The following is a 144,179-nucleotide window of genomic DNA, read 5'->3' on the forward strand; positions in this document are numbered from 1 at the left end:
CCACGAATGTTCAACCCTTGAATCAAAAAAGATCCACAAGTAGGTATAACACCATGAAATTTCAAAACATCAATAAGAAAGACAAAAAATCCTAAAATCTCCTACAAAAAAAGAAAAAAGGAGAAACTAATTGTATACAAAAATGAATAATAAACTTTAGGACAATAATTGCATAAACTTTCAAAACTATTCTAGATGCCGGAAAGCATGAAAGCAATGCCTAAAATGTTAAGGGAAGTTGATTTTTAACCAAAAATTGTATATTCAGACAAACAGTGTATTAAGATTAAGGTTATAAAGATATTTTTAAGAACCAAATATCTAATAAGTTTACCTTAGAACTTTGTTCACAGAGATTCAGCAAAATTCAAGTATTGGCCAAAGGAGAGAAGGACATGGCATCTAGACTACAGGGAATGAACCTAAGTAGTGAGTTTAATTCAGTTGCTCAGTTGTGTCCGACTTCTTGCGACTCCATTGACTGCATCACACCAGGCTTCCCTGTCCATCATCAACTCCTGGAGCTTACTCAAACTCATGTCCATCGAGTTAGTGATGCCATCCAACCATCTTATCCTCTGTCATTCACTTCTCTTCCTGCCTTCGATCTTTCCCAGTGTCAGGGTCTTTTCAGATGAGTCACTTATTTGCATCAGGGGGCCAAAGTATTGGAGCTTCTGCATCAGTCCTTCCAGTGAATATTTAGGACTGATTTCCTTTAGGATGGACTGGTTGGATCTCCTTGCAGTCCAAGGGACTCTCAAGAGTCTTCTCCAACACCATAGTTCAAAAGCATCAATTCTTCGGCACTCAGCTTTCTTTATGGTGCAACTCTCATATCCATACATGACTACTGGAAAAACATAGCTTTGACTAGATGGACCTTTGTTGGCAAAGTAATGTCTCTGCTTTTTAATGTGTCTATTTAATATGCTGTCTAAAGAAAAATTGTCCTTCAGACCTAGACAGCAGGGAAGACTGGAGCCAAAACACAACAGCCTCCAGAGGAGACAGAGCTAAGGAGGAATATAACATTGGTAGAATATCTTTATGTATGTGAGCATTTGGAAAGCATTACAAAGGCTGAGACAGATAAGATGAGATGCAGTTAAGATCGGAGAGGTTCATTATGCAAAACTATGCAGGTAAAAACAAAATTAGGCAATTTTCAGCTTCAGGGAAAAATAACACTTAAGAAAGAAAACATACTAGTGGTACACTAGAGGATACAATGATGGAAAATGTTAAATTGATTTAATAATACAAACACTGACTTCATTTAATTTTTATATATGGGCATGATAAGGGGAAGAAAAGTGGGAAGTAGTGTAAAGGCTAAGCCTCAAATTGACAAATGAAAGACAATATAACTTATTGTTTAGGATACACTGGTAACTGTAAGAAACTGTTTAAAAATCTGAAAATGGGTGTCACTTCTAGTGTGGAATAAGACGGGGGTGATAGAGTTAGTACAGTGAACTATTATTTTCAGCATCTTGCAGTATTAGCTGATTTTTTGAGATAAGTGAATATATTACTTTCATTGAAATAAATACCTATATTTAATATCAAAAACAAACACAATACAACAACAATAATATAAAGCTTACTGTATATAATAAAAGTAGGAAGAATGGAAAAAAGAACATAACAAAAAAGATATTAAGATTGTACTTGTGAAAGTATTTTATTTAAAAAGAATATTTTAAAATTAAATACATTAAAATAAAATTTAGAGAAAAATAATGATTTTGAGAAAGTTCTAGCTGCCTAGCTTCTTCCTGTTTATATTTCCACATTGTTCCAGATGTCTTCTTTATTCACTTGCAATGCAGATGATTACAAAGATGAGCATATTAGACCTTTCGGTAGATATTTTTATTATTTTTATTTACATTACACATCATGTCTCCAATAATAGAACTCTGACATAAAATTTTGTAACAAATTATTATCCTCCTGGTTACATAGCATCACTGGCTCAATGGACATGAACTAGATCAAACTCTGGGATATAGTAGAGGACAGGGAAGCCTGGAGTAGTTCAGTTTAAGGGGTCACAAAGAGTTGGACACGACAGTGACTGAACATTATCCTTCTAGTCTATTCCTCTAGGTTATTTTTTTTTTTTTTACCATAGAGTAACCAAGGTTCTAAAAAGTCTCATCTATGAATATTATTATATAGAGTATTATTTCTATTTTTATATCTATAACTCACATGATTCTACATAGGTTAATTTTTTAAACAGTAATCAAAATAAGCAGATCAAATTGAGATAATTCAATAATGCTGTAGTTTTAAAAAATCAATCATTTGAATAACAGTATTCCTTATAGTTCAGCCATTATGATGATTAAAATTGTTATACAATCTGAAAATAAGTGATAAAAATTATATTTATATAATATGCAATTGGGTCACAAACAAATATAAATACCAGTTTCCTTTTATTCCATATTAATAAATAAACATATTTCAGATAATCTAAGCTATTAAATTATCAACATAGTTATGGATATTTATAACACATGAATATTTTTCAATGTGTCAAATTTTATCCTCAAATCTGTTAGTAATGACTAGTATGGTGGGAATAAAGCTATATTTTTTCTGTTACAAATTTTTTTTAAACCAGTAATATCTTTTACTTCAAGTCAGTTTATGAAACCTCTCATTACTTATTCAAGATGAACTGTATCAAATTAAGAAATCTGTCTCTCTATAAACACCCTCCTCTTCTTGAATGCTGTCTTCTGTGGCATGCTTGAGCTGATATGTGTGTGCATCCTGTCTCTTCAGTCATGTCTAACTCTTCAAAATCCATGGACTGTAGCCCTCCAGGCTCCTCTGTCCGTGGGATTCTCCAGGCAAGAATACTGGAGTGGGTTGCGATGCCTTCCTGCAGGTGATCTTTCCCACTCAGGGATCAAACCTACATATACTGTGGCTCCTGCATTGAAGGCAGATTCTTTACCGCTGAGCCGCTGGGAAGCCCCTTAAGCTATTAACACTTTTATGTAAAAACTTGAGATTGTGACTAAAATGACAAATCAAGGTTACCTTCTGCAGAAATTGAAAGATTTAATATCCAAATAGCTACTTTCAGAATGTTGCTAGGTCTATCAAAACATTTAATTATAGGTAAAAAGGCCTATAATCTAGGACTCAGAGAACTAAAATGAACTGGAATGGGTGAATTTAACTCAGATGACCATTATATATACGACAGTGGGCAGGAATCCCTTAGAAGAAATGGAGTAGCCATCATGGTCAACAAAAGAGTCCGAAATGCAGTACTTGGATGCAATCTCAAAAATGAGAGAATGATCTCTGTTCATTTCCAAAGCAAACCATTCAATATCGTGGTAATCCAAGCCTATGCCCCAACCAGTAACGCTGAAGAAGCTGAAGTTGAACGGTTCTGTGAAGACCTACAAGACCTTTTAGAACTAACACCCAAAAAAGATGTCCTTTTCATTATAGGGGATGGGATGCAAAAGCAGGAAGTCAAGAAACACCTGAAGTAACAGGCAAATTTGGCCTTGGAGTACGGAATGAAGTAGGGCAAAGGCTAATAGAGTTTTGCTAAGAGAATGCACTGGTCGTAACAAACACTGTCTTTCAACAATACAAGAGAAGACTCTAACATGAACATCACCAGATGGTCAACACCAAAATCAGATTGATTATATTCTTTGCAGCCAAAGATGGAGAAGCTCTATACAGTCAGCAAAAACAAGATGGGGAGCTGACTGTGGCTCAGATCATGAACTCCTTACTGCCAAATTCAGACTGAATTTGAAGAAAGTGGAGAATACCACTATACCATTCAGGTAAGACCTAAATCAAATCCCTTATGATTATACAGTGGAAGTGAGAAATAGATTTAAAGGACTAGATCTGATAGAGTGACTGATGAGCTATGGAGAGAGGTTTGTGACATTGTACAGGAGACAGAGATCAAGACCATCCCCATGGAAAAGAAACGCAAAAAAATGAAATAGCTGTCTGAGGAGGCCTTACATTTACCTGTGAAAAGAAGTGAAAAGCAAAGGAGAAAAGGAAAGATATAAGCATCTGAATGCAGAGATCCAAAGAATAGCAAGGAGAGATAAGAAAGCCTTCCTCAGCGATCAATGCAAAGAATTAGAGGAAAACACCAGAATGGGAAAGACTAGAGATCTCTTCAAGAAAGTTAGAGATACCAAGGGAGCATTTCATGCAAAGATGGGCTCAATCAGGGACAGAAATGGTATGGACCTAACAGAAGCAGAAGATATTAAGAAGAGGTGGCAAGAATACACAGAAGAACTGTACAAAAAAGAGCTTCATGACCAAATTAATCATGATGGTGTGATCACTCACCTAGAACCAGACATCCTGGAATATGAAGTCAAGTGGGCCTTAGAAAGCATCACTATAAACAAAGCTAGTGGAGGTGATGGAATTCCAGTTGAGCTATTTCAAATCTTAAAAGATGATGCTGTGAAACTGCTGCACTCAATATGCTAGCAAGTGTGGAAAACTCTGCAGTGGCCACAGGACTGGAAAAGGTCAGTTTTCATTCCAATCCCAAAGAAAGGCAAAGCCAAAAAATGCTCAAACTACTGCACAATTGCACTCATCTCACCCACTACTAAAGTAATGCTCAAAATTCTCCAATCCAGGTTTCAACAGTACATGAACCGTGAACTTCCAGATGTTCAAGCTGGTTTTAGAAAAGGCAGAGATCAAATTGCCAACATCTGCTGGATCATGGAAAAAGCAAGAGAGTTCCAGAAAAACATCTATTTCTGCTTTATTGACTATGCCAAAGCCTTTGACTGTGTGGATCACAATAAACTGTGGAAAATTCAGAAAGAGATGGGAATACCAGACCACCTGACCTGCCTCTTGAGAAACCTGTAGGCAGGTCAGGAAGCAACAGTTAGAACTGGACATGGAACAACAGACTGGTTCCAAATAGGAAATGGAGTCTGTCAAGGCTGTATATTGTCACCCTGCTTATTTAACTTCTATGCAGAGTACATCATGAGAAACGCTGGGCTGGAGGCAGCACAAGCTGGAATCAAGATTGCCAGGAGAAATATCAATAAACTCAGATATGCAGATGACACCACTCTTATGGCAGAAAGTGAAGAGGAACTAAAAAGCCTCTTGAGGAAAGTGAAAGAGAGTGGAAAAAGTTGGCTTAAAGCTCAACATTCAGAAAACGAAGATCATGGCATCTGGTCCCATCACTTCATGGGAAATAGATGGGGAAACAGTGGAAACAGTGTCAGGCTTTGTTTTTTTGGGCTCTGAAATCACTGCAGATGGTGTCTGCAGCCATGAAATTGAAAGATGCTTACTCCTTGGAAGGAAAGTTATGACCAACCTAGATAGTATATTGAAAAGCAGAGACATTACTTTGGCAACAAAGGTCCATCTAGTCAAGGCCATGGTTTTTCCAGTGGTCATGTGTGGATGTGAGAGTTGGACTGTGAAGAAAGGTGAGCACCAAAGAATTGATACTTTTGAACTGTGGTGTTGGAAAAGACTCTTGAGAGTCCCTTGGGACTGCAAGGAGATCCAACCAGTCCATCCTAAAGATCAGTCCTGGGTGTTCATTGGTGCTGGGTGTTCACTGATTCTGAAGCGGAAACTCCAATATTTTGGCTACCTCATGCAAAGAGTTGACTCATTGGAAAAGAACCTGATGCTGGGAGGGATTGAGGGCAGGAGGAGAAGGGGATGACAGAGGATGAGATGGCTGGATGGCATCACCGACTCGATGGACATGAGTTTGAGTGAATTCCAGGAGTTGGTGAATGACAGAGAGGCCTGGCATGCGTGATTCATGGGGTTGTAAAGAGTTGGACACGACTGAGGGACTGAACTGAATTGAACTGAAAAGGACCTTCTGTCTTCCTGAAGTTCTAAGAGACAAAAAGCGACTCAGTGACTTCACTAACTAGATCGAATGTTGTAAGGACTGGGAATTCAGGACTAGTTTTCTATCCATTCTCTTCAAAGTGGATGTGTGAACCAACCATTTCTTAACTGATCAGATGCTTGTGGGTCTGATTAACTAGCAGATTTGGAATGTCAATTTGTCAAGCAACTGGAACTCTTTCATTTCCTGATTTTTCATTTTAATGTCTTTGCCTCCTTCCACATGATCTCCCAGGCATCTACTGCTGTCATCTGGTAGAGTTAATTATTAAAAGAAGAATTTCAGCCAAAAGAAGGAGAAGTTTGGGGTCAGAAGCCAAATTGCACTTTGCAAGCTGAGCCACTTAAGCATTCACTATCACCACACAAAAGGTGGATCCTAAAGGAGGACCACATATGTGTACATTATCACAAGGGAAAGTAAGGGAAATGTTTCCAGTGAATGAAATTTTTCTTTGAAGGAAGTTTTATACAATACTAGACAATAATAGCAGTCAAATAACTTGCCAAGAAAGTATATTAAAATATACAGGGTTTCTAACTCTCATATTTTGACATATTCTATATTTCCTACTAAGTAGCCAATTGGTATTTTCATCACTATTGATCCCTTCCTTATATTTTTCTTCTATTTATCATTTTGGGGAGTTTGTTTTCATTATCTTTTTATTTAAGTACTTAGATTAAGAAATTACCCACTGCTGGGCATACACACTGAGGAAACCAGAAGGGAAAAAGACACGTGTACCCCAATGTTCATCGCAGCACTGTTTATAATAGCCAAGACATGGAAGCAACCTAGATGTCCATCAGCAGATGAATGGATAAGAAAGCTGTGGTACATATACACAATGGAGTATTACTCAGCCATTCAAAAGAATACATTTGAATCAGTTCTAATGAGGTGGATGAAACTGGAGCCTATTATACAGAGTGAAGTAAGCCAGAAGGAAAAATATAAATACAGTATACTAATGCATATATATGGAATTTAGAAAGAGGGTAACAATAACCCGGTGTACGAGACAGCAAAAGAGACACTGATGTATAGAACAGTCTTATGGACTCTGTGGGAGAGGGAGAGGGTGGGAAGATTTGGGAGAATGGCAATGAAACATGTAAAATATCATGTAGGAAATGAGTTGCCAGTCCAGGTTCGATGCACGATGCTGGATGCTTGGGGCTGGTGCACTAGGATGGCCCAGAGGGAGGGTATGGGGAGGGAGGAAGGAGGAGGGTTTGGGATGGGGAAAAAAAAAAGAAAAAAAAAAAAAAAGAAATTTCCTCTTGAGCAAACTATAACTGTACTCCCTATGTTCTATTACAAAATGTTCCCACTACAAATATGCTCACTCTGAAGTTCTGATTTCTATTCTTCTTTTACTAACAGGCTACTTCAGTTTTTGTTTTTTTTTTTTCCTAAATTTCTCAATAGAAAAACTTTCTGTGTTTGTCATTAACTTCTAGTTTTATTGCATTGTGATCTTTTGCATTGAAAACTTTGTCTTTGGGAGCTCTAATACATCTTTTTATTTTCTTTGTGGTGGTTCTTCAGGCACTTAAAAATAAATTACATGATCCCTTTTCAGTGAACAGTGTGCATGTGTTTGGCCAGCTGTGTCTGTTCTATGCCTTCCATAGCCTTATTTATTTTTGTCCACTTGATGTTTTAATGCATTAACAAAGATGCATTAAAGTCTCCTGTTTTCCGACTGATTTCTCCTTTTATCTCTTATAATTTTTGCTTTGTAAGTGTCACGATTATGGCACTCCATGCATAGATCCTCAAAACTATTTAAATGTATAAAGAATAGAAATATTTTAAAATGTTTTTTCTTATTTATTACTGTCTCATGTGATCATTAATATTTATACTGGAGACTGTTCTGTTTTGGTTTATCTGTGTGATATTTATGCATAATCTTTATTTTTTTATTAAACACTATTTAGAGCATTTAACAGAGAAGGCAATGGCAACCCACTCCAGTACTCTCGCCTGGAAAATCCCATGGACGGAGGAGCCTGGTAGGACTGGGGTCGCTAAGAGTAGGACATGACATGACTTCACTTTCACTTTTCACTTTCATGCATTGGAGAAGGAAATGGCAACCCACTCAAGTGTTCTTGCCTGGAGAATCCCAGGGGCGGGGGAGCCTGGTGGGCTGCTGTCTGTGGGGTCGCACAGAGTTGGACACGACTGAAGCGACATAGTAGTAGTAGTAGAGCATTTAAGGTTTACAACAAAATTGCAAGGAAGATACATAGATTTCCCACACGCTCTCAGCTTCCGCATGCTTTGCCTCCCCCATTCTCAGTATCATTCAAGTGAATGGTACAGTTTAACAAGATAAGCCTACATTGACATATCCCAATCAGCCAAAGTCTTCAGTTTATCTTAGTGTTCACTCTTGATGTTATACATTCTATGTGGACAAACCATATCTTTTATTTTTAAGCTTTATGAATCATTCTAATTTAGTTTTATTTTCTACTCTAAAGAGAATGGTGTCTATATGGCAATATAATTAAAAAATATCTTCTTTCCATAAGTGAATTTACTATCATTGATGTGACAGATATTACTGATCTTAATTCTGTCATACTCCTTTTCTGTTTTCTAATTTTTAAAAAATAATAAATGAGAGTTGGAATATGCAGTATGATTTAATTGCTCTGCAATGTGCATGTGTATGTAAAACATTTTTATATTTCATAGGCTTCATAGTTGCATTTTTAATCTTTATTTTATTTAACAAATATTTACATCACATGTACTATGTGCTAGACTTTTGTCTGAGTGCTCTACAAATACTATGATAATTCTAATAATAACCTTGAAGTAAGTTCTCTTATTATTTCTGTTACATTAAACAAAATTGAGATATAAGGAGGTTAATTGATTTCCCCACCATCATATAAGTGGTTGGAACTGATTTAAGTGTAGTCAGTCTCATATCAAAATCCATACTCTTAACAACTTCACTAAATAGCCTCTCAAATTGATAGTCCTTTATGTAGCTCTTAATCATGTATTTCTTTTAAGTGGTATTTTTGAGTATTTATAATAGGACTTCAGGGTTGAGAGAAGGATAAAAACATGGAGGACAAAGGATTTTTGGAGCAGTGAAACTACTTTTATGATGCTGTAATAGTGTATAAATGCCATTATATGTTTGTCTAAACCCACAGTCTGTACACCAAGAATGAATCCTAATGTAGACTGGACTTTTGGTGACTATGATTTGTCAATATGGATTATCAGTTGCAACAAGTGTACTAATCCAGTGAGAGATGTTGATAATGAGAGGCTATGCAGGGTCAGGGGCTATAGAGAAATCTATATCTTGTACTCAGTTTTGCTGTGAACCTAAATATACTAGGTGGAGAAAGAAATGGCAACCCACTCCAGTATTCTTGCCTGGAGAATCCCATGGATGGAGGAGCTTGGTGGGCCACAGTCCATGGGCTGCAAAGAGTCAGACATGACTGAGTGACTTCTCTTTCACTCTCACTTTAATTATACTAGGAGAGATGGTGCAAATGCAAGGGATATATAGGAAATCTCAGCACCTTCCTCTAAATTTTTCTATGAACCTAAAACTGCTCTCCCCTTCATGAATCACAGCCCTGTTGTAGTGAGGGGTTTGTATAACTCTATGAAGCTGTGAGACATGCTGTGCAGGACCATCCAAGACAGACAAGTCATAGTGAAGAGTTATGACAAAACAAGATGCACTGAAGGAGGAAATGGCAAATCAGTCTAGTATCCTTGCCTGGAGAGCCCCATGAACAATATGAAAAGACAAAAGGATATGACATCAGAAGATGAGCCCCCTAGGACAAAAGATGTTCAAGATGCTACCGGAGAAGTTGTTGTTGTTGTTTAGTAACTAAGTCATATCCAATTCTTTTGTGACCCCATGGACTGTAGTCTGCCAGGATCCTCTGTTAATGGGATTAAGAAGAGGTGGCAAGAATACACAGAAGAACTATATAAAAAATATCTTAATGACTCTTATAACCATGATGGTGTGTCACTCATCTTGAGCCAGACATCCTGGAGAGTGAAGTCAAGTGGGACTTAGGAAGGATTACTACAAACAAAGCTAGTGGAGGTGACAAAATTCCAGCCAAGCTATTTAAAATCCAAGAAGTTGATGCTTTTATATGCTGCATTCAATATGTCAGTACATTTGGAAAACTCAGCCGTGGCCACAAAGACTAGAAATGATCAGTTTTCATTCCATTCCCAAAGAAGAGTAATGCCAAAGAGTGTTTGAAACTGTGGTACAATTCTGCTCATTTCACATGCTAGCAAGGTTATGCTCAAAATCCTTCAAGCTACCCTTCAATAGTATGTGAACTGAGTCTTTCAGTTGTACAAACTGGGTTTAGAAAAGGCAGAGAAACCAGAGATAAAATTGCCAACATCAGCTGGATCATAGAAAAAGCAACAGAATTCAAGAAAAACATCTGCTTCTATGGCCATGCTAAAGCCCTCGACTGTATGGATCACAACAACCTGGGGAAAATTCTTAAAGAGATGGGTGTACCAGACATCATACCTGTCTCCTGGGAAACCTGTATGTGGTCAAGAAGCAACAGTCAGAACAGCCATGGAACAACTGATTGGTTCAAACTTGGGAAAGGAGTATGACAAGGCTGTATATTGTCACCTTGTTTTTTTAACTTATATGCAGAGTATATCATGAGAGAGTACATCATGCAAAATGCCAGGCTGGATGAATCATAACCTGGAATCAAGACTGCCAGGAGAAATATCAGCAGCCTCAGATAAGCAGATGATACCACTCTAATGGCAGAAAGTGAAGATAAATTAAAGAGCCTCTTGATGACGGTGAAAGAGGAGAGTGAAAAAGCTGGCTTGAAACGCAACATTTAAAAAAATAAGATCATGGCATCTGTTCCTATCACTTCATGGCAAATAGAAGGGGAGAAAAGTGGAAGCAGTGACAGATTTTATTTTCTTGGGGTTAAAATCACTGTGGATGGTGACTCCAGTCATGAAATTAAAAGATGCTTGCTCCTTGGAAGAAAAGTGATGAAAAAACTAGACAGCATATTAAAAAGCAGAGACATTACTTTGACAAAAAAGGTCCATATAGTCAAAGCTATGGTTTTTCTAGTAGTCATGGATGTAAGAGTTGGACCATAAAGAAGGTTCAGCTGAAAAACTGATACTTTCAAAATGGAGTGCTTGAGAAGACCCTTGAGAATCCCTTGGACTTCAAGGAAATGAAACCAGTAAATACTAAAGAAAACCAATATTGAATATTCATTGGAAGGACTGATGCTGAAGCTGAAGTTCCAATACTTTGACAACCTGATGCGAAGAGTTGACTCACTGGAAAAGACTCTGTTGCTGGGAAAGATAGAAGGCAAAAGGAGGGAAGAGCAGATCATGAACTGGTTACAGAACATCACTGATTCAACAGACACGAATTTGAGCAAACTCCAGGAGATAGTGGAGGACAGAGAAACCTAGCGTGCTGCAGTACATGGTGTTGCAAAGCATCCAATATGACTTAGCAAATAAACAACTAAAACTACTCTAAATTATAAACTATGTTTAGAAAATCAAATATAATCAATATTTTCCTGTTGAAAATACGTAAGCAAAAACCTAGAAAAATATTATGTGGAATGCACCATATTTTAAATAAGGTATACTTGAGTTTAGAAGATATGGAGTAGCCATGATAGTAAACAAGAGAGTCTGACATGCAGTATTTGGATGAATCTGAAAAACAACAGAATGATCTCTGTTCATTTCCAAGGCAAACCGTTCAATACACAGTAATCCAAGTCATGCCAAGACCAGTAATGTCGAAGAAGCTGAAGTAAAATGGCTCTATGAAAACCTAAAAGATCTTCTAGAAAACATCCAAAAAAGATGTTCTTTTCATTATAGGAGATTGGAATGCAAAAGTAGGAAGTCAAGAGATACCTGGAGTAACAGGCAAATTTGTCCTTGGAGTACAAAATGAAGCAGGTCAAAGCCTAACAGAGTTTTCCAAGAGAATGCACTGGTCATAGCAAACACCCTCTTCCAACAACACAAGAGAAGACTCTACACAAGGACATCACCAGATGGTCAATACCAAAATCAGATTGATTGTATTCTTTGCAGCCAAAGATGGAGAAGATCTATACAGTCAGCAAAAACAAGACTGGGAGCTGACTGTGGCCCAGATCATGAAATCCTCATTGCCAAATCCAGACTTAAATTGAACAAAGTAGGGAAAACCACTAGACTGTTCAGGTATAACCTAAATCAAATCCCTTACGATTATACAGTGAAAGTGACAAATGGAGTCAAGGAATTAGATCTGAGAGAGAGAGAGAGTGCCTGAAGAACTATAGACAGAGGTTTGTGACATTGTACGAGAGGCAGTGATCAAGACCATCCCCAAGAAAAAGAAATGCAGAAAGGCAAAATGGTTGTCTGAGGAGCCTGTACTGAGAAAAAAAGAGAAACTAAACAAAGGAGAAAAAGAACAATATACCCATTTGAATGCAGAGTTCCAAAGAATAGCAAGGAAAGATAAGAAAGACTTCCTCAGTGATCAATGTAAAGAAATAGAGGAAAACAATAGAATGGGAAAGACTAGAGATTTCTTCAAGAAAAATCACAGATACCAAGGGAACATTTCATGCAAGATGGGCTCAATAAAGGACATAAATGGTATGGACCTAACAGAAGCAGAAGATATTAAGAAGAGGTGACAAGAATACACAGAAGAACTATACAAAAAGAATTTCATGACCCAGATAACCACAGTGGTGTGATCACTCATCTAGAGCCAGACATCCTGGAATGAGAAGTAAAGAAGACCTTAGGAAGCATCACTAAGAACAAAACTAGTGGAGGTGATGGAATTCCAATTGAGCTATATCAAATTCTAAAAGATGATGCTGTGAAAGTGCTACACTCAATATGACAGAAAATTGGAAAACTCAGCAGTGGCCACAGGACTGGAAAAGGTCAGCTTTCATTCCAATCCCAAAGAAAGGCAATGCCAAAACATGTTCAAACTACTGCACAACTGCACTCACCTCACACGCTAGCAAAGTAATGCTCAAAATTCTCCAAGACAAGTTTCAACAGTACATGAACCGTGAACTTCCAGATGTTCAAGCTGGATTTAGAAAAGGCAGGGGAGCCAGAGATCAATTGCAAAATCATTTGATCATTGAAAACAAGAAAATTCCAGAAAAACATCTACTTCTGCTTTATTGACTATGCCAAAGCCTTTGACTTTTGGGATCATAACAAACTGTGGAAAGTTCGTAAAGAGATGGGAATACCAAACCACCTGACCTGCCTCCTGAGAAATCTGTATGCAAGTCAGGAAACAACAGTTAGAACTGGACATGGAACAACAGATTACTTCCAAATCTGGAAAGGAGTATGTGAAGGCTGTATACTGTAACCCAGCTTATTTAACTTATATGCAGAGTACATCATGTGAAATGCCAGGCTAGATGAAGCACATGCTGGAATCAAGTTTGCTAGGAGAAATATCAATAACCTCAGATATGCAGATGACACCAACCTTATGGCAGAAAGCGAAGAACTAAAAAGCCTCTTGATGAAAGAGAGGACAAGAGTGAAAAAGTAGGCTTAAAACTCAACATTTAGAAAACTAAGACCATGGCATCTGGTCCCATCACTTCATGGCAAATAGATGGGGAAACAGTGGAAACAGTGAGAGACTGTTATTTTCTTGGGCTCCAAAATCACTGCAGATGGTGACTGCAGCCATGAAATTAAAAGCTGCTTGTTCCTTGGAAGAAAAGTTATGATCAACCTAGGGAACATATTAAAAGGTAGAGACATTACTTTACCAACAAAGATCAATCTAGTGAAAGCTATAGTTTTTCCAGTAGTCATGTATGGATGTAAGAGTTGGACTATAAAGAAGCTCACTTCAATTCAGTTCAGTCCTTCAGTTGTATCTGACTCTTTGCGACCCCGTGAATCACAGCACGCCAGGCCTCCCTGTCTATCACCAACTCCCGGAGTTCAGGCAAACTCATGTCCATTGAGTCGGGGATGCCATCCAGCCATCTCATCCTCTGTCGTCTCCTTCTCCTCCTGCCCCCAATCCTTCCCAGCATCAGCGTCTTTTCCAATGAGTCAACTCTTCACATTCAGAGGTGGCAAAAGTATTGGAGTTTCAGATTCAGCATCATTCCTTCCAATGAACACCCAGGACTGATCTCCTTTAGGGTGGACTGGTTGGATCTCCTTGCAGTCCAAGGGACTCTCAAGAGTCTTCTCCAACACCACACTTCAAAAGCATCAATTCTTTGGTGCTCAGCTTTTGTCACAGTCCAACTCTCACATCCATACATGACTACTGGAAAAACCATAGCCTTGACTAGATGGACCTTTGTTGGCAAAGTGATATATCTCTGCATTTCAATGTACTATCTAGGTTGGTCATAAATTTCCTTCCAAGGAGTAAGCGTCTTTTAATTTCATGGCTGCAGTCACCATCTGCAGTGATTTTGGAGCCCAGAAAAATAAAGTTTGACACTGTTTCCACTGTTTCCCCCTCTATTTGCCATGAAGTGATGGGACCAGATGCCATGCTCTTCGTTTTCTGAATGTTGAGCTTTAAGCCAACTTTTTCACTCTCCTCTTTCACTTTCATCAAGAGGCTTTTGAGTTCCTCTTCACTTTCTGCCATAAGGGTGGTGTCATCTGCATATCTGAGGTTATTGATATTTCTCCCGGCAATCTTGATTCCAGCTTGTGCCTGATCCAGCCCAAAGATTCTCATGATGTATTCTGCATGTAAGTTAAACAAGCAGGGTGACAATAGACAGCCTTCACGTACTCCTTTTCCTATTTGGAACCAGTCTGTTGTTCCATGTCCAGTTCTGTTGCTTCCTGAGCTGCATATAGGTTTCTCAAGAGGCAGATCAGGTGATCTGGTATTCCCATCTCTTTCAGAATTTTCCACAGTTGATTGTGATCCACACAGTCAAAGGCTTTGGCATAGTCAATAAAGCAGAAATAGATGTTTTTCTGGAACTCTCTTGCTTTTTCCATGATCCAGCGGATGTTGGCAATTTGATTTCTGGTTCCTCTGCCTTTTCTAAAACCAGCTTGAACATCTGGAAGTTCATGGTTCACGTATTACTGAAGCCTGGCTTGGAGAATTTGAGCATTACTTTACTAGCGTGTGAGATGAGTGCAACTGTGCGTTAGCTTGAGCATTCTTTGGGATTGCCTTTCTTTGGTGTTGGAATGAAAGCTGACCTTTTCCAGTCCTGTGGCCACTGCTGAGTTTTCCAAATTTGCTGGCATATTGAGTGTAGCACTTTCACAGCATCATCTTTCAGGATTTGAAATAGCTCAACTGGAATTCCATCACCTCCGCTAGCTTTGTTCATAGTGATGCTTCCTAAGGCCCACTTGACTTCACATTCCAGGATGTCTGGTCTAGGTGAGGGATCACACCATCATGAGTATCTGGGTAAACAAAGCTCACTGTTGAAGAACTGATGCTTTTGAACTGTGGTGTCAGAGAATATTCTTCAGAGTCCGTTGGACGGCAAGGAGATCCAACCAGCTAATTCTAAAGGGAATCAGGCCTGAATATTCATTGGAAGGACTGATACTGAAGCTGAAACTCCAATACATTGGCTACTTGATGCGAAAAACTGACTCGTGGAAAAGATCCTGATGCTGGGAAAGATCGAATGCAAGAGGAGAAGGGGATGACAGAGAATGAGATGGTTGGATGGCATCACTGACTGGATGGACATGAGTTTGAGTAAGCTCCAGGAGTTGGTGTTGGACAAGGAACCCTGGTGTGCTGCAGTCCATGGGGTCACAAAAAGTTGGACATGACTGAGGGACTGAACTGAACTGACTGATACTTGATTTTATCTGCTTATCAAGTCCACACATGTAATTTTTATACTTATTCATGTGGAATGATACATTTATTTTTTAATATTTTTACTTTTCATGAGCAAAAATCATATGATTATAAAAATTGGAAATAAATGAAATTATAAAACAGATCACAGTCATATTTCTTTCATCCAGGAATATTAACTTTTTGTCAAAATTTTCCCAGTATCTTTTAAGTGTAATGGATGTGCAAATACATAGAAAAAGGAGACAGAGAGACTAAATTGACAGATTTTGTTCATTTTTTGATTTAGACTTTATTTTTTATTTTTTTTGTTTTGCTTTTTTTTATTTTATTTTATTTAACTTTACAATATTGTATTGGTTTTGCCATATATCAAAATGAATCTGCCACAGGTATACATGTGTTCCCCATCCTGAACCCTCCTCTCTCCTCCCTCCCCATACCATCCCTCTGGGTGGTCCCAGTGCACCAGCCCCAAGCATCCAGTATCATGCATCGAACCTAGACTTTTTAAATTAGCACTATATTTTAAGTATATTTGGGTGTATAAAACTGAAATCATTTTTGAAAAATGGAATTACTTCCTGATAAATATCCCAGTTATTCTAAACATATTTTATTATTTTACTCAATGTTATATTAGTTACTATAAATTATTTGAGAGTAAAGGAGGTTTTCCAATGTTTGCTGTTATGAATAATATCCTCTTACTTAAATCTTTGTCCACTGTTCTAATTAGGTTCTTAAAGTAAATTCCCAAAGACAGAATTAGTACATTACAGGTTATGGACATATTTAAGGCTTTATATGTTGCTAGCAAACTGGTTTCTAGAATATTTTAAATAACTAATATTTCATTGATATTAAATACAGCTACCTGTCTTCCAGCAACGAACTTTTGTTTGTTTAATCTCTGCCAAATCATCGCGACAAAATGTTTCTTATCTTTTACTTTATTATGACTGCATAAATTGTCATAAGCTTAGAGTTATTAAACAATACCTATATATTACCTCAGCACTCCTTAGTTCAGAAGTTTAGCTACACTGTGCCTCAGCTGGTTCTCTGCTTTTGGTGTCAGAAGGCGTTAGGCAGGGCTTTCTTTCTCTCTGGAGGTTCTAGAACTGATTACCTTTAAAGTTTGTTCAGATTGCTCGAAGCATTCAGTTCCATGTGGTTGTAGGACCGAAGTGCTGGATAACTTTCTGGCTGTTGGTGTTCAACTTTCAGAGGACACTCAAATTTTGGGCTGGGGCCTTTCCCCCCCATCTTCAAAAAGCTATCAAAGGCAGATAGAATACTTCTTATAACTCTAATCTTTATAAATTCCCCTTGTGCTGCATCTCCCCTCCTCCTTCTTCTACCCTATGTGACTTATCTTTCTGCCTTCTCCTCCTGATTTTAAAAGGTTCTTATAACAACATTAGACCCACCAGGATAATCAGTTCAGTTCTGTTCAGTTGCTCAGTCATGTCCAACACTTTGTGACCCCATGGACTGCAGCACGCCAGGCCACCCTGTCCATCACCAACTCCCAGAGTTTCCCAAACTCAGTTCCATTGAGTTGGTGATGCCATCCAACCATCTCATCCTCTGTCATCCCCTTCTCCTCCCACCTTCAATCTTTCCCAGCATCAGGGTCTTTTCCAATGAGTCAGTTATCCACATCAGGTGGCCAAAGTATTGGGAGTTTCAGCTTCAACATCAGTCATTCCAGTGAACACTCAAGACTGATCATCTTGAGGATGGACTGGTTGGATCTCCTTGCAGTCCAAAGGACTCTCAAAAGTCTACTCCAACGTCACAGTTCAAAAGCATCAATTCTTCGGCACTCAGCTTTCTTTATACTCCAAATCTCACATCCATACATGGCTACTGGAAAAACCATAGCCTTGACTAGTTGGAACTTTGTTGGTAAAGTAATGTCTCTGCTTTTTAATATGCTGTCTAGGTTGGTCATAACTCTCCTTCCAAGGAGTAAGCATCTTTTAACTTCATGGCTGCAATCACCATCTGCAATGCTATTGGAGCCCACCAAAAAAGTCTGCTACTGTTTCCACTGTTTCCCCATCTATTTGCCATGAAGTGATGGGACTGGAGGCCATGATCTTTGATTTCCAAATGTTGAGCTTTAAGACAACTTTTTCACTCTCCTTTTTCACTTTCATCAAGAGGCTCTTTAGTTCTTCTTCACTTTCTGCCATAAGGGTGGTGTCATCTGCATATCTGAGGTTATTGATATTTCTGCCAGCAATCTTGATGCCAGCTTGTGCTTCATCCAGCCCAACGATTCTCATGATGTACTCTGCATATAAATTAAATAAGCAGGGTGACAATATACAGCCTTGACATACTCCTTTTCCTATTTGGAACCAGTCTGTTGTTCCATGTCCAATTCTAACTGTTGCTTCCTCACCTGCATACAGATTTTTAAGTAAGCAGATCAGGTGGTCTGGTATTCCCATCTCTTTCAGAGTTTTCCACAGTTTATTGTGATCCACACAGTCAAAGGCTTTGACATAATCAATAAAGCAGAAATATATGTTTTTCTGGAACTCTCTTGCTTTTTCGATGATCCAGCAGAGTTGCCAATTTGATCTCTCGTTCCTCTGCCTTTTCTAAAACCAGCTTGAACATCTGAAAGTTCATTTTTTGTGTATTGCTGAAGCCTGGCTTGGAGAATTTTGAGCATCACTTTACTAGTGTGTGACATGCGTGCAACTGTGCAGTAGTTTGAGCTTTTTTTGGCACTGCCTTTCTTTGGGATTGGAATGAAAACTGACTTTTTCCAGTCCTGTGGCCACTGCTCAGTTTTCCAAATTTACTGGCATATTGAGTGAAACACTTTCACAGCATCATCTTTCAGGATTTGAAATACCTCAACAGGAATTCCATCACCTCCACTAGCTTTGTTTGTAGTGATGCTTCCTAAGGCCCACTTGACTTCACATTCCAGGATGTCTGGCTGTAGCTGAGTGATCATACCATTGTGGTTATCTGGGTCATGAAGATCTTTTTTGTACAGTTCTTCTGTGTATTCTTGCTACCTTTTCTTAATATCTTCTGCTTGTGTTAGGTCCATACCATTTCTATCCTTTATTGAGCCCGTCTTTGCATGAAATATTCCCTTGGTATCTCTAATTTTCTTGAAGAGACCTCTAGTCTTTCCCATTCTATTGTTTTCCTCTATTTCTTTGCATTGATCGCAGAGGAAGGCTTTCTTACCTCTCCTTGCTATTTTTTGGAACTCTGCATTCAAACGTGTATATCTTTCCTTTTCTCCTTAGTATATATAATGGTCATCTGAGTTTAATTCACCCATTCCAGTCCATTTTAGTTCGCTGATTCCTAAAATGTCAACGTTCACTCTTGCCATCTCCTGTTTGACCACTTCCATTTTGCCTTGGTTCATAGACAACATTCCAGGTTCCTATGCAATATTGCTCTTCACAGCATTGGACTTTGTTCCATTACCAGTCACATCTACAAAGGGGTGTTGTTTTTGCTTTGTCTCCATCTCTTCATTTTTTCTGGTTATTTCTCCATTGATGTCCAGTAGCATATTGGGCACCTACCAACCTGCGTAGTTCATATTTCAGTGTCCTATCTTTTTGCCTTTTCCTACTGTTCATGGGGTTCTCAAGGCAAGAATACTGAAGTGGCGTGCCATTTCCTTCTCCAGTGGACCACATTTTGTCAGAACTCTCCACCATGACCCGTCTGTCTTGGGTGGACCTACATAGCCCGACTCATAGTTTCATTGAGTTAGACAAGGCTGTGGTGCATGTGATTAGATTGGTTAGATTTCTGTGATTGTGGTTTCTGTCTGCTGCCTGATGCCCTCTCAGTGGCTACTGTCTTACTGGGGTTTCTCTGACCTTGGATGTGGGGTATCTCCTCTCGGCCATTCACCACTCTAGCACCGCACAGCCGCTGCATGTCATTCCAGTGCCACACCCTTCAGGATAATAGCATTTTGTAATTTTAGTTTTCACTTATGTTTATAGAAAAGAGATACTTTTTGTACTTTTTATTGGTTGTGTATAACAATTTTTATTTTTTGTGAGCATGAAGTTTTGTTATTTTCTACTTTTCACTTGAAATAATATAATTTTATTTTATTTTAAAATGTGTAAAATACATAACATATAACATTTATGTATTTTAAATATTTTATATTAAGGATATTTAAACTTGTTTTTCATAATTTAATACTTTATAACAACTATTCTAATATCTCCTGATTTTATTTACATGCTTTTTTGTGAGGTAAGGGTGAAGAATGATTATTTTTAAACATTCAATTTCCCAAAAATCTTTTGTAGACTCAGTCTCTGTTTAACATTAGTATTTTATCATTTTTAAAAAGTCCTCTTTAAGAACTACCTATTCCGCTCCATTGACCTGTGTATTTCTCTTTGCAAGTATATCACTGTATATTAAATACTCCTGTACTATCTATAGTAAAAAGCTGAGGTGTTTTCTCCACTTTGTTTTAAAATTCACAATTTTTTCTTTGACTTTAATTCTAAAATTGTTCTCTTGTAAATAAATCCCTTAGAACTTGAATGGAGGCTCATTAATCTTGGAGGGAATTTAAGATAAACTTTCCTCCTTACAATAAGTTTTCTTATTTAAACGATCCTTTTAACACTGTACAAATGGGTATGATTCTCTCCCTCTCTCATTTTTTATACATAGTTCCCACACATTTTCTGTTATGGTTATTTTAAGGAACTGTGTTTATACTATTGTCAATGGGATTTCTTGCTTTTTTAATAAGCATATGTGGCTCTTGACCTGCCATTTTGTAAATGCCTAAATCTCAAAAGCACTCTAATTTAATGATATCTTATGTATATGTTTATATAATTCATATAAGATATTATTTTGAACTATATTGGCTCTGTGTGCTAGTGACTATATTTGATTACATTGATCTGTGCTTTCTGATGGCTGTAACTTTCACTTATTTTTTTTCTTGCTTATTGCAAGAATATTATCTTGCAGAACAGTAAAAATATTAATCTTTTGAAATCTTATTAATTAAATTGTGAAATCTGCCATTGCTTTCTCAGCCTATTTATTATCAGAAAGCTAATAAAACCTTGTTAAATTAATATGCAATTATGTTTCTATCATTGTCTTCTTGCATTTTTAATAATATTTTCTTGCTTTTTAAATTCTCTTGTTATTTAAACCACAATGCTTTATCAATATTACATTTTCTTTGTACATTCCACCTTTTATGAACATATAGTTATCTTCTTTGTCATTTAGCATTTTTAATATGTATTTTATTTGCATAAAATTAATAATGGTACACATTTCCATTTGATTTTAATTTGTCTGGTAAAATATACTACTGTTTATTTTTTAATTTTTTTAATATAAATTTATTTATTTTAATTGAATGCTAATCACTTTACAATATGGTAGTGGCTTTGCCATACATTGACGTGAGTCTGCCACGTGTGTACATGTGTTCCCCATCCTGAACCTCCTCCCACCTCCTTCCCCATCCCATCCCTCTGGGTCATCCCAGTACACCAGCCCCGATCACCCTGTCTCATGCATTGAACCTGGACTGGCAATTCGTTTCACATATGATAATATACATGTTTCAATGCCATTCTCCCAAATCATCCCATCATCGCCCTCTCCCACAGAGTCCAAAAGACTGTTCTATACATCTGTGTCTCTTTTGCTGTCTCGCATATAGGGTAATCATTATCATCTTTCTAAATTCCATATATATGCGTTAGTATACTGTATTGGTGTTTTTCTTTCTGGCTTACTTCACTCTGTATAATAGGCTCTAGTTTTATCCACCTCATTAGAACTGATTCAAATGTAGTCTTTTTAATGACTGAGTAATATTCCATTGTGTATAGGTACCACAGCTTTCTTATCCATTTGTCTGCTGATGGACATCTTAGGTTGCTTCCATGTCCTGGCTATTATAAACAGTGCTGTGATGAACATTGGGATACACGTTTCTCTTTCAATTCTGATTTCCTTGGTGTGTATGCCCAGCAGTGGGATTGCTGAGTCATAAGGCAGTTCTATTTCCAGTTTTTTAAGGAATCTCCACACTGTTCTCCATAGTGGCTGTACTAGTTTGCATTCCCACCAACAGTGTAAGAGGGTTCCCTTTTCTCCACACCCTCTCCAGCATTTATTGCTTGTAGACTTTGATTTGAATTTGTATAATATTATACAACTGTTTATATTTTTGACATTTCTCAAAAATTTTATTTTAGTTTTGGCTTCTATGAGTAGTATAGATTTACATTTGACTATTTTATAACTGGAATGGGTGAATTTAACTCAGATGACCATTATATCTACTACTGTGGGGAGGAATCCCTGAGAAGAAATGGAGTGGCCATCATGGTCAACAAAAGAGTCCAAAATGCAGTACTTGGATGCAATCTCAAAAACGACAGAATGATCTCTGTTCGTTTCCAAGACAAACCATTCAACATCACAGTAATCCAAGTCTATGCCCCAACCAGTAACACTGAAGAAGCTGAAGTTGAATGGTTCTATGAAGACCTCCAAGACCTTTTAGAACTAACACCCAAAAAAGATGTCCTTTTCATTATAGGGGACTGGAATGCAAAAGTAGGAAGTCAAGAAACACCTGGAGTAACAGGCAAATTTGGCCTTGGAATACGGAATGAAGGAGGGCAAAGACTAATAGAGTTTTGCCATGAAAATGCACTGGTCATAACAAACACCCTCTTCCAACAACACAAGAGAAGACTCTATACATGGACATCACCAGATGGTCAACACCGAAATCAGATTGATTATATTCTCTGCAGCCAAAGATGGAGAAGCTCTATACAGTCAGCAAAAACAAGACCAGTAGCTGACTGTGGCTCAGACCATGAACTCCTTATTGCCAAATTCAGACTTAAATTGAAGACAGTATGGAAAACCACTAGACCATTCAGGTATGACCTAAATCAAATCCCTTATGATTATACAGTGGAAGTGAGAAATAGATTTAAGGGCCTAGATCTGATAGATAGAGTGCTTGATGAACTATGGAATGAGGTTTGTGACATTGTACAAGAGACAGGGATCAAGACCATTCCCAAAGAAAAGAAATGCAAAAAAGCAAAATGGCTGTCTCGGGAGTCCTTACAAATAGCTGTGAAAAGAAGAGAAGCGAAAAGCAAAGGAGAAAAGGAAAGATATAAACATCTGAATGCAGAGTTCCAAAGAATAGCAAGAAGAGATAAGAAAGCCTTCTTCAGTGATCAACGCAAAGAAATAGAGGAAAACAACAGAATGGGAAAGACTAGGGATCTCTTCAAGAAAATCAGAGATACTAAAGGAACATTTCATGCAAAGATGAGCTCGATAAAGGACAGAAATGGTATGCACCTAACAGAAGAAGAAGATATTAAGAAGAGATGGCAGGAATACACAGAAGAACTGTACAAAAAGATCTTCACGACTCAGATAATCACGATGGTGTGATCACTGACCTACAGCCAGACATCCTGGAATGTGAAGTCAAGTGGGCCTTTGAAAGCATCACTACGAACAAAGCTAGTGGAGGTGATGGAATTCCAGTCGAGCTATTCCAAATCCCGAAAGATGATGCTGTGAAAGGCTGCACTCAATATGCCAGCAAAGTTGGAAAAGTCAGCAGTGGCCACAGGACTGGAAAAGGTCAGTTTTCATTCCAATCCCAAAGAAAGGCAATGCCAAAGAATGCTCAAACTACCGCACAATTGCACTCATCTCACATGCTAGTAAAGTAATGCTCAAAATTCTCCAAGCCAGGCTTCAGCAATATATGAACCGTGAACTTCCTGATATTCAAGCTGGTTTTAGAAAAGGCAGAGGAACCAGAGATCAAATTGCCAACATCTGCTGGATAATGAAAAAGCAAGAGAGTTCCAGAAAAACATCTATTTCTGTTTTATTGACTATGCCAAAGCCTTTGACTGTGTGGATCACAATAAACTGTGGAAAATTCTGAAAGAGATGGGAATACCAGACCACCTGACCTGCCTTTTGAGAAATATGTATGCAGGTCAGGAAGCAACAGTTAGAACTGGACATGGAACAACAGACTGGTTCCAAATAGGAAAAGGAGTATGTGAAGGCTGTATATTGTCACCCTGCTTATTTAACTTCTATGCAGAGTACATCATGAGAAACGCTGGACTGGAAGAAACACAAGCTAGAGTCAAGATTGCCAGGAGAAATATCAATAACCTCAGATATGCAGATGACACCACCCTTATGGCAGAATGTAAAGAGGAACTCAAAAGCCTCTTGATGAGAGTGAAGGTGGAGAGTGAAAAAGTCGGCTTAAAGCTCAACATTCAGAAAATGAAGATCATGGCATCTGGTCCCAACACTTCATGGGAAATAGATGGGGAAACAGTGGAAACAGTGTCAGACTCTATTTTTCTGGGCTCCAAAATCACTACAGATGGTGACTGCAGCCATGAAATTAAAAGCCACTTACTCCTTGGAAGGAAAGTTATGACCAACCTAGATAGCATATTCAAAAGCAGAGACATTATTTTGCCAACAAAGGTCCGTCTCGTCAAGGCTATGGTTTTTCCAGTGGTCATGTATCGATGTGAGAGTTGGACTGTGAAGAAGGCTGAGCGCCATGAAGAATTGATGCTTTTGAAGCGTGGTGTTGGAGAAGACTCTTGAGAGTCTCTTGGACTGCAAGGAGATCCAACCAGTCCATTCTGAAGGAGATCAGCCCTGGGATTTCTTTGGAAGGAATGATGCTAAAGCTGAAACTCCAGTACTTTGGCCACCTCATGCGAAGAGTTGACTCATTGGAAAAGACTCTGATGCTGGGAGGGATTGGGGGCAGGAGGAGAAGGTGACAACAGAGGATGAGATGGCTGGATGGCATCAGTGACTCGATGGACGTGAGTCTGAGTGAACTCCAGGAGTTGGTGATGGACAGGGAGGCCTGGTGTGCTCTGATTCATGGGGTCACAAAGAGTCGGACACAACTGAGCGACTGATCTTATCTCATCTGATTTTATAACAGGAGATAAAAATTGTTGTGATTATTAGCATAATAGATAAGCTTGCTCATACTTCCCTTGGGTCTCATCATTTCTAATTTTCTTGTTTCCTTGTTCTCAGTTCAGTTTGGTTGCTCATTCATGTCTGACTCTTTGTGACCCCATGGACTGCAGTAGTCCATGGGATCTTGTTCTAATTTTACAAAAATTTTTTACTTTTGCTGTGTTGACTAGTACTTTGTATTTTATTTCTTCAGTGATTTTAATGTTATCAAGGTTTACTAATGTTATCGTTTTATAAAAACTTCCCATTAAAGTCTCCATAGGGCTTCCTTGGTGGCTCATACAGTAAAGAATCTGCCTGCCAATGCATGAGATATAAGAGACACAGGTTCTATCCCTGGGTTTGGAAGATCTCCTGGAGAAGGCAATGGCAATCCACTCCAGTATTCTTGCCTGGAGAATTCCATAGACAGAGGAGCCTGACAGGGTATATAGTCCATAGGGTTACAAAGAGTCAGACTCAACTGAGCATGTACACTCTTATCAATGTCTCCACATATATCTACTTAACATTTATTTATCTAGTTAACTATAAGATAAAATATTATTAGCCATATTTTCATTTCTACCTACTCAAGTGTATACAAGTTTTTGGAGATATAATACACATTTTAATAATCAGGTCATCTTTAAGTGATTTATATTTAAATATATTCCCACAAAATAAAATTTTCTAGTACAGTGTTCTTATTTTGATTAAAATTTTAGTAGACTGAATTATTTTCCAATCATTATTTTCATGAAATACTCCTGGATGGTATTTGAGATCTTGAGCTTTGAGGGAATGTTTTATTCATTCCTTGAAATATCAATACCAATTAGGGTATTACAGAAATTTTAGGTCACCAAACTCTTGTATCTCAAGACAACTCCATAGACAATATCAGCGTATTCATATTTTAAGGCAAACAGAAAATCAGTAACAGCTTGATTTTGTTCTTCTGTAGGAGATTTGAGTGAATGTGGAATTATCTTCATTAACCTTTTATAGAAGATTTAAAAGGACATTATCAGTTTCTCTTTTTCATTAATTTGAACTAACACTTAATGCTCTCCTTTTGTCTGCATACTCAAGCCTCAGCAGAGACTATTTTAAAATTTTTTTCTTTGACCTCTGATTATTTTCTAGTTTTTGCTCTTTCATAGTCAGAAACATATTTAATTCTTAGTTTGACTTCTGTTCTCTTTAACTCTTATTTTTTTGTAGACTGCAAGTGGGCTTATTTGCTTGTTTAATTTTCTTACAGTCCATATAGTAAATAACTTGCAGAAAGCTACCATTAACTTCTTAAAATCTTTAGTACAGTAATGTATATCTGTTTTTCTGCAGGAATATGCTTTATAGAGTCTAATTATATTTTTGCTTATTCCTTCATTTTTTGGTATTATTGAAATTCAATGAAGTGATATTTATGTGGATCTGTGCTATCCAAAACAGCAGATAATAATTACATGTGGCTACTATATTTGAGCCTTTCACTGAGTGGATCACAACAAACCGTGGAAAATTCTTAAAGAGATGGGAATACCAGACAACCTGAACTGCCTCCTGAGAAATCTGTATGCAGGTCAAAAAGCAACAGCCAGAACTGGACATGCAACAACAGACTGGTTTCAAATAGGAAAAGGAGTATATCAAGGCTATATGATGTCACCCTGCTTATTTAAATTATATACAGAGTTTACCATGCAAAATGCCAGGCTGGATAAAGCATAAGCTGGAATCAAGATTGACAGGAGAAATATCAATAACCTGAGATATGCAGATGACACCACCCTTATGGCAGAAAGCAAAGAAGAACTAAAGAGCCTCTTGATGAAAGTGAACACAGAAGAGAGTGAAAAAGCGGACTTAAAACTCAACGTTCAGGAAACTAAGATCATGGCATGTGGTCCCATCACTTCATGGCAAATAGATAGGGAAACAATGGAAACAATGAGAGACTTTATTTTGGGGGGCTCCAAAATCACTGCAGATGGTGACTTCAACCATGAAATTAAAAGATGCTGGCTCCTTGGAAGAAATGCTATGACCAACCTAGACAGCATATTAAAAAGCAGAGACATTACTTAGACAACAAAGATCCATCTAGTCAAAGCCATGGTTTTTCCAGTAGTCATGTATGGATTTGAGAGTTGGACCATAAAGAAAGCTGAGCACCAAAGAATTGATGCTTTTGAACTGTGGTGTAGGAGAAGACTCTTGAGAGTCCCTTGGACAGCAAGGAGATCCAACCAGTCCATCTTAAAGGAAATCAGTCCTGAATATTCATTAGAAGGACTGACACTGAAGCTGAAACTCCAATACTCTGGCCACCTGATGTGAACAACTGACTGATTAGAAAAGACCCTGATCCTGGGAGAGATTGAGGCAGGAGGAGAAGGGAAAGACAGAGGATGAAATGGTTGGATAGCATTACCGACTCAATGGACATGAATTTGAGTAAACTCTGGGAGTTGGTGATGAACAGGGAGGCCTGGCATGCTGCATCCATGGGGTTGCAAAGAGTTGGACACGTCTGAGTGACTGAACTGAACTGAACCATATTCAAATTATTCAAGCAAAATTAAATTAAAAATTAAATTTCTCATGATGGTGGCTACATCTATTTTCACACATTAAAATTACAAAAGATTTTGGGACAACTAAATATCCATCTGAAAAAGAAGGAAGTTGGATGTGCACTTCACACCTTAAGCAGAAAATACAGTATATCATTAAATACATAAAATTTATAAGCATTGTGATATGATATTAGAGGCAGTCATAATAGGTCTTCAAGTCTTAAAATAAAGTCCTATAGAATATGAAGCCTTAGAAGACTGAGGAGATCTCTCAAAGTAGGGCTAGCCTCCATTATTTAATGTTGATTTGTGGAAGGATAACCAATTCATTTCTTTTTTATTCTTTTAACTTTATTTTGTATTGGGGTATAGCAATTTCTTATTTGACATTTCTTTGTATCAAAATATTAATGCAGAAACATAAGTTGAAAGCAACTTGGCTTTCTAAAGTAGACTAATAATGTGTGGATTTTATTCAGTTGGTTGATATTGGTTGATTTTATTCAGTTGGGTCCTTTGAGGCCAGTTGAGGTCAGTGTCATAGACTGGCTTCATTCTGCTGCTTGGAGTCTGTTGATAGCATCCTTGATCAAATATAATATGAGAGAAACTGAATGGGTTTGGTCCTAGTCCCTATTGGTCACATAATCCAGTGGCAGATGGAATTTTTTCTTTTGTTGTTTAGCTGCTAAGTCATGTCCAACTCTGTAGCCCCATGGAATGTAGCCTGCCAGGCTCCATGGGATTTCCCACACAAGAGTACTAGACTGGGTTGCCATTTCCTTCCCCAGGGATCTTCCCAACCCAGGGATTGAACCTCTGTCTCCTGCATTGGCAGGCCCATTCTACACTGCTGAGCCACCAGGAAGTCTTATTTACAGAAAAATTCTGCTGGAGCCAAACCAGTGTGAAAAATGAAGGATGGATGTTGTTGGAAGTCAGTTCTCTGTGAGTCTCATGGATTTTTGCATGGGTTACATGCCCTTTGGAGGCTGCAGGAGAGACTGTTCTTTGCCTTTTTCACTTTTTGGTAACTATTGGCATTATTTGACTTGTGGCCATGCTTAGTCACTCAGTTGTGTCTGACTCTTTTGGACCCCATGGGCCGTAGCCTGGCGGAGTCCTCTGTTCATCAGATTCTCCAAGAAAGAATCCTGGTATGGGTAGCTGTTCCCTTCTCCAGGGGATCTTCCCAACAGAAAGATCAAACCAGCGTCTCCTGGTTGGTAGGTGGATTCTTTGCCACTGAGGCACCTGGGAAGCCCAAAATGGAATATTGTACTAAATATTGCCTAAAATGCAGTGTACTAGCAAGACATAAAAAGATATGGAGGGACTTTATATATTACTAAGTGAAAGTAGCCAATCAGAAAAGGGTACATGCTGTATGATTTCAACTATATGACATTCTGAAGAGGCAAAACAATGGGCATAGTAGTTGTAGGGAGAGAAGGATGAATAGGTGAAGCACAGGGGATTTTTTTAGAGAGAGATATATATATAACTTCTAAAAATTAGCTATTATTAAAAAAAGAAAAAAGAGGAGGAAGAGGAGAAGGACAGGAAGGAAGGAGAATAAAAGAAAATCAGATTTAAATCATGTAAGACAAACTCAACACATTCTTGCTGGTTCTGCAGATGAAGGAGACAAGGAGCCTAAAATTGTGAAATACTACAATTGTCAAAAACAGCTTTGTCAGGACTTCCCTGGTGATCCAGTGGCTAGGCCCAGTGCAATAAGATAGGTTTGATACCTAGTTGGGGAACTGAATCCTACATACTGAATCTAAGACCCAGTGCATCCAAATAAATAAATAAATATTTAAAAAGGTTTAATTTTGTCAACAAACTGAACAAGCTTGGAAGAGGATTCTTACTTAGAGCCTTTAGCAGTTGCCTAGCCAACTGACATCTTGATTTTGCTCTTGTAAGGCCCTAACAAACTGAGCTGTGCTGTGCTCAGACTTCTGACCTATAGAATTGTGAGCTAATACTTGGCTACTCAGTTTGTGTTAATTTGTAGAATTTGCAATAGAATTCTAGTGCAATTCTCAAATTCTATAAAGCAAGTACCATTAATACTATTTCATAACTGAGGGAATTGAGGCCCGGGAAAGTCATACAGCAATTGAATATGAGAATGAGCATGTTCTATCACTCAATGCTCAGATCAGATCAGATCAGATCAGTCGCTCAGTCGTGTCCGACTCTTTGCGACCCCATGAATCGCAGCATGCCAGGCCTCCCTGTCTATCACCAACTCCCGGAGTTCACTCAGACTCACATCCATCGAGTCAGTGATGCCATCCAGCCATCTCATCCTCTGTCGTCCCCTTCTCCTCCTGCCCCCAATCCCTCCCAGCATCAGTCTTTTCCAGTGAGTCAACTCTTCGCATGAGGTGGCCAAAGTACTGGAGTTTCAGCTTTAGCATCATTCCTTCCAAAGAAATCCCATGGCTGATCTCCTTCAGAATGGACTGGTTGGATCTCCTTGCAGTCCAAGGGACTCTCAAGAGTCTTCTCCAACACCACAGTTCAAAAGCATCAATTCTTTGGCACTCAGCCTTCTTCACAGTCCAACTCTCACATCCATACATGACCACTGGAAAAACCATAGCCTTGACTAGATGGACCTTTGTTGGCAAAGTAATATCTCTGCTTTTGAATATGCTATCTAGGTTGGTCATAACTTTCCTTCCAAGGAGTAAGCGTCTTTTAATTTCATGGCTGCAGTCACCATCTGCAGTGATTTTGGAGCCCAGAAAAATAAAGTCTGAAACTGTTTCCACTGTTTCCCCATCTATTTCCCATGAAATGATGGGACTGGATGCCATGATCTTCATTTTCTGAATGTTGAGCTTTAAGCCAACTTTTTCACTCTCCACTTTCACTTTTATCAAGAGGCTTTTTAGTTCCTCTTCACTGTCTGCCATAAGGGTGGTGTCATCTGCATATCTGAGGTTATTGATATTTCTCCTGGCAGTCTTGATTCCAGCTTGTGTTTCTTCCAGTCCAGCGTTTCTCATGATGTACTCTGCATATAACTTAAATAAATAGGGTGACAATATACAGCCTTGACGTACTCCTTTTCCTATTTGGAACCAGTCTGTTGTTTCATGTCCAGTTCTAACTGTTGCTTCCTCACCTGCATACAAATTTCTCAAGAGGCAGATCAGGTGGTCTGGTATTCCCATCTCTTTCAGAATTTCCCACAGTTTATTGTGATCCACACAGTCAAAGGCTTTGGCATAGTCAATAAAGCAGAAGTAGGTGTTTTTCTGAAACTCTCTTGCTTTTTCCATTCTCCAGCGACTGTTGGCAATTTGATCTCTGATTCCTCTGCCTTACTAAAACCAGCTTGAACATCAGGAAGTTCACGGTTCACATATCACTCTATGCTACCAGAGGTCAAATTGGATATCTATTTAGTTTTTACCAAAAGATTTTACCTAGAGAATGCTAGAGCTAAAACATTTTTAGAGAAAAATTAGTTTGAATTCTGTTGATTCAGAGTGTATGATGACCAAGGCATTGTTTGTAGGTTTCTCATTGTGCATAGTTTAAAATCAAGGAAGTAACCTGGAAATATGACATTATAAGAAACAATTCTACAATGTTAGCTACCTCAGTATTATTAACTTAGTTAATTTTACTAACACTAGTTTATATTTTAGTTGTTGAAACTAGTAAGCCAGAAAGTCATAAACTTCCTATCTTATAATTTAAATTCTGCCAGCATTCTGCTTTCTTACTCTTTCTTTTTCTCTTTATTTAGAACCAAGTATTATCAGGTGGAATTTAAGTTAGATCTTTTTGTGCATTTAATATTTATAAGTAAATGAGTTCTTAGCACAGAAGATTTTTAGAGAGTTGAGATAATCAGTTTAGCTTCATAAGAAGGCTGTGTAAAGGATATGATTTAAAATTAAGGACAAAATAAAAGGCAACTTTAATGATTCAGGAGAAATTGATTTATGTGTTTCAATTTGGCTCAAATAAGGATAGTTGTCTGTTTTCATGTAATATGACAGTTTATTTCTTTAAAGAAAACCTATTACACCCTTTGAGAATTGCTTCATTTGTTTTTGTCCTTTTAACATACATGCAAGTTTACCTAAATTAATCTCTAAAATATATTTCAATCTGGTCATTTTAATGACCAAATAAATATCAAGAAATTATCTCATATAAACAGATAATCCAATTGATTTTATCATAACACATGATTAATCTTTTCACATTTCAAAATATTGTGTTTTATGTACAATCCTCATGAAGTCATTGAAGATTCACTAGATCATAAGGAACCATAAAAGAATATGAAATAAAACACAGAAAAACATTCAAAGTCATGGCCTATAGGTTACTCATCTTGGGAAACACTTAAGTAAAAGACATGAAAGTGGCTCATTGTTAAGTAAATTCAGAAAAATGCATTAAAACACTAAATATTGAGGTATTTCCAGTGATAGATAAATATTTAACTCAATATTTCCCAAACTTATTTTACCTTGGGAAGCTTTTCCCCAAATAACTCCATTAGCTGAAGTTTCATGGAAAGGTATTTTTGAAACATTGGCATAGAGTAATTCCTGGAACATAAAATATGTTTTGGAAGACAGTGATATACAAGACCAAAGTACAGATTCTACTGGCAACAGAATGGCTCTGAAACTAGACTCCAAACACACACTACCTAAATGAAATGATTTTTTTTTTTTTTAAGATTTTTATTTACTTTCGGCTGTGCAATGAAATGATTTATAGGTTTGAAGTCCCACAGTTTCCTTATTGGTTAAATGGGAACAATAAGGAAAGGCATGGTATTTTAAGATTACAAGACCCAGGGCTGGAACATCTGGGTTTGAATTCCTATTTCTCCACACACTAGTCATATGATCTCAGCCAAGGTATTTAACCTAGTTGAACCTCATGGATAGCTTTTGAAGACCACTGGGTTAAATTTTTAAATATATGTGGAGAAATTAAATGAATATATGGGAAAAATAAGTTTTCAGTAATTTCAGCTAGCATCATAATTGTTTATATGGCTTTTAGGATGATTAAATGAGACTATTTAGGAAATATTTAGAAGAATGCCTGACATGGTTCAGTTACAGATATTTTTGCTTTTCCTCTCTTCCTCTTCATTGGCACTGATTCTTCCTTCTTTTCCAAGGTAAGATTTAATCCACTGTGGAGTTTCTGATATAATTATTCTGTTGGATGATGCCTTGTTTACAAAGAATTTGGAGAAAGCAAACAGATGTGGAAATCAGGTCAAAGTAAAACTGAGAGCATGGTATTAAAACTAAATCAGAAACTATTAGAATATATAGTAACCCATTCCATATATTCCAAAGGTTGCTAGAAATGGCTAAATAATTTTCTCTAAGTTTCAAAATAAAATGGTGAACAAACTTAGTTGCTTATTAAAACAGTATCTTTTTCTAGTACTGAGACCTAAAAACCTTTTCTATGTGTTTGAAAAAGGACACTCCTATGTTGAACATAATGCTGCTACTGCTGCTAAGTCACTTCAGTCGTGTCTGAATCTGTGTGGCCCCATAGACAGCAGCCCCCAGGCTCCCCTGTCCCTGGGATTCTCCAGGCAAGAACACTAGAGTGGGTTGCCATTTCCTTCTACAATGTAGGAAAGTGAAAAGTGAAAGTGAAGTTGCTCAGTCGTATCCAACTCATAGCGACTCCATGGACTGCAGCCTACCAGGCTCCTCCGTCCATGGGATTTTCCAGGCAGGAGTACTGGAGTGGGGTGCCATTGCCTTCTCCATTCAGAATCCATAATGACATTTTCTTAAATGTAAGGTGTAAACACAGTCACACAATTCAGCCAAAGAAATTTTCCACAAGCCTTCCTTATTAAAACTAAAACAACCAATTAAATAATTTAAAAAGCTATAAGATGACCTAGTGAAACGAGTGGACATCCACACTGATAACCACTTCAAACATTGAAAGTCAGAGGTTCTATTTTGTGCTAAAGCCAGCTAAATGCTCCTGCCAATAGAGAGCAAAACAGTACTCTATGAGTAAAGAAAACAGTGACACTCTTGTATACACATAATGGGATCTGATATCTGACGAAACAGTCTACACCATCTCTAAGTCTACATCATCTACTAAGCCTCAGACATGCTTGAGGTTTTCTTCAGAAAATCATCATTTTGGAACATAGAAAAAATGACCAAAGTATTTGCATGTAGACCAATATCAATTACTTTTGTCTAGTAAAATGCCAAAGTAAATATTATCAGTTGACAAATTAACATTTAAAAACTCTCAATAAAGTACCCCACAGGTATTTACTATTCATTAACATAGATTCTTGGATCATAATTTCATTTAGATTAATTATAAATGAAGTCTGTAAAAAGAAGTTGAAAATTAGCTGGCTACATATTACTTGTATGTGTATGTGGAACATGATTTAATTGTAGAATAATTTCTTTAACCATTGCTCTGACAATACTTTATAGCTTATACACTCTTAAGTTGTATCTATTTCAGTTCAGTTCAGTTCAGTCACTCAGTCATGTCTGACTCTTTGCGACCCCATGGATTGCAGCACGCCAGGCCTCCCTGTCTATCACCAACTCCTGGAGTTCACTCAAACTCATGCCCATTGAGTCGGTGATGCCATCCAGCCATCTCATCCTCTATCATCCCCTTCTCCTCTTGCCCTCAATTCCTCCCAGCATCAGAGACTTTTCCAATGAGTCAACTCTTCGCATGAGGTGGCCAAAGTACTGGAGTTTCAGCTTTAGCATCAGTCCTTCCAAAGAATACCCAGAACTGATCTCCTTTAAAATGGACTGGTTGGATCTCCTTGCAGTCCAAGGGACTCTCAAGAGTCTTCTCCAACACCACACTTCAAAAGCATCAATTCTTTGGCACTCAGCCTTCTTCACAGTCCAACTCTCACATCCATACATGACTACTGGAAAAACCATGGCCTTGACTAGATGGACCTTTGTTGGCAAAGTAATGTCTCTGCTTTTGAATATGCTATCTAGGTTGGTCATAACTTTCCTTCCAAGGAGTAAGCGTCTTTTAATTTCATGGCTGCAGTCACCATCTACAGTGATTTTGGAGCCCCAAAAAATAAAGTCTGACACTGTTTCCACTGTTTCCCCATCTATTTCCCATCTATTTAGGGACAATTAAGTCATATAATCAATATGAAAATAAAAATACTTAGTATTCCCTATTCAAAGCAGGAGCAAATGGATCCAAATCTTCCAGGAGCAGTTATGAGCCATTAAGTTACAAATTTAAGAGAATGTGTTATGGCATATCTTTGTTTTATACCACTAGAAATTGCTAACATCCGCAAACAACCATTTCTATAGACTTTGATCTCAGTGTATCAAGATGTAGGCTCAGTTTGATCAAGAATAATCAGGGGAATATTGCTTTTATAATATTTCTATTACAATTGAAAACATTAAAATTCAAAATGTTTAAGAACACATTAAATATTATAATGAAAACTTACATTTTTGACAGATTGGAACATTTGAAAATTTATTAGGGAGGTTCTTAAATGTCATAATGATTGTAAAAACAGTAATAATGTTAATACAATAAAAAGAGCACATTTTAAAATCCAGTGTTTGCTATAAGGTCTTTCAATATACCACAGAAAGTAACATTACCAAACTCAGATTTCTTTTCTCTATAAAACACAAGCTGTTCATTTTAAAATATAATTTAATTTCCATTCTGAGTAAATGAAATTCTTTACCAGGAAATATTGCAAACATTAATCTAGCATAATTAAAAAGTGATTTCCTTTAAAAGCTACAGTGTGGAGAGATAACATATAATTTGAAATTAATTTTAAAGGGAGTATTACAGATACACCAAATCATAGTGGGTTTAATATGGATGGGAAATTGATAGCAAGATATTAGATGTGCTTTCATTTGCAATCCCTAAAACATACTACAGTTCACTGGTATCAGGGAACAAAACTCAGCTTTACTCAGTCACTGAAAGTGGTGAGGACAGAGGCAGAATGGGCTGTCTCCTTATATCTTATTCTTCTGAGCATCTCCAAAGGAACATCAGTCAGAGAAAACATACTTAAATTTATAGCCAGGCATCTGACCATCCTTGTCAACAAAGGAAAGGACATATTTCACATTAATAGGAAGAAAATTATAATCATAAAAAAATGGATAAACGGTGAAGAGGAGACTGATGTAGAGAAAATTCTGACTACATCTCCACAGAATGTCAATTAGGCTCACTGAATTACTATTTTGTAGTTACAATTGATTTGACTACCTAGATTGTTTTTTTAAATCAGGACATGTAATTAAAATACACATTGTGTTTGAACGATAGCCCTTTGCTGAATAGAAATATCACTTTAGTTTTTTAACTTAAAGCTATTCATTATACTACTATTGCTAATTTTTTTAAAAAGTAAACAGGCATGGTGTCTTTAATTTTCTTGTATGTTTTTAAGTCAACAGGTAATGATTAAAATCTTATTGTGATGAGAAAAAAGGCAACATTAAAGCCTCCTAGGAAAAAAATCTCATTCTATAGACAACATAAACCTTTGAAACAGTCATAATCTGCCTTGTGTCAATACTTAGTGAAGTGCTAAAACTAATTCTACAGACAATAAAAGCCAAAAAAAAAAACCTTCCAAGGGGAGATATTAATGAAGGAAGGAACAAAAAAGAAAGCATAATGAAGGAGGTGAGACTGGTGGGTGTTGACTTAAGTTACAGTTGGCATTTGGATAGGCTAAGAAAGGGGCAAAATGTTTAAGGGAAGATGAAGCTCTGAGATCAAGACTGTGTAAAAACATAAACAGATCTATGTCTAACTGGAACCTACAGTGTGTACTAAGAGATGAACAGAATTGGATAGATAGGAATAAGTCACATTAGAGGAGGGAGAGTGAGCTTCAAAATGAAATGGAAAGCAGGAGCATCATTCTACCTGCAAAAGAGAAATAGTGATAAGAAAAATAACATGTTATTTCAATTAACTTCCAAGGTCACTCCCACTATTCACTCATCTAAAATTAACTCTCTATCAGAACTTTATAGAAGAAATTGTTGGGGCGTGGAGATGTTACCACTCAGGGTGGTTGGGTGAGGCTGATGGAGGCTGAGCAGATCTAATTTGATTCTGAGCTGACTTTAGGCCCCTGACCTCCCTTTCCTTAGACAACTTACTTAAAACAAATCTTGTAATTATAAGTCCTTCTCTGTTCCTTTAAGATGTAAAATTTCTAACACCTCTTGTCAGTTGTACAACCCAGGAATGTCTTTCTCAAACACCTGGGAACCATCTATTTGAAATGTAATCATTTATTAGTTTGTGGGACAGTAGGAGCCTAACTTCTACAGGTATTCTTGCTTCAAGTTAGTTATTAGATTATTTTGTGTTATAAAGATGGAAGAAAGTTGACTTTTCCTTTGGATAAGCTCAGGTGGATTCAATTGACCTATGATCTTCTCCTCATCCAGGCCCTTAAAAACCCTTTAGACTTTCAAGTAGAGCTGAGTTCAGACTGAATTTTATTCTCATTCTTCTACTGATATAGCCTTAAATAAAGTCTTCTTTGCCTGCTTAACATTGCTGAATGCAATTTTTGCTTTGAAATTGAATTTACCCATCTGCTTTGCATTACGAACTCTGATATTATCACTCTGTGTTAATCATATGTTAATAGGAACTACTTGAGGGGAGCCTTATGCATTACACTATTTGTATCTGCCTTATTCACTAACCTAGAGCCAGACATCCTGGAATGCAAAGTCAAGTAGGCCTTAGGAAGCATCACTACAAAGCTAATGAAGGTGATGGAATTCCAGTTGAGCTTTTTCAAATCCAAAACATGATGCTGTGAAAGTGCTGCACTCAATATGTCAAAATTTGGAAAACTCAGCAGTGGCCACAGGACTTGAAAAGATTAATTTTCATTCCAACCCCAAAGAAAGGCAATGTCAAAGAATGTTCAAACTATCGCACAATTGCACTCATCTCACACACTAGCAAAATAATATTCAAAAATCTCCAAGCTAGGCTTCAACAGTACGTGACCTGAGGACTTCCAGCTGTTCAAGCTGGATTTAGAAAAGGCAGAGGAACCAGAGATCAAATTGCCAACATCAATTGGATCAAAGCAAGAGAAATCCAGGAAAACATCTATTTCTGCTTCATTGACTATGCTAAAGCCTTTGACTGTGTGGACCACAATAAAATGGAAAATTCTTCAAGAGATGGAAATACTAGATCACCTTCCATACCTCCTGAGAAATCTGTATGCAGGTCAAAAAGCAACAATTAGACCTGGACATGGAACAATGGACTGGTTCCAAATTGGGAAAGGAGTACATCAAGGCTATATATTGTCATCCTGGTTATTTAACTTATATGCAGAGTACATCATGTGAAATGCTGGGCTAGATGAAGCACAAGCCAGAATCAAGATTGCCAGGAGAAATACAAATAATATTTCAGATTATTCAAATAATCAGATATACAGATGACACCACCCTTATGGCAGAAAGTAAAGAAGAACTAAAGAGCCTCTTTATGCAAGTGAATGAGAAGAGTGAAAAAGCTGGCTAAAACTCAACATTCAGAAAACTAAAATCACAGCATCTGGTCCCATCACTTCATGGTAAATAGATGGGGAAACAATGGAAACCAGAGAAGGCAATGGCACCCCACTCCAGGACTCTTGCCTGGAAAATCCCATGGATGGAGGAGCCCGGTAGGCTGCAGTCCATGGGGTCTCTAAGAGTCGGACATGACTGAGTGACTTCACTTTCACTTTTCACTTTCATGCATTAGAGAAGGATATGACAACCCACTGCAGTGTTCTTGCCTGGAGAATCCCAGGGATGGGGGAGCCTGGTGGGCTGCCTATGGGGTCGCACAGAGTTGGACACAACTGAAGTGACTTAGCAGCAGCAGCAGCAACAACAATGGAAACAGTGACAGACTATTTTCTTGGGCTCCAAAATCACTGCACATGGTAAATGCAGCCATGAAATTAAAAGATGCTTGCTCCTTAGAAGAAAAGTTATGACCAACACAGACAGCTTATTAAAAAGAAGGGACAGACAACAAAGGTCCATCTAGTCAAAGCTATGGTTTTTCCAGTAGTCATGTATGGATGTGAGAGTGGACTATAAAAAAAGTTGAGCACCAAAGAACTGATGCTTTTGAACTGTGGTGTTGGAGGACTCTTGAGAGTCCCTTGGATACCAAGTAGATCAAACCAATAAATCCCAAAGGAAATCAACCCTGAATATTCATTGCATGGACTGATGCTGAAGCTGAAGCTCCAATACTTTGGCCACCTGATGTGAAGAATTGACTGATTGGAAAAGACCCTGAAGCTGGGAAAGATTAAAGGCAGGAGGAGTACAGGATGACAGAGGATGAGATGGTTGGATGACATCACTGACTAGATAGACATGAGTTTGAGTAATCTCTGGGAGATGGTGATGACCAGGAAAGCCTGGCATGCTGCAGTCCATGGTATCACAAAGTCAGACACAACTGAGCAACTGAACTGAGAACTAATCTGGGTTATTGCAAAGACCATTTTAGAGAAAACAGCTTTATACAGACACATATAATTTTATTGTGCTTCAGAGATACTGTTTTTTTTTTTTCCTTTTTGCAAATTGAAGGATTTAAGTCCACCCTACATTAAGTAAGCCTAACAATATCATTTTTCCAACAGCATTTGCTCACTTCCTGTTTCTCTGTCACATTTTTGGTATTTTTTCAAATAGCTTGAATAGTTTCATTATTATTATATGTGATTGGTGACCTATGCTTGCTGATCTTTGGTGATCTTTGACTCACTGAAGGCTCAGATGATGATTAACATTTTTTAGCAATAAAATATATTTTAAGATATGTGCATTTTTTTAGATATAATGCTATTCCACACTTAACAGACTACAGCATAGTGTAAACATAATTTTTATATTCACTGTGAAACCAAAAAATTCATGTGACTCACTTTATTGTGATATTTGCTTTATTGTGCTGGTCTGCAACCAAACCTGCAATATCTCTGAAATATGCCCGTAAGCTGTATTTTTTACTTCTACTTTATCAGGTAATCATAATGTAATGCATTAAAACAGACTCATGTGACAGTATAGGACACAGAAAATAGCGTAAAACAACCATTGTTGGGTGTATATTCTCCTATGTGTATTTGGTAATAATGGGTTTCCCAAGTGGCTCAGTGGTAAAGAATCTGCCTGCCAATACAGGACCTGCAGGAAATGTCGGTTTGGTCTCTGGGTTGGGAAGATCGCCTGGAGGGGGAAACGGCAACTCAATCCAGTATTCCTGCCTGAAAAAAAATCCCAGGGACAGAGGGGCCTGGCAGGTTACAGCCCATGGGGTCGAAAAGATTGGACATAACCAAGCACACACACAGTTTATCAATAGCTTTCTCTACAATTGTATAAAATGATGGTTTTAAACAAAATAATTCCCTTGACCCTCGTATATGTAACAAAATATATTTAACAAAATAGTTCACATATATTTAAGTAAATAGTTCCCTTGACTTCTCAGGAGGAAAAGGAGACAACATAGGATGAGATGGTTGGCATCACTGACTCAAAGGACATGAGTTTGAGCAAGCTCTGGGAGTTGATGATGGACAGGGAAGCCTGGCGTGCTGCAATCTACTCCTGGGATCGCAGAGTTGGACACGACAGAGAGACTGAACTGAACTGAACTGACCCTCATAAGAAACATTTATTATACAGACTACGCCTTGTCATAATTCAGCCAGGATATAAAAAAATTGAAAATATATGATCTGACACTTTGCCTTTTAAATTTATTGTTATCTGCTTTTTTTAAAACGAGTCAATTTTCTATATTTTCGGCATAATTTTTATGGGTAACATCTACATATTCGTTTGCACTGTTCATTTTCCAGCCTTTTTGCTCATTTTCTCTAAGACAAAGGTTTTATATCCAGAATGAGGAAAAACATTTTAATTTGTGGATAATGTTACATTCCATAATGACTCAATTACTTACGGCACATATGTTTTCTTTACACATTACTATATCATTTTAACAAATATACTGTATTAATTTATGAAGAAATGCACAAATCATCAAAACACCCTATAATGGTATCATAGAATGCTTCCAAAAGGCTGTTTATCCATTTCATTGCTTTATTTGTATGAGGCAGCAGTGACACTTACAAAGCAGCTGTTGTGATAACAGGTGTGCATGCCCCCTGGATATCCAAAGGATATATTCCTGCTAAGTGGTAGTCTAACCACCCAAGCTCCCTGGAAGCCTAAATTTAAATCAGATGTTAATCGCATCCAGAGTTCAGCTGATCTTTGCATTCAATTATCTTTCCTAAAGCCAAATGGAAAAGTGCTTTGACTCAGGAAATTGTATATGAAATTCACATCTGCAACAAGAAAAACATGTTTACAAAACATGTGCATTTGAAAAAGAGACAACATTCAGACATTCTCAAATCTATTATTTCCCCCACTATCTGATGTCTTCATCAAATAGTTTCTATGAAAAGATTATATCTGGAAAATCTCTGCTTTACAACTTTGCTTGTCATTGCAAGCTTCTTTAAATAAGGACTGAATTTTCTCATCTCTCTATATTGGGCATTTTCTAGGAAGTTTCTGTTGTCTACCTAAGTTGTTCCACACATTCATGACAATGGACCTTAGAGACTTAGAGTAGGCAGACATTAGAAAGAGCTATTTATTTTCTCAACTCTCTCTTTCATTAACTTAGTTTCTAACTTTCCCAACTCCTCTTACTCCTTTTTTCCTTTTACTATAGCAATTCTACAATGAATAATTTCTTGGTGCTTCTCTGCTCTATCTTTAATTCCTCAGTTCCTGAGTCACCTTATCTAAAGTCACCTCAGTGCAGGTAGCTTATGTCTTCAGTTTTGATCTCTTCCAAGTTTCAATCTCAGCTTTCCAATTATATGGTGGACACACAGGAAAATCATCCTGGTAATCTAATTCTATCCATCGCTTCCCTCCCAATATGGATATCTGCTTTCTTTCTTAGGCTATATACTTTATCTTTCATCACTATACTAATGAAATTTTAAGGTCAAACTTTCAGCGTGAGCTTGATTCCTTTCATTCTGTTTCTTTCTCTTTGTTAACCCCCAACAATCCACTTTTATTTAATCTTTTTCAGTTTCCTAATTTATTTTGCTGAAAAAAATTTCTAGTCCTATTGAGCTTCATACAATTGTTACTCTGTGAGGAATTGACATTACATACTAAGTTTACACTTCTAAACTCATGGTGGGCATCTTAGTTGTAGCAAGCAAAAATTTGTGTTAAGGCTATATATACTCCAATCATATTGTTCTTGAAGTTCCAGTATTTGATCCCTTGTTTTATATATAATAGAATGTCAGAACGTTCTTTCATTGTCCTGCCTAATTTATACATTTTTATCAAAAACGAATGGAGAAAATTGTTTTCTAAGATCAGACTATTGGAATTAGTTATTTTAAAAGGACATTGCATAAAGTGTTAAATTTCTGGGCAAAACAAAACAAAATCCAGATTATTACAAATGTCTATTCTAACCTTAAGACAAATTAAAAGCCAGGGGTTGCAACTATCCCAAAGAAGAAAGATCAACCAACCTACTTGTGGAGTCAAAATCAATTGATGGGCAGCAGAAACCATAGTAAATACTCTATACCACACAGTAAGACCCATGTACACATGGCACACGGTTCTTTGGGAAACAGGGGAAAGCACAATTAGTTGAAGCCTATCCAATCACCAGAAATCTATTTCATACTCTTGTTTTCTATCATAAAATAAATGTATATAAGCCTGTCTTTCTATGTTATTATTGTTACTTAAAAAAAAAATTCAGACAGGCACTGAGTAAAAGGAGCTCAGATGTAACTGAAGACTAAAGTAATATCACTGTGCTTTCCCCCGCCTTTAAACCCTCATAACATAAAACAGGCAAACCAATTTAAATGAGATTTGGAAAATAAAAGTTGCTGTCTGCCTAGTTTAATCCCAGTGAATTTTATATCAGAACAATAAATTCCTGAAAATGCAGGCTTCCAAAGGAACCTTGATAAATATTTAATCATAGGCACTAGGCCCATAACCATAAGCTGTGTTCTTTATTCTTATTTGTTTCAACAGTAACTTTTATTCTTTTTATGGAAGACATCAAATGATGAGGGATAATCACTCATGTGAATATATGTGTGCTTACCAATACCATCAGTGCAATACTGCTGCATATAGATTTAGTTGTGCAAGGGTGAAATTATAATAATGACTACTTCTGCAACAGAAAGGAAGAAAATCTCTCTCCTGTACATTTGCTAGGTAATTGAGATGACGGTGAAGGCACATACCTAAAAGTTGTTTCATGTTTATATTAAAAATTTTATTTTAAGCTATCAGAAGGCATCACTTTAATACCCAAATATACACAGCACCAATATAGGAGTAGTGCACACTTTAAAGCAAATTTTTACTTATTCATAGCTTAGCTTAAATGTCACTCCCTTAAGGACGCCTTCTTGGACCAACCTCCAGAGAACAGGTCTTTTCTTCTGATCTATGCCCTGTAGTGACCTCTCTTTTCCTTTCATGGTCTGCATTTCAATGATGAGGCTAGTCAAATTAGATTCTAGTCTCCATGAGGGTTGAAACCACACGTATTCTATTAGAGTCTGTATTCCACTAAGTAGTCAATAAATATTTATAGGTACACATTTGATAATTTCATTGAATTATCAATAATTTAAAATCTGATAAAACAGACTGAGGAAAATATTTTAAAAGGTCTTTGGATGCCCAAATCTCTATGGACAGGAAGAGGTGGAGGAAACAACCTACCTACAAACACAGGCTATTTCCTATGTAAAAGGAAAGATGATTTTGCACAATTAAAAATCCAGTGGGCTTGTTAGGGGAAGCACACTGACTGAAACCACAGACTCTGGCCAGGCTCTCTAGTAACCATTCTCATGAGTTGTTTTATGACAGGAGGTCCTGGTAAGGAATATGGAACTAATAAGCCACCACCAACCGGAAGAGTTTGGGAAGGGTCAAAAGGAGACACCTCGTGTCCGTCTACTTCCCAGAATCCCTCTCGCTAAGCATTCTTCCTTGACCACCAGGAAGGACACTGAGTCAGAATGATTGGCCAAAGACAACCCAGAAACTAATTCCATTACCACAAAACCCTAGACTGTAAGCCACGTGGCAGAGCAGTTCTCTTGGTTTCCCTTACCCTGCTGCTCTCTGCCCCCGGTGCCTTTTTCCAATAAAGTCTCTTGCTTTGCCAGCACATGTCTCCTCGGACAATTATTTTCCAACAAAAACGTTAGACAAGAGTCTGCTCTTGGGGCCCTGGAAGGGGCCCCCCTTCCTACAAAGGCAGAATAACAGGAGAAGTAGGGCAGAAAGCAGGACTGAATTTTAATCAAGGAACTGGCAAAAGTAATTCTGTCAACATTTAGAATTATTAATGATGAGTGACTGTTGTGTATCTCCCTTATCTCCTCTTTTTAAACTGAAATGTCAGTTATTGTCTTACACATGACAATTGGGGCTTCCCAGGTGGCACTGGTGGTAAAGAAGCCACCTGCCAATGCAGGAGACATAAGAGTTGTGGATTTATTCTCTGGGTTGGGAAGATCCCCTGGAGGAGGGCATCACAACCCACTCCAATATTCTTTCCTGGAGAATCCCACAGACAAAGGAGCCTGGTGAGCTACAGCCCATAGTGTCACAAAAAGTTGGACATGACTATAGCAACTTAGTATGCACACACGCACACCTGACAATTATTGAATACTAGATGACTATGATGGAGAAGGCAATGGCAACCTGCTCCAGTACTCTTGCCTGGAAAATCCCATGGATGGAAGAGCCTGGTAGGCTGCAGTCCATGGGGTCGCGAAGAGTCGGACACAACAGAGCGATTTCACTTTCACTTTTCACTTTCATGCATTGGAAAAGGAAATGGCAACCCACTCCAGTGTTCTTGCCTGGAGAATCCCAGGGAAGGAGGAGCCTGGTAGGCTGCCGTCTCTGGCATCCCACAGAGTTGGACACGACTGAAGTGACAGCAGCAGCAGCAGGTGACTATGAAGCAGATAACTGATCTCTTTAGTCTTCATATCAAGAGGAATCATACCAAGGAGTCAAATTCAATGACTCTTATTCACATGTAGACCTGTTTTAGATAACAAAAATCTGAATCTTGACCCTGATTCTCTAAGAGGATGAGATTTTGAGAAAGGTCTTTGAAAGAATGAGTATACTTTGCATAGTGGAAGAATATAAATAATTTTTGGCCAAAACAGTCTGTAGAAATTTTAAAACATTTCTGCAAATCTTGAATATTCATTCCTTTGGGAGGTAGGAGCATATGCCTTTTCCCCTTGAGCCTGTGACTTTAAATAATATTTAATAGAATATATTGACAATAAAAAATTATGCTATGTAACTGCAGAGGTGAAGTGATAGTCTTTCAGCTTCTGCCTTACCTGCTGTGACATTCACTAATACACCATATAAGAAGTCCAACTACCCTGAATCCATTATGCTATAAGGAAACTCAGCTACAGGGAGAAGCCAATTGAAAACATTCAGCTGAGCCAATCTTTGGATCACCACAATAGCGTACATGAAGATCAGGGCTTCACAAAGTTTAGTCCATGGAAACTCTAAGATGTACTGAAATTCTTTCAAGGAGGCTGTGAACTCAAAACTATTTTCTAAATAATGCTGTTGCTGCTGCTGCTGCTAAGTCGCTTCAGTCGTGTCCGACTCTGTGCGACCCCATAGATGACAGCCCACCAGGCTCCCCTGACCCTGGGATTCTCCAGGCAAGAACACTGCAGTGGTTGCCATTTCCTTCTCCAATGCATGAAAGTGAAAAGTGAAAGTGAAGTTGCTCAGTTGTGTCTGACTCTTCGTGACCCCATGGACTGCAGCCTACCAGGCTCCTCCATGGGATTTTCCAGGCAAGAATACTGGAGTGGGGTGCCATTGCCTTCTCCAAATAATACTAATACATTATTTGCCTTTTTCCCTTTGTTGATATTTGAAGTGGTCAAACAAACAAAAAAAATCTGAAGCCTTAGCATAAATCACGGAAGACATACCACAGTGTACTAACATTCTTTAAATTCTTTACTTCCATACACTTGTAGGAAAAAAAAATATCATTTTCACTTAAGAATATTCCTTTTTTAAAAAATATTCTTAATAATGTAGAAAAATCAATTTTATCAAGTCAAAATTCTTTAGTACTCATCTTTTTAATATTCTGTGTGTCAAGATGTGAAATATGTATGAAGTACATTGCTGCATACAAAAGTATTATCCTTCTCTCAAGAAAAAGCCCTTGGCAATTGATTTGTGGGTTGAACTAGGTGCTTCTTTCATAGAACACCATTTTTACAAGAAAGAATGACTGGAAAAAGTAGAGTAATTCATCATTAGGTATCTGGAAAATGTTTTCTTGAAAAATAAAGTATTTCAAAGAAAAAAGTTGACAGTATTGACTGTCAATAATAAATTTTAAGTTTTTATCTGCCACCATCAGCTTCATACCTTCCCAGACTTTTCTGGTAAGATGGGCAATGACTTTAATAAATATAATTTAAAAAATTTTATTATAATGAATTATATCAACATTTGCAAGATCTGCATAGTTGAGTAAAACAATACTTTCCTAATGACCTGTGTACATTATAAAAATCATTCATGAGTAAAAAGCTCACTCAAAGTACAAGATATGTGGATGGATTTTAATGTAACAGAGTGCAAAAAGTTCACTAGTACAGTTTTAGATTCCCTGTAGAAACTAAACTTTAAAAAAATATCTCTTGTCAAGTTTTTATACAGTACTAAAGGAAAATTATCTCAAGGCTATTAAAATATTTCCCCTTTTTCCCACATTTACCTTTGTATAGGGTCAGATTTTCTGCATATACTTCAATCAAAACAACATATTGCAGCATTGGGCACAGAAGCAGATATGAGAAACAGGATATTTTCTAGTAAGCCCCAAATTAAGGGGTTTTGCAAAAAAAAAAAAAAAGTGCCACTTTTTACAAATTTGTTTTGCTTTGGAAAATATATCTTTTTATTTTAAAACTATATATGGTATCAATTAAAGGGATTATAACAACTATTTTTAAAAATCAAAATAAATATTTAATAAATATGCTTTAATTTTTAATACAATGAATACTAATGGTTATAATCCACATAACAAAGACCCTTTGAGGTCCTGAATGATTTTTTAGCCATGTGAAACTATTCCCTGAATAATTTTTAACCATGTTAAAAGTGTTCTGAGACAAAAAAGATTGTTCCAGATAATTGTAGACAGCAGTTGTCCCAGTCATCCTAGTCATTCAGATCTTTCCAGGTGAGGCCAAAAACATCATGGAGCAAACACAAGCCATCCCTGCTGTGCTCTTTCTGAATTCTTCACTCACAACATCCATGACCATAAAAGAACAGTGGTTGTCTTATGCCACTTAGTCAGAATGGGTTTATCCTACAATGATAGATAATTAAAACACTAACTTGTTGTATCTCGCCTTTGTTACCTGATCCCACTTTTTACATTCACTCCCTGCATCCAGTCACCTATGTTGGCAGCCTTGCAGTTTCTTAGATTTCTTCAACCTCCTCCCCCCATTTTCCTGGATTTACCAAGTAAGACAGAGTTTACTTGGTAACTCATGAAATCCTTCCATCTTCATAGCTAGAAATTTAACTCAGACCGTTCAAGCTCTCATCTAAGAGATGGCAATAGCGTCTAACCAATTTTCCTTGCTCCAGCCATCATTTTAGTCAGAGTACTACTTTGTGTCAGGGATTTTTTTTTTTTAAGTTTAAGGATAAATTTGGCATTATTAGCTTCCCGCTGGAAAGCCTTCAATAGCTAGTCACTACCATCAGGATAAAGAGTAAACTCTAAAAACTCAAGCAATCTGATTCCTACTGTCTCTGTGGCATCATCGCCATCATAAATTTCAATATTCTGCTGTACCAACAGTAGCTTCCAGACTAAACCATTATCTCTGAAATCTCTGTACTTGTGTGTTCACTTTTCCTTCTGCTATATCCTGCCAGACTGTCAAGATCCATGTTAATAATCATCTTTTTTCAGAAGCAACATATGATTTCAGAAGAATGAATTAGATTTTCTGCCCTGTGTATTTATATTACACTAGCTTTTACCTGCATTTTAACATTTATCAGAATATATAACTTGTACTGTACTGAGAGCTCACTAAACTAAGAGATGGAATTACTTTCCTTCTTTGTATTTTTGAAAGTCTGTTATCACAGTGATGAACAAATATCTGTGGGATGAATAATGGAATAGTTTTTATACAGTAGACATTTTCACAAATATTTGAAAATAATTTAGTCACCTGTAGTGAGAATGTGATATTAAACAAAGATTCAGAATGAAAGAGTTATAAATAGTCTTTAAACAAGTCAAGAAAAAAAGAAAGACAGGCCATTACAGTCTAGGTAAATGTTATTATTAAGAAGACATCACAGATTCTATTAGTTTTAATCTAGGAGTTGCACTCTGTCTTTTTTACTATTTAATATCTGCTTAATCTAGCATTCCAGAGCTGATTAATACTTTCATGCTTTCAAAGATATAAAACTACACAGTAACAGTCCACAACATAATTCTATGCTCAAATATGCTTTTCAGTGCAATATTCATGCTTCAAATATTTATACAATATTTTTAGCTTAGCATAGCACAATTATTCTCTGTGTATTGCCAACTGAATACCTTTCTGCTTCCTTAACAAACTTGGTTTCAATTTATGATGCAGAAAAAAGCATTAAATGGAGTAGGGGAAAGAGGGAAGGTTTTGACCAGAGAAATAACATAATCTGGCATAGGCTTTAAAAAGATCAATTTGGCTACAGTTTTCAGAATAACCTTTAAAAGTAGTATATTGAACATCTTTCATTTGCAACTCTTGACTTATTCTCCATCTTTCTCAACTCTGCCTTGCACCCCAGGAGATCCTTCCATTCGAATGTCATCAACTGACTTCCTTTCTTCCAGCTCCTAGTTGGATCTGGCCAACTGATGAGTATTACATACATTTTGTTTCCCAGGTGACTCAGTGGTAAAGAATCTTCCTGCAAATGCAGGAGACATGAGAGATGCAGGTTCTATCCCTGAGTTGGGAAGATCCCCCTGGACAAGGAAATGCCAACCCACTTCAGTATTCCTGCCTGGAGAATCCCATGGACAGAGGAACCTGGTGGATTGTGGTCCACAGGGTCACAGAAGAGTTGGACACAACTGAGCATGCACGCATTCATCCTAGATACTTTCTGAATCCAGGTTTACATTCTTTTCAGCTGCAGCTGAACACTCAACTACTAGCTTTGATTCAAGTATCTGTATAGCACTTAGCCGAACCATCAAACAATATGGAATGGGACAAAATGGAAAATGCTTGTCTCTGTTAATTTTTGGCTGACACAGCTAAAAATATTCTTTACGTTTATGAGAAGGTCCAAGAAGGATCAAACTCCAACTGCCTCTGGAGGGAATCAAACTCAGTAATATATACTTGTATTGACTTTTCTGTCTTGTATTATTTCGTTCTTTCCTATTCTTCTCTCAACTCCCTGTATAACTTTCTGAATGATCTACCTGAGTAAGAGTAGTTGTTTGCTTGGAGGAAAGCCCAGCCTAAGACACTGGTAGGGAGGCACTGATAAGAGATCTAAAAGTTGTAAAGAGAGTTAAGTAAAGATATCTATTTCTTTTGATGTATCTGCCACATCAATGTAGGTTTACTCAATCCTCTTGCTATAAGGATAAATACAAAAAATAAAAATAAGAGGCTTAATTCTCCGAATTGAAAATATGAAAAGAAATTTCCTTTCTCTCTCTTTTCCTAGAGCATTTACTTTAGAAACTTGTTAAGTTCTTTTTCTGTCTCTGAAATGTATGTAAATCTTTTTAAGAGCTAAATAAGCCTCTTGCCAGCTTTACAACCCAAGCATATCTTTCTCAAGGACCCTGGAGCCATCGCTTTGAAATGTAATCAAGGAAGATAATGCTCCTATCTGTGGGAAAGTAGGAGCCCAAACTTCAGGGGCCTCTGTGGCCAAGTTGCAAAAATACCTCTTTGTATTAAAAAAACTTGAGACATTCACTTTTGCTCTGTATAAAGCCAATTAATTAGCACAGATGATCACCTTAATTATCAGATGAATTTAGGAATGAACTGTTTGTGACAAATGGTGCTGTCAAGTCCTTGTACTTGAGGACTAGTTACTGTTTATCTTGTATCTTGAGAACATGCACATAATTGATTGTGTCTGTTTGGCTATAAAAGGGTGAGATTCATCTCTGTCTTTTCAGTCTCTTAGCAGATTGCCTGCAATGCACATCAAATTCGGTTTAATGTTTATTCAATAATAAAACTGTTTTATTCTTTTTCTACATTATTGGTGAGGTTTTCTGGGTTGACAGGGGATTTTATTTTTAATTATATCTCCCCAACATTTCCAAAGACTAAAGACTTGTTATTGGAGAAGGCAATGGCACCCCACTCCAGTACTCTTGCCTGGAAAATCCCATGGATGGAAGAGCCTGGTAGGCTGCAGTCCATGGGGTCGCGAAGAGTCGGACACGACTGAATGACTTCCCTTTCACTTTTCACTTTCATGCATTGGAGAAGGAAATGGCAACCCACTCCAGTGTTCTTGCCTGGAGAATCCCAGGGTCAGGGGAGCCTGGTGGGCTGCCGTCTATGGGGTCGCACAGAGTCGGACATGACTGAAGTGACTTAGCAGCAAAGACTTGTTATAGCCCTCTCCTGATTCTGGTAACTGCTCCCTCTAATGGATGCTCTAAGCCTAGGTGTGGTAATAGCTACTAACTATTATTAGCCCCCAAGCACTGCAGGTTTTTCTGTTGTTCTTCTCAAACCATACCAATAAGTTTGTAAATAGTTCTTTCATTAAATTCTCCTAAAATTCCAAATTCGAGTATGACATTAATTTCCTTTCAGAACCTTGATCAACAAAATAGAAGAGACTGAAAGCAGGGAAATCATACAATATATGATTTGTATCATGCATTATTTATCCATTCATTTATCAATGGGTACTTAGGTTGCTTCCATATCTTGATTATTATAAATAATATTGCAATGAACATAGGGTTCATATATTTTTTGATTTAGTGTTTTTTTCTTTTTTTGGATAAATACCCATCAGGGGAATTGCTGAGTTGTGTGGTGATTCTAGGTTTAATTTAGTGAAGAAACTCCATATTATTTTCCTAGTGGCTGCTTCCATTTACGTTCCCACCAACTGAACAGGGCAGTTCCTTTTACTCCACATCCTTGCCCCAAACTTGTCATTTGTTGTTTTTTTGATAATGACCAATTCTTATAGGTATGAGATGTTATCTCATTGTGGTTTTGATTTGTATTTCTCTAATGATTACTAACATTAAGCATCTTTTCATGTGCCCGTTGGCCATATGTATTTCTCCTTTGGAAAAATATCTATTCAGGTCCTCTGCCCATTTTTTAACTGAGTTGTTTGTTTTTTTTGATATTGCATTGTATGACAATCATTTTTGACACTTTATTCTTTCATAAGCTCCAACTTGATACTTCTGAAAATTCTAATATTTCACTTTCAGAATAAACATAGAACCAACCATTTCTCAACTCTCATCAGCTAACCAAGCATCCTCACCTTCACTGATTATTAAAAGAGCTGTTTTATTATTCTGTTTTCACTCTTAGGGCCTTTGAGCTATTCTCAATACAGAGAACAGAGTCATCTTTTTAAAACATAGGCAACATATAAATATTGCTTTTTTAAAAAAAATAATAATTTTATTGAGACATGAGTAATGTACAAAAGGCTACACACATTTGTGTACATTGAGTTTGGAAATAAGTATATATCCATGAAACCATCACAACGATCTATGCCATTAACATAGCCATATTCATCACCTGTAAATATTTCCTCCTGCCCTTTTTATTTATTGTTACTTTTTTGTGATAAGAACACTTAGCATAAGATTTACCCTCTTAGCAAAAAATTTAAGTATATAGTATAGTATAATTGAGTATAGGCAATGAGCTGGAACTTCCCAAGTGGCTCACTGGTAAAAGACTCCTGCTGCCAATGAGGGGGAGGCAAGAGACGCCTGTTCAATCCCAGCTTGGGAAGATCCCCTGAAGGAGAAAATGGCAACCCACTCCAGTATGCTTGCCCAGAAAATTCCATGGACAGAGGAGCCTGGCAAGCTACAGACAGAGTCCTAAAGAGTCTGACACGACTGAGCAACTGATCACGCATACAATGAGTTATACAGTAGATCTCTAGAAATTATTCATCTTATATAATTGAAACTTTATACCATTTGATGAATACCTCCCTTTCCTCTTCCTCTCAGGTTCTGGCAACTACCATTCGACTCTCTGCTGTAAGCATTTGAATATTTTAGATTTCTCATAATTGATATGGGCTTCCCTGGTGGCTCAGATGGTAAAAAATCTGCCTGCAATGCAGGAGACTTAGTTTCAATCCCTTGGTCAGGCAGATACTCTAGAGAAGAAAATGGCAACCCACTCCACTATTCTTGCTTGGAGAATCCCATGGAGAGAGGAGCCTGGTGGGCTATGGTCCATGGGGTTGCAAAGAGTCAGACATGGCTGAGCATGCACATATATTACAGTTGGTATAATGTAGTATTTCCTTCTATCAGTTCAATTCAGTCGCTAAGGCAAATCTGACTCTTTGCACCACCACGGACTGCAGCACACCAGGCTTCCCTGTCCATCACCAATTCCCTGAATTTACTCAAACTCATGTCCATTGAGTCGGTGATGTCATCCAACCATCTCATCCTCTGTTGTCCCCTTCTCCTCCAGCCCTCAACCTTTTCCAGCATCATGGTCTTCTCAAATCAGAGGGTCTCAAATCAGGTCCTCAAATCAGGGTCTTCTCAGCATCAGAGTTAGCTCTTTGCATCAGGTGGCCAAAGTATTGGAGCTTCAGCTTCAGCATCAGTCCTTCCAATGAATATTCAGGACTGATTTCCTTTAGGATGGACTGGTTGGATCTCCTTGCAGTCCAAGGGACTCTCAAGAGTCTTCTCCAACACCACAGTTCAAAAGCATCAATTCTTCGGTGCTCAGCTTTCTTTATACTCCAACACTCACATCTATACATGGCCATTGGAAAAACTACAGCTTTGACAAGATGGACCTTTGTTGGCAAAGTAATGTCTCTGCTTTTTAATACTCTGTCTAGGTTGGTTCTAACTTTTCTTCCAAGAAGTAAGTGTCTTTTAATTTCATGGCTGCAATCACCATCTGCAGTGATTTTGGAGCCCCCCAAAATAAAGTCTCTCACTGTTTCAACTGTATCTCCATCTATTTGCCATGAAGTGATGGAACTGGATACCATGATCATTTTCTGAATGTTGAGCTTTAAGTCAACTTTTTCACTCTCCTCTTTCATTTTCATCAAGAGGCTCTTCAGTTCTTCTTCACTTTCTGCCACAAGGGTTGTGTCATCTGCATATCTGAGGTTATTGATATTTCTCCCAGCAATCTTGATTCCAGCTTGTGCTTCCTCCAGCGCAGCATTTCTCATGATGCACTCTGCATATAAGTTAAATAAGCAGGGTGACAATACACAGCCTTGACGTACTCCTTTCCTGATTTGGAACCCGTCTTTTGTCCTTGTCTGATTCTAACTGTTGCTTCCTGACCTGCATACAGATTTCTCAAGAGGCAGGTCAGGTGGTCTGGTATTCCCATCTCTTTCAGAATTTTCCACAGTTTGTTGTGAAACACACAGTCAAAGGCTTTGGCATAGTCAATAAAGCAGAAGTAGATGTTTTCTGGAACTCTCTTGCTTTTTTGATGACACAATGGATATTGGCAATTTGATCTCTGGTTCCTCTGCCTTTTCTAAATCCAGCTTGAACATCTGGAAGTTCATGGTTCACATGCTGTTGAAGCCTGGCTTGGAGACTTTTGAGCATTATTTTACTAGTGTGTGAGATGAGTGCAATTGTGCAGTAGTTTGAGCTTTCTTTGGCACTGCCTTTCTTTGAGATTGGAATAAAAACTGACCTTTTTCAGTCCTGTGGCCACTGCTGAGTTTTCCAAATTTCCTCGCATATTGAGTGCAACACTTTCACAGCATCATCTTTTAGGATTAGAAATAGCTTAAATGGAATTCCATCACCTCCACTAGCTTTGTTCATAGTGATGTCCTAAGGCCTACTTGACTTTGTATTCCAGGATATTCAGCTCTAGGTGAGTGATTACACCTTTGTGATTTTCTGGGTCATGAAGATCTTTTTTGCATAGTTCTTCTGTGTATTCTTGCCACTTCTTCTTAATATCTTCTGCTTCTGTTAGGTCCATACCATTTCTGTCCTTCATTGAGCCCATCTGTGCATGAAATGTTTCCTTGATATCTCTAATTTTCTTGAAGAGATGTCTAGTCTTTCCCATCCTGTTATTTTCCTCTATTTCTTTGCATTTATCACTGAGGAAGGCTTTCTTATCTCTCCTTGCTATTCTTTGAAACTCTGCATTCAGATGGGTATATCTTTCCATTTCTCCTTTGCCTTTCACTTCTCTTCTTTTCACAGCCATTTGTAAGGCCTCCTCAGACTACCATTTCACGTTTTTGCATTTCTTTTCCTTTTCCTTAACACGCTTTCTAGGTATATTCCTGTTGTTGCAAATGACAGGATTTTCTTTTTTTAAAGCTTAATTATATTCTTTTGTATAAATGTATCACATTTTATTTTGGGCTTTCTGGGTGATGCTAGTGGTAAAGAATCTGCCTGACAATGCAGGAGACATAAGAGATGTGCGTTAGATCCCTGGGTCGGGAAGATCCCCTGGAGGAGGGCATAACAACCCGCTCTAGTATTTTTGCCTGGAGAATCCCATGAACAGAAGAGTCTGGTGGGCTATCATCCATAGGGTAGTAGAGTCGCACATGCCTGAAGTGACTTAGCATGCACACATCACATTTATTTTCTTTATCCATTTGTGCATCAGTGGACATTTAGGTTGCCTCCACAGCTTGGCCATTATCAGTAATGCTGCAATGAATATGACAGTGCAGATACTTCAGTATTTCAATTCCTTCCAATACATAAGCAGAGGTTTAACTGAATCATATGGTAGTTCTAGCTTTAATTTTTTTGAGTGGTCTCTGTACTGTTTTCCATAGTGGCTGCACCAATTTACAGTCACACCAACGATGCACAAGAGTTCCCTTTTCTTCACATCTTCAGCAATATTAGTTTTATATTTAAATAATGGCCATCCTAAATATTGAGGTGATATTTCACTGGGGTTTTGACTTACATTGCCATGATGATTAGTGATGTTGAGCATGTCTTCACACACTTGTTAGCCATTTGTATGTTTTCATGGGAGAAATGTCTATTGAGTGGCTTTCCTGATTTTAAAATTATTTTTTGGCTATTGAGTTGAAGAAGTTCCCTATATATTTTGCATATTAACCCTTTACCAGATTCATGACTTGACAATATTTTATCCTATATTCCATAGGTTGCCTTTTATTTTGCTGTTTCCTTTGCTATACAATTTTTTTCTTTTATAAATTTTTTTTTTTGGTGTTATGTAGTTGTACTTGTCTACTTTTGCCTTTGTGGACTGTGTTTTTCATGTCAGATCCAGGAAATCATTGCCAAGACCAATGTCAAGAAGTTTTATCCCATGTTTCTTGTAGGAGTTTTACAGTTTTAACTCACTCTTCTGTGCATACACTCTAATGAATATACTTCACTCAGAATTAACACCACGGGTCCTATAATTCTCTCAAGATTTATCATGATCAGGCTTCTCACTCTTTCTCCAGCTTCTCTTTCTCCTTCCACTTGCTTCCTCTGGTCCAGCTTTACCTGCCTCAACATCACTCACTGAGTGAGACCTACTCTGACCACTCTGTTTTACATTCTCTCTACCCCCACCCTCAGCACAGTTGGTTACCTTACCCTCATTTATTGTTTTTCATAGACTTGTCATCTTCTAAAGTACAATTTCATTGATGATGGTCTTTCTCTTTCCACTGGAATATAAATTTGATGAGAACAGAAATTTCTCAGCACAAGGAATATTGTTTAGCACAAAGTACTTGTCCAATAACTATGTGTTGAATGAATAAATGCATTTGTGGTTTGACGATTGAGAATTTTTGCTTCAAAATATTCTTTTAAAAATTCATGGAGCTTCAGTGGCCCCTAAAACAAGTGAAATGAGGGTCAGTCCCATTTTGGAAACCTTAAGTCCTTACTTGAATATTTTGTTAAAATGCAATTAAATGGCAGTTTCAACATAATAGAAGAAATAATATCTATCTATCTATCTCTTCTATCACAGATAGTTCTTGAGATCTACTAGCAGAGCTCACCTTCATGAAAATCCAACACCAAACCTTTCTATTCTCTTGGGCATCACAAGTTCCTCCTTTAAAGACTCTTTCAAAGAGAGGTGCTACAGTTTCTATAAAGAACCTTCTTGGGTGCCAGAAAAGCATGCCTGGCTTGAAGCCTGTCAAAATTGTTAACACACATTCTACAGCCATTTCCTTTTTGTTCATAGACTTCCTATCCAAAAACAATAACAATAGAGCTTTGTGGTTTTCCAGATCTTAGAGAAGATATGGGATTCATTGGCATACCTGATCTATCTGTTCATTCTGTCTGCTCTCTGGACCAAGTCACTATGATTACCCAAGCCTTTATTTTTTTAATGCATAGTAATCGTTTTAAACTGACTCAATGGACATGGGTTTGGGTGGACTCTGGGAGTTGGTGATGGACAGGGAGGCCTGGCGTGTTGTGGTTCATGGGGTCGAAAAGAGTTGGACATGACTGAGCTACTGAACTGAACTGAACTGAATCATTTTAACAACAAATGTACTTAAATTATCTTTGCATGTACTAAGTCGTTCAGTCATGTCTAACTCTTGTGACCCCATGTACTATAGCCTGCCAGGCTCCTCTGTCCATGGGATTTCCCAAGCAAGAATACTGGAGTGGATTGCCATTTCCTTCTCCAGGGGATCTTCCCAACCCAGGGATCAAACCCATGTTTCCTACACTTCCTGTTTGGCAAGCATATTCTTTACCACTGAGCCTCCTGGGAAGCTCCAATTCTCTCTACATTTGTGTATATGAATATGAGGATCAGATAAAGAAAAAACTATTGAAATATTGCAAAGGATAATACAATAGTCTAGGTCAAAAGAAAGTACATCTCAGTGGGTTAATTATGAGACCAAGCTATTTGAGCTCACATTCCAAATCCAACACTCAGTGCAATCTTAAACTACTCATTTAACCTCTCGGTGCCTCATTTTTTCATCATGGAAATATTAGCAATTAAAGTTAGCTATTATGTTGTTGTTGTTGTATAGTAAAGCTATTCCTAAAATCAGTTTTAGATTAATATCCTTGAGACCTTTTGTTGTTCAGTCACTCAGGCATATCCAACTTTTGAGACCCCATGGACTGCAGCATGCCAGGCTTCCCTATTCTTCACTATTCCCCAGACTTTGCTCAAATTCATATCCATTGAGTCAGTGATGCCATCCAATCATCTCATCCTCCATCACCCCCATCTCTTCTTGCCCTCAGTCTTTCCCAGCATCAAGGGCTTTTCCAGTGAGTCAGCTCTTCGCATCAGGTAGCCAAAATATTGGAGCTTCAGCTTCAGCATCGGTCCTTCCAGTGAATATTCAGGGTTAATTTCCTTTAGGATTGACTGGTTTGATCTACTTGCTGCCCTGGGACTCTTACGAGTGTTCTCCAGCACCACAGGTTGCAAGCACCAATTCTTTGGTACTCAACCTTCTTTATGGTCCAACTCTCACATCCATATGTGACTACAGGAAAAACCATAGCTTTGACTATATGGACCTTTGCTGGCAAAGTGATGTCTCTGCTTTTTAATATGCTGTCTAGGTTAACACCTTACATTACTAAAATTACAGTAAAACAGAAGGATTTAGAGAGTGGAGAAAACAAGAAGATAATGGAAAATACTTCTGGTTCAACTTATATATATAATTTTAAAACTTAAAGAATCTATGTGTCTTGGTGAGACTTTGATTCTTTTTGCAATTCCTTCTATGACGATCTTAAATCCTTTGTTTCTTGACTGTTTTTATCAAGTTTAATTCCTTTGCCGAAATAAATCTTTATCTTGTGTGTGTGGTGACTATTAAGTACAACAGTTGATTGCCGCAGTGTGTTCTACTAATGAGCCATAAGAAATTCTCTCTCCTGTCACTTTTATACAGCTGACTTGATTCACACTGCATAAATGAACACCTAAAACCATTTCAGTGTCAGTTTTTATTAATATGTAGTGGTTTTCAGATTGCAGTTATCACAACCAGAAAATGAATTTGTTGGTGAAAAGTGAAGATTAAAAAATGATGAATTTCTGAGAATTATATTTCAATTGCACCTTTCAGTGAAGTAAATATTGGAGATAGTATAGTAAAGGGGAAAGAACACAGAATGAGACAGAGTGGAATTTGACTACCACATTCTTTCCACTATTGGTTATGTGAATTTGATGGAGTTAACCTCCTTGAGCCTCAAATTATCTGTATATAAAATATAATTCCTTTCTTACTAAATCCAGACTATCCAGAGCAATTAAAAAAAAAAAAAAAAACATTTGAATACAGTAAAAGGCAAAAATGGTTTGTGGACCATAAAAATAAAGATGTTAAATTTCCAAACCCACAGGGGAAGGGGGTGGTAAAGTGAGTATAGAGGGCAGAAATGCACGGATTGAAAGAGCTCATTACATGGATAAATGGGTCTTTGGGCCTCTAACTTGTTTTTATGTATTCACTAGCTGGCTCTTCCCCATGTCCAAGGTGATGTCTCATGGATTCTGGGTCCCTGTACTCCCTACTTGTCTCTTGTGCTGTTCTGTTTATTTACATTATACTTTTTCTGAGGGGAGCACTGGTCATCCCCTTTGAAGAATTAGGTTCCCCTTGACAAGGGGAAGAAGACATTTGAGGAATGGTGTATCCTCCACCTGGTTCTGTTACAATTGTTTGCTTTCTATCTCTGTTTTAAAATCACTTAACTCCACTCTACCAGGGCTCCTACTAGACCTATAGGCATCTCAAGGGAACTGAGGGCAATTCAGATGTTCCAACTATGACCTGGCCACTGTGCTCCATCCTCTTAACCAGTATATATTATCCCATTTTGCAGTGGGACCTCTATTCAAGTCTCCTCCTGCTAGCCTATCTGGAACAAAGTGAATGTTCTATGCTTTCTGCAATCCTTAATTCTATTAAACACATATCCAAAGATGGCCTCCAGTGAACTACACCTCAGGGTATTCAGTTTGGTTGGCCATAGGACTGATTTACCAGTGGCAGAGGTGATACTACAAGCCTTCTGAGTCTAGCCCAGAAGAAGCATGGCAGCTTCTGCCCTAGTCTATTGGAATGCTTTCTCTGAATGCTAGCCACCATGTGAGGAATCTGAATACCCTGAAAACGCCCAGTGAAGAAGACCTGACCAGCTATGTTGAGTGGCCACATGGAAAGAAATGCTCAACCAGCTCTAGTTATTCCAGTCATCAGAAATCAGGTACCAGACACATAGTGGAAGATACTTTTCAAATATCTTAGTCTCAGTCTTTATTTGATTGCACCCTCAAGGTAGAACCATCAACCAGACCATAAACCCAACCAATATCATTTTTACTTAGTGTTGTAAGCTAATATGCTTTGGTGGGGGGAGCATATGTTCTGAAGCAACAGATAAGCAGAATACTTCCTCTTATTCAAAATCCAAAAGGGAGAATTGGGCCACAAGTCTGTTTTTTTTCAAACTATTATCTATCTCCTTTCTTTTCTTTCCACATTTCTAGGGACTGTAAATAGGTGACAGCAGTTATGATTGTGATGACACCGATAATTAACAACTATGAGGTTTTTGTTGGTGGCGCCTTATGCTTTATTATGTTTTATTCTTCTTCTTCTTTCTAAGCCATAATAGTTTACTGGTTTCTCTCCTCTACACCAAGAGTCTCTAAACTTTTTTGATTTAATACTCTTCCAAATAAAAGTCATGTTGAGAATTCACATGTAAATTATTTATTAAGAAAATGCACTCAAAGGGAAAAATTATTACAGAATGGGTGAAGCAGAACAGAACAGAGAAAGAGACCAAGCAAAAGTGCAATTTCAGGCCATCTTAGGTACATAGCTTTAGTCTGATTCTTAAGAGAAACCCTAAGTTTAAATTATGCCTCAAGAGCTTGCCCTGGCTTAAGTGAGGGAAACTGAGTTTTTTTTTTTTTTTTTTTATTCCTATCTTGATTAGTCACTGGCTAAGGGTTCCTTGGGGAAATGGGGTGGTGGGAAGGTAAACTCCTAGGATCTGTATCTCTGAGCACGAGCAGACAAAGAAGCACCAGAGGCAGCCATCCAAAGACATCCACAGACATCCAAATAGGTGTGCACCATTTAAAGAAAATATAGACAGAAGCCAGGGAATCTAAACACAAGAAAAAGAATCTAAGGAAATTTCATCAGCACCAACTGAATGTGTTATATCCCACAATAAATGGTATGGTTGGGAAATAAGAAAAGACATAAGAACGTTTGGATTTGGAGTATACTTTACATACAATAAAGTTTAAGATATAGTACCAGAAAAACATCTATTTCTGCCTTATTGACTATGCCAAAGCCTTTGACTGTGTGGATCACAATCAACTGTGGAAAATTCTGAAAGACATGGGAATACCAGACCACCTGACCTGCCTCTTGAGAAATCTGTATGCAGGTGAGGAAGCAACAGTTAGAACTGGACATGGAACAACAGACTGGTTCCAAATAGGAAAAGGAGTACGTCAAGGCTGTATATTATCACCCTGCTTATTTAATTTATATGCAGAGTACATCGTGAGAAATGTTGGACTGGAAGAAACACAAGCTGAAATCAAGATTGCCAGGAGAAATATCAATAACCTCAGATATGCAGATGACACCACTCTTATGGCAGAAAGTGAGGAGGAACTACAAGGCCTCTTGATGAAAGTGAAAAAGGAGAGTGAAAAAGTTGGCTTAAAGCTCAACATTCAGAAAATGACGATCATGGCCTCTGGTCCCACCACTTCATGGGAAATAGATGGGGAAACAGTGGAAACAATGTCAGACTTTATTTTTTTGGGCTCCAAAATCACTGCATATGAAATTAAAAGCCACTTACTCCTTGGAAGGAAAGTTATGACCAACCTAGATAGCATATTCAAAAGCAGAGACATTACTTTGCCAACAAAGGTTCGTCTAGTCAAGGCTATGGTTTTTCCTATGGTCATGTATGGATGTGAGAGTTGGACTGTGAAGAAGGCTGAGCACCGAAGAATTGATGCTTTTGAAGTGTGGTGTTGGAGAAGACTCTTGAGAGTCCCTTGGACTGCAAAGGAGAACTAACCAGTCCATTCTGAAGGAGATCAGCCCTGGGATTTCTTTGGAGGGACTGATGCTGAAGCTGAAACTCAAGTACTTTGGCCACCTCATGCGAAGAGTTGACTCAGTGGAAAAGACTCTGATGCTGGGAGGGATTGGGGGCAGGAGGAGAAGGGGACGACAGAGGATGAGATGGCTGGATGGCATCACTGACTCGATGGACGTGAGTCTGAGTGAACTCCGGGAGTTGGTGATGGACAGGGAGGCCTGGCGTGCTGCGATTCATGGGGTCGCAAAGAGTCGGACATGACTGAGCAACTGAACTGAATTGAATTGAAGTGCCATTTATGAAATTCATGGAGATTTGCAAAACTGTTTTTTGAGGTAGAGAAGGGGTAACAAAAAAAGCAAATTCTCATTTTCAATTCACCACACTGTTTTAAAAACAATATATCAGACAGAATTGTATCGAAATCAACCCAAAAGCATTTTTTTAGGTACTTCCAAAAAGTCATCTAACAAATCAAAAACTGATAAAAGGAAACTAAGACAACTGGGCAGTCAAGACTGATATTATTTTAAAGCTGGACTGGCATACAAGTAATAGATATAATTTTCCAGGAAATCATATAAACTGGATTCAGGAAAGCCTAGTAGTTGGCTATTCTCTATAATAATGACTCATAAGCTTACTGTAGACCTTTCTTGATAGTTGTTTTAAAAGGGACAATCTATGATAGGACCACCAGAATATCTAGCTGTATGCTCACCAACGAGTTGGAAAAGGAAATGGCAACCCACTCCAATATTTTTGCCTGGAGAATCCCATGGACAGAGGAGCCTGGGGGGCTATAATCCACGGGGTAGCAAAAAGTTGGACACAACTAAAGCAACTTAGCACACACATGCATGCATGCTCACCTACTTACCAATATGAAATATGAACGTTAAGTTTCTCAGTCGTGTCCGACTCTTTGCAACCCCATAGGCTGTAGCCTACCAGGCTCCTCTGTCCATGGGATTTTCCAGGCAATGGTACTGGAGTGGGTTGCCATTTCCTTCTCCAGGGGATCTTCCCAACCCAGGGATCGAACCCAGGTCTCCCACATTGCAGGCAGACACTTTACCATCAAATGGCCATTGTCTATTCCAGGATAATGTCTATTTCACTTTTTAGAAATTAGGTTTGTATAGTATAGTAGTATAAAGGTAACACTTAAATATATAAAACTACTTAAAAATAGATAATAATAAATCAAATAATTATAAAATGAACTGACTTTTTAAAAATACCTTGTCCATCATGACAGCATCATGATATTAATGACTATTATTTCAAAGCACATAAAAACCTAATGATCTGGTTAGTTGTCAGGGACTGAAAATAATATCAATTTTTAAGACAGTCATTTTTTTCCAACTTTTTGTCATATTGGCACTTCTTTATTTCATAATATGTTCACGTGTGCATTCATACAAGAAGTAGAAATATCTTTGCCATCAATTTCTTGTTGTCTGTTTGCTGGTCAGTGCACAGCTTCATTGCATAAATTATTTAAGCAACATATCCATTTTGAAAGGATTGTATTTGGTTGGGATGAGAGGGTATGCTCTAAAAATCCATTTATCAGTACATATTACTGCAGTATGTCACAATATGTTAAGACAATCCATTTGGTGAGGACATCATCACTTATTATCATACAGTCCCTACGAGGTCCTCTGAGTAGCTCATGAAACAGGTCCTCTATCATAAATGACAGAATTAGGGCAACTTTAAAATCCCTATGCTAAATATTAGTACAGTATTTTAATTATTTTTAGATAAATATTAAATTTAAATATAGGATCTACTATTTTCTTCCCCACAATAAAATCAGATTATTTTGTGCAATTTCTGGGGTGCACAGAAATATATATAAATATGTAAAAAATATATATATATTTGCTTACTTTCTGTCTTCCCAATTTCAGCTAGACCATATTTGTGGGCAAGGATTCTATCAGAGTCTCCACCATACAGAGTAACTCTATGGGCTGAGTTTTTCAGGTTTGGCAAATTGAAACACTAAAGAGTCAGACTTAAATTGAAGAAAGTAGGAAAAACCATGAGGCTATTCATGTATGACCTAAAGCAAATTCCTTTTGATTATACACTAGAGGTGACAAATAGATTCAAGGGATTAGATTAGGGAGACAATACCTGAAGAACTATAGACAGAGGTTTGTAACATTGTACAAGAAGCAGTGACCAAAACCATCCAAAGAAAAAGAAACACAAGAAAGCAAAGTAGTTGTCTAAGAAAGCTTTACGAATAGCTGAGCAAAGAAGAGAACAGAAAAACTTAGGTAAAAGGTAATATTTTATGTAAAGAAGGACATGATAATGGACAGAAATGGTAAGGCCCAAACAGAGGCAGAAAAGACTAAGAAGAGGTGGCAAGAACACACAGAAGAACTACCCAAAAAAGGTATTAAAAATTACCCAGATAACTATGATGGTGTGGTCACTCACCTAGAGCCACACATCCTGAAGTGTGATCAAGTGGGCCTTAGTAAGCATTACTGTGAACAATCTAGTGGAGGTGATGGAAAGCCAGCTGAGCTATTTAAAAATTTAAAATATGATGCTGTTAAAGTGCTACACTCAATATGCCACCAAATTGAAAAACTCAGCAATGGTCACAGGATTGGAAAAGGTCAGTTTTCATTCCAATCCCAAAGAAAGGCAATGCCAAAGAATGTTCAAACTACCATACAATTGTCCTCATGTCACAGGCTACTAAGGTTATGCTCAAAATCCTTCAATCTAGGCCTCAGCTGTACATGAAACTGAGAACTTCCAGATGTACAACTTGGGATTAGAAAAGGCTGAGGAACCAGAGATCAAATTGTCAACATTTGTTGGATCATGAAGAAAACAAGGAAATTCCAGAAAAATATCAAATAAAAAACATCAAGGCTTCATTGAATACATGAAAGCCTTTGTGTGGATCACAACAAACTGTGGAACATTCTTAAAAAGATGGGAATACCAGACCACCTTACCTGTCTCATGAGAAACCTGTATATGGGTCAAGAAAAAACAGTTAGAACCTTATATGAAAAACTGACTGGTTCAAAATTAGGAAAGGAGTATGACAAAGCTGTGTATTATCACCCATTTATTTAACTTATATAAAGTATATCATTATAGTTAAAATATATAGAGTATATCATGCAATATGCTGGGCTGCATGAATCAAAAGATGGAATCAAGAATTTTGGGAGAATTATCAACCATCTCAGATATGCAAATGATACCACTCTAAAGGGAGAAAGCCTCTTGAGGAGGGCGAAAGAGGACAGTGAAAAAGCTGGTTTAAAACTCAACATTAAAAAAACTAAGATCATGGCATCCTCTCCCATCACTCCATGGCAGATATAAGGGGAAAAAGTGGAAGCAGTGACAGATTTTATTTTCTTGGGCTCCAAAACCACTGTGGATGAAATTAAAAGACACTTGCTCCTTGGAAGGAAAGCTCTGACAAACCGAGACAGCATATTAAAAAGCAAAGACATCATTTTGCTGACAATGGTTCATATAGTCAAACCTATGGTTTTTCCAGTAGCCATGTTTGGATATGAGAGTCGGCTCATTAAGAAGGCTGAAGAATTTATGCTGAAGAGCCAAAGAACTTATGCTTTCGAATTGTGGTAAGGATAAGACTCTTGAGAGTCCCTTGGACAGCAAGGAGGTCAAATCAGTCAATTCTAAAGGAAATCAACCATGAATACTCATTGAAAAGACTGATGCTGAAGCTCCAATAATTTAGCCACCTGATTTGAAGTGCCAACTCACTGGAAAAGATCCTGATGCTGGGAATGATTGAAGGTAATTGATGAAAAGGGCAACAGAGAATGAGATGGTTAAACAGCATAATCAATTCAACGGACATGAATTTGAGCAGACTTTGGTAGATAGTGACAGACAGGGAAGCTTGGCATGCTGCTGTCCATGGGGTCACAAAAAAGTTGGATACAACTTAGCAACTGAACAACAACAAAACACTTAAAGAGATAAAATAATTATTCAAATCCTCTCTCTACAGTTTTTCCCTTTATGGCATTTTTTTCTTTCTTTTTTGGCTAAAAATTTAGTAAATACATTCATCCTCATTTGTATTTACTTAAATACCCTTGAAGATTCAGTTCAGTTCAGTTGCTCAGTCATGTCTGAATCTTTGTGACCCCATGAACCACAGCACGCGAAGCCTCCCTGTCCATCACCAACTCCTGGAGTCCACCCAAACCCATGTCCATTGAATCAGTTATGCCATCCAACCATCTTATCCTCTATTGTCCCCTTCTTCTCCTGCCCACAATCTTTCCCGGCATCAGGGTCTTTTCCAGTGAGTCAGCTCTTCGCATCAGGTGGCCAAAGTATTGGAGCTTCAGCTTCAACATCAGTCCTTCCAATGAACACCCAGGACTGATCTCCTTTAGGATGGACTGGTTGGATCTCCTTGCAGTCCAAGGGACTCTCAAGAGTCTTCTCCAACACCACAGTTCAAAAGCATCAATTCTTTGGCGCTCAGCTTTCTTTATAGTCCAACTCTTACATCTATACATGACCACTGGAAAAACCATAGCCTTGACCAGACGGACCTTTTTTGACAAAGTAATGTCTCTGCTTTTTAATATGCTGTCTAGGTTGGTCATAATCTTCCTTCCAAGGAGTAAGGATCTTTTAATTTCATGGTTGTAATCACCATCTGCAGTGATTTTGGAGCCCAGAAAAATAAAGTCACTGTTTCCACTGTTTCCCCATCTATTTGCCATGAAGTGATGGGACCGGATGCCATGATCTAAGTTTTCTGAACATTGAACTTTAAGCCAACTTTTTCACTCTCCTCTTTCACTTTCATCAAGAGACTCTTTCGTTCTTCTTCACTTTCTGCCATAAGGATGGTGTCATCTGCATATCTGAGGTTATTGATGCTTCTCCTGGCAATCTTGATTCCAGCTTGTGCTTCCTCCAGCCCAGCATTTCTCATGATGTACTCTGCATAGAAGTTAAATAAGCGGGGTGATAATATACAGCCTTGACGTTCTCCTTTTCCTATTTGGAACCAGTCTGTTGTTCCATGTCCAATTCTAACTGTTGCTTCCTGACCTGCATACAGGTTTCTTAAGAGGCAGGTCAGGTGGTCTGGTATTCCCATCTCTTTCAGAATTTTCCACAGTTTATTGTGATCCACACAGTCAAAGGCTTTGGCATAGTCAATAAGGCAGAAATAGATGTTTTTCTGGGACTGTCTTGCTTTTTCCATGATCCAGTGGATGTTGGCAATTTGATCTCTGGTTCCTCTGCCTTTTCTAAAACCAGCTTGAACACCATTAAGATTAAAAGCCTGCAATACAACATGATTTAAGGAATGCTTTCTATTCTTTCCTGCATAATAAATACCTGGAGAAATCTTAAAGATTCTGATACCTGGGTTCTATTCCAGAGATTCAGATGTCATTTGTTCAGGGTACAACCTGTGCATCAGGATTTATTCCAAGCACACAAAGTGATTCCATGTATGCAGTTAAGGTAAAATACCACTGGCTTAAAGGCCAAAATTAAAATACTTTAGTTTAATATGTGCAAAAATACCATTCCTGTTTTAATAGGTTATTACCACAAAACACAATGCATGATGACATGGCCATTTCTTGCAACAGTTTACTCTGTCTTCCCCATATATTCAGCTTGTGAAAAATGGGGCCTGGTCATATCATTTTTTCAAAATTTTGAAAAGGGAAAGTACTTAGATTCAAAGTGGAACCCCTACTACCTCCCTTGTTTCAAAGAGAGAAATTGCATTTTCCCTAACGTCTATTATTTCCCCTGTTAATCTCCTTCAGCCACTCACATTCCAAAGACTGTTGTAATAAACAAATAGCATGTCACAGAGAAAGCACCTAACAGGTCAACAACTCTTATAATCTCCAGGGGCTGTATTAGTGGGTGATTTTTTTTTTTAATGTGTGCATGATAAAATTTGCCACTTTAACCGTTTTTAAGCATATATTTCAAGTGGCATTGATGATACTCACAATGTTGTACTCACAATCATGATCACTATTTCCAGAGCTTTTTTATAACCTCAAATAAAAAATCTATAACCATTTATCAAAAGCTAACCATTTCCCTTTCCTTGGCCTCTAGTAACCTTTAAAGTTTTTTGTCTCTGTGAATTTTCCCATTCTAGATATTTCATATAAGAGGAATCATACATTTGCTCTTTTGTGTGAGTGTTTCTTAGTTCTGTACTGGCTGGAATTTTTAGTTTTCTGTGGTGATGCTTTTTCTTTGCCTGATTGTCACAAGCCCCATCAGCCCCTTTTGTTCTTATTCTCAACAAATGTTCTTCTCCCATGTAATTCTGAATTCAACACTTCAGTATTACATAAAACATAATATACTATAAAATACACATATGCCTGCATGTACTAATATAAGTAGAATTCTTGCACAGTCTATTTGAAAATATTGCTATCCAGGTTCGATGCACGATACTGGATGCTTGGGGCTGGTGCACTGGGATGACCCAGAGGGAAGGTATGGGGAGGGAGGAGGGAGGAGGGTTCAGGATAGGGAACACATGTATACCTGTGGCAGATTCATTTTGATATATGGCAAAACCAATACAATATTGTAAAGTTAAATGAAATAAAATAAAAAAAATCCTATTCATTATAAAGTGAATTTATAAAATTATAAGGTGAATTAACTAAGAGAAAAAAGCTTTTTGCTTACAATATTAATTAAGGAAATAGCACATTCTGCTTAATTTGCATATCTTACTGGTAGCTGAAATATGCCAATTGAGCAATTATCTTAATTAATCGTTGTTCACTGAAGTACAGTGTTGCATTTCATAAAGAATTAAGACAGACCACTGACTGCTTAATTCTTTGTAGTCTTGACAGATTACAAATCATACTAAACCACATTAAGATAATTACAAAGTTGTATTCACACACACACACATAAATCTGTTCATTTAAAAACAGAAAATTATAACAGGTCTCAGGTTTTCAGTGAGTGTAGAACAAAATTTTTTTTAAATATAAAAAAAGTGATGTTATTTTTTCCAGTGGCAAACAGAAATTTTTCTTTTCTTTCTAGTAGGTTTAGTGAAAAATTCCAGAGTAGATAAATCAATGTATTTGTCTATTCTAGAAAATACTGAGCAACTTTTTTGCTAAATGAAAAGTAAAAATGAAATTACTGTCTGCTTTCCTTAAAAAATATTGGCTATAAATTAATTATAAATTAGAACAGTGCTTAGTACTCAGAATATTACAAAAAAGAAAATCTACTTTTCCTGAAGATCATAGCATATTATAAGACAAAGCCCAGATAAAATAGCCCTTTCATAGGCAGTTATGGTTGCCTATGGCTATTTTTCTCATCAAGTGGTCAGTTGTTAACGTGGGTACTCTGATTTTTGTAGGAGTTTGATTGATGATTTGTTCTGGCTCTTTCTGATTAAGAATTTCCATCATCAAAGAAACAGAAAACACAATTTCTCAAGAGTGGTTGGAGTGTGGTGGGTATGAGTCATCAGAACACTGTGTATCTGTAATCTTGTCAGCTTGCTCCTCCTGTCTATATCATGGTGATGAAGGTGGGGATGAGGGGCTCTGAGAGAGTGGCATAACTCTATTCTCTTTCAGTGTAGATACCACTATACTCAATGTTATCTTCTTTTTAAGATAAAGAAGTTGAGCCTCAGAGACATTTAGTGACTTGTCCAAGATTACAAGTATTATTTCTAGGAAGTCATTCAACTGGAGGACAGGCGGTTTCTTCCAGACATCAGGATACGCTGGTGGCAATGGTTATTAAAATGATGGGGTTAATGGTTAGTAATCTTTCTGCCTTAACTTTTCCACTTCAAAAGATAGTACACTTTTGTGCAACAAAGATCAGTTTAAATACATAAATGGAGTGGCAAACCCTTTGCTGTTGTTGTTCTCTGAGTGTGAAAGCAAGCTATGAAGATAAGTTACACTACACTCTTAAAAATCAAAATTAACAATTTTTATTATATTAAAAAAAAAACTCTCAAAATTAGTTTACCATCAATCTCTGACAGGATATATCTTAATTTTCACACTCAAAAATACGTTTTCTACGCCTCTTAGTTACATAGAATAGAAAATGCCTTTCAAAATATTTCTACATTATATAATATCTTATAAAATATAGAATATCAGGTGTCTTTCCCCACTGCATCCCTCCTTTACAAGTAAAAGATAAAAATATCTTCTTCATATCTTCTTTACTTTTATGCTAACCCAGTCTTAGCTCCAAGTGTAAAGTTCTGGTTTTCATGCACTAAATAAGTTGACTGTTTTTTATTAACTCCTCTCTAAAGTTGCCAGGATTATGAATGCCAGCTTCATAACAAACATTCTTTCCCTATCCCAGCTATGACTCCTAATGCACTCTAACTGCTGTCAAGTAGGAAGACCTTAGGGAAATGATGATGGGGATGAGGGAATCTGATCAGGGCTGCAGTCAGTGGTGACACAGAGAAAAGACACCCAGAGTGTAACTAAGATCTCAAAACATCACTGTGGAATTCTCTGCACCATGATACTGTGTGTTCTTGGAAAGAGTACTTTTAAAAGCTGCCTGGGTCTTAGAGTCTTAGGGTGGAGGGTGGGGAGAAGAGATGATCTCAAAAAAGCGTGCTCTTAACTGAATTCTTAAGGAGATAATGTTATGTAAACAGGCCAAAGGTGGCCCTGTTTAATGGGCTTAATGTCCCCTGTGTTATTTACTTCTTCACAGCAGGTTAGAAATATCCAGCCAAAGTCCACTGGTGCCAAACTCAAATTCTTGCAATCCAATGGCTTCAAGCATAGTCCAAATAAACAAAGTTTTGCCATTTAGACCCTATCTGGTTCACATACCCTGTGAAACTGCTCCCAAATCTGCTACCTCTAACTAAGATAAATGCTGTAACTATAAAGACCCCGAACTGTTGCTGCCCTTTGGGGCTTTCTGCCCAAAGGCTCCCACCTTGCCTCACTGTCTCTGAAAGGTCTCTTGTCAGTAGAGACTTGCCCTCTCTTTTAATCATGTCTAAATACTGTCCAATAAAGCTTGTATATTACCACCTGTTATGGTCCTGTCTTTTATTTGATCAGCCTTGAAATCCTCAAACAGATAACTCATATAACCTGAAGTACTTTGGGCTTCTCTAGTGGGGAGAAAAATAAGATCAGATCTATATTCCTTGGGTACATAACAGAAAAGAACCAAACTCCATTAATAGAGATTTTCGTCTTCTCTATCTCTTCTCCATGTGTCCATTAGCCCTTTCACCAAATAAACACTGAACAAACTTTTAAAGCACTGTGTATTGCTTTGAGGCAGTATCAAAGTATTAGCAATTTAATAGCTTGGAGTGCTACGGTGATAGAGAACACCACAGTACATTTTCCTGAAGAGAAAACAAGAGGGCAGTGGGTGCCCTGGAGTACTCACAAGAGACTAAAGACATACAGTAGCCACCGGCACACTGAGTAGAGCCTTATCTGTGGCATCGACTCAGTGATGGAAGTCAGGAAGGGCTTTTTTGTTGTTGTTTCATGTCTTGAGTTTCTTTGAGATTATCCTAGAATATCTACTGTCACCATGTTTCTTCTGCATGATATTGGTTATGTCAGCTGTACCGGGTATTGTGGTGAAAATTCCACAGTGTACACCTCTAATTTTATCTATGGAGATAAATTATGTGCTGTTATTTGCAACAAGGAATAACAGCAGGCAGGCTATTCTTTCTCTGACATGAATGAAGCTTTTCTTTCAAAACACTCTTGAACCAAGATTTAAAAACCATCTTTTGAAAGGGTGAGATCTATTTATTTTTGAATTAAAGACTTCAGGTTAAAAGACGAAATAAATAGTCTCATTTAGAATAAAGCACGACACCTCATACGATAAAAGGAAATGATGCAATGGAAGACACTTTTGAAAAGTTCTCAGAAAGTTTGGCAGGAAATTAAAGGCTTCATTGAAGCTCATTTATCATGCATTCACCTTTAGCTCATGACACATTCCCAGTAATGGTGACATTTGCAAACTAATTTAATTGCATGTTCTTTATTTAGGAGTGATACTATAGGACATACTTTCTAAATAACTATAATATCATGTTGGTCATTTAGTTACTTTTTTAATCCAACTTCAAAATATATATAATTATGGTTGATACCACATGAAAGGAAACTAATTAACTGGTCAGCATTTAGAAGCTACTTTTAAAATTAAAGGGAAAAACCATTTAAAGGTATCATATAAATGGTTAAATGAGGTCTCAGGAATTGAATTCCAGAGCCTAAACAGAACAGATGAGATAGTGAAAAAAATTGCTTTCCACTCCAAGAGTTGAGATGCTTAAACATTTTCCTGCACGGCTCCACAGCTCTAGATGCCATGTTAGGCCCTAGTAAGTAGTTGAAGGGACTAGAGCAGTGAAATGCTGTCTACAATAAACATGTCTGGACAGATCCAGAACTTCCAGTAATGGCTAGAATGGAGGAAGGATACTACTGCTCACCTGGGATAAAATATACAAAACAAACCTGCAAATAAACTGCATCCAGGGAAAACCCATCCTCCTGACTGAGGAACTGGGAAAACCCTCTGAGCTGGAAAGTGTGGTAGAAATTTGTGTTGTTTCTAAGAGTCTGTATGTCTGTCTCTCTCTCTTCTCTATTGTTTCTGCCTCAAGGTCATGGATCTACATGGTTTCAGAGGTGGTAGTTTTGGCACCTGAAATTCAAAAGAAAAATCATTTTTCTGCAGAGAGGAAATATGGAAAAAAGTCCTTTTGTTGCAAATACTTCTGGAAGAAATATTTGTTATTTTTTTCACCTTTTCTTTCAACACTTAGCCAAGGATGAATTCATTCAGCAGGTGGGACTATGCAACTGTGTGGGAGACTAAAATGCTAAAGAACACGGACTTGTCAGAGAAACTGAGAAAAACACCACTGGGAGCCTATAAGTGTAAAGAAAATGTTGAGACGCAAGGTATAGAGAAGGGTCCCCTAATTCTGAGTATGAACCTATATGTTTCAGGCCTATCTCCAAATGGAGTACACATGTAATGCACCCTGGAAGTAGAATGAAGGCTCTGAGAATTGAACTACAATACCAGTCACCACCTAAGTCACAGGCTAATACCTTAGAAAAGCATTCCAACACAAACCCAAACAGAACAACAAAAGTTTCTTTAAAATATAACTGCAGTCTGTTGCTGTTGCTCAGTCATTAGTTTGTGTCCAACTATTTTTGACCACACAGACTTCAGCAAACCAAGTTCCTCTGTCCTCTACTATCTCCCTGAGTTTGCTCAAATTCATGTCCACTGAGTTAGTGATGCTATCTAACCATCTCATCTTCTGCTGCCCCTTTCTTCTTTTGCCTTCATTCTTTCCCAGAATCAAGGTCTTATCTAATGAGTCTCCTGCTTGATCACATCCAATTTACCTTGATTCATGGACCTAGCATTCCAGGGTCCTATGCAATATTGTTCTTTACAGCATTGGACTTTACTTTTACCACCAGACATATTCACCATTGAACATCATTTCTGCTTTGGCCCATCTGCTTCATTTTTTCTAAAGCTATTAGTAATCACCCTCCATTCTTCCCCAGTAGCATACTGGACACTTTCCAATCTGGAGGGCTCATCTTCTGATGTCATATCTTTTTGCTTTTTCATACTGTTCAAGGGTTTCTCCAGGCAAGAATACTACAGTGGGTTGCCATTTCCTCCTCTGCTTCTGCTGCTGCGCCACATCAGTCGTGTCCAACTCTGCGAGACCCCATAGACAGCAGCCCACCAGGCTCCGCCATCCCTGGGATTCTCCAGGCAAGAACACTGAAGTGGGTTGCCATTTCCTTCTCCAATGCAGGAAAGTGAAAAGTGAAAGTGAAGTCGCTCAGTCGTGTCCCACTCTTCCAACCCTATGGACTGCAGCCTACCAGGCTCCTCCATTCATGGGATTTTCCAGGCAAGAGTACTGGAGTGGATTGCCATTGCCTTCTCCGATTTCCTCCTCTAGTGGACCACATTTTGTCAGAACTCTTCACTATCACCTGTCTATCTTCGGTGACCCTGCATGGCATGGCTCATAGCTTCATTGAGCTATGCAAGTCTCTTCACCATGATAAGGCTGTGTTCCATAAAGGGGAAATATAACTGTTCAGTTTAGTTCCGTTAAGTTCAGTCACTCAGTCGTGTCAGACTTTCTGTGACCCCATGAATCGCAGCACGCCAGGCCTCCCTGTCCATCACCATCTCCCGGAGTTCACTCAAACTCACGTCCATCAAGTCAGTGATGCCATCCATCCATTTCATCCTCTGTTGTCCCTTCTTTCTTCTGCCCCCAATCCCTCCCAGCATCAGAGTCTTCTCCAATGAGTCAACTCTTTGCATGAGGTGGCCAAAGTACTGGAGTTTCAGCCTTAGCATCATTCCTTCTAAAGAACACCCAGGGCTGATCTCCTTTAGAATGGACTAGTTGGATCTCCTTGCAGTCCAAGGGACTCTCAAGAGTCTTCTCCAACACCACAGTTCAAAAGCATCAATTCTTCGGCACTCGGCATTCTTCACAGTCCAACTCTCGCGTCCATACATGACCACTGGAAAAACCATAGCTGTTATTGTAACCTAAATAAGATGCCAGTGAACCTGTAGCCTAAACCAAAAATACTTATTGCCCGCTGAAATCACAATAAAGGGCTAAAGAGTATGTGCAAGGCACTTACTCCTTGGAAGGAAAGGTATGACCAACCTAGACAGCATATTAAGAGGCAGAGACATTGCTTTGCCAACAAAGGTCCATCTAGTCAAGGCTGTGGTTTTTCCAGTGGTCATGTATGGATGTGAGAGTAGGACTTTGAAGAAAGCTGAGTGCCAAAGAATTGATGCTTTTGAACTGTGGTGTTGGAGAAGACTCTTGAGAGTCTCTTGGACTGCAAGGAGATCCAACCAGTCCATTCTAAAGGAGATCAGCCCTGGGATTTCTTTGGAAGGACTGATGCTAGAGCTGAAACTCCAATACTTTGGCCACCTCATGCGAAGAATTGACTCATTGGAAAAGACTCTGATGCTTGGAGGGATTGGGGGCAGGAGAAGGCAACAATAGAGGATGAGCTGGCTGGATGGCATCACTGACTCGATGGACATGAGTTTGAGTGAACTCCCGGAGTTGGTGATGGACAGGGAGGCCTGGCGTGCTGCGATTCATGGGGTCACAAAGTCAGACACGACTGAGCGACTGATCTGAACTGATGTGCAAGTAGAATTTTCATACACTGCCAATGGGGGTATATTCTTGAAAACAATTTGACAATTAATTATAAATTTAAACATGTTCTCACTGTATAATCCAGCACCAATCCTAAGGATTTACCCACATAAGATATAATCTTTATTCACATAAAAGCCTGCAAGCTAATATTTCAGGAGTTTTATTCAAAATCACCAAAAACTGGAAACAAGCTAAATATTCCTCAACTAGAGGATGGAGAAACAGGTTCTGGCATAGCCATGCAATGGAATATTACTTAACAATGAAAAGGAACAAACTACTTATATATAGAAGGATAAATCTCAAATGTCTTATGCTATGTGAATGAAATCAGACTCAAAATTCTACATATTGTATAAACCTATATATATGATGGTTTGGAAAAGACAACACTGTAGAAATGGAGACTACATCAGTATTTACTAAGCATTAAAGGGAAGGGAAACAGAGGGACCCAGAGAAGTCTGACTACATTGGATGCCCCCTCCTTGAGGGCTCTATAAGCATGATGAGATACGGAAGAAGTGGGTGCATGCAGGCCAGAGGGCCTACTGCTGGTTGTTTTTGAACACCTGGGGCTTTCCTGGTGACCTGAGGGCACCATCGATACCTCTCCAGCAGGTGACTTAGAAATAGGCACAGAGCCAGCATGGGATGTTCTTGGCCAAGGATCCCATGGGCCCTCTGGCTCTAATCAATCTGGTCCAGGGGGACCCAGAAACATCTTACACCACCCCACCCTCATGGAAGATCCACCTCTACCCAGGTTGTTCTCACATCCTCTTCTAACAAGAAAAGGCTGATCAAGGCTCTAGGTTGGCCTTGATCACACACACACATACATTATACATATACACATACTACACATACACACATACGTGCATACACATATACACATACACTGTTCTAGACAAGAGGGCTGATATCTTGTTATCAGCACTCCTTCTTAGTGTTTCCATTTAGGCTACTAAAATAAACAAGACTTCGTCACAAAAAGGGGGGTAGTATGACTCCCCTTTTGCATAAAAGACTTTTTCGAAGGTGATCTAACTGTTGGGGCTTCACTAGTAGCTCAGTCAGTAAAGAATCCACCTGCAGTGTAGGAGACCTGGATTTAATCCCTGGGTTGGGAAGATCCCCTGGAGAAGGAAATGGCAACCCACTCCAGTATCCTTGCCTGGAAAATCTCATGGACAGAGAAGCCTTAGTATTCTTTCCTATTTATATTGCTGATTACATGGCTATTTATTTGTGAAAACTAGTAGATAAGTACACCAAAAACAGTGAATTTTACTTCACATAAAAAATAAATTAAAAATGGCCTAATATATGCTAAACCTAGCACTCTATATTAAAAAAGTAAAATTAAAGATAAGCTGAAATGTTCAAATACTATCTCTGAATGCCACAGTAAATTGACTATTTAGGGCCAAGTTGTTTTGCCTACTAAGCTAGAAACCCTAATTTACTGGCTGATACAGTGAGGTCATTAAGAGAAATTAAACAACAAAGCAAATCTTGTTATTTAAGTTGGTTAAGAAGCTTACAGCATCAAACCACTGGTGGCTTTGCATCAGTAATTTAGGGTGCAGAGATAGTACCATCACTTTACTATGTGAAAAGTACTGATATTTGAGAACCTAAGTAATTTGGTCCTTCTAAATTAGATTTTCCAAAAAGTAATATCATATCTTCATTTCACTTTATATACTTCATTCTTACAGAAGACCAAATAAATGAGCTAAAGAACACTAGAATTGGTTAAAAGCTTTTCTTGATGAAAAGTTTTTTCATTCAAGTTCATTCCCCAGAACAGTTTTGGAATCCTAGGTAGTGAATGTTAGGTGACACAGCTCACACTGACTCCACACTTAACCTCCTGAACTGCAGCAAGAATTCCCCAGCTGCAGGAAGTCTGGGAAGTCTCTCAGCTTAGAATTTCCTTTTGTTGAAGAGAGCTACCTTGCTTAAGGTCATAACCACTCCTCAAGTTCAGGCCACATCCAATGCTTGGCCAATGAAGAAGTATAAAGGTCTGGCCCCCTGCTTACGTTGGAACAACTGTGGGAGGCTCCCTGAGCTGTAGAACATGGCTTGGTATCAGCGGACACTTCCGTTGCAGTTGCATCAGGATTGAACTTCCTTTCACTTCTTTTCTGTCTCTTTCAATGTCCCTGGATGTAGATTTCAAAAATAGTCACCAACACCTTTCCTGAAGCAAATCTCCACATCAGTTTCTGTTTTGCCAGAACCCTGACCTATAAAACTTGATGCCAAAAAGGGTGCCAGGAAAACACTCACTGAAAGGAGATACTGGAGCTAAATGGCCTTCCCAGTAACTAGCAGTGAGGAATCATTATTGATGGTGTGTGGAACACTAGTAGTCCCTGGTATGCTGTGGTGGTGTGATTGTTAAAACTTTCACAGGTGGGTGTAAATTCACTGGCAGGTGCAATGTTTCAGGCTGAGGTAGTAATTTCAAGGATTATAGAATTAAATGACTTATTCAAAGTGCTGGAGAAAAACAATGCAGAACTGGGGTTGATTAATCACCAATTAAACATTAAGTGTGAAAACCTTGGCAGCTTATAAAAAGACTCTCATCCCACATAGAGATGAAGAGCTGGTGAAGCTGAGGATGAGGTCATACCTTAACATTTGTAGATATAAAGGCTTGAGAGCAGATTGGATTTTCAGTTTTGAAAGATCTTCTATGTCAAAGTGACAGCCTTGCTTAGGAAGGAGTAAGATCCTGGGACTTGGGATACAGATGTCTTTGTTGATGCATTTAAAAACTTAGATTCAAATGCATGTTTTGACCTTCAGAAATATCTCACTCTGCAAATATAAAACAAACAAAATTTGCTTGTAAGAAAATGCAGACTTCATCAGGTTTTATTGTCACTGGCTCTTCTGGTCACCAATATGTCCCGATGTAGCCTGTCTAAAAAAGTGCCAGGTCTAGTAAAACAGAAAGAGACAAGCCTCAAAGAAGCTACAGAGGTTAAGCAATATGCACCAGTAGGAGTCCACAGAAGATGCATGGCAATGAACCCTAGGAGTGCAGAATCAAAGACAGATGAAACATTAAGCTTGGATTAAACAACAGTTTAGACTGGGGTACACTTCTATTTTATAAAATTTCACACCCTAGTCAGGATCTGAAAACAACAACTCACACTATTAGGATGGCTCTTCAGAAAGTGATGGCTCATCCTCCATCCTCCAAGAAGCAGAAGTGCTTGAAAGAGGGAACAAAAAGGTTCAGATGTGAGGGCATGCTAGCGGGATATGCTGTATGAGGCCCCAGATGACAATGTTACATGTGAGATCCCAGAGGACACTCAATGTACCAGTGATATGGCATACCCACTGATAAGAAGGGCTTCAACATCCTGGAGAAGCTCAGTGGAGGCTATCTCTTGTAGGGCAGAATAAATGGTTGAAATGCTCTCTTTTTCACCACACCACCTACCATGTGGGATCTTAGTTCCAGGACCATGGAAAAAACATCCCAGATCCCCTGTAGTGGAAATGCAGAGACTTAACTATTGGACTTCCAGGGAAGTCCTTGAAATGCTCCTATAAGACTGTGCTCCTTGATAGCAATAGAGATTAGAGAATCCCAACATAACAGAGATGAGCTATCAATAGTTAACTACTGGAAGGAAGGTGTACACAATTATTGCAATAAACAGCATGGTGCAGCAACCAGGGAACCCTGATCTGCAAAAAAGTATGGACTTCTTAGGAGCAAAATAAATGAGTACACAATAGAGGCTGTTTACCATCTGTAATAACATAATGGACCAAAAAACTCAGGAATGGATGGTCTGAAACATAAGAGCAGCCATCTCAATAAAATGTCACAGTACATTGTTCAGTTTTAGGACCTGAGCCAAATCTCCAATCTGGAAACCAGTGGCCTAAAGAAAAGCCAGGCCCTGAAGAGGAAGGACCCTGCAACCCTGCAGCAAGTGTCTGTGTAATAACTTCCCCAGATTTTCCCCAAAATGACCTACAGACAGGGCAAGCTTCGGGGGCTGTGATATTCCTCTTTGCTCTGAAGGGCCTTGTCCCTGGCTCAATGCTCTGATGTTACCATCCTGAAATTCTTAATAATTCTGTCATTGAACCTGTGCTTTGCAAGTGAAGTTTGATGTAGCAAAGGACCCTGTATGTGAGCAGATTGGATGTGCACAATCTGTGTGCCCTTCTATTCCTGCTATTCCATTTGTGCAGTGTTGTCATGCCCCATGACAAGAGAATTCTAGCAGACCCATGAGAATTCAGTGAGATTCAGGGTGAGTACAATCATGTTGCACTTATGACTAGGTAATAAGAGTCCCTGAAAGACCACACTTTTCAACTGAACCAGAACTTGCTCTGAACTCAGAAAGAAGGCAGTGACATTCTGAAGCAACACAAGTGACCAGGGAACTCAATTACATCCTTTCTTTCTCTTGTTGCTTGCCTGTATGTGTTGACTACTAATGCTGAAAATGACTTAGAAAGATAGAGCAACATAGCTTCCTTTTCCTTCAGTCCTTCCTTACTGATCAATAAATTGAAGAGAGAGAGTTGGTAGAATGTATGAATATCAAGAAGTGAAAAAAAAAACAGTTGAATTAGTTTTGTGGAACGTTTCTGCTATTCTGGTAAGAATAAAATGCATATGCATGTGTGAATTACAAAATGCTATTTATTCCATTTTGATGATTCTGCATATGAGTAAATGCTCTTTAAAACCAGCATTGTATGATATAAAGATGAACAGCAAAATGTATGCTAACGATTATGTCATTTTTTTAACTTTAGAATATTAAACAACAAATTAAAAATGCTGTGATGAATTCAATGGAAACCTCCCACCATGATGGGAGGACACTACTTGCTAAGTTTCTTTAAATATTCTTTTGTTGTTGTTGTTCAATCCCTAACTTGTGTCCAACTCTGTAACCCCATGAACTGCAGCATGCCAGACTCCTCTGTCTATGACTATCTCCCAGAGTTTTTCGAATTCATGTCTATTGAGTCAGTGATGCTATCTAACAAGAACGTCCTCTGCCACCCTCTTCTCCTTTGCCCTCAGTATTCCCCAATATCCACTGCTTTTCCAGTGACGAGGCTTTGCACATCAGATGGCCAAATGATTGGAGCTTTAGCTTCAGCAACAGTCCTTCCAACGAATATTCAGGGTTGATTTCCTTTAGGATTGTCTACTTTGATCTCCTTGCATTCCAAGGAACTTTCAAGAGTCTTCTCCAGCACCACAATTTGAAAGCATCATCAGTGCTCAGTTGCATCAATTCTTTAGCCCTCAGATTCAGCATCAATTCTTCAGCATAAACCAGAGTTTATGGTCCAACACTCACATCCCTACAAAATTATTGGAAAAACCATAGCTTTGGCTATAAGGACTTCTGTCAGACAAATCATGTCTCTGTTTTTTAAAACACTATCTAGGTTGGTCATAGCTTTCCTTCCAAGGAGCATGTGTCTTTTAATTCCATGGCTGAAGTCACCATCCACAGTGATTTTGAAGCACAAGAAAATAAAATCTGTCAATGTTTCCACTTTTTCCCCTTCTATTGGCCATGAAGTGATAGAACCAGATGTCATGATATTAGTTTTCTGAATGTTGAGTTTCAAGCCAGCTTTTTCACTCTCCTCTTTCAACTTCATCAAGAGCTCTTTAGTTCCTCTTCACTTTCTGCCATAAGGGTGGTATCATTTGCCTATCTGAGGTTGTTATTTCTCCTGGCAATCTTGATTCCAGCTTGTGGTTCATCCAGCCTAGCATTTCCCTAGCATTTATATGCAGATGTGCTCTGCATATAACTTAAATAAGCAGGGTGACAATACACAGCCTTGTCATAATCCTTTCCCAATTTTGAAAGTTGTTGTTCTATGTCCAGTTCTAACTGTTACTTCTTGACCCACATACAGGTTTCTCAGAAGGCAGTTAGTGGTCTGGTAGTCCCATCTCTTGAAGAATTTTCCACAATTTGTTGTGATCCACACTGCCAAAGAGTTCAGTGTAGTCAATGAAACAGAAGTAGATGTTTTTCTAGAACTCCCTTGCTTTTTCTATGATCCTATGAATGTTGACCAATTTGATCTCTGATTCCTACACCTCTTTGAAACTCAGCTTGTACATCTGGAAGTTCTTGGTACATGCACTAATGAAGCCTAGCTTGAAGGATTTTGAGCATAACCTTGCTAGCATTTGAAATGAGTGCAGCTACATGATAGTTTGAACATAATCTTTGACACTGTCCTTCTTTGGGATTGGAATGAAAATTGACCTTCTCCAGTACTGTGGTCACTACTGAGTTTTCCAAATTTGCTGACATATTGAGTGCAGTTCTCTAACAGCATCATCTTTTACTTCAAATACTAGAGCTAGCAGGTTTCTCATTTGGAGAAGAATCACAATATACACCCACAGGGTTCAGGATATAGGGTCTCTCACAGTAGAGAAGGACAAACTTTTTTCAAAAATAGCTTTTGGGGAGCTATCTGACCTTGAAAAAGTAGGGCACTTAACCATGGGATATCAAATATCATGTAGCCCAAACCACTGGTCAAGAGTTGTATTCTGGGAAAAAAAAAAAAAAGAGTTGTATTCTGTCAGACACACCAAGTTACAAGTTCAGTGGAAATAATGGATCAGGCATGAACAGGGTCACCAAGATGGACAAGTACAAGTAAGTGGGGTGATTAAGAGGTCCAGAGTCTCCACTTTTGAAGCCAGTAACTTTCCTTCAGTTCATGCCTACTACCATATGAGGGATACTGACTATAGCTGATGGAGGAAGAAAAACACATCGTTCAAAAATGTAGTAAACACACGAACTCAACCACCTATAACATGGCAGTATGTCCTTTTAAAGTAGAATACATGGGTACAGAGACAAAAACATAAAAATACAAATGGTTCCACTTATTGACGCTTCTAGGAATCCACTTGAGCTATTTTTCCTAATCATCCCTGAAACTGAGTTTCCTAGGTTACTTATAAGTCCAGGTTTCCAGATAGTAAACACTTCTACAAGAGGACACTCAGAGCTTCTCATTATATTTCAAGCTATGGCTGCAACCTCTTTTTCTCATGATTCTCTTTCCACAAGACCACCAGACAAGGAAAGGAGTCACCATTTGGGGAGGTATAATTGACCCTGACCATCAGGAGACAGGGCAAAGACGTGAGGGCAAAGAAAAATATGTTTGACATCTAAGTGATCCCTTACAATGACGCTTGCCCAATTTTGCAAATCAGTTCAGTCGTTCAGTCGTGTCTGACTCTTTTGGCAATATGTAGTCAAATACAGCAGCCATGGTTTAAGCAGGTATAATGATCAGTGGCTTAGATCCCATAAATATAAAATTCCATGCCATTCCACTAGTGAAGGCACCTAGATCAGCAGAGCTGGCAGAAAAAGTGAGGGGGAATCTACAATGGGTTACAGGGGAGGGAGATGAAGACTATCACTTGCAGCTTAAGAACACAGGGCAGTGGAGTGTGGAGAGGAGGTCTGCAGTTTATCTGATCAACTTTTCCTTTTGTGTGCTTTTCAGGAAAGGCATCACACCACGATCCTGAAAGAACTCTCCAAGAACGTATATGACACACATGCAGCTGCTTCGCACAAGCAGTGGGTGGTGGTGGGTGCTCTGGTGAGTATGCAGATTATTTGCTCCACTTCTTAGACTGAAACACTCATTCTCCTAGCAACTGGGTGTATTGGAAGATAACAGATCTCACTTGAGTTCAGCCACACCTAAAGAAAACACTTCAGCCAGGGTCAATTTCTCTTCTTGCGGGCAGCCTGAACCTAACGACTGGCCACTGGAAGGCATGAAAACTTGCCTCTTTTCCTTGATTTCAGATAACTCTGAAAAGATATCCCAGCAAATGAGCTTCCTGTGCTATCAGCTGAGCAATGAGGCATACTCAATCCTTGCTCAATCAAACTTCTTTTAATCACCCATTTTGTACAATAATCTTCCTGCAAATCTCTGTCTCAGAGTCTGTTTCCTAAGAAATCTACCTTGTGAGCCCTTGTGATAGTCAGTTCCACTGTTGCAAGCCTAGAGAAATGAGGTAAATAATGATAGGACCATTTTTTGCATGTGCAGATTGCTGTCGCATATTCCAACCACAGAGAGCTATAACTTTGATATAAAATATTGCTTATCACATACAAAATACCCAGACAAGTGTGTATCTGAACTAAATTACCAGGCAAATTCCTTTCCTCATCATTGATTTAATAGGATAAATAATATGGGAGCCAAAGAGAGTTCTATTTATATGCAATGTAAATGAAACCGAATAAAGAATTTCATTCATTTCTTTATGAGATGTCAAATTAAAAAGCTGATAGGAGAGCTAAATGAACTGAAACAGGATGAACAACAACAACAAAAGTCCCATATTATTCTTTGATTGCTGGTCACATAAATATTAAAGGGATTATCAGAACTAGGCTTTATTTAACAAGCAAGCTAATCAAAAAGCAGAAATAGATGAGCATTAATTACATTTGCATTTGAAATCAAATACACAGAAAGTATTTTAAGAGAATGCGGCAATGCCAATTGACCATGTTAGAGAAGCTATAAACCATTTCCCTAAATTTGTCTTCCCTAGATATCCAGTTTGCTTATATGGCCACAACTCCACTGGAATTTCTCTCCCCATTCAACCTGTGAACTATTGCTTAATTCTTGCTTTCAGAATGAAAGCGTATCAGCTATGGCTGATATCTTCTATAGCAGAGACTAGAGTCTGTGGTCTAATATCTTCAGAGAATAGTGCAGACTAGAAGTGACAGCATGCTGTGTGGAAAGGGAGATTAAGGATGTTCAGATGATGTTTTGGTAGATTTTTTTGCTTTCCTAAGCCACTATATTTAAAAGATAGTACCTGAAAATATACTGCTTAGAGAAACATTAAATAAAATAAAAAGGAAAAAAAAGTATTTAGGCAATATTTCCAAGGGAATGGGGCATGAAAGATTCTGCTGAAGGACTGAGACTGAAAGTTAAGCTGACAACTTCTCTAATTGTGAATGCTACATGACTATGGTGTTAGGATGCAGTGATCTTTGGATCATTGATTAGAAGTTTCCCCATGATTGAATTGAACTGAAAATAGAGATAGTACAGTAGCAGCTTAATTATCTTATGAAATAAATAAAAGATTCTATGCCAATGGGAAAAACAAACATAGTCTCTGAATAGTGAACAAAATCAGAAAATAAGCTCCCCAAATAAACAATCCAGTGTATATTTCAAGAATGGATTCTGTCACCAAACCAATTGTATAATCAATCACTGAGCTAGAACTTTTTTTGAAGACTGAGATCTTGCTTGTATTATAAGGCGTGATTTTCTTTCTGTTATGAGGGGGAGAAAAACTGATGGGCCTCAGGAAGTCTGTACTGCTTCTTTTCTTTTCTGAAATGGAAAAAAAAAAAAAAAACCTAGGAATATTAGAGGACATATTCAGGTGATCAAATATTCTAAAAATATCTCCAAGAAAAGAGAATTTGAGAGAGAGAAAAATTATCAAAGAAGAAATTACTAATAATAAAAAGCCATGCACCAATACAATACAAATTATTGTGTAATTTTTAGGTCTCTGACTATACTATACAGACAACCTTAATGATTTGCAGAGAGAAAAAAAATATCTCATACATAGAGGAATAGGAACTGGAACACATCAGATATTTTAAGACCAACAGTGGTAGTTTAAAAATGTCTTTACAATTCTGAATAAAAATGTTTTCCAATCTTGAATTCAATATTATATAGTCTCCTTATGCATTAATCACATGTGGATTTTTAAAAAATCTTTCAGAACTGCAAATTCTCCAAAAGTTTGTCTTTGTTGCATTCTTTTTTTTTTATTTTATTTTTAAACTTTACAATATTGTATTAGTTTTGCCAAATATCGAAATGAATCCGCCACAGGTGTACCCGCGTTCCCCATCCTGAACCTTCCTCCCTCCTCCCTCCCTTACCCTCCCTCTGGTTCGTCGCAGTGCACCAGCCCCAAGCATCCAGTACCGTGCATCGAACCTGGACTGGCGACTCGTTTCATACATGATATTATACATGTTTCAATGCTATTAAGAATGGAACTGGAGGAATCAACCTACCTGTTGCACACTTTTGACAAAGCTACCCTCCAGTAAAACAAGAAGGTAAACTGAGAAAGACAACATGGGATCAAGAAAACATAAGTCTCAATCCCAGAAGAGAAGTGAAAGGGCTTCCCAGGGTGACTGCAAAAGGCAAACATTGGAAAAGACTTGTTAAGAACAAGTCTAAAAAAAAAAAAAAAAAGAACAAGTATAGATTGAAATATAAAAGACTTTAAGGAGAGAGCCCCTCAATAACAAAAATGTAAACAGAGTAAATAACATATTTGGCCATATTTAAAGGAACTTTAACAGTTTCTCTATGCTGCTGCTGCTGCTGCTAAGTCGCTTCAGTCGTGTCCGACTCTGTGCGACCCCATAGATGGCAGCCCACCAGGCTCCTCCATCCATGGGATTTTCTAGGCAAAAGTACTGGAGTGGGGTGCCATTGCCTTCTCTGACAGTTTCTCTATATTGCTCATTAATTCATTCTGTGGGAATGAACTAATAATAGCTAATTAAAATGCAAACAAATTATAAAAAATAAAGCAACTAAAAATTGATACTTTCTATGCTGCTCAGGGTGGTAAGGTATTTTCATGTTATATACTAAAAATATCAGTCACAGTTTTTTCAGTCTTGTAGAACTCAAACATACTTTGAACTCTCATCTTTGAACTCTTGAAACTAAGAATTATTATTTCACAATGAGAAAATAAAAACTCTGAGAACTAAAAGATGTGTCCTAAATCAAACAGTTAGCAAGAAATGAAATGATTCAAATCTGTATTCTAATGTCTAAGCCTTTTCTAATAAAGCTTGCTTAACTGGCATGCTAATACATACATACTCATATTGCACACATGAAATTCAGTGTTACACACCATGCTGATATGTAATGTTGCATTTGTTCTTTACTTCTGCTGTGTATTTCTTTCTTTTTCTTGGGGATGGTTTTGATCATGGCCTCCTGTACAATGTTACGAACCTCCATCCAAAATTTTTCAGGCACTCTATCAGATCTAATCCCTTGAATCTATTTGCCACTTCCACTGTATAATCATTAAGGGATTTGATTTAGGTCACATCTGATGGTCTTTCCCTACTTTCTTCAATTTAAGTCTGAATTTCGCAATAAGAAATTCATAATCTGAGACACAGTCAGCTCCCAGTCTTGTTTTTGCTGACTATATAGAGCTTCACCATCTTCAACTGCAAAAAATATAATAAATTGATTTCAGTATTGACCATCTGGTGATGTCCATATGTAGAGTTGTCTCTTGTGTTGTTGGAAGAGGGTATTTGCTATGACCAGTGTGTTCTGTTGGCAAAACGCTGTTAGCCTTTGCCCTGCTTCATTTTGTACTCCAAGGCCAAAGTTTCCTGTTACTCCAGGTATCTCTTGACTCCCTACATTTGCATTTCAATCCCTTATGGTGAAAAAGACATCTTTTTTTGGTGTTAGTTCTAGAAGGTCCTGTAGGTTATCAAAAAACCACAAAGTCTTCCTAAGTGATCAACACAAAGAAATAGACAAAAACAATAGAAGAGGAAAGACAAGAGATCTCTTCAAGAAAATTAGAGATACCAAGGGAACGTTTCACTTAAAAATGGGCACAATAAAGGACAGAAATAGTATGGACCTAACAGAAGCAGAAGATATTAAGAAGAGGTGGCAAGAATACACTGAAGAACTGTACAAAAAATATCTTAATGACTCAGATAACTATGATGGTGTGATTACTCACCTAGAGTCAGACATCCTGGAGTGCAAAGTCAAGTGGACATTAGGAAGCATCACTACAAACAAGGCTAGTGAAGGTGATGGAATCCCAGCTGAGATATTTCAAACCCTAAAAGATGATACTATGAAAGTGCTGCAGTCAATATGCCAGCAAATTTGGAAAACTCAGCAGTGGCCACAGGACTGGAAAAGGTCAGTTTTCATTCCAGTCCCAAAGAAGGGCAATGCCAAAGAATGCCCAAACTACCAAACAATTGCACTCATTTTACATGCTAGAAAAGTAATGCTGAAAATTCTCCAAACTAGGCTTCAACAGTACATGAACGAAGAACTTCCAGAATTCAAGCTGGATTTAGAAAAGGCAGAGGAACCAGAGATCAAATTGCCAACATCCATTGTATCAAAGAAAACACAAGAGAATTCCAGAAAAACATCTACATCTTTTTCATTGAGTATGCTAAAGCTTTGGACTGTGTGGATCACAACAAATGGTGGAAAATTCTTCAAGGGATGGGAATACCAGACCACCTGACCTGCCTCTTGAGAAATCTGTATGCAGGTCAGGAAGCAACAGTTAGAACTGGACATGGAACAACAGACTGGTTCCAAATTGGAAAAGGAATACGACAAGGCTATATATTGTCACCCTGCTTATTTAACTTATAGGCAGAGTACATCATGTGAAATGCCAGACTGGATGAAGCACAAGCTGGAATCAAGATTGCCTGGAGAAAAATCAATAATCTCAGATATACAGATGACACAATCTTTATGGCAGAAAACAAAGAGCAACTAAAGAGACTCTCAATGAAAGTGAAAGAGGAATGTGAAAAAGTTGGCTTAAAACTCAACATTCAGAAAACTAAGATCGTAGCATCCAGTCCCATCACTTCATGGCAAACAAATGGGGAAACAATGAAAACAGTGGCAGATTTATTTTTTGGGGCTCCAAAATCACTGCGGACGGTGACTGCAGCCATGAAATTAAAAGATGCTTGCTCCTTGGAAGAAAAGCTATGAGCAACCTAGACAAAATATTAAAACGCAGAGACATTACTTTGCCAACAAAGGTCCGTCTAGTCAAAGCTATGGTTTTTCCAGTGATCATGTATGAATGTGAGAGTTGGACAATAAAAAATGCTGAGCACCTAAGAATTGATGTTTCTGAACTGTGGTGTTGGAGAAGACTCTTGAGAGTCCCTTGGAGAGCAAGGAGATCAAATCAGTCAATCCTAAAGGAATCAGTCCTGAATATTCATTGAAAGAACTGATGCTAAGGGTGAAGCTCCAATACTTTGGTCACCTGATGAGAAGAACTGACTCATTGGAATAGACCCTGATGCTGGGAAAGATTGAAGACAGGAAAAGGGAATGAAAGAATAGATTATTGCATGACATACCGACTTGATGGACATGAGTTTGAGCAAACTCTGGCAGTACTGGTGACGGACAGGAAAGCCTGGCGTGCTCCAGTCCGTGGGGTGGCAAACAGTCAGACCCGCCTGAGCAACTGAATGGACTGAGCCCACTGTGCTATGTATGTATGCTATATGTGTTTGTCAGTAGGTAGGCAGGTCATAGGTACACATATGTAACTTTCTCAGCGAGAGCATAAGCATTCGGAAGAGAGGAATTATATATTTCATACTCAAATTTACTGTTTTTGTGCATCATCTACCTCTTAGCAGAGAACTTTACACACAACTATCTTTCAGACGTTGTTCATTTAGCAGACGCTTGTCTGAGCTCTAAAGAAAATCTTTTTAACATAAAAAATATACATAGTATGAATACAGTATACTAACGCATATATATGGAATTTAGAAAGATGGTAACAATAACCCTGTATACAAGACAGCAAAAGAGACACTGATGTATAGAACAGTCTTTTGGACTCTGTGGGAGAGGGAGAGGGTGGGATGATTTGGGAGAATGGCATTGAAACATGTATAATATCATATATGAAACGAGTCTCAAGTCCAGGTTCAATGCACGATACTGGATGCTTGGGGCTGGTGCACTGGGACGACCCAGAGGGATGGTATGGGGAGGGAGGAGGGAGGAGGGTTCAGGATGGGGAACACATGTATACCTGTGGCGGATTCATTTTGATATACGGCAAAACCAATACAATATTGTAAAGTTAAATAAAATAAAATTTAAAAAAATAAATAAAGGAGGTAACTAAAAAAAAAAATGTTAATAGCAAAAAATATATATATATAGCATGAATAAGTGAAATAGTTATATTCTTACGTCTACTTCCTTAGAACTTTACTTTCAAAGTATTTTTACCTTTAAAATGAAATACTACATGTGGTAGGGAATCGTTTTTACATTTGTCTGTGCTAGGAAGAATAAACCTGTACAATTGAATTTCAATACCAACTTTACTTCGAAATCATTAGATGAAATGCTGTAATAAGATTTAATTATGAGTGTCCAATATCAGAAATCTGTATACTTACGGAATGTCCAGAAGAGTAATAGAAAAGAGTATCCACAAAAATGTTTGGTTTTATAGAAGCTGAGAATGTTTCTAAAAAGAAGAGTTATGCAACCACTAAATACTACTGAAATGATTCCAACAGATTCTACAACATGAATGCGAATGGTAACTTGAGGAGATGTCTTACAGAGAGAGGTAGATGAGGTGAAAGCCCCACTGCAGGGCTTATTTTACAACTCCCCACTAAAACGTAAGCTCCATAAGAAGAAGTTTTTTTTTTTTTTTTTTCCCCTTCCTAGTGCTGTCTCTAGTATCTGTTACAATGCTAGATAGAAAAGGAACTCCACAACAATTTATTACATTTTAAGCACAACTATATTCCAGGTCCTGTGGGAAATTGCTAAGTGCTGGGGATTAAATTGAACAAAACATTTTTCCCCAGGTGCTAATGAACTCTATAGAGAAAAAACGTAAGGAAAGCGGACAGGGAATGTATTAATAGGAGGCAAAAGGGGTAGATCACAATTGTCAGTGAGCAGATCAGGGGAGGCCGCTTTAAGGTACTTATGTTTTCACAGAAACATGAAATGGCTGAGGACAGAAGCCCTGCAAAATCTGTGAGAAGTGCATTGTAGGTAGAGGGAAAACTTAACCCCTGACGTCCTGATGTAAGACTGTGCCTAGAATATTTGAGAAACAAGAAAAAAAATAATTGATTATCATAATTGTTTTTAAAATTTGCCCAAACACACTAGGAGGTGATTCTTAGTTCCATTTTGTGAATAATGAAATGCAGATTCAGAAAAGTCACCCAGTATGTTACGGTCAGGTTTCCTTCCACAAAGTGAGGCTTGCTGCGGGCCATGGTTTCTCAACAGTGGCACATTTGATATTTTGGGCTGGATAATTCTTTGTTGTCAGGAGGGATCCTGTGCCTCATAGGCTTCTACCTACTATATGCTGATAGCACCCCTCTCCCCTCAAATCCCACATGACAATAAAAAATTTCTCCAGATGTTTTCAAATGACCCCTGGGGTAGGGAGGATGAAATTACCCCTGGTTGAGAACCACTGCCACTGAGTAATACAGATAACAGGCAAGATATCATTCTAAATGACTAACAGTTACTTTAGGCCCTGTTTTGAAGAAATGAGCAAATTAGTTGCATTCCAATGATGATATTTAATCCTATTAATGGTCATTTTATGCCTAATTGATTGACTCTGCTATAGGCATTTAAATCAGCTGCAGAAAGAGCCCCAAATACTAAAGTGACTAGAGTGAGGTTATGCTTTGCATTACTCAACAATGTCTTATGTACGTGTAAAATTAAAGCACACCATGGAAATTTTGAGCAATGTTACTTAATTTTAGCATGAGAATATGTGCACACTTTATTAAACTAATTCATTTTATTAAAGAGCATAAAAATATTTTATATTCCAAGTTTTAGGATAAAGCTATCATTAGATTTTACTAATTTTCCGAACAAATCAATCTCAGTGTAATTAACTCTCAATGAGTACACCCTCACTTCACAATATCTTGAACTCTCCAACTACAATTTATATACCCCACAACTAACAGAGTAAGTATGCTTGAAAATACTGTCTGTGCCAATTTATTGAGGATGTGGCTTGGGAATATATTCATTTAAGTTTGCCTTATATTCCTTAGTAAAGAAATACATCATTGTAAATTAAGGAGGCTCAACTTTCATCATTTAAGTAAACATACATAACTTTTCCCTGCCTCGTAAAGATAGATATCCATTTCACCATTGGGCCCATCCTTGTCTTAATGATAAATGAATGCTATCATGGACCTGTTTAAGCATGGCACTGAGTAGAGCAACCCGGAGTGCATTCAAACGTGAATTGAGTGAAGGCAGTTCAGAAGCTTTTCAACTGGCCTTAACCTTATAGAATGTGTTTCTCCCCTGGCCTCCTGGACAGAGCCTGCTGTTGCTGGGCCTGTGGGAGAAACTTAAATACAGCTTTGTTTTACAATCGGACACTGAAAGCTTTCCTACCAGATTGAAGACATGCAAGTGTGTTAGAGAAGGGATTATGCACAGGAGCTGTTGTTGACAACATGATTTGGGCTATTTAAAAATTATAATACACAAAAACTCATGGAGACCTTAGCAAAGAAAGTGAAGATGAATCCTAATGCTGTTTGATCAAGCACAAAATCATAAGATCTTCTAAAAAAAATTTGAACCTCTGATAATATTTATATTAGAAAGTTTACTACAAATCCATCGTATTCCTAAAAATAGAAAAAGATCATGATGTATATGATTTTTTTTACTTTAAATTTGTTTTAAAAAGCTAAACACAATTGAGATGTTTCTTGCAACTAGACCTATTTACACTGCAAGTGTTATGAAGTCACAATCACATAGGGCAATTATATTTCTTATGTAGCTCAAAATTTGGGCTACCATCCTAATGATATGTATGGTGGTTTAGTTGCTCAGGCATGTACGACTCACAACTCCGTGAACTGTAGCCTGCCAGGCTCCTCTGTCTATTGGATTCTAGGTAAGAATACTGGAGAGGGTTGCCTTCTCCTTCTCCAGGGGATCTTTCCAACCCAGGAATCAAACCCAGGTCTCCTGAATAGCAGGTAGATTCTTTACTGACTGAGCTACAAGGAAATGATATGTATGCAGGTAATGTTTTCTTTTTCCCCTTAACTGATTTGTTGTTGTTTAGTCACTAAGCTGTGTCCGACTCTTTTGTGACCTCATGGACTATAGCCCACCAGGCTCTTTTGTCCAAGGAATTTCCCAGGCAAGAATACTGGAGTGGGTTTCCATTTCCTTCTTCGGGGGATGTTCCTGATCCAGGGATTGAACTCGTGTCCCCAGCACTGGCAGGTGGATTCTTTACCAAGGAAGTCACCAGGAAAGCCCCCTTAAAGAATATTATTATCTAACTTGAAGTCATCTAGTAATACTACCCTATGGCTATTTCCAAAATACATAAAACCCTAATATTTGAATTCACACAACATATTCTCATCATCATTTTTACCAAGCAAAAATTTTCATGTTGACTACTGTTTGCTCATTTCCTCCCTCTCTCTCTCCTCTCTCATTTCATTCTATTATTCATTCTACCATCTCCTAAGAAAGAATGGTGCTGAATATAAGGAACTCTGTATCAATAGTTGATACAGGGACTTGGCTTTACTGAAGATTATTTTCTTAATATGTCAAAAGCTGACATTTTAAGTAAAACTGTCTTTATTTTCATTATAAATCTATGGATTAATAAATACAGGAGGAATTCTATGAATGTTGTGAAAAGAAAGTAGAATTTTGAGCAAGGGGGAGAATTTTTAGTTGTGATAGTTTTATTAGATACTATGCCTTCCAAACGGAGAAGGCAATGGCACTCCACTCCAGTACTCTTGCCTGGAAAATCCATGGACAGAGGAGCCTGGTAGGCTGCAGTCCATGGGGTCGCCAAGAGTCAGACACAACTGAGCGACTTCACTTTCACTTTTCACTTTCATGCATTGGAGAAGGAAATGGCAACCCACTCCAGTGTTCTTGCCTGGAAAATCCCAGGGACGGACGGGGAAGCTTGGTAGGCTACCGTCTATGGGTTCACACAGAGTCAGACACAACTGAAGTGACTAGCAGCAGCAGCAGCATGCCTTCCAAAGACTCTCATAAGTCCAGGAATTCAAGAATGGCATAGTGAGTTCAGATAAGATCCACAATTGAATGACTAATTTTTTAAGCAAGTGCGATTTATATTACTATTGCAATAAACATAGTTATTACCAGCAAAGGGAGGCAATTTTGCAGCCATTTTGTTAAAATCTCTTCCTATTTTCCTAACTTTTCAAATTCATGTAAACAAATGAAAGATATTTCAATAACAGATTGCATGCATCATTTTTTTTTAATACTCACAGTGCTTTGTTCATTCTAGAAGAAAGGGTTTAAATCTAGAGTGCTGCTGGCAAGAATGAGACTCACTCTTGATAACAGTGCTTAAAAGAATTAGTTTCTTTCAAGATGCTTAATGGCAAATTATTCTTCAATGTTAAAAGTATATGCTAAATCAAAGCCCTCATTGCTGTGCTTTTATTTTTCCTTCTCACCAGCACTGCAGAATTAATTTAAGCATATTTTACCAGCACTTTACTTTAGAGTTTAATTTCCTGAGTATTAAGTGAAACATGAAGGAATGTGTGTGTGTGTGTGTGGTATATGAGAGAAATTGTTTCCAAAATTCTTTGAAAAATATCAAGATCTGATTAAAAAACACTTAGATGAGATAGCACTAGCATTTCAAAAAGAAAAAAAAAAAACACCAATTCACTGGATGCTTTATGGCATAAGTGCTATTTCTAAGAGGAGAGGAAAGAGCAACCCCCAAATGTTGGCATAATTGTCAAAACAGCAAATGCACCTAAAGGAAAGACTGCCTTCAAAAAGCTGAGCAAAAGAATGAGATAAAGTAATGAGGTGTGACTGGCATTTCATACTGACATTCATCATGTTGTCACTTCAACAATCACTCTCTTGGGGGATGATGCCAATTGTGCAACAGCTAGTTGAGTCACCTCTATATTTATCTTACAGTAAATAAGTGGGTGAATAAGTTTCTGCCCAACTTCACCTTTACTTGATTTATAACCCTTACTAATCACATTAGACACAGGTAAGACATAACCAAATGAGGCATTGGTGTGGAAGTTGAGTGGCCAGGAATAATGTGATTGACCCCAATTGAATATTGCACTTTTAATTTATCCAAAGATGCAACAAAAGCAACATATTCCCCATTTTAACCTATTCACTTGCTTCTCCTGTAACATAGACACAGTTATTCATGAAAAAGAAAAAGAAAACTACAATAGTTCCAAGATGATTCAAATATTAACTAGGAGTCTGATCAAGAGTTCCTTAATTAAGGTTGCTGTTGCCTTAAAATAAGCCTGTCTACAATACTTAGATACAGTTAATATACTTTAATGAGTGAACATGATGTAGTTTAAGGAATACTGTCAAAGGAAAATCACATACAATATTCAAAGGGACGGAACCATCTTTCTCTTTATTGCATATTAACCTTGTATATAAATTCAATTGAATTTAAAAGCATAATTTGCTTTTTCCCTAATATTAAGTACTCAGAAATGTTTTGTCTTTATTCTGATTGCAAATTAGATTAGTATGTTCACAGTTGATTTCCTCTCAGACAGTATAAGGCTTTTCTCTTCATTCAAACAAAGGTGGAAAATCAGTATAATTATAGCTCAGTGACACTCTGTAATGCAGAGAGATGTAGATGATACTTTAGTTAATATGTGAAAAATTAATTATCTATTCCATTAAAGAGGTTTCCCGATAATTTAGAAATGTAGAAAGAAACTGTTTTTCTGTGAGCTTCACCTTTCCATTTCTGGCTCTATTTTGTGGCACCCGCCACATGAATGGAAAGGCCAATTTAAAAAGAGAGTACTTAAACACATACTGAGCTTTTACCATATACCACATACTCTACTAGGTATCCTGAAAATAAAAAGAAATATGAAATAATTATATGAGGTATTCAAAGCAAAATAGAATAAAATATTTTTGATAAAAATTCTTATGAATTATATTAATAAATTTTACTTTATGAATTTTACTCTGTTCTCTTTATTTGGTAAATGTATTTAAAAACACAAGTCAATATGAAAATGCATCTCCTACTGCTATAATATAGTCACAGTAATTCATGAGAAAACAATGGAAACAACCCCATTATACTTTTTTCCCTTACTTTTATTGTATACAAATTATTGCAAAATGTAATGGCTTAAGACAATCCACCATACTCCTAGGTCCTGTGGGTCAGGAACTCAAATAGGCCATAGAAGCAGTATATTTTTTTTGTTGTTGTATGGTATGAGATCTCAGTCAGGAAGACTCTAAAACTGAGTAATTTGATGAGTGTGCCTGGAACCATTTGCTGCTCATTCACTTCCATATCTGGCATTAGCTTGGGCTAACAGGAACACTAGGATTGCTGTTCAGAAGACCTACACACACTATTTTTATGTGAGTTGGTCTTTTCACAGCATGGCAGTCTAAGAATAGTAAGGTTTCTGACATTAGCAACCTAGAGCTTTAACAGTAAATATTCGAGGGATTATTATAGAAGATAGAATTGTGACTGTATAAATGGAAAAATGAATAACACAGTACCTTCAGCCATTTAAAAATATCAAACTGAACCCTAAGTACATCTAATTCTATTTATACCTGTAATCTCAATAACCTCAGATATGCAGATGACACCACCCTTATGGCAGAAAGTGAAGAGGAACTCAAAAGCCTCTTGATGAAAGTGAAAGATGAGAGTGAAAAAGCTGGCTTAAAACACAACATTCAGAAAACGAAGATCATGGCATCTGGTCCCATCACTCCATGGGAAATAGATGGGGAAACAGTGGAAACAGTGTCAGACTATTTTTGGGGGCTCCAAAATCACTGCAGATGGTGACTGCAGCCATGAAATTAAAAGACGCTTATTCCTTGGAAGGAAAGTTATGACCAACCTAGATAGCATATTGAAAAGCAGAGACATTACTTTGCCAACAAATGTTCGTCTAGTCAAGGCTATGGTTTTTCCAGTGGTCATGTATGGATGTGAGAGTTGGACTGTGAAGAAAGCTGAGCACTGAAGAACTGATGTTTTTAAACTGTGGTGTTGGAGAAGACTCTTGAGAGTCCTTTGGACTGCGAGGAGATCCAACCAGTCCCTTCTAAAGGAGATCAGCGCTGGGATTTCATTGGAAGGAATGATGATAAAGCTGAAACTCCAGTACTTTGGCCACTTCATGCAAAGAGTTGACTCATTGGAAAAGACTCTGATGCTGAGAGGGATTGGGGGCAGGAGGAAAAGGGGATGACAGAGGATGAGATGGCTGCATGGCATCACTAACTCAATGGACGTGAGTTTGAGTGAACTCCGGAGATGGTGATGGACAGGGAGGCCTGGCATGTCGCAAAGAGTCGGACATGACTGAGCGATTGAACTGACTGATTGATACCTGTAATTTACTTACTGCATCAGTTTGTATAATTTAAATCTTGATTTCCCCTCTACATGAAAATGGCCTTTGGTATTCCTTGGTTCTCAAGTAAAATACATTTATCATGATGAATTAATAGGCTAGAATTCTAATTATAATCAATCACAAGTTAGGGTCATGGACCTCAGTCAAACCTTCAGTTTACAATCAGGATGGATGAGCAGAGGATTAGACCCTGGGTTCTGAGGTGATGGCTCGGAAGGTAAAGAATATGTTGGCAATAACAGGAGATTTAGCTTTGATCTCTGGGTTGGGAAGATGCCCTGGAGAAGGAAATGGCTGCTCACTCCAGCATTCTTGCCTGGAGAATCCCATGGACAGAGGAGCCTGGTTGCCATGGACCCATGGGGTCGCCAAGAGTCAGACATGACTGAGTGGCTAACAATTTTACCGTTTCTTTTTTCTGAGGAGATACCACCGAATTAGTAATATCTTGCCTAAAGCAAAGGTATTAATATCTTCCCTTTCTTTTCACCTCTGTATACACATACTGTAATTGCTATAACAAATGAGAACTATGTTTTCTGGGATCATAGACTAACTTTGAAATGACTTTTTTACCTAGACACTTTCTCATATGTTTACTCACTCAGTCATTCATATATTCTTTTTTTGGAACACCCCCCTCATTACTTATCACACATAGAATAAAATCTAATCTCTGTTATTACAGCCTAAAAAAAGTCATTTGTTTGGATTTTTGTTTGTTGTGCTTACTGATATTTGAAAGTCATTATATCATTTGTCTCCTTTAATTTCCTATAATCTCCACAAGAACTGAGACATTTCAGTTATTCACCATCCTGTGTGTGTGTGCTCAGCAGTGTCTGCCTTTTTGCAACCCTCATGGACTGTAGCCTTCCAGGTTCCTCAGTCCATGGGATTTTACAGGCAAGAATACTGGAGTGGGTTGCCATTCCGTTCTCCAGGGGATCTTTCCCGACACAGGGATTGAACCTGTGTCTCTTGCATCGCCTACATTGGCAGGAAGATTTTCTACCACTAGCACCACCTGGAAAGCCCATTCGCTATCCTGTATTTAGTCCTAAATCAGTACTTACTTCCTGCATGCATGCTAAGTCACTTTAGTAGTGTCTGAGTCTTGTGACCCTATGGACCATGGTCTGCCAGGCTCCTCTGTCCATGGGATTCTCCAGGCAAGAATACTGGAGTGGGCTGCCATGGCCTCCTCCAAGGAATCTTGCTGATCCAGGGATTGAACCTGCCCTCTTATGTCTCCAGCATTGGCAGGCAGGTTCCTTACCACTATCACCACCTTGGAAGCCCATTTATTGCACAGAAATAATTAAATAGGTATAGTTTACATTGGATTGATGTTTAGGCCAATTCAAAAAAGGACTAAGACTACTATCTTTAGGGACTGGTCATTTTTCAGAAACAATATGTATTTTATTTATCTGTTTAGCAAAAAAATGGGAAAAGACAATTTTAGAAGGCAAATAAATCTCCTAAATAAAAGATACTGGGTCAGACTTTTAAAAGGAAATAAGTACAAGGATGTATGTGCTCAGGCAAGTTAAAAACATGATTAAGCATTATGGCTATAATATCAACATTGTACTTATGTTCTCAAGTTTTAAACAGTAACTATTTAAGGAGATTTTTATTTGCAGCATATGATAATAGATTGAGTTTTGATAACAGCATTTGCACTAAATTCATCTAGGCAACCAATGATAACCTGAGAAAGAATAATATCTGGCATAAAGAAGGGGCTAAACTGAGAGCTATCATAAAGAAAGAAGTAGCTAATTCTGGTGCATGAGATTGAGATATTTAAAAAAAAAAAAGGGAAAATAAAGGAAAATAGAAAAATTAATCCTACTTCCAGAATCAGAGAGGCTGTATCTGATTACAGAATGGTTACATTGGCAGAATAGGAAAACCAGTTAAAAAACAAAAACAAAAACAAAAAAAGGAGCCAATAACATTCTTAAGTTTGGTGTGGACGTACTGACTTTTGGGAGAATACTCAAGTGAAAATATTTTATTAATAACTGAAAATGTTTGACTAGTGTTGGGCTAACAGTATATGTAGCTGATCTGGTAAGATTTCTAAAGATGCCCTCTACCCAAAGATTCCTATTTCATGGGTATTCAATAAAATAGTAATCTAGGTATGATGGTAAAGAAAATTTTGCAGATGGAATTAAAATCTCTAATCAATTCAACTTCAGAAAAATATTCTGGATTATTCAGGTGGGTCGTGTTTCATGACATGAGTCAGAAGAGGCAGTCACAGAGAGATGTACTGAAGAAAGTGATAGAGGAGAAATGAGGGTAAAGTCCAGATAATCACGATGGTGTGATCACTCACCTAGAGCCAGACATCTTGGCATGTGAAGTCAAGTGGGCCTTAGAAAGCATCACTACGAACAAAGCTAGTGGAGCTGATGGAATTCCAGTTGAACTCTTTCAAATCCTGAAAGATGATGCTGTGAAAGTGTTGCACTCAATATGCCAGCAAATTTGGAAAACTCAGCAGTGGCCACAGGACTGGAAAAGGTCAGTTTTCATTCCAATCCCAAAGAAAGGCAATGCCAAAGAATGCTCAAACTACTGCACAATTGCATTCATCTCACATGCTAGTAAAGTAATGCTCAAAATTCTTCAAGCCAGGCTTCAGCAATATGTGAACCGTGAACTTCCAGATGTTCAAGCTGGTTTTAGAAAAGCAGAGGAACCAGAGATCAAATTGCCAACATCCACTGGATCATGGAAAAAGCAAGAGAGTTCCAGAAAAACATCTATTTCTGCTTTATTGACTATGCCAAGGCCTTTGACTGTGTGGATCACAATAAACTGTGGAAAATTCTGAAAAAGAGAGGAATACCAGACCACCTGATCTGCCTCTTGATAAATTTGTATGCAGGTCAGGAGGCAACAGTTAGAAGTGGACATGGAACAACAGACTGGTTCCAAATAGGAAAAGGAGTACGTCAAGGCTGTATATTGTCACCCTGTTTATTTAACTTCTATGCAGAGTACATCATGAGAAACGCTGGACTGGAAGAAGCACAAGCTGGAATCAAGATTGCAGGGAGAAATATCAATAACCTCAGATATGCAGATGACACCACCCTTATGGCAGAAAGTGAAGAGGAACTCAAAAGCCTCTTGATGAAAGTGAAAGAGGAGAGTGAAAAAGCTGGCTTAAAGCTCAACATTCAGAAAACAAAGATCATGGCATCCGGTCCCATCACTTCATGGGAAATAGATGGGGAAAGAGTGGAAACAGTGTCAGACTTTATTTTTGGGGGCTCCAAAATCACTGAAGATGGTGACTGCAGCCATGAAATTAAAAGATGCTCACTCCTTGGAAGGAAAGTTATGACCAACCTAGATAGCATATTCAAAAGCAGAGACATTACTTTGCCAACAAAGTTTCGTCTAGACAAGGCTATGGTTTTTCCAGTGGTCATGTATGGATGTGAGAGTTGGACTGTGAAGAAGGCTGAGCACCAAAGAACTGATGCTTTTGAACTGTGGTGTTGGAGAAGACTCTTGAGAGTCCCATGGACTGCAAGGAGATCCAACCAGTCCATTCTGAAGGAGATCAACCCTGGGATTTCTTTGGAAGGAATGATGCTAAAGCTGAAACTCCAATACTTTGGCCACCTGATGCAAAGAGTTGACTCATTGGAAAAGACTCTGATGCTGGGAGGGATTGGGGGCAGGAGGAGAAGGGGATGTAACAGAGGATGAGATGGCTGGATGGCATCACTGACTTGATGGACGTGAGTCTGAGTGAACTCTGGGAGTTGGTGATGGACAGGGAGGCCTGGCGTGCTCCGATTCATGGGGTCGCAAAGAGTTGGACATGACTGAGCAACTGAACTGATCTGAATGTCAGAGAGATTTGAACCATGAGAATGATTCAATCCATTGTCTCTGACTTTGCATACAGAGGATGGAAGCTATGTTCCAAGGAATGGAAGAAGTTTCTAAAAGCTGAAAATGATCCCTGGCTAACAGCTAGCAAGTAAGTGGGACTCTCAGAACGACAACTGCTTGGAAATGAATTCCAACAGTACACTCTAGTCAGTTTGAAAGCATGTTAAACCCAGAGATTCAAGGAAAGAATGCAGCCCTGCTGACACGCTGATTTGATGAAGTCAAGAGTAAACAGCCAGTTCAGCTCCTTTATGCCTAGACTTCTGACCCATAGAACTCTTAGAAAATGAGGTGTGTTGTTTTAAGCACCTAAACCTGTAATAATTTATTATAGCAACAATAGAGTATCTAACATAGCAGTGACTCAATAAATACCTCTTAAGTGACATTTTAACTGAAGCACACAGAAAAGAGAGAAGAGTTTCTAGGTTAAGGTTAAGCTTTGGGAGTCCTACTTAAAATGAGGAGGTGACTGGCATGAGTAAGGTCAGTGAAACCACACCAAACAATGTGGAGTGAATACATGGATGGTCAGTGATCAAAAGGACATTTGACAATTATAGGAACTACCCAGAGTCATGTAAATGAAGGCAGCTAAAAACAGGAGTGGATAATCAATAACTTAATGTTACAGAAAAGTCAAGCAGGGACAAGATGAAGAAAAGATCAAAAGAAGAAAAGAAAATATTTGAGGAAATCATTGGAGCTAGAAATCAAATTGGAGGAACACAGAGTGGCAAAGAAACAGTTTGCAACTAGTATAGATTGCTTACTTTAGGAGTTTAGATATGGATGCATAAAAGAGTGAGTTTGCAGGAGCAAAGACAAGGAATTACTGAAATAAGTGACTTCAGTAAAAAAGATGACACATTTACCAAAGAACTGTCAATATTAATTATCACATGTCTACATTGTGTTTTCATTATGTAAAAGCAAAAGTGGAAGAAAGGGAAGTCGCTCTGTCGTGTCCGACACTTTGCGACCCTATGGACTATAACCCACCAGGATTCTACATCCATGGAATTTTCCAGGCATGAGTACTGGAGTGGGTTGCCCTTTCCTTCTCCAGGGGATCTTCCCGACCCAGAGATTGAACCCAGATCTCCCGCATTGCAGACAGACACTACCATCTGAGCTACCAGTGTAGCTCCCATGCAAAAGCAAAACCTTCTACTAATTCTTAAAGTGCTCACTAAAGGGCAGAGGGAGGCATGGTGTAAAGAAGAAATACTGGGGTAAACCTTAGTCTAAAAAACCTGAGCAAATCCTTAACATTCTCAAGTTTCAACTTCCTCAGCAAATATGCAGGGCTAATAATACATGCTCACAAACTTGACATGACAATTACATGAAGAGAAAAGTACAAACCAGTTCAGTCTCTGGCATGAGTAGGGTCAGTGAAACCACACTAAACAATGTGGAGTGAATACATGGATGGTCAAACTATACAAATACATGGATGGTCAAAAAGTACAAACTAGAAGAGATTGAACAATCTGAATCCAGAACTAAAAGTTCCAAATTGTATACCCCTTTTATGGTGAGACCTTAACTCCTATCCCAGAGGAGGGCTGAGAATTGAGAATATTAAATGGACTTAACAGCCAGACAGAAAGTCAATTTTTGGCCTGAATACTTTCTCTATTCTTCTAATGCATTCTAATAAATAAACTGTATCACCAGACTTTTTGAGTTTCCAGTTGGCAGATTGCAGACCACGGAACTTGTCAGCCTCCATAAGTGCATAAGCCAATACCTTACAAAAAATCTCTTTACAATGCCTTATAACAGTCTTATGGACTCTGTTGGAGAGGGAGAGGGTGGGAAGATTTGGGAGAATGGCATTGAAACATGTAAAATATCATGTAAGAAACGAGTCGCCAGTCCAGGTTCGATGCACAATACTGGATGCTTGGGGCTGGTGCACTGGGATGACCCAGAGGGATGGTATGGGGAGGGAGGAGGGAGGAGGGTTCAGGATGGAGAACACATGTATACCTGTACCTGTGGCAGATTCATTTCTATATTTGGCAAAACTAATATAATATTGTAAAGTTTAAAAATAAAATTAAAAAAAACCAATATCTTATATATACAATTCTTACATTCTCTCTCATGTGAAAAATATAGATATTTATATTAGATATATCTTATTAATTTTGTTTCACTAGAGGACTTTAATGCATTTAATGTCACAGAAATTTTAAGGGAAAAAAAATCATGCTAGGCTGTAAAATGGATCATATAAATAAAAAGATAATTATGTTCTTCTAATACGTGTTATTGTTGTTTAGTTGCTAAGTCATGTCTGACTTTTTGTGACCCCATGGACTGTAGTCTACCAACCTCCTCTGATCATGGGATTTCCCATGCAAGAATACTGGACTGGGTTGCCATTTCCTTCTCCAGGGGATCTTCTCCACCCAGTGATAGAACCCATATCTCCTGCATTGCAGGTGGATTCTTTACTGCTGAGCCAGTATTAGGAAGCCCCCTAATACTTGTTCAGTTGAAAAAAATTCTATGGGTTCTTTCTACTTTCTCTAAGTCCAATCCTGCATAAAACAAAACTAAAGGGAATTGATATCCTGAATATAACATAAAAACTATTTTAAAAACACCTAAGAGAACAAAAGGCAGATGTGCTATGCCCATGTGGAGAAATTTGGTAGTATAAATGATAACTGTAATATCAATGAAAATATATTGCAAAAAGAAAAATTTAAATGCCTATTTACTAGGAAAAAAGAAACAGTAATTCAAGAAAATATAGAATAAAAACCACACTAGCACCCAACATTATAGCCTTGTACTATTTAAACACATTAACAGAAATAGAAAGATAGAAAAATGTATTATTTTAATTGGGTATTTCACATGCATCTGAAAACCTGCTGGTCAGACAAGAAACACAACAAAGTGATACAAATAAGCAAAGAAACAAGGAATACGTGAAGAAGTAGAAGCAAATATCATGAGAAATAAATAATATATATTCATACTATCTTTTATGGAGATTATATACGATGCATATATAATATCTCTCTATATGCAACATATAACAAACTATATATGTCATATATATGCAACATATTGAGTGCACATAAATATAGATATCATATATATTGCAGAGAAGAAAGATCACCTTTGAGATTATATGAAATATTCACATGTCAGCTAGGTATAAAGGCCATCAAAGAAGCCATAATAATTAGAATGAATCAATATTATATAGTGTCTTAGAATTTAAACAAGCAGTAAAAATATAACAAAAAAGCTTTAAACATTCTGGAAGCTAAAGGTCATTATACAAATAAATCTATATCATACATAAGATAATATACAAAGTAAATGTATTCTAAATTAAAGTGACAATAGAGTAATTAGCAACCAAATGTGTAAGTCAAAGGAGTGCATAAAAGAAGCTTCATACTCTTACATATATTTATCAAAGAACAAAGGAGAATGAAAACAAATGAACTTAGTGTATAATTGAAACATCCAAAACAAGTTCAAGGAAAGCTGAAACAGAAGAATATAGGGGGTGGGGGGACAAGGAGGAAGCAGAGGAGGTGAAAGAGGAGGCAAAAGAAAATAAGAAGATGTGACAACAGCCGGACAGATAAACATAAAACTTTAAAAGCTTATTCATTTCAGTTCCTTTTCCCCAGTACATCATGTCCAGATTTCATTAAAAAAAAAAAAAAAATACTAGGCATGCTGCTGCTGCTGCTAAGTCACTTCAGTCGTGTACGACTCTGTGTGACCCCATAGACGGCAGCCCACCAGGCTCCCGTGTCCCTGGGATTCTCCAGGCAAGAACACTGGAGTGGGTTGCCATTTCCTTCTTCAATGCATGAAAGTGAAAAGTGAAAGTGAAGTCACTCAGTCATGTCTGACTCTTAGCAACCCCATGGACTGCAGCCTTCCAGGCTCCTCCATCCATGGGATTTTCCAGGCAGGAGTACTGGAGTGGGGTGCCATTGCCTTCTCTGAATACTAGGCATACTAAAAGACAAAAAACAAAGTTTGAGGAAATAGAAATGGCAATTATTTTGCAATTATCAGACCAGAAAAGGAGGATTGTTAGAGGAGAAATAAATAACGTAAGATAAAATATTTGACTTTTCTTAATTTTAATTGATCTAACAATAATAATTGATTCACACTTACAATAGCCACAATGTATTCAGTGTTTACAGCTAATGGATAACTGAAATGAATGAGAGAAATGTCAAATGGCATTATTTAAAAGTGGACTTCAATTAGTTGTAAATTTATATTACAAGCTCGATGGCAATGACTAAAACAAATTTAAAAAGAAGATAACTGATACACTAAGGAATCAAAAAAGAATCATAAAAATGCTTATTAAATGCAGAAAAGACAGAAAAATAATAGGAAAAAAGAAACAAAAGACAACTAAATAGAAAACAGTAACAAATATGACCGATATTAATTAAATATATCAATCATTACTTTAAACATCAGTGGTCTAAATATACTTAAAAAAGAAAGGCTATCCACAAGAAACCCAGTAAAAATACAAACACACAAATAGAAGAGCTAACAAATGGAAAAAGCTACATCATGCTAACAGTAAACAAACAGAAACTGGAGTAGCTATACTAATCTCAGACAAAGCAGACTTTTGAGTAAGGAAAATTATCAGGAATAAGGAGGAGCATCCTGATCACTGATGTTGAAGGATCACACTAAAAGCTAGAGAAAGAGATAGACAGAAAATATGTACAATGAAATAACAATCAAATTGAAAACAGAACTACATCAGCAAAAACAGAGTCCAAAGACAATTGAACAAGTTTTAAAAGACTGAAGAATAGTAATACCCAGGCTAAATTTCTATAAAAATTATCACTTAAGATTAAGGATTAATTAATAATATTTTTCAGTGACAGAAGAATGAGTTAACTGCTCAGAATTTCTTGCTGCTAAAAACTTAAAGAATATGTTTAAAGAAAAATAACTTGAACTAGTAAAGTTAAGGCTTGCTGCTGTTTAATAGCTAAGTCATGTCCAACTCTTTTTGCGACACCATGGACTATAACTTTGCCAACAAATGTTCATCTAGTCAAGGCTATGGTTTTTCCTGTGGTCATGTATGGATGTGAGAGTTGGACTGTGAAGAAGGCTGAGCGCCAAAGAATTGATGTTTTTGAACTGTGGTGTTGGAGAAGACTCTTGAGAGTCCCTTGGACTGCAAGGAGATCCAACCAGTCCATTCTGAAGGAGATCAGCCCTGGGATTTCTTTGGAAGGAATGATGCTAAAGCTGAAACTCCAGTACTTTGGCCACCTCATGCGAAGAGTTGACTCATTGGAAAAGACTCTGATGCTGGGAGGAATTGGGGGAAGGAGGAGAAGGGGATGACAGAGGATGAGATGGCTGGATGGCATCACTGACTCAATGGACGTGAGTCTCAGTGAACTTCGAGAGTTGGTGATGGACAGGGAGGCCTGACGTGCTGCAATTCATGGGGTCGCAAAGAGTCGGACATGACTGAGCGACTGATCTGATCTGATCTGACTGATCTGATCTGATGGACTATAACCAGCCAAGCTCCTCTGTCCATGGAATTTTTCAGGCAGGAACACAGGAGTGGGTTGCCACTTCGTTCTCCAGGGGTTCTTCCTGACCCAGGGATGGAACCCGCATCTCCTGCATTGCAGGCAGATTCTTTATGAATTGAACTACAAGGGAATGAGCATGGTCAGTTCAGTTCAGTCGCTCAGTCATGTCCAACTCTTTGCGACCCCATGAATCGAAGCACGCCAGGCCTCCCTGTCCATCACCAACTCCTGTAGTTCACTCAGACTCACGTCCATCGAGTCACTGATGCCATCCAGCCATCTTATCCTCTGTTGTCCTCTTCTCCTCCTGCCCCCAATCCCTCCCAGCATCAGAGTCTTTTCCAATGAGTCAACTCTTCGCATGAAGTGGCCAAAGTACTGGAGTTTCAGCTTTAGCATCATTCCTTCCAAAGAAATCCCAGGGTTGATCTCCTTCAGAATGGACTGGTTGGATCTCTTTGCAGTCCAAGGGACTCTCAAGAGTCTTCTCCAACGCCACAGTGCAAAAGCATCAATTCTTCGGTGCTCAGCCTTCTTCACAGTCCAACTCTCACATCCATACATGACCACAGGAAAAACCATAGCCTTGACTAGGTGGACCTTTGTTGGCAAAGTAATGTCTCTGCTTTTGAATATGCTATCTAGGTTGGTCATAACTTTCCTTCCAAGGAGTAAGAGTCTTTTAATTTCATGGCTGCAGTCACCACCTGCAGTGATTTTGGAGCCCCCCAAAATAAAGTCTGACACTGTTTCCACTCTTTCCCCATCTATTTCCCATGAAGTGGTGGGACCGGATGCTAGGATCTTCATTTTCTGAATGTTGAGCTTTAGGCCAACTTTTTCACTCTCCACTTTCCCTTTCATCAAGAGGCTTTTTAGTTCCTCTTCACTTTCTGCCATAAGGGTGGTGTCATCTGCATATCTGAGGTTATTGATATTTCTCCCTGCAATCTTGATTCCAGATTGCTCTTCTTCCAGTCCAGCATTTCTCATGATGTACTCTGCATATAAGTTAAATAAGCAGGGTGACAATATACAGCCTTGATGTACTCCATTTCCTGTTTAGAACCAGTCTGTTGTTCCATGTCCACTTCTAACAGTTGCCTCCTGACCTGCATACAGATTTCTCAAGAGGCAGGTCAGGTTGTCTGGTAGTCCCATCTCTTTCAGAATTTTCCACAGTTTATTGTGATCCACACAGTCAAAGGCTTTGGCATAGTCAATAAAGCAGAAATAGATGCTTTTCTGGAACTCTCTTGCTTTTTCCATGATCCAGTGGATGTTGGCAATTTGATCTCTGGTTCCTCTGCTTTTCTAAAACCAGCTTGAACATCAGGAAGTTCACAGTTCACATAGTGCTGAAGCCTGGCTTGGAGAATTTTCAGCATTACTTTACTAGCCTGTGAGACGAGTGCAATTGTGCAGTAGTTTGAACATTCTTTGGCATTGCCTTTCTTTGGCAAAATGAGCATGGTAGATTACATCATTGTTCAAAGTATTTGCTTCCCCTTCTCACTGATAATTAAGACTGGCTATATGATTTACTGAGTAACACAAAGATTGAATTGTGAAATCACACTCAAGTGAGTCAGACATTGTATCCAATACCAGGATCTACTAATAATTGCAAGGATACAAATAATCAAGCTATTCAGATAAAGCATAGAGAGTCTTCAGACATGCTGAGCAGCTCCCTGGGTCTTTCCTCCGCATATTCAACATGCATTCTTGACCAAGAACAGTACATGTATTATTATCATGAACATTTTGTTTATGAAATATCTCCAATTAACGACCAGACTAAGCAACTAAGCACAGCACAGCATACCTCATAAATCCACAGATTCTGTTTTCATTTACTATAAGTCATCTTTAGCCAATGGTGCCCCATTAAGAATTTTCCCTAATGACTCCCCCATCCTAGACTATGTCATTATTTACCCAGAGATTCAGTTATCATGTTGCCAAGGAGATGTGACCAGAAGCTTCCTCTCATAAAATAGAGTGATTAAGTCACAGACTAGATTTTTTAATACATTCTTCCATATTACAACACTGTTTTGGGGAGAATTATGTTTCCCTGTGTCACTGAATTCAGGACTGTCCATGTATTTTCCTTTGGTAAATAAAATGTGAGTGAACATAAAGTGTGCCACTTCTGAGTAAAGTTTTAATACCAGCTTGTAGTTTGCCATTTATCTCTTTTAGACTGCCAAGAGAATATAAATGTCCCAGATAAAGGTCACACTGTTATTCTTGATTCCAAGTGAAAAATGATGTGATAGGCATTTAGAGTGAGCAAGAATTAAAATTGTTGCTTTAAGTCACTGAACAGGTTGCTTTATTATTGCATCTGATTAGAGAGAATGAGCAGAGAAAAATTTTAGCATGCTGGAACCTAAAGAGAAAGACTGAGAGAAAGTCCCTATGGCCATGGAACTCTAAGAATATTATTTTGTCTCATCCGATACTATCGTATTCCTGAATAACAACATATTCCATCTTGGTTATAACCAGAATATCAATAAATTATTGTATTGATACTATCATAATAAACAATAGAACAGCCTGGGAGTGATTTATTGGTTAAGTAGTGTTGACAGTAAAACCACTGTTAGGACGGGTCACATGTACTTAAGATTTTGTTTCAGAAAAGATGCAAAAATTTACTCCTTACTGTGCAAGCAAGCAACTCTCACAATGTAAACTACGCATGAAGAGTTCATAGAAATTTCTCAGTACGTAATAAAATTGCAAAATTTTCCAATAACATAAAGGAAGGCTCCTGAATTTTCAACCTTCTTCCTTAGTACTGCAGAAATATAAGAAGTTAGAATGGACAAATATTGTTTTCATAGTGAAGCTCTTTTGTTTTCTGTGGGAAATATTCTGATATATCTATTCAAGTTGTAAGAGGATATTTATGAATTTTTAGATGAAATCTTGAATCTATATGGCCACTATATAAAAAGTATAGTCCTTGACATAAGTATATGTATTTTAGATACAATTTGGTCATTTGTAAAATGTAACTTTACCCTTTAAGGCAAAGTTATATCAATTTTCTAAGAACACAACTAGGTGTAGAAAGTAATTATAGAGTGAGTTCCTCTTTAGATTAAGTTTGACACAGTTTTAGTGACAGAAAACACCAAAGTAATACTGAGTAAAAATACGATTTAATAACTCATGCATAAATGAAGGCAGACACTATTAAGAGTAAGGACTCCACTATTATAAATTAGAGAGGTATACACCTTTTTATTAATGGTCTGCCATCTTTCAATCCTGGTTTCCATCTCATAGTCCGAGATAGCTACTCTAGATCAAACTCTCATATCTGCCTTCTAGCCAGACAGAAGGAGAAAAAAGAAGGGAGAAGGATATATTTCCCCACTTTAAGCATATTTTCTAGAAGCTGAACACAACTTTTCAACTTTTTTTCTACATGGATTCCATTGAGTAGAACAATCAAACAGAAAATCTAGCTGCAAAGAAGGTCTGAAAATGCAGGTTGTATGCTGTACAACCGTACATACTGATATCATTGTGGAGATCAATTGCTAATGAAAGATGAAATGATATGCAAAGAAGAAAAACTATCTGCCTTAGGAATTCAATTGACTCAGAATTTGGACCCTTTTCTTATCTGGATCAGTCAGTCAGGCAGTTCAGTCACTCAGTCGGGTCCAAATCTTTGTGACCCCACGGACTGCAGCACGACAGGCCTCCCTGTCCATCACCAACTCTCTGAATTTACTCAAACTCATGTCCATTGAGTCGGTGATGCTATCCAATCATCTCATCCTCTATCGTCCCCTTCTCCTCCCGCGTTCAATCTTTCCCAGCATCAGGATCATTTCAAATAAGTCAATTCTTTGCATTGGGTGGCAAAAGTATTAGAGTTTCAGCTTCAACATCAGTCCTTCCAATGAATAATCAGGACTGATTTCCTTTAGGAGGGACTGGTTGGATCTCCTTGTGGTCCAGGGACTCTCAAGAGTCTTCTCCAACACCACAGTTCAAAACCATCAATTCTTTCTCACTCAGCTTTCTTTATAGTCCAGCTCTCACATCCATACATGATTACTAGAAAAACCATAGCCTTGACTAGATGGTAGGGAAACCACTAGACCATTCAGGTATGACCTAAATCAAATCCCTTATGATTACAGAGTGGAAGTGACAAATAGATTAAAGGGTTTAGATCTGATAGAGAGCCTGAAGAACTATGGAGAGAGGTTCATGACATTGTACAGGAGGCAGTGATCAAGACCATCCCCAAGACAAAGAAACACAAAGAGGCAAAGCGATTGTTGGTGGAAGCCTTAAAAATAACTGAGAAAAGAAGAGAAGCTAAACACAAAGGAGAAAAGGAAAGATATATCCATTTGAATGCAGAGTTCCAAAGAATAGCAAGGGGAGATAAGAAAGCCTTCCTCAGTGATCAATGCAAAAAAATAGAGGAAAACAATAGAATGGGAAAGACTAGAGATCTCTTCAAGAAAAATCACAGATACCAAGAGAACATTTCATGCAAATATGGGCACAATAAAGGACAGAAATGGTATGGACCTAACAGAAGCAGAAGATATTAAGAAGAGATGGCAACAATACACAGAAGAACTACACAAAAAAGATCTTCATGACCCAGATAAAAATGATGGTGTGATCACTCACATAAAACCAGACACCCTGGAATTCTAAGTCAAGAGGGTCTTAGAAAGCATCACTATGAACAAAGCCAGTGGAGGTGATGAAATTCCAGTTTGAGCTATTTCAAATAAAAGATGATGCTGTGAAAGTGTTGCACTCAATATGCCAGCAAATTTGGAAGACTCAGCAGTGGCCACAAGACTGGAAAAGCTCAGTTCTCATTCCAATTCCAAAGAAGGGCAATGCCAAAGAATGTTCAAACCACTACACAGCTTCACACATCTCACACACTGCAAAGTAATCCTCAAAATTCTCCAAGCCAGGCTTCAACAGTACGTGAACCATGAGTTTCAAGCTGGATTTAGAAAAGGCAGAGGAACCAGTGATCAAATTGTCAACATCCAGTGGATCATTGAAAAAGCAAGAGAGTTTCAGAAAATATCTACTTCTGCTTTATTGACTATGCCAACGCCTTTGATTGTGTGGACCACAACAAACTCTGGAAAATTCTAAAAGATACGGGAGTAGCAGACCACCTGACCTGCCTCCTGAGAAATCTGTATACAGGTCAAGAAACAACAGTTAGAATTGGACTTGGAACAACAGACTGGTTCCAAATCAGGAAAGGAGCACATCAAAGCTGAATATTGTAATCCTGTTTATTTAACTTATATGCAGAGTACATCATGTGAAATGCCAGGCTGTATGAAGCACAAGCTGGAATCAAGATTGTCGGGAGAAATATCAATAACCTCAGATATGCAGATGACACCACTCATGGAAGAAAGTGAAGAACTAAAGAGCCTCTTGATGGAAGTGAAAGAGGAGAGTGAAAAAGTTGGCTTAAAACTCAACAGAAAACTTAGATCATGGCATGTGGTCCCATCACTTCATGGCAAACAGATGGGGAAACAATGGAAACAGTGAAAGACTATTTTATTGGGCTCCAAAATCACTGCAGATAGTGACTGCAGCCATGAAATTAAAAGATGCTTGCTCCTTGGTAGAAAAGTTATGACCAACCTAGACAGCATATTAAAAAGCAGAGACATTACTTTGCCAACAAAGGTCCATCTAGTCAAAGCTATGGCTTTTCCAATAGTCATGTACAGATGTGAGAGTTGAACTATAAAGAAAGCTGAGCGCCGAAGAATTGATGCTTTTGAACTGTGGTGTTCAAGAAGACCCTTGAGAGTCCCATAGACTGCAAGGAGATCCCCCAGTCCATCCTAAAGGAAATCAGTACTAACTATTCTTTGGAAGGACTGATCCTGAAACTGAAAACCAATACTTTGGCCACCTGATGCAAAGAAGTGACTCATTGGGAATGACCCTGATGCTGGGAAAGATTGAAGGCAGGAGGAGAAGGGAATGACAGAGGATATGATGGTTGGATGGCATCACCAACTCAATGGACACGAGTTTGAGGAAGCTCCAGGAGTTGGTGAAGGACAGAGAAGCCTGGTGTGCTGCATTCCATGGTATCACAGGGGCAGACACGACTGAGCAACTGAACTGAATAACTTTAGAGAAGGCAACTAACTTCTTTGTCTTATTCAACAACATGCACATATGATTCTCAACACTGTTTAGCAACAAATGAAAAAGATATCCTGTATTGACTAGATTATATTTTGTTCTTTATCAAAACACATCAAATTGAATACCTCACTTATTACTGACTGATCATAAAAACTGCAGTCTTTCCAGTGAGGAACATATTCTCAGGTATTTAATTTTGTGCCTTGAATATATATTTTATTTAGATGAAATTTATTTTTACATTTATTTTAAATAAAGTAACAGTGTTTTAGGTTTATCACCTTCATTTTTATGTTACCTTTTATCTAGTAAATTAATTTCATGTTCAATTTTCAGTGTGACATAAATTCCTTTCTAAAATTCTTCCATATAAAAAGACTGAGGCAATTTAAATCAGTATATTAGGCATGGGTGGTAGCGGATATGGCTAAAGTGAATGTAAATAAATGACTGATAGTTACACTACGTAAAGAGGAATGTAGTCATCGTTGTTCAAAACAATCTTTCATACAGAGCATGTATACTAATTAAACATTTAGTGGTCATTGATAAGTAGTAAGTTTGAGATGCTATTTTTTGAAGTAGACTTTTTCAATGTTCTATGTTAAAGGCAGAAACAGGCATTAATAGCCAATGAATTGTGAAGAAATTCATATAGAAAAATGAAGCATCTAGTATCAATGGAAGACTATTCACTTTCACAAAGAGTTGATATAAAAAGCACCACAGCACCATATACATTTTTATCCATGTGTTACTCGGTCCTTGATATAACAGAGAGGAATGGATGACAAAGGGCAAAATTCTATCCCTGAATGGCCTCAATTATTTTAACTTGGTAATATGTATGCTAAAGCAGTATTGACAACTTATCATGAATCATGATTCATTAATTATAACAAAACATCCATTTATCATATAACTTTTAGCAAAATAACTTCTTTGCATCACTAGCAAATATACTGCTTGAAGAGGTATGACCTGGTTATTAAGTGTGTATATTTGATTGTCTAATCCCAGTACTGGCCAACATTCCACAACTGATTTGCAATGAATATACCTTAGTAACACTTTTGTGTCTGTTGGAAAAATCAGGACTAAACAAATATTTCAATATTTTACTTATGACATACTTCACAATAATAAATATATTTTAAATTCTTCATATTCATAAAACAATTCACAACTTGATATATCAACACAACACACACATTCCCCAACTTAAACTGTTTCTCCAACTGTTTTTGTTTTTTTTTATCTGTCCACTTTAGCATATTATGGTTTTGGTGACAAATCAATAAAGGGATTAAAACCACACAAAATTTCAGTAATAACTAGGACACTGACCTTACTACAGGACAATAATAACTCCTGGTGTCTATAAAAGCATCTCCAGTTGTTTATTTATTAAGCTTGGTTATCTTTCACTGTGACAGAGTTTAAGTTAAAATCTTTATTTCATTGACCAAATTATAGCCCATGCTCATGGGGAAGAGTTATCATATGTTCTAATAAACATTTTTTTCTAGTGTTAAGCTTCATAATATGCTATGCCTCATCACTCACATTTTAGCTCATCACATATTGTCATATAACAGAACATATACTCAAATTTAGTAATAATAAGCTTCACATATTCATCAAAATCATACACACTATGAAGCTTTGGCAGGACATCAAAGAGGCACAGAAAACTTTCTGACAACCACTGGCTCCAAAAACAACATAGTTTGCTTCCACTGTGAATGGTCTATAATTAATTGAATGTACGTTCTTTAGACTAAATTAACAAATTAGTACTCTATGGACATACTTGGTTTCCAATATGAATGTATTTTTTTTTGTTCTTATTTATTTTCCTTGAATACTATCTACCTTCATATTTAACAAGTAAAGCTGTTAGTACACCAACTTATATTCTAACATCACTTTGTAGAATGTGCGGTGTACCCAGCAAAATATTCCACACGTTTAGCAGACGCTGTCATATTCCTGACTAAATTCTTTAGGTGCAGCCATTTCAGCATATTCTAGAAGGCTTCCAAATCCCATTATTTGCATCTCTTCCACTGTGGGTTTTTTTCTGAAACCATGCAGGACTATTCTACCCAAGCATAGTGCAGGCCAGATGTCCTAGGAATTAATATCCCCTGGAAACCGCCCTCAGCCAGTGAGGGGTGGGAATCAAGTATGTGTAGATGTCTTACTGTCCTTTTTCTTTTGTTGGAATAATTTTGAGCCATGCGAGCTATCCATCCCCGTGAGTTTCCCTGTGGGAACAAACCCCAGTCACCCACTTGGATATCCCTGATCACTTCCCTCCTTGTCCAGTCACTCTCTAACAGGGCCACTGACATTTGCAATTTTTACTCAAATGTTTCCTCTTTAATTTGGGAAATCAAACTACTACAGTATGATAAATGAATCTCTGATAAATGAACCTCCTTCTGGTATAATTTTCTCTTCTTTTGTCTTAATATAATAATATCTTACTTTCACTTGCCTGCATTTTGACAGTAAACACTTTCTGGATCTCTTTGGTTCCAACTCATACTGTTACCAGCTTTCTTATTAAAATCCAGGGTTGGACTTGACTCAAGCCTGCTCATAAATTTTCAGTGCATTTTCTATACTAGTCTAATAGGCGAAATCTTACTTGGATATTTTCTTTCAATCTTACCTTTCACATTGCTCCAGTTGGTTCAGGGACATGGCCGCCTCCAAAGCCCCGCATCTCTATCTTCAGTGCTTCTATTCAGGTTGGTTTCTCAGCCACAACTTGTGCAGTTCAATATGGCAGCCATTAAATAAAAACTAAGTAAGTTTAAAATTGCAGTTAAAAAATATCAAGTTCTCAAAGGCCATAAGTAGTTGGTGACTACCACAGTAGACGGTATAGATACATAACATTTCTCTCATCACAGAAAATTCTACTGGACAGAGCTGGTTTGCAGCATTCTCCCTTTCATATCTAATTTTTGAAATACTGTGTTGGTTTTTTTTCTTTAAGTTCCATCTCAAAGCTAACTTTCTGTGGAAAATTCTCCCAAAGTAAAATTAATTCTGTCATGTGCCTCTATTTATTTTTAGTTTAACTTTAGTTCATTCAATTATAAGACAGGTGCTATATATTTTATTATGAATATTCCTGCATATAAATCATTCACATATAGGTGCATCTCTTCAAGACAGGATTAGTGCATTCTCCTCCTTGTATTTCTTAAGACAGCACAGTGCTTTACTTCTCAACAAATATTGGTTTAATGCTTATGAACTAGTCAAACTGACCTAAACCTTTCCAGATATTCATAAAAACTTATTTTGAACCACTTCTTTCCTAATTCAGTATTTTTGCTGTCATTATTTATGATGTATAATCATATATACTAAAGGCTGAAGGCTTACTGAATTTATTGTGAATCTTAATTTTATCATCTATCTCAATTAACACAGGCATTTTAATATTTTATATACAAAGTTGATACACAGTTTATTTTTCAGAGCATTATTTTTTTTCTCTCCTGGCATCTGAATACACTGATACAAGATTCAAGTTCCATTTTAGAATTTTAAGATTCTAAAGAATCGATAACCATGTGTTGTGTAATTAAAAATGCTGATTTCCTTGCATAGAATTTTGCTTAATATCTGCTTTATTTTGAAGCATATTGTCACCTGTAGAGCCTATTTGTAGAGAGAATTCCCCATACAAGTGAAGCTGGAGGGCTTACACAGCTCTTCAACACAGATACAGGGTCCTTGTTTCTTTTTCATTTATTTAGCTAAACATTAATAGATGTTTCGAATAGAACTGGCAAACAATAACCCTGGATTTCCACTAGATGTTTCAATCTTCCTAACTTTGCTGCATACTCTTTATTCATTGCTGTTTAACCTTCTATATACTTCAAATAACACTGCTATTATCTTTCTCAATCTTTTTGGAGAAAAAATCTCAATTATTTTCTCTATACAGATTTTAAGGAAGATTCAAACTTGATTTTCATTTTAATAGGGATAGTATATAGACTTTCCAAATGATCACTAAATTATTTCAAAATGCTGGCAAACTAGTGACAGAATCTGAGCTTAAATGAACCCAAGATAATCTTTAAAAAATCACTTATTTATACACAGGCTACACATAGTGCATTTTGCCTTTGAGGCATCAAACAATAAATTATTTTTCTTTGGAAAAAGTTCCCTAAACTACCATCAAATCTATGGTGAAATCTCATTTCAAGAGTAAATGGTTGCTCAGCTATATGATATTAGAGAGTGTAGTTAACTTTCTCAGTATACATAAACAAAGTTTGAATATAACAGTCTCCAAATATTAACTCTTATCTATTACATGTCTCAAATTTAAAACAAAGTATGTCAAGAATTAAATGTCAAGAATCAATGTCTAACCATTAGTTACCTAATCTACAAAATCATATGATTCCATATGTTTTGTTATTCATGCCTAGGAATTTTAGATTTTTAAGTTTTAAAATAGAAAATGTAATTTTACTTTCTTTATGCTTTAATTAAGGATGGAATATTCAGAGGTGTCTAACACCTGCTTTATAATAAGTAGAGTATTATTTCAAATGACAGATGGACCAATTAAAATATTCTTTTAGATGATACAAAATCTTGTGATGTAGGTAATTTTTTAAATCCAAATTTAAATATGCACTGTAAGAATGTAAAATTATCTAAGTACATATTAATGAAATACCTTCAATTTTACCCTGGAGAGAGTTCAAAGAACAAAGTTTTTCTTTTTTTCCCTTCGCCAACATCCCCTCATTCTGTTGCAGAAACCAGTACTCAAGAAACCAAGCACCATACTTGGAGAGTTGGAGAACTCAGGTTTATTATGCTGGCAGGCCCAGAGGAGTTAATGCTCAAAGCTCTGAGCCCCAAACAAACGGGTCACAGAGTTTTTATATATGGGCAGGCATGATTAAGCGGGTTTGCGGGTTTGCAAGGGCTAGGGCAATTGCAAGGAGCAGGACAAGAGTAAATGAGACAAGCTCCAGTTCCTAGTATTGTGAGTCCCCACTTTCTGAGACCTACATGATCTAGACTTTGCAAGGAGCAAGCTGAGTTACAGAGGCAGAAAGAGAAGGAGGTAAGATTTTAACCTTTCCTCTTCAATTCTTGACCTCCAATTCCACTGTTTTAACATCCAGTGTTGGATGGTTCTCTCGGTTCTCCAAGACTATTGCTGTTAAGAATCAGCTCATATTTCATAAATAAATGAATTCCCCAGAACAAAGTGAAGATTACAGACTTTTAACCTGCAAGTGATTGAAAATTAAAATCAATAAAGATATAAGGTATAGGGAAATACAGACCTGATAGGATAAATAAAAATACTTTACAAAGACAACATCGTCAGCTGGCTCCTGACACAGTTTATGCAGCTCACACTGCAGGGATCCCATTTGTAGTTTCTACCAGAATCATCCACCAGCACATATTTCCAACACTCTCAGGGCACAATTTTCATGTATAGTCCCTCAAAAAGTTTTGTGCACAGTCACTAATGCCTTTCTTACACCCACCATTGTAAACAGCTGATTTTGTATAAAGTTACTGGGTTTCCCATCTCTAGTCAGAAAATAATTTCATAACTTCATTATGGTCAGGCAAAGACAGTGGCTTGACCTTCTGTTTTATTTCGGCACTTTGTTTATATCTAGTTGGTAGCATTGAGCACTTTGCTTTTACTTTTCCTATTCCATATTATTCTTCCCAAGTGACCTCCAAGGTCCTCTGGGACCAAGGCCTAATGTCATCAATCTTTGTATCTGTGAGGCCTAGAACATCAAAGGTTTCTGTGCACTTGGCTGTGGGTTATGCCATATGTGATTCTTAGTCTTATCACTATGTATGGCTTAATCTCTTTTTTAAATCATTTTTGGAAAATTTTATATTGGAGTATAGTTGAGGAAAATTCTGAAAGAGATGGGAATACCAGACCACCTGACCTGGCTCTTGAGAAATTTGTATGCAGGTCAGGAAGCAACAGTTAGAACTGGACATGGAACAACAGACTGGTTCCAAATAGGAAAAGGAGTACGTCAAGGCTGTATATTGTCACCCTGTTTATTTAACTTCTATGCAGAGTACATCATGAGAAACGCTGGACTGGAAGAAACACAAGCTGGAATCAAGATTGCCGGGAGAAATATCAATAACCTCAGATATGCAGATGACACCACCCTTATGGCAGAAAGTGAAGAGGAACTCAAAAGCCTCTTGATGAAAGTGAAAGTGGAGAGTGAAAAAGTTGGCTTAAAACTCACCATTCAGAAAACTACGATCATGGTATCAGGTCCCATCACTTCATGGGAAATAGATAGGAAACAGTGGAAACAGTGTCAGACTTTATTTTTTTGGGCTCCAAAATCACTGCAGATGGTGGCTGTAGCCATGAAATTAAAAGACGCTTACTCCTTGGAAGGAAAGTTATGACCAACCTAGACAGCATATTGAAAGGCAGAGATATTACTTTGCCAACAAAGGTCCGTCGAGTCAAGGCTATGGTTTTTCCAGTAGTCATGTATGGATGTGAGAGTTGGACTGTGAAGAAGGATGAGCGCTGAAGAATTGATGCTTTTGAACTGTGGTGTTGGAGAAGACTCTTGAGAGTCCCTTGGACTGCAAAGAGATCCAACCAGTCCATTCTGAAGGAGATCAGCCCTGGGATTTCTTAGGAAGGACTGATGCTAAAGCTGAAACTCCAGTACTTTGGCCACCTCATGCGAAGAGTTGACTCATTGGAAAAGACTCTGATGCTGGGAGGGATTGGGGGCAAGAGGAGAAGGGGACGACAGAGGATGAGATGGCTGGATGGCATCACTGACTCAATGGATGTGAGTCTGAGTGAACTCCAGGAGTTGGTGATGGACAAGGAGGTCTGGGGTGCTGCGATTCATGGGGTCGCAAAGAGTTGGACATGACTGAGCGACTGATCTGATCTGATCTGATTAACAACATTGTATTAGTTTCAGATGTATGGCAAAGTGATTCAGATTTGGAAGATGTATGGCTCGATCTTCTCATAATGACAAATACAGTCACCAATATCCCCATCAGAGGCCACCTGAGGATGGAGCTACCAGACAGAGCTACTGCCTAAACCCACATCTCGGAGAAACCACCCTGCTGGTCAACAGTAACAGAGAGAGGCTAAGTGTCGGTTGATTTATATTCAGTCTTTTATCACCTTTCTATTCAGTGTACAACTTTTTATTCAGTACACTTATTATTCAGTATATAGCTAAAGTAGACTGTCAGATGAAATTTCAGCACCATTCTGACACCTTGTTCTGTGTCTTCTTTCCACATTAGGCTTTTTACTGAGGGCCCTTATACAGACTGCTTGTATGTATTTGATGTGACTATATCTATATATTCAACACAACCTATGATTGCTACCTGTTAACTATAAAAATCATGTTTTCAGACTTATAAGAATCTAGCTTCTTTTTGAAAGAACCAGATCTTTATAGAGTCCTTTAAATGGCAACCCACTCCAGTATTTTTGCCTGGAAAATCCCATGGACAGAGGAGCCTGGTAGACAACAGTCCATGGTGTCACAAAAAGCTGGACATGAATGAGCAACTTCACTTTCACTTTCTTTAAAGCCTAGAGAGTTTAGAGGACTACAGTTTAACAGTTGTCCTCATCTATAGCCTTCAAGACATTATGAACACAATGGTTGAATGTATGTCTAATAGGGTATGGCTATAGTCCAAACAGGATGCTTAATGACATCCTGCCAAGCTACAGAGACAATATTCTGCCGGGAGATGAGAGTTGAACTGTGCTATTGGAGAAGACTTTTGAGAGTCCTTTGGACTCCAAGGAGATCAAACCGTCAATCCTAAAGGAAATCAACTCTGAATATTTATTAGAAGGACTGATGCTGAAGCTAAAGCTCCAATACTTTGGCCACCTGACTTGAAGAGCCAACTCATTAGAAAAGTCTCTGATGCTGGGAAATACTGAAGGCAGGAGGAGAAGGGGACAACAGAGGATGAGATGGCTGGATGGCATCACCAACTCAATGGACATGAATTTGAGCAAGCTCTAGGAGACTGTGAAGGACAGGGAAGTCTGGCATGCTGCAGTCCATGGAGTCGCAGAGTTGGACATGACTGAGCGACTGAACAACAACAAGATGGGAGTCAGGGAGAAGATTAGTTTTTAACTTAGAATGTGGTCAGTATGTTAGTTTTCTTCACCGAAGATTTAGGTCAGATGAGAGACCACATAATGCAGTTTATAGACCTTAACACCGAGTTCAAAGGTGAGAGACATTCAAAAACTCTTGGCTTCTCCAAAATATAGAGAAGAATCATCCTAGAGTAATATGAAACTGACCAGGGAGCCAGAATGTTGCTGTCAGTTGGAAGTAAGGAAGCACTGTGTGCCCAAATGTTGGTACAATTTCAGAATGAAACTGAATGAAGCTGAGCAAGTACATAAACAAAATCCAAAAACTTTCTGCATAAAAGCAAAGTTATTTTATGTGTGTCTCTGCATACCATGCCTGTGTAAGAGACAGAAAGAAAGGGAAATAGAATGCCAGAAAATATCACGGTTTGCTCCACAGAAAGAGAAGAGAAATATGAACTAGCTTAGAATAAAGACTAGTTCTTTAAAATATTTCAAGAGTTCATTAGTGTGGAGGCATTAGAAGTTTATTTATATCTCCTGCTACCTATGTATGTAGTTTTTATATGTAAAAAATTTGGTTCTTGTTACCACAATTTTGTTTTGCTCTTGACATACATGCTCCAAAAAAGATCTCTATTTAGGGGCAAAAGTAGACAAAACTAGATGCAGCACTCTTGCAAGACTCTTGCTTTAACAGGACATAAATGAAGAGAGTACTCTGCAGTATATATTATGCCATGAAGTGAGAAGTCTTAAAAATATATATCACCTTATGTCTACAGATGTCAGTGTGAACAGACACATCTAGAAAAGTGAAATCCAAAGACATATTATTTTCATTCATTGATGATTTGACAGATGTTTACTTTCGCAAATCCACTCAAGCCTCAAAAAGTTTTGTTAAAACATAACCCAGTAAGCAAATAGAGCTCAATTGTTCACTGAAGGGAGTATATTTATAACTCTCAGTGTTATCTATTAATATATTGGCTTATATGATCTGTGTGGTTCTTTTCAACTCTAAATTTTTGAACTAATTTATATGCATTATAGGTATGTGAATGTATGTTAGAGTTTCAAAATTACTCTGGAGACAGGAGTTCTAGCAATAATACCAAATGTCTTTTCAGTTCAGTTCAGTCATTCAGTCATGTCCAATTCTTTGTGACCCCATAGACTGCAGCACACCAGGCCTCCCTGTCCATCACCAACTTCCAGAGTTTACTCAAACTCATATCCATTGAGTCGGTGATGCCATCCAACCATCTCATCCTCTGTCGTCCCCTTCTCCTCCCACCTTCAATCTTTCCCAGCATCAGGGTCTTTTCAAATGAGTCAATTCTTCACATCTGGTGGCCAAAGTATTGGAGCTTCAACTTCAGCATCAGCCCTTCCAATGAATATTCAGGACTGATTTCCTTTAGGATGGACTGATTGGATCTCCTGGCAGTCCAAGGGGCTCTCAAGAGTCTTCTCCAACACCACAGTTCAAAAGCATCAATTCTGCTCTCAGCTTTCTTTATAGTCCAACTCTTACATCCATACATGACTACTGGAAAAACCATAGCTTTGACTAGACGGACCTTTGTTGGCAAAGTAATGTCTCTGCTTTTTAATATGCTGTCTATGCTGGTCACAACTTTTCTTCCAAGAAGTAAGTATCTTTTAATTTCATGGCTGCAGTCACCATCTGCAGTGATTTTGGAGCCCCAAAAAGTAAAGTCTGTCACTGTTTCCACTGTTTCCCCATCTATTTCCCATGAAATGATGGGAACAGATGCCATGATCTTAGTTTTCTGAATGTTGAGCTTAAGCCAACTTTTTCACTCTCCTCTTTTCACTTTCATCAAGAGGCTCTTTAGTTCTTCTTTGCTTTCTGCCATAAGGCTGGTGTCATCTGTATATCTGAGGTTATTGATATTTTTCCCTGCAATCTTGATTCCAGCTTGTGCTTCATCCAGCACAGCGTTTCTCAAAATTGTCTTTACAGATCATTAAAGAAGAAAGAGGTTACTCTAAAGATTTGTGCAGATAATGATAACAAGAATCATTGATGTCATATTTAAATCTGTTTTCTTTATAGCTGGAATTAATACATGAAAAAAATCACCTTAATTTTTTTCTCAAACACAAATGAAGGAAGTCAGGACCTTTCATCCCTTTGAATCAGTCAGTATAAACTAAAAACAATGACTAATGTTCTGCTGTAGAACAATTTTTTATAAGATGAGAATTTGTATTAATGGGAATTTAAGATAATTTTCTTATACAGTTCTTACATTATCTAAAGGTCAATTAGATGAATAATTTTTCTTTCAATTTTATCAACTATATCATCTCATAACCTAGTTTCATTTTTATGTGTTTTAAAGTATCTATTCATTAACAGGCATACAATGAGCATTAGTTGTACACAACTTGTCCTAAAGAACAGGAGAGCTCTACAGTAATTTGAAATACACTATTTTCTTCAATGAACTTAAACTTATTTGTATTATTTTATATATAAATTATATATTAACAATATGATATGTGTAATGCATTTATGACTAGTGTGTTAATACATAGACATATATGACACTAAAATCACAAACACACACAAAAAATTTTTAAGCACCAAATAAGTGAATTAGTTACTTAGCACAATAGGATGTCAGGTTACACGTATGTCACCATGGAATGAAATGATTAGGAAAAGCTTAACAAACAACATTAGAATTAGGTTATGCCTTAAACGTGAATAAACTTCAAATAGAATCAGAACTTTAGTAGATCTAGAAAACGGAATAAGAAATGGGTTAAAATAGAGTGTTGGATGACATCACCAACCCGATGGACATGAGTTGAGCAAGTTCTGGGAGTTGGTGATGGACAGGGAAGCCTGGTGTGCTGCAGCCCATGGGGTTGCAAAGAGTCGGACACGACTAAGCGACTGAACTGAACTGAGAGTGTGTCCAAAACATATTTAAGTGACAAGGAAGACTGGACTCATCAGGGAAAGGAGAAGAACTGACACATTCACTTGCAGTGTAAGTTAAATTCAGATTCTGGGGAGTTTTTTGTTACTAGTTAAGAAATGTTTGGTTGCATTATTATATATGAAATGAGAAACCATGGAATGTTTTTTCTAAAACAAACTACTTTGGAGAAAATGTTATGATAATTAGTCTTAAAGAATTAAAATTAGGAAGAGAAACTAGAGATTAAAAAAAAAAGGCTCAGGGACTATTTCAAACTCTCTAGCTAATATGATTAGAACCTAAACTATATATGATTCTTAAATGCAAGAGATGAAAAGGAAGGAATGGATATTTTCAACAGATATTTTCTGAAAAAACTGGCAAATTTTGATGCAGGATTTAGAATGGTGGGGTGAAACAGAAAATTTTGGGTTTTATTTGTGTGTGACTAAAAAGTGTCTCTATCATTCATAAAGAAAATAATGTTTCTCTTGAGAAGTAAGAACATGTACACTACAAAAGTTGAATTTTAGGTCTTAATGAGTTATCCAAAGAGACACAATGATGAAAAATGATGAAGATACAGAGTGGGAGATCCAAACCATAAATATATATATAATGATGCCTTAACAAAAAGAAGGGGATTTACTAATGAGAGATCATTTGTGATGACCAACGCTGCAGGCTCCATGAAGGGGTTAAAGACAAAACAGATTTGGGAGGACAAGGAAAGGGAGAAGGGCTATAGATCATTTGTATTTAAATCACTTAACAATGAAGAGAAGAAATAATAGGAAACACAATCAGCAGAAATAAGCTTTTAAAAATTTTAATGCACTATATTTAGCAAGCACTTATTCATGACTGAAGACAAAAATCGTTCTTATACACACATGGTCTTAATTCTATCTACCACATAAATACTCGGCTGAATATATTATTTGAAATTTCAGAATGGGTGAAGATAACCTGAAATCCAAGATTTTAAGGATAGTGAAATACCAGAAAAAATTACTCACAAATACTGAAACTTTTTAAACACATAGACATATGTCTAAAAAATGTACACATGTGTATATATATATACATATATGAGTGAAAGCAAATCCCCATACGTTTATATATTGTGTCAATGCTTCCAGAGCTTTTAAGAGTCATGGAAAATTAATAAAAAATAGAACTGTATCTTCAAATGAGTCTAACAAGAATAAAAATAATGTGACATCAGAATTTTTAAAACATGCTCCTGAGATAGAGTTCTGACCACTTGTACCTTAAGATGCCGAATTGACATGGTGGTCCAGGACACTCCAGGTTGACATGTCTGCCCATAAGGTCTCCTGTGGAAAAGGGGATGGCTATCAGGACTTTAGCAGAGGAACCAATTCCTTCGATATAATGTCCTATTATAGCAAATGAAAAGAATGAAAGCAAAAACAAGCAATCTAAGACCTTAGACTACAGTTTACTCAACTTAGGTATCCAGCATAATCCTAAAACATGGTAGAACCCCAGTTAATAACTTTTAAGTGGAATTAAAGAACTGGGCCCTATGCTAGTCACAATTTACCATTAAAGTGTTTCTACAAATGTACCATGAAATTAGAGTCCTTTTTTTTGTCTATAATTAATTAAAACTTTAAAATTCTCTTTGTGTGAATTTTATTAAATGCAATGGCTACATCAAAGGGAATATTTATGTGGGAAATTTAATGACATGAAATTAATTTCCAATGATATGATTCTGATTTAAAATTCAAGGACATCTGAACAGTAGGTGTGTGAAAAGGTATTAAAGGCCTTCTGGCTGTTTCTTTCATCAACTTCTTTTGTTTCCTTTTACCATCCTTCTTTATATCTAGCAGGCATGCCATAACATGACCAGGAATTTGAAAAATAAATGATTGCAGCTGTCAGGGCCTCCTGCTTGAATTCGTGAATGTCTTTATGAAGATTTGGGCTGCATTGTGTTTTCTAGTAGTGAGCCATTTCAAAAGGAGGCATGATGGCTCTTTCATGTAAATTAATTTATACAGCTGTAACTTTCACAGTTAGCCTGGGGCTCTTCTTTCAGAGTTTTGCATTTATTTTAAGCATAGGATTTTGAAAATTAAAATGTGTTTTATTGAGTTTAACTTTTATTGGAGACAGCTTGAAGTTATTACTCGATCTGCATTTTATTTATTTTTTCACAGAAAACATTGTTTTATTAACTGCCTTAACCAATTCACGAGTTGAGGGGTCCTGAAGACACAGGCCCTAGTGAGGGCTGGACTCTGGAAATCCCCATGAGTGAGCAAGACAGGATGGCACTGGGAGCAACAGGGCAGCGGCAGCACAGAATCACAGGGCACATGGGCATCAGCTCTACATTTTAAAAACAACTAATAAACATGTCCTTCTTAAATAATTGCTTGGTGACTATTATGCCACCATGGCATCTTTTATCTGTACAGACTACTTATAATGCAGCTCCCCTATTCGCCCCACTGCCCTGCCACACTTCATTCCTTTTGCTGTTTTTTTTTTTTTTTCCATTAACCTAAGGACACTTTTATTTGAGTCCATGGTCCAGCCTAAATTGTTACCTTTTGAGTTCTTTGGAAATTTAGGCTTCTCAAAACTGTGATGATCACTCAAGATACCTTATTCTGATAAACCAAATGTATTACATAATTAAAACGTTCTTTCTGGCTTTTAGCTAGTTAATCTCAAAATTTTGTCAGTGTTAGTGACCTTAAAAATGTAAGGTCACTTTCAGTCAGTTCAGTTCAGTTTAGTTGCTCAGTCATGTCTGACTCTTTGTGACCCCATGGACTGTAGTACGCCAGGCCTCCCTGTCCATCAACAACTCCTGGAGTTTACTCAAACTCATGTCCATTGAGTTGGTGATGCCATCCAACCATCTCATCCTCTGTCATCCCCTTCTCCTCCTGCCCTCAATCGTTCCCAGCATCAGGGTCTTTTCCAATGAGTCAGTTCTTTGCATTAGGTGGCCAAAGTATTAGAGTTTCAGCTTCAGCATCAGTCCTTCCAATGAATATTCAGGACTAATATCCTTTAGGATGGACTAAAGGAAAAGATCCTAGTTGGATCTCCTTGCTGCCCAAGAGACTCTCAAGAGTCTTCTCCAACACCACAGTTCAAAAGCATCAATTTGTCGACACTCAGCTTTCTTTATAGTCCAACTCTCACATCCATACATGACTACTGGAAAAACCATGGCTTTGGCTAGATGGACCTTTGTTGGTAAAGTAATGTCTCTGCTTTTTAATATACTGTCTATGTTGGTCATAACTTTATTCCAAGGAGTAAGCGTCTTTTAATTTCATGGCTGCAGTCACCATCTGCAGTGATTTTGGAGCCTTCAAAAATAAAGTCTGCCACTGTTTCCATTGGTCACTTTGGTTTTAACTAAATATAGACATTATCATAATCATCCTGTTTATTTTCTGTATATAGTCTTGAAATCTTCTTAAGGACACAAATCTAGTTTTATTACTTACTCTCTGACTCATATTTGGAAGAAATATTGTTTTCATATCATCAGATAATAAACATCCTTGAGAAATCTGTGTTTAGAGTTAAGATGCATCAACACACTGTAGAAATGTCTCTGTTTCAGACAGTGATGATTCTTTTTATTCAAGACTGGCAATATTTTTTGACAAAAAACATATGACCAAAACTTTACTGGTAACAGAAAAAAGTAGATTTGCATAGGTATACAATGATTAAAAAAAAAAAATCTACTCTGCTTATGGCAGTTTGTTTCATGCAAAAAAGAATATAACTTGGTATCCAGGAGTCAGGTGAAGCAGGGTTCAGATCTTGAGACCACCACTTAGCTGTGTGACACATGGGCCAAGTTCCCAGTCCTTCTCAACTTCATATTTTTCATAGGTAAAATAGGAGCTAAAACAGTCCCTAAAGAGACGCAGAGTTACCATTCATACTGATTTGTCAGGCAGTGTAATCAAATATGTATCTCTTTTCCTACATAGATTGCAAATTTCCATTTTAATTTTTAAACATCTTATATTTTTTACACATATCCTTTCACTCTTTTAAAATGTCATACTGTCCACAGCTTTATTTCCAGATACCCAGAAGGCAATGGCACCCCACTCCAACACTCTTGCCTGGAAAATCCCATGGACGGAGGAGCCTGGTAGGTTGCAGTCCATGGGGTCTCTAAGAGTCGGACACGGCTAAGCGACTTCACTTTGACTTTTCACTCTCATGCATTGGAGAAGGAAATGGCAACCCACTCCAGTGTTCTTGCCTGGAGAATCCCAGGGACAGGGGAGCCTGGTGGGCTGCCGTCTATGGGGTCGCACAGAGTCGGACACGACTGAAACGACTTAGCAGCAGCAGCAGCAGACAGTTGTGCTAATACTATTTAATCTATTTTTATCCCACTTAGTTGAAGTGCCACCCACATCACTTAATAAATTTGTATATCATGGAAGCTGTTGCTGAATTATTTTCTGTACTCTCATCCTAACCCAACACTGTCTTGATCTGTTTATAGTGACTTTATAGCTTTTTGTAATATCTGTTAAATTCTTTTACCTATTGTCGCTTGCAAACTTTTCTTAGTTACATTTAGAAATTTGTAATTTAATATAAATTGTAAAAAACTGTATATTTCTTGCTCAGTTTTATCACAAAATCTAATTTGCATTCCAATTTAAATGAAATAGAAGAAAAAAACACACATTTATTTTCAAAGTGCCTACTTAAGTTCTTAATAAATACTTGAAGTTTGGCTGGAGACATCATTTATCTTTCTGTTATTGTCAGTGATTTTCCACTTTAGTCTCAAACATATCTCATTTTCAATTTTTCTTTCTTATGCTTGAATGAAGGAATCTTACTTCCTAGTTAACTCTCTATATAAAGTTTTCTTCAATTCATTTTTGTTACCAAAATTTTGTTTATTTTACCTGTTTAACTTCATAATCATAAAGTTATTTTGAGATGTTAAGGGACAACAAAGTTTGATGCAAGAAATGCCTGCACATATCCTCACATACAAAAAGATATGAGAACTCAATAGACAATTCAATTAGATTTGCTATATATCCTTTAAAGGAAAACTTATTTCATGGAAGATAAAAATTTTAATTGAAAATGGAATACATGAATAAGAATATACTGAAAAGTTTGTTATCAGGGAAGAGTACAAATGACAAACCTAAATTTATTGAAAACAATAACTGGAACAAAATAAAATGCAATGTGCGTTGTTAAATAAAGAAGTCAATTGGGTAAGTGTACCAGAATTTAGTCGATTTGTCTTTTCCTTTTTATGCAGTTTTAAATTAAATTTCAAAGCATAAATAAGGCCACATTTTCTAAGAAACCTTCTATTTTTTATTAATTAATATGCATGATCACCTATTTTTGTGGTTTTACATCTTTCTCTCTATACTCACACAAACATACACATGCATGCATAACTAAAATGAAAGCTTTAAATTTCTAATAAATTTTCTACTTTAGCTTTGAAAATTGCTGTCTCATTTAAAGAAAGAAAATTTATGTCAGAAGAGGCAAATTCCCTGGACCCTTCTCCAGAAATGTGAATTCAGGGTGTCTGGTGTTGGAGCACAGGAATCTGAATTTAAGAACATATGGTGATTTAAATGATGATTGAGTGTAACTACATCTTGATAAATATCACACTATTTCACTTCCTTGGTGAGTTCAGTTTTGTTTTTTTCTATCACTAGGTTTTAACTATGTAATAGGGATGATAAAGCTGGTTTTAGAAAAGGCAGAGGAACCAGAGATCAAATTGCCAACATCTGCTGTATCATCGAAAAAGCAAGAGAGTTCCAGAAAAGCATCTATTTCTGCTTTATTGACTATGCCAAATCCTTTGACTGTGTGGATCACAATAAACTGTGGAAAATTCTGAAAGAGATGGGACTACCAGACCACCTGATCTGCCTACTTAGAAATCTGTATGCAGGTCAGGAAGCAACAGTTAGAACTGAACATGGAACAACAGACTGGTTCCAAATAGGAAAAGGAGTATGTCAAGGCTGTATATTGTCACCCTGCTTATTTAACTTATATGCAGAGTACATCATGAGAAATGCTGGGCTGGAAGAAGCACAAGCTGGAATTGTCGGGAGAAATATCAATAACCTCAGATATGCAGATGACACCACCCTTATGGCAGAAAGTGAAGAGGAACTAAAAAGCCTCTTGATGAAAGTGAAAGAGGAGAGTGAATAAGTTGGCTTAAAGCTCAACATTCAGAAAACGAAGAGCATGGCATCTGGTCCCATCACTTCATGGGAAATAGATAGGGAAAGAGTGGAAACAGTGTCAGACTTTATTTGGGGGGGCTCCAAAATCACTGCAGATGGTGATTGCAGCCATGAAATTAAAAGACGCTTACTGCTTGGAAGGAAAGTTATGACCAACCTAGACAGCATATTGAAAAGCAGAGACATTACTTTGCCAACACAGGTTCGTCTGGTCAAGGCTATGGTTTTTCCTGTGGTCATGTATGGATGTAAGAGTTGGACTGTGAAGAAAGCTGAGTGCTGAAGAATTGATGCTTTTGAACTGTGGTGTTGGAGAAGACTCTTGAGAGCCCCTTGGACTGCAAGGAGATCCAACCAGTCCATTCTGAAGGAGGTCAGTCCTGGGTATTCTTTGGAAGGACTGATGCTAAAGCTGAAACTCCAGTACTTTGGCCACCTCATGCGAAGAGTTGACTCATTGGAAAAGACTCTGATGCTGGGAGGGATTGAGGACAGGAGGAGAAGGGGACGACAGAGGATGAGATGGCTGGATGACATCACCTACTCGATGGACGTGAGTTTGAGTGAACTCCGGGAGTTGGTGATGGACGAGGAGGCCTGGCGTGCTGTGATTCATGGGTTCGCAAAGAGTCGGACACGACTAAGTGACTGAACTGAACTGAACTGAACTGTACTGAGGGATGATAAAGGGCCTCCCCTATGGCTCAGTGGTAAAGAACTCACCTACCAGTACAGGAGACACAAGAGACATGAGTTTGATCCCTGGGTCCGGAAGATCCCTTGGAGTAAAGGCAACTCACTCCAGTATCTTGCCTGGAAAGTTCCATGGACAGAGGAGGTTGGTGGGCTACAGTCCATAGGGTCACAGAGTTGGACAGGACTGAGCAACTGAGCACACACACGCGGCGATGATGAAAGCGTAAGTTCCCTCATTCCTGTAAAAGTTAAACAAGAAATAATGTGCATAATCAGCACAGCAGCGAGTACACAGTATTTGCTCACTAAGGAATAGCTTCTATTTTCATTCATCATTTTCCACAATGGAAATGTTATCATTGGGCTTCCCCTGTGGTTCAGCTGGTAAAGAATCCACCCACAATGTGCAAGACCTGAGTTCGATCCCTGGGTTGGGAAGATCCCCTGGAGATGGGAAAGGCTACCCACTCCAGTATTCTTGCCAGGAGAAGTCCATGACTGTATACTCCATGGGGTCACAAAGAGTCAAGCATGACTGAGCGACTTTCACTTTCACTTCCAATGTTAACATTACACCATCATGATCTATTTATGCATTCATTCCCCTTTGAATTGTAATTTCCTGAGGGAAGAGAATATTTTTTTTTCTATATTTGTGCCTCTAGAATCTGGCTTGATGTTTGATATGTCACATGTGCTCAGTACATTTGTGTTGAATGAGTTTAAGTAGGCACACAGAAAACTATCAGAATTAGTAGGGAAGACATAAAGTAGAAGGCAAATGGGATATGACAGAACCAGGTGACAATTGGAGATAAAATGCGAGGATGGATGCCCTGAGGCAATCCTACTCTCGTCTCTGCTCATAATCTGGCTCAGTCCGTGTTTGATCTCTCTGGGCTGGGTCAGCACCCTCACCTGCTCACACAAGTGGACCCCATTCAACTCTGCAGCTTCATTTTATTATCTCTCCTCATTACCCTTGCTCTCTGTATTTGCTGTAATATAGATTGTGTGCCCCTCTGCCTGCCAATGCAAGAGACATGAGTTCTGTCCCTGGGTCTGGAAGATTTCCTGGGGAAGGAAATAGAAACCCACTCCACTCTTGTTGTCTGGGAAATCTCACAGACAGAGGACCTTGGCAGGCTACAGTCCAATGGGTTGCAAAAGGGTCAGACATGACTTGGCAGTTAAAACAACAACTGAAATAATTGTCTTATTAGACAAATATACTACCATTATTCTTTAAACCAAGTGCCTGTTAAAAGCACATTAATGGGAGATTTCTCTAATATAAGAATGTTACTAGGAATGTTTCTTTAATTTTATTTCTTAGTTTTTTTCCCCAGAGTATCCACTATGATACTTTCTTAGGGCACAAATATAATTGAAACATTTATTAAAATGCATAAAAATGATAAGAACAGTTATTTACACAATACTAAATTTTGTCAGCTATAGGGAAATATTAAGTGTACTTCATTCATAAGCCTCATTTTAAAATAAAATACAATGATTTTAAATATTGCCTCCAAGCAACCTTAAATATTTAGTTCCAAATTCAAAGAAAAGTCTATAGATTAACACGTGCATCTTAAAATAATCGAAGTATTTACATCATTTGGAGTGACAATGAAATTTTTCCTAAGAATTAGCTGGTGCACAAAAACACTACCAACAACAAATATCTGATAATTTGAGTATATAACATAAGCTATCAGTTAATAAATTATTGGTTTATACTCTCTATATAATTATACTCTAAATGATGGATTGAAAGAATTACCGGAACTTACCAAAGAAAGTAAATCACATCCCACATGCTAGGGATATAAGGTTTAATACATATTAAAAATGATTTATTAAAATTCTCATCTTCCCCACCATGATGACACATGCTGGAGGGAGGTAAACTTTAAATGTAGCAACTATTCAATCTCTTCCACAAAAAATATTTTTCAGTTTATTGTTATATGTGTATTCTTGTTGTCATTTTTTTTCACTTTTTTTCAAAAGAGACTACTTGATGTCAGTATTTAGTCAGCAAGAATTTTCTTAATGTATATTTTTAGAAGTTATGATAAAATAAGGTGCGGAACATATGCACATCAGTTTTCTTGGCAGATTCAGCTTCTAAACTAGCTCCCAGGTATTAACATAAACAGAGTTGATGTGGGCATCATCTTGGCGACACTGTGATACAATGTGGTGACACGTTAGTTAGGCTGTGAAACTGCATAACAGATGCAAAAAGCAAGATAAGCAGCTCAGAATTGTAAGTAAATATTAACTCCAGATGATGTGAGAATGATTAAATTACAAACAGAGCAAAGTTATGTTTATAGCAGGATTCATTCATTTAATACACATTTATTGAATCACTACTATGAGTTAGGTGTGATTATGGGTGCTCATCGATCAAACTTAAAATCTCATGATCTCTGTTCTCAACAGAGCTAGGGATAGATTGACCAACTCAGTTTTAAAAGTGATCTCCAAGTTAACAGAGTCCAAAATGGTAATAAAAATTATCAACAGTTCCACAGGGAATTCTCTAGGTCCTGGCTCGTGTCTCTCGGACCTGTGCGTTCTAGTCCTGAGAGAAACATAATCCTATATTGACTTCTAGTTCAAATTATACACAGCATCCTTTAGGAGAATATTCTGAATTTTATAGAGAATAAGGTTATAGAGTGAAAAAGAATTTGTTCAATCACTACACTTCTCTACAATTGGTCTGATGGTTTTGATTCTCAATTGCCAAAAACAATTGTTTTGAAGACACATGTAACCCTTAAATGGTTGGCTTATCTTTCTTAGATACTTACTATACACAGTTACAATGCCACAAGATTATTCCTGTGTTCATATATAATACAAAGAAGTATCTCGGGTAACTTTTCTTCATAGCCCTTGTAGAGTAGAGGTACAAGGCCAGATACATGGGCTTAGATTTCAGAGGAGTACCTAAGGTCTTTGCAGAACTTCCCATCCACAGTGAATGTACCTGTATCTTGTTAGTTTTCACCCTTTCTTCTTATCCTCTACTGCTAAAACATCTCTTCATTTATTCCTTCTTTAAAAAGAATATTAATTGAATATTAATTCCCTGATGGCTCAGTGGGTAAATAATCTTTCTGCAATGCAAGAGACACAGGAGATGCGGGTTTGATCCTTGGTTCAGGAAGATTCCCTGGAGAAGGAAATGGCAATCCATTCCAGTATTCCTGCCATGAACAGAAGAGCCTGGCAGGCTACAGTTCAAAGGGTCATACAGAATTGGACATGACTAAGCACATAGACACAATTAAATATTATTGGTCAACTTTATACTAATAATCATAAGTTTTCTGTATATATTCAATTATATTTTAGGGCCTTTTCCTCAGCTTTACTGACAGCAGGGAACTTTTGGTGAAATATTGCCACCTTTGAAGCATATATATTTAGTACTATATGTCTGCTGTTAACTTTAGTTAACTAGTTGTAATGATACATGTCATCATTACAGTGTCATCTAGCGGTCTATCAGACTGCCCAGGAAGCTGTCAAGATAAAGCAGACCTCTGTTAAATCCATATTATAAAAGACAACTTTCTATCATTGTCCATTCTAATCCACGATCATGCAATAGAAACCCATGGGCAAATTATGGATTACTCTACTACATTCTAAGAGGAGGATATGGCAATCCACTCCAGTATTCTTGCTGGAGAATCCCATGGACGGAGGAGCCTGGTGGGCTACACAGTCCATGGAGTGACAAAGAGTCAGGCACGACTGAAGTAACTTAGCACACATGCTACTGCATTCTGAAGCTTGAGTTTTACCATTGCTTCACTATTATCATCAATTTGTACAACACTTTCTTTACAAATTGTTGTTTGTATTTTCTTAAGAATGTATGTTTCTTTTAAGATGTTGTTCAGTTACCCATTCATGTCTAACACTGCGACCCCATGGACTGCAGCACGCCAGGCCTCCTTGTTCCTCACCATCTCCTGAAGTTTGTCCAAGTTCATGTCCACTGCATTGGTGATGCCATCCAGCCATCTCATCCTCTGATGCCCTCTTCTCCTTCTGCCCTCAATCTTTCCTAGCATCAGGGACTTTTCCAATGAGTCAGCTGATTGCACCAGGTGACCAAAAGACCGGATCTTCAGCTTCAGCATCAGTCATTCCAATGAATATTCATGGAAGATTTCCTTTAAGATTGGCTGGTTTGATCTCCTTGTTGTTCATCGGACTCTCAGGAGTCTTCTCCAACACCACAGTTTAAAGGCATCAATTCTTTGGTCTTCTTCCTTCTTTGCAGTCCAACTTTTACAATCATAAGTGACCATGGGGGAGACTCTGACGCACTTTTATTCAAATCCTATAGGTGTATATGTAAATCTTAGTTCTGATGAACCCTATGCACAAGTCCATAGGCAATTTATTCTACTCTCAATTGATTTGTTGATCAAAAGAAGAGTAATTATAGTGGCTAAATAACAAGCAATGACAGTACATTTCCATAGTGTGCATCACTACCAAAGCCAAGTATGTTGGAACTATCTCTGTTCTACGTCATCACAGGTTCTCTGCACATCAAGGTGTGCAATCTTGACATTGGCAGAAGCACAGAGGGTATGTGAATACCGGACAACTCAGACTTTAATACAACAAAGCTCTGAAATGTAGACAGACATGATACACTGATGGCTCTAGAAGGGCTGACATGGTCTTTTTCGGTGTCTGCCAACGAGGACTTTGGCCCTCTGGATGCCCGCAAGGCTCTTGGCCTTTGGACAGCAACCTGGTGCTGGATTTGGCCCTTGCCACAGAGGCCACCCGCCTGGGCCTGTGTACAGGCTCTTGCATGTGTGTCTGGCTGACCCGACCAGGGATGCCGCCTCTGGTCTCTGGCTAAACTGAGGGTTGGCATTACGAGGCAGTGTGGGTCTTCTACCCTGTTCACTCCCCACCGCAGGCACCCAGTGGTGGCTGGGATGACCCCCACCCTGTGAGGCTCCTTCCCACGTCTCAGGTGTTCTCTCGGGTGTCCTAGGTCACTCTCACCTGAGAGAAGGAGCAGGGAGAGATTGCTGGTGGGCTTCCCTGGTGGCTCAGACAGTAAAGAATCTGCCTGCAGTGTGGAAGACCTGGTTTAGATCCCTGGGTTGGGAAGACCCCCCTGGAGGAGGGCATAACAATTCACTCCAGTATTCTTGCCTGGAGAATCCCCATGGATAGAGGGACCTGGCAGCCGGCTACAAGTCCATGGGGTCACAGAGTTGGCTAGGACTGAGCAACTAAGCACAAACACTGAAGGGCCTAGTCTGCAAATGAAGAGGATCAGTGAGCAGACCAGACTCGAAGCGCAAAGGTCTGTATCTAGGCAGATGATTGCTTCCAAGCACTCCCTGGAGGGCTTTTGTAGGTGATTCAATCTTTTCAACTTAGCAACACTGCTGGCTTTTTAGATCCCCATCCCAGCACATCCTCTTCTCCAAAGGTAAGCTCTTTCCCTATCCCTGTCTTGTTGAGCAGAGATATGTATGGTCATTTGGAGTAAATGTAGAAGAGAATGTATTAGGAAAATATATACCATCAGGAAAGCAGCCTTGTGATAACCAGCACTCCAGTTCTTGTTTTCAAACACAGCAGCAGTCTCTGTGATGTTTGCCTGTAATGGACAAACCATGGGATGTCTTCCTGGGTGGAGGGACTATTTTGATGCTTTGCAGACTTGTCTAGTGACAAGAAACATCTGAAAGACTATAAATGTTTCTGATTGAGGAACTGGCCTTGTTTGAAAGATGGAGCCTCTGAGATCAGCTACTGCAATCTATCAGTGTTTCCTGAAATTAACTCACATCTGTCAAGCCAGATTTTAACTCAGATTGCTGAAAGGAAGAGAAAGCAAGCCTCTACTGACATACATACTTGTTTTTCCTCGCCATTCTAGTTCATCTACCTCATTTTCTATTTGTTAAGGGAGGGAATAGGGAAAGGAGTGTCATCAGTATATTCTCTCTGGGATTTTTATTTCAATCTTCTATATCAACTTCCTTTGATTCTCAAGACCCTAATTAGATTTTTTTTAAACATGACCTACAATAGTTTCTTTTTAATTACATTCTGCTCTAGACAACATTTAAAAGAGCTAGAATTTCTGGAAATGAGGAAAGCATGAAGATAAATATGTCAAGATTTTATCTTGCTATTTCTATTTCACAAGGTTTTTCTTGAGAATTAAGTGAGATAAAGTATGTAAAGCATTCATCCTAATGCTTGTTAAGCATAAACTAAGGATTTGATTTATTGAGCTTCATTTCGATAGCTATTAGTTACAAGTCAAGTTTGTTACAAGATGTCCTTATATGCAATGAATATAATAGCATGTTTCAGGCTCATTTCAATATAGTGATTTGGTAATAACAATTTCTTTAAATTCAACCATTTCTAATTATCAAATAAAACTGGCTTTGTCATTCAGCCTCTGTTGTTGTTTGTTGCTCAGCTGCTAAGTCATGTCCAACTCTTTGCAACCCCATGGACTGAAACACGCTAGGCTTCCCTGTCTTTCACTTTCTCCCAAAGTTTGCTCAAACTCATGTCCATCAAGTCGGTGATGCCATCCAACCATCTCATCCTCTGTTGTCCCCTTCTCTTTCTGCCCTCAATCTTCCCAAGTATCAGGGTCTTTTCCAATGAATTAGCTCTTTGCATCAGGTGGACAAAATATTGGAGCTTCAGCTTCAGCATCAATCTTCCAGTGAATATTCAGGGTTGATTTCCTTCAGTACTGACTGGTTTTATCTCCTTGATGTCCAAGGGACTCTTCCAAATTTGCTTTCAGGCTCTAATACTGCTATTTAATGTCACTGAAATTGAAAGAATATATGGGATGCAATACAGATAAATTAACAAATGACTTACAACTGTGTATTAACAATAAACAAGATGATAAGCAAAGTAAACCAAATCTAATTTAGTAATAATACTTTTAATAATAATCTATTGGTTTTTAAGGATTACAAATAAGATATAGTCAATATTCTTTCAGTTCAGTTCAGTTCAGTCGCTCAGTCATGTCCGACTCTTTGCAACCCCATGAACTGCAGCACGTCAGGCCTCCCTGTCCATCACCAACTCCCGGAGTTTATTCAAACTCATGTCCTTTGAGTCGGTGATGCCATACAGCCATCTCATCCTCTGTCGTCCCCTTCTCCTCCTGCCCCCAATCCCTCCCAGCATCTTGGAAGGAAAGTTACAACCAACCTAGATAGCATATTCAAAAGCAGAGACATTACTTTGCCAACAAAGGTCCATCTAGTCAAGGCTGTGGTTTTTCCAGTGGTCATGTATGGATGTGAGAGTTGGACTCTGAAGAAGGCTGAGTGCCAAAGAATTGATGCTTTTGAACTGTGGTGTTGGAGAAGACTCTTGAGAGTCCATTGGACTGCAAAGAGATCCAACCAGTCCATTTTAAAGGAGATCAATATTCTTTAAAAGACCCTAAATATTAAGAATATTTAGTTTCATTTCTTGGGAAAGGAAAGGAAAGGTAGGAGAAAATAAATAAATGGCCCAAATGCAACATAACTAATAAGTAAGAAGTGCAAGACTCAAGTCCAGATCTACCTCATTCTCTAACTAAATCTCTCACTATTAGACCAAACTGTCTGACAAACATTTCCTATTTTCCCAGAACTAGTAGCTTAGAGAAAAATTCCACTGGCTGTATTCACAGTGTACTTATATTCTGATAGTTATTTATTGTGAAATTCTTTATCCTTGTAGTTATTCTAATGGAAAAAATAAACTGGGATGAAAATGCCATGGGAATACTGAGGGGTATTTATCTTAATTATTTCTTAATTCCTTTGGCAACAAATAAACCAGATCTTTCTCATATGAAATAAGCATTTAGCATCAGGTTATGATTAATAAATAATAAAATGATGCCTGAATCTTAAGGAAAATTAATGAAGCTCCCTGATCATTCAACCTATTATTCAATTGCTATAAGGCATGATGAAATTTGAGTCAAGTTTAATTTCCATTGATTACCAGTATAGTGATATACTTGGTTATTCTTCTATTTTTCCTTTTAACACTGTCAATCCAGATATGTTAAATGGCACAGAATTTTCACACTGAATAAATCTTGCATTCAAAAACTTATTTTAGTCTTTACGTTAATAAGTAAGCCACAGAACACCTGTGAGGTTACTAAGAATAAATGCTTGGCAAAAGGATTACTGTAATAGTTTCTCATTGCATATAACACAATACTGTCACTTCATGTACTGAACAGATAGAAATAAAGGCCCAAGGACATGGTCTATGTGTGTTGAAATCTGGGAGGAAGTAACCTTTATTTCAGCCAAATTGACACATTATCACACACACATTAAACTATTCACATTTGTCTCTTGATACATTAAATTCCTATCCTGGGCTCTTCAGTCTAAGCTTTAAAGACAGTCTTCTGATCTAGCATATTAAATAATTAGATCAATAGGTAGATGTTTAAATAAAAATGTATATACAGTGGAAGTGAGAAATAGATTTAAGGAACTAGACCTGATAGATAGATTGCCTAATGAACTATGGACTGAGGTTCCTGACATTATACAGGAGATAGGGATCAAGACCATCCCTATGGAAAAGAAATGCAAAAAAGCAAAATGGCTGTCTGGGGAGGCCTTACAAATAGCTGTGAAAAGAAGAGAAGTGAAAAGCAAAGGCGAAAAGGAAAGATATAAGCATCTAAATGCAGAGTTCCAAAGAATAGCAAGAGATAAGAAAGCCTTCCTCAGCGATCAATGTAAAGAAATAGAGGAAAACAACAGAATGGGAAAGACTAGAGATCTCTTCAAGAAAATTAGAGATACCAAGGGAACATTTCGTGAAAAGATGGGCTCGATAAAGGACAGAAATGGTATGGACCTAACAGAAGCAGAAGATATTAAGAAGAGATGGCAAGAATACACAGAAGACTGTACAAAAAAGATCTTCATGACCCAGATAATCATGATGGTGTGATCACTGACCTAGAGCCAGGCATCCTGGAATGTGAAGTCAAGTGGGCCTTAGAAAACATCACTATGAACAAAGCTAGTGGAAGTGATGGAATTCCAGTTGAACTATTTCAAATCCTGAAAGATGATGCTGTGAAAGTGCTGCACTCAATATGCCAGCAAATTTGGAAAACTCAGCAGTGGCCATAGGACTGGCAAAGGTCAGTTTTCATTCCAATCACAAAGAAAGGCAATGCCAAAGAATGCTCAAACTACTGCATAATTGCACTCATCTCACACACTAGTAAAGTAATGCTCAAAATTCTCCAAGCCAGGCTTCAGCAATATGTGAACCGTGAACTTCCTGATGTTCAAGCTGGTTTTAGAAAAGGCAGAGGAACCAGAGATCAAATTGCCAACATCCGCTGGATCATCGAAAAAGCAAGAGAGTTCCAGAAAAGCATCTATTTCTGCTTTTTTGACTATGCCAAAGCCTTTGACTGTGTGGATCACAATAAACTGTGGAAAATTCTGAAAGAGATGGGAATACCAGACCACCTGACCTGTCTTTTGAGAAACCTATATGCAGGTCAGGAAGCAACAGTTAGAACTGGACATGGAACAACAGACTGGTTCCAAATAGGAAAAGGAGTTCGTCAAGGCTGTATATTGTCACCCTGCTTATTTAACTTCTATGCAGAGTACATCATGAGAAACACTGGGCTGGAAGATGCACAAGCTGGAATCAAGATTGTCGGGAGAAATATCAGTAACCTCAGATATGCAGATGACACCACCCTTATGGCAGAAAGTGAAGAGGAACTAAAAAGCCTCTTGATGAAGGTGAAAGAGGAAAGTGAAAAAGTTGGCTTAAAACTCAACATTCAGAAAACTACAATCATGGCATCAGGTCCCATCACTTCATGGGAAATAGATAGGAAACAGTGGAAACAGTGTCAGACTTTATTTTTGGGGGCTCCAAAATCACTGCAGATGGTGGCAGTAGCCATGAAATTAAAAGACGCTTACTTCTTGGAAGGAAAGTTATGACCAACCTAGATAGCATATTCAAAAGCAGAGACATTACTTTGCCAACAAAGGTCTGTCTAGTCAAGGCTATGGTTTTTCCTGTGGTCATGTATGGATGTGAGAGTTGGACTGTGAAGACTGAGCACCAAAGAATTGATGCTTCTGAACTGTGGTGTTGGAGAAGACTCTTGAGAGTCCCTTGGACTGCAAGGAGATCCAACCAGTCCATTCTGAAGGAGATCAGTCCTGGGTGTTCATTGGAAGGACTGATGCTAAAGCTGAAACTCCAGTACTTTGGCCACCTCATTCGAAGAGTTGACTCATTGGAAAAGACTCTGATGCTGGGAGGGACTGGGGACAGGAGGAGAAGGGGATGACAGAGGATGAGATGGCTGGATGGCATCACTGACTCTATGGACCTGAATCTGAGTGAACTCCGGGAGTTGGTGATAGACAGGGAAGCCTGGTGTGCTGCGATTCATGGGGTCGCAAAGAGTCGGACATGACTGAGCGACTGAACTGAACTGAACTGATACATACTTATACACATGCATTATACACAGAATATACACATATTCATTTGATCCATTGAATTCCAAAGCCCCAATTCTAACATTTCATCATCGTGATGTTATTCATTTATAAAACACTCACAAACATGCAAATCACAGGACTATTGTTTGTTTTGTTTAACATAAGAAAACAAAAGCTTCCTAAGGGCTTCATAGTCCCTTTGAGAATACTAAAGATTGCATATGAATCTTAATTCTGTCATATTCTATCACATATTAACACACACACTCATACTTAGTACATTAAACATGCACTCCTGTTTCCACTTGAGGGTTGAAGGTATCCAAAATACACTTTATTAGTCAAGGTTCTTCAGAGAAACAGAACCAATACGCTGGATGGATTAATGGATGGATAGATAGACAGATCTAAAAAGAGATTCTATTTTATTGGCTCATGCAATTATGGAGGCTAAGAAGTCCTATAACCTGCCATCTGTAAGATAGAGACACAGGAAAGCTGGTAGTGTGGTTTGCAGGTCTGAGAACCGGAGAGCTGAGGATTCCAGTCCAAGTCTAAAGGCCTGACAATCAGGAGCATAGAGCACAGGAGAAAATCAATGTTCTGGTTCAGCCAGTCAGGCGGAGAGAAAATTTAGCAGTATTCCACTTCTTCATTCTATTCAGGCCTTCAGTGACTGGATGAGGCTCACCATCTGCCTTACTCAGTTCACTCATTCAGCTAGTCTCTTGCAAACACCCTCACAAACACACCCAGAAATGTTTAACCAGATAGGTGGGCATCTTGTGTACCAGTAAAGTTGACCCAGAGAATTCACACACCAAACTCGAGTTCCCCTATTAGTAAAATAAAGACGGTAATAATAGCAATGTAATATGTAACAAGGGTAAGTATATACATGGGAATACCAAAGTACTTGTGATCTACTCTAACTCTTACATTAATTTCACGGATGCCTGAAACTAGGAAAGTACGTGTAAAAAATGCTTCAGCGGCAGGTCAATAGAGAAAAGTCATTTCAGTAGCAAAGTTGAATTTTTGTTCTACCAATTTGAACGGGAAATATAAGTAGGCATATGTACCGAGTTTATCATTATGATATTTATTTTTTCTTTAAGAACATCAATTCCTAAAACTTACAGTGTTGCACTTAGGTAAAATGAATAATTACTGGTTACACTTGTGGCTCAGCTGGTAAAGAATCCACCTGCGATGCAGGAGACTTCAGTTCGATCCCTGGGTTGGGAAGATCCCCTGCAGAGGGCAAAGGGTACCCTCTTCACTATTCTGACCTAGAGAATTCAATGGACTCGATAGTCCATGAGGTAGCAAAGAGTCGGACACGACTGAGAAACTTTCACTTTCACACAGAAAATAAAAATATCGTGTTATTTAAAGGTAGTTGTAGGACTTTCTGAGTCATTACATCCAACTCTGAATGATACACATACAGGAAATTCTAGGCACTCTGTGATGACCATGGCAGCTTCACATGAGGATATAGCTATGTGAGTAAAGCGAACAGGACCTATTTTTGACCTCTTGTGAACATTGGGCTTCCCTGGTGGCTCAGAGGTTAAAGCATCTGCCTGCAATGCAGGAGACCTGGGTTCCATCCCTGGGTTGGGAAGATCCCCTGGAGAAGGCAATGGCAACCCACTCCAGTACTCTTGCCTGGAGAATACCTTGGAGGGAGGAGCCTGGTAGGCTACAGTCCATGGGTCACAAAGAGTCGGACACGACTGAGCGACTTCACTTGTGAACATTACCAATTGCCCCTTTAATTCAGAGTTTTCATTTTTAGATGAGGGAATGTAGAATATATACTGCAAATCCCCACCATTAATGGAATTTGGGACTTTGTTTATGGATTGATTCTCATTCTTGGCAAATTCTGCACTTACTATTGGACAAAAAGGGATCCTGCTGTCTTAGCATTAATATTAGTGAAGAAAGTGAAAGTGGCTCAGTGATGTCCATCTCTTTGTGACCCCATGGACTATACAGTCCATGGAATTCTCTAGGCCAGAATACTGGAGTGGGTAGCCGCTCCCTTCTCCAGGGGATCTTGCTAACCCAGGGATCGAAACCCAGGTCTCTCGCATTGCAGGTGGATTCTTTACCAGCTGAGCCACCAGGGAAGCCCAAGAATACTGGAGTGGGTAGCCTATCCCTTCTCCAGCAGATCTTCCCAAGCCAGGAATTGAACCAGGGTCTCCTGCATTGCAGGCGAATTCCTTACCAACTGAGCAACTAAGGAAGCTTAATATTAGTGATAGTGTCTTGCAATTGCTACCATCCTTACCCAAACAGTGGCCCATAAAACAAAAATAAAGAAGAAAACATTCTATAAACAACAATAAATTAATGTGAATCAATTATTAAATGAGAAGATCCTCTCTTGTGAAATAGGTATTTGAATAGAGGTGACACTAAAGTGAAATTCTGCACTCCAAGCCTTCCCCAGTGCCTCTCTCCCAACTCACATTTGATTGATGAGATCCACAGTGGATTTGGAATAGTGTGATGAGGTGTGAGATTTTGAGAAGGTTAGGCTCAGAAGAGAAGGCACTTCTCCAGGCACTCTGTGGTGAAACTGCATTTTAAATTATATATCCCCTTGGCATCCCATGCGCTGGAGGGTCTCAAAGCTGGGTACTTTTAGAAACTCAGTGTGTTCAAAAGTTGGGTGAGAAATAAGAAAAGTAAGAAAACAGGCTTCTCAGTGAAGCTGTTCACTGAGGAAAAGTTCAGGCTAGACCCAAAGAAAGAAGTGAACCAACGAATGAAAAGCCAGAATCCAGGGTTTGTCAGGATCCAGCACAGGGTCAGAAGCAGAAGGCTCTAGCAGGAAGCCATGGAAGGTTACTGGCCTATTCAAAGCTGAGTAAGAAACGTGAGCTGTGAATCTATAGCTAAAAATTCCTCAGAATATTGTCTGTGCCCTAAGAAGGCTTTCTTTTGAGACATGTAAAAGCATACATGGTATTAAGAGGAGTTTCAGGTTGTGGGAGGTGTGGATTAACCTATAAGTCTTTTTTTAAAACTTTTTATTTTATTGGAATACAGCTGACGTGGGAGGCCTGGGTTCAATCCCTGGGTTGGGAAGATGCCCTGGAGAAGGGAAAGGCTACCCACTCCAGTATTCTGGCCTGAAGAATTCCATGGACTGTATAGTCCATGGGGTCACAAAGAATCAGACACAACTGAGTGACTTTTATACTTACAGCTGATTAATAATGCTGTGATAGTTTCAGATGGACAGCAAAGGGACTCAGCTATACATAGCCATGTATCCATTCTCCCCCAACTCCCCTCCTATTCTGGCTGCTACATAACACTGAACAGAGTTCCCTAAGCATATTATATGGAATCTCTAGGACTTTTTAAGGAATCAATAGGCCCTTAATGGTGGCCTACAGACAGAACTGTGTCGGAAAACAGAATCTAGCCCTAAATCTGTTACTACTATCTGCCTAAGCACTTGTGGCTATTATTAAAAATTTCTGGACTACATCCCTTATCTTTAAAATTAGGAAATTATTTATTGCTTTAAAATGCCATAATTCAATATCAGGTCCAACTACTGTATGAATATGAGAGTGGTAATTCATTTATGCAGATATGACAAATCCTCCTTTAATTTTCACTCCATTCCCTCATCTGTGAACCAATACAGATATTTATAATATATGGTTTAATGCAATGCAGATTCTACCATTGGTCTTTTTACTGTTTTTAGAGCTATCTAAAGAAAATTCCCAATGGTAAGTGATACAATTACAAATTAATTCTTAGAAAGCAAGCTCATAAATCAAAGGTCAATAGCAGTAGAGACCTTAATAAGGAAAAC

Source organism: Bos indicus x Bos taurus, chromosome 4, assembly GCF_003369695.1.
Source record: "Bos indicus x Bos taurus breed Angus x Brahman F1 hybrid chromosome 4, Bos_hybrid_MaternalHap_v2.0, whole genome shotgun sequence".
NCBI lineage: Eukaryota > Metazoa > Chordata > Mammalia > Artiodactyla > Bovidae > Bos > Bos indicus x Bos taurus.